Source organism: Tursiops truncatus, chromosome 4, assembly GCF_011762595.2.
Source record: "Tursiops truncatus isolate mTurTru1 chromosome 4, mTurTru1.mat.Y, whole genome shotgun sequence".
Taxonomy (NCBI): Eukaryota; Metazoa; Chordata; class Mammalia; order Artiodactyla; family Delphinidae; genus Tursiops; species Tursiops truncatus.
Window position 1 is genome coordinate 131,664,455 of NC_047037.1, and position 143,392 is coordinate 131,807,846.

The following is a 143,392-nucleotide window of genomic DNA, read 5'->3' on the forward strand; positions in this document are numbered from 1 at the left end:
TTTCAGGAAGTACCCTCCTGTGTTCCGTAAGCAGATCTGTAGTGAGCATCTGAGAACGTGGTTTTTTTGTGGCCTGTTGGAGTTTCAGAGTCTCTTATAGAAAAAGTCTATGGGGTTGACCCTGAGTCCCTCACCTGACAAGACTATTGTGCCTGTGGAAATGTCTACCTTGTAGGCAGGTCAGAAGGAGTGGCCTGAAAATATCTGAGCTCTTGCAGTGGTACTAAGAGAAAGGGATATGCCCAGAATTCAGGCTGTAAAGGGCAATACTCTTGTTAGCAAAGACAGACTTAATTCTGACTAATTGTCCACATGGGTTCTCTTCTGTGGTTAATTGCCAACCACCAAGTTTGTTTTCAACCAGGGTGGACCTGACCAAAGAGACAGCAGGGAGAGGTAGGAAACACTCAAAAACTATTCAGTTTCTGCCTGTGTGGCCTTGGGCAAACAAAGACAGAGAGAGTGGGAGAACTTGGCAGTACTACCCAGCTGATAAGTAGTGGACCACTCACCCCATGTGTCCTAACCCCAATTTAAAAACCAAGAAACAGGGGACTTCCCCGGTGGCAAAGTGGTTAAGAATCTGCCTGCCAATGCAGGGGACACGGGTTTGAGCCCGGGAAGATCCCACATGGCGTGGAGCAACTAAGCCTGTGCACCACAACTACTGAACCCGTGCACCTAGAGCCCATGCTCCACCAGAGAAGCCACCACAATGAGAAGCCTGTGCACTACAATGAAGAGTGGCCCCCGCTTGCCGCAACTAGAGAAAGCCCACGTGCAGCAACGAAGACCCAACGCAGTCAAAAAAAAAAAATAAGTGTCTATATAAATGAATACAGAGACCTGGGTCTTGAGCTTGGTTAATGTCAATCTGTCCTAAAAGGCAAGTTGACTAAGTATGCTGTCAAAAAGCCTCAGGATGCAGGTCTTCAAATCTACAAGCTTATGAACTGGTCCTTGGACTGCGGTGAATTAGCCAAGGGAAGAGTCCAGCCTCTAATAGACAACCAGTTCATCTCCACTGGCCATATTTCTCATTCACATCTGTTAAGTGAGTGTGTTTATTTATTCCCATTTCAATCTTACAAGGTTAAGTTCAAGTTCTGGAAATGGATAAAAGGAGAAGCTCAATCAAAGACTGTACCAAGTTCATATTAAAGCATGTTTATCACGGACTCTCAGGATGTGAGAATGATATATTGCGGTACACAAACTGAGAGTTTACCCTGCATTATTTCATCTGGTTAAACGCTTGTTAATGCAATCACATTATAGAGAGGAGAGGTATGGAATTCCTTTCTCTATTCTGATACAAGGTTTAGTCTCTTTAGTGACGAATGTTTTAATATGACACTTAACCTGTGATCAAAACTGTTCCATTATCTGCTTGTTTAGCAGTGGGAAGAATGAAGCATTCTTTCAAAAACAGTCACTATGAACTCCAGTGAAAGACAGTGTCCATAGGCTAGAAGAGATAAGTAAACCTACAGCAATATTTGCTATGTGCATTGCATTATACAACCAGCCATAATAGATTCCAAAAAGTATTACATGGTAGACTTACCCTCAAGAGATTTACAGTATCACTGGGATGATAAGTATCATTGTGGTAACCTGATAAGTTCAATCACAGTAAAGAATTTAACCAAGAACCCAAGATGATATGAGATGCTACAAGGCCATGTAATAATTATCAAATGAATTATCTGAGCAATAGATACATCACATTTGTATGATCCAGGCTAGGTTGTTGTGAGTTTCTTACCGAAATGAGAGTAAAGCAGTGAAGAAAACGGAAGCATCATATTTGTATTTTTTTTCTCCTCTGAGACAAAGTTGAAGAAAAGCAGAAAATGTTCCCCTCTTGTCCAATATGGAACTAGCCAAAGTGTGAGGCCAGTCGATAAAAATCATGACATAGATGATGCTTGTCTTCTTAAATTTCCCCAAGTCCACTCTCTGCTCACCTCCCCACACATGCACACACAGCACCTTCTTGCTGCCCCTATCTTCCCAAAGCCCCAGTTGTTGCAGCTTTCCCAGAACTTATATCCCAGGACAATGCTTCCTCCAGAATTATTCATTTTTCTGCCTCCCTCCCTATGCTAAGTCCCCCTTCTTCCCCACACTTTCTCCTTAACCTGTTTCCTTACGAAAGCTGTTTTTAGCTAGCTATCAGAAGATAGAGAAATTTGGTGAATTTACCATAAGGTGTTGGAGAATAATATCAACTTGCAGCCAACCCATGAATATTTTTACACTTTAAAAGAGGGCATTTGGAGATCACAACTCCCCCAGTGAATTTCTAGTAGTTGCATTTTAGTCACTGTGACATTGAATGGGGGCGGGAGCTGGGGTACGAACAGGCAGGTCATGGGCCAGGAGGCTAAGAGCTTCTGAACATTCTGCGTGAATCTGCCTGTGAATTCCAGCCATTATCCCGTATTTTATAGTTGGGGGGGGGGTATGCCCTCGTGTTTAAAAATATACTTTCAAATCCATTCAGGAAGTACGCACTCATCCTACTAGGACAATTCCCATAAGAGTCATAGCCACAATAAATACGTATTGTGTTGATGACCAGGGTTTCAGATCAGACTGCTCAAAAATACTAGGTTCTTGAGTTGATGGTCCTAATCTTTGAAAAGTGAAATGTAGCAAAATCCATACCCAATTAAGAGACTAAAATATCAACGATAAATTTCAAAGCTATTGTGAAAACTGGTCTAACATCTTAGTCATTGGACAGAAATACGAGAAAATATAGAACATTTAAATAACAATGTATTCAAACTAATACCTGGTATGAGAACTTTATACACACAAACAGAATACATGTTCTTCTTAAATAACAGGGAACAGTCATAAAAATTGACTACCTCCTAGGCCACAAAGGAGGCCCTAATAAATTTCAAAAAAAAAAAAATCAACATCGTACAGACCACGTTCTCTGACCATCAGGCAATAAAATTTGACTTGATAATAAGAGGATAGGTTTTTAAAAATCCCATAAGGGGCTTCCCTGGTGGCGCAGTGGTTAAGAATCCACCTGCCAATGCGGGGGACACAGTTTCAAGCCCTGGTCTGGGAAGATCCCACATGCTGCAGAGCAACTAAGCCCATGCACCACAACTACTGAGCCTGCACTCTAGAGCCCACGAGCCACAACTACTAAACCCATGTGCCACAACTACTGAAGCCCTTGCACCTAGAGCCTGTGCTCCACATCAAGAGAAGCCACCGCAATGAGACGCTCGCGCACCGCAACGAAGAGTAACCCCCGGGCTCGCCACAACTAGAGAAAGCCCGTGTGCAGCAGTGAAAACCCAACACAGCCAAAAAAAAAAAAAAAAGTCATGTAATTAAAAAAAAAAATCCCATAAGCCTGGGAGAGGGAAAACAAAAACAAAAACAAAACTTCTAAGTAATCCTTGGGCAGCATTAGGGAAATTATGAAAGACTTGGAATGCAATAAAATGAACACTTTACATTGCTTAGTCTGTGGGACACAGGTCTTAGAGGAAAATTTATAGCTTTAAGTACATTTATCAGAAAGCAAGAAAGGTTGAAAACAAATGAACTGATAATACATATTCAAATCAAGAAATTGGAAATGTACAATAGAATCAACCCAAAGAAGTAAGAAGAAAAAAGTAGCAAAGATAAGGAGAGAAACCAGTTATAAAGAAATTGAGAAAAACAATAAAGAATATTCACAAACCAAAAGCTGATTGTTTTTTAGATTAAGTAAACAAACCTGTGGCAAGATAAATGAGGAAGGAAAAAGAAAAACTGCAGAACAACAAGACACAGGAATAAAGGGGGTAAACAGTATACAAACATAGGTTTCTAATAGTAAATATTTAAATGTATTTAGAAACAACTATTCACAAAAACTTTCAAAACTCCAAGAAGTTAACAAATTACCCTTCTGGAAAAGGATAAGAATCCCAAAACTGACACAAAAAAACACTAGAAAATTTGGATAGACCAATAATTGTTAAATAAAATGTTATGATAACAAACCTTTCCCAAGGTACAGGTGATTTTCGGGTAAGTTCTTGCAATCTTTTAAGAAACAGATAATCCCTACTTTATTCAGTTTGCTTCATAAAACAAAAAAGAAGGAAAGATTCCCAACATCTTTTATGAGGCTAATCTAACCTTAAACAGAAAACTAACCATAGATAATACAAAGTAAGAAAATGATGGGCTTATTTCACTTATGGACATAGATGTGTGTAAAGAAAATATTAACTAACCTAATCCAACACTGCACTTAAAAAAAAAAGACACAAAATACAAGGATGGTTTGATGTCATGTCTATGTAATACACCACATTAACGGATTAAAGGAGAAAAATAAATTATCTCAATAGATGGAAAAACGCATTTGAAAAAATACCTAGTCATGATTTTTTAAATTCATATAAAACTAGGAATAGAAGGAACTTCTTTAACTTAATAAAGATTATATGTACCTAAAACCTACAGTCACCATTTTACATAATGGAAAGATTTTAGATGCATTTGAATTATGACTGGGAACAATAGGAAAGACACAGATGAATTCACACTCTGCTGCTCTCTGTTACTAGAGGTCCTGGTTAATGAAATAAGGTAAGACAAAGAAACAAGATATGGAAGAATTAGAACAGACAAAACTGTCATCTACTTATAAAATTCAACAGAAATACAAACTAAATAAAAGTTTAGCCAGGTTGTCAGATATAGGATCAAGTTACCAAAATTGGTATCATTACCGCTACACTAGCAATAACTAATTTAAAAATGTAGCAGGAAACAAGACACCATCACAAAGGAAAAAAACCTGTAAATTATTTCAGAATTAAACTAAAATGACTGCACAACATCTTTAAGGAGAAAATTGTAAAAGAAGATCTGACTAAACAGACAATAAAATGTTCATGGAAGAATGTCTTCACAGTGTACATTTGTTAGTTAATTCTTCCTAAATTAAGCTATAAAACAAATTATTGCCATTCCAGTCAAAATTAAGAAACTCAAAAAAATCATGATAAATTTGTGTGGAAAAATAAAGGCCTATGAGTAGCTGAGTCCAAAATACTTCCTTATCATGCATGAAGACATATCTTAAAATTATAATAGTCAAATTAGAATGGTAGTGGTAAAAAAATATAGACAAAGAGACTGGCGTAACAGAATATAGACTCAAAAACAGACCTGTGTCATGGAGGTATAGGTTAACAACTCTGAAACTGCTTTTATGCATCCTGGAGTTAAACGAATAAGCAAATGGTTGGAAAATGACGGGGGTCAGGTTTCTCACTGTTGAAGAGGGCAGTTACTAAACAACAAGGTAAGGCTAGAATGAACCCTGTGGGGCTGATAAGAGTTGGAGATATCACTATGATCTCATATTTAACTTAATATAAACAGAGATAGATTGATACAGAAATAAGTATAGATATGTATTATACCTGGGTTTGTACACATGCATATATTTCCTAGCTCTTTTCACTGACAGAACCTAGAAGCAGTGACACCCCAGTAGCAATGAGCACAACCAGTGCCCACATCTTGATTTCTAATACCATTACCGAATAAAAGGAACCAGGACACTTTGGAGAAATGGCAAATTCTAAGGCTGGGACAGAGCACACATTAAACAAGCCCTGAGCATCTTGTAGTACCAGAAAGTAAGACATGTTTCCCCCAAAATGGAGGATATGTCAAAGGGACACAGGAACCAACTTGAAATAATTCCCAATGGGACAATTTGAGTGACAAAATAATTAACATACTATTGGATTATAATCCCAGGTATAAAATAAATGTACATGCCTATACAGATTATTAAATGATTGTATAAATAAATAAATGGGGAGAAGACCTTTCTTACAAGGTAAGGTTCCTTACAAATCTTCTTACAAAAGTAATCCAGGGCTTCCTTGGTGGTGCAGTGGTTGGGAGTCCGCCTGCCGATGCGGGGGACGCGGGTTCGTGCCCCGGTCCGGGGGGATCCCACGTGCCGCGGAGCGGCTGCGCCCGTGAGCTGTGGCCGCTGGGCCTGCGCGTCCGGGGCCTGTGCTCCGCGGCGGGAGGGGCCGCGGCGGTGAGGGGCCCGCGTACCGCAAAAAAAAAAAAAGTAATCCAAGTAATATATGTAGTTACTTCCTGCTCCAAGAGATGGAGCTTAGTTCATACTCTCTCTCCCCACCTCCTCCAGTGTAGGCTTAGTGACCAACTTCCAAAGATTAGAGTATGGAAAAGGAAAAACTGTAACTTTATAGTGGAGAAACATGACAAACACTACCTTAACCAAGTGATCAAGGTTAACATCACCAGTGGTAAGTGCTGTTGCTATCAGGTACCCTTGACATGATGTGATGAGAAGGGCATTTCACGTCTATAGCATCCTTCCCCAAACCCATAACCCCAGCCCAATCATGTGAAAGACATCAGACAAATCTAAATTGAGGGAGTCTAAAAAATACATCACCTGTACCCTTTAAAACTGTCAAGATCATGAAAAACAAGGAAACACTGGGAAACTGTCAAAGATCAGATGAGACTGGGGAGACATGGCAACTAAATGCACTGTGATGCCCTGGACTCCATCCTGGGACAGGAGAAGGACACTAGGGGAAAAGTTGGTAAAATACGAATAAAGTCTGGAGTTCAGTTAACAGCAATGTACCAAAGTTGGTTTCTTACTTTTAACAAAAGTACCAAATAAGCATGAAAAATATGGATATTAGATGAAACTGGATGAGGGTTATGGAATTCCTCTTTTCAACTTTTCTGCAAATCTAGCATTATTCCAAAATTAAAACTTTATTCAAAAGAAAACAAAGACCTTTGCATATACAGGAGCTTGATATATGATAAAGGTAGCACTACGTTTTTCACAACGGGTTTTCCACCAGAACACAGCTGTCATGAAACCCACGGCTGAATCTAAGCCAAAATAGGAAAGGAAAAGACTCATATCAACGTTGTCATCACTGGACACTTAGATTCAAGCAAGTCTACCATTAATGGCCATCTGATCTACGAATATGGTGGAACTGACAAAAAAAACATCGAAAAATTTGAGAAGGAAGCTGCTGAGATGGGAAGGGGCTCATTCAAGGATGCCTGGGTCTTGGACAAAGTGAAAGATGAACGTAAGTGTGGCATCACCATTGATATGTTGTATCACCATCAATATCTCCCTGTGGAAATTCAAGATCACCAAGTATTATGTGACCATCATTGATGCCAGAGGACACAGAGACTTTATCAAAAACATGATCACAGGCACTTCTCAGCCAGACTGTGCTGTTTTTGTTTTTGTTTTTTTTTTCTGGTACGCAGGCCTCTCACTGCTGTGGCCTCTCCCGCTGTGGAGCATAGGCTCTGGACGCGCAGGCTCAGCGGCCATGGCTCATGGGCCCAGCTGCTCCACGGCATGTGGGATCTTCCCGGACTGGGGCACGAACCCGTGTCCCCTGCATCGGCAGGCGGACTGTCAACCACTGCGCCACCAGGGAAGCCCTGTGCTGTCTTGATTGTTGCCAGTGGTGTTGGTGAATTTGCAGCAAGTGTTCCAAGAACAAGCAGACCCATGAGTGTGCCCTTCTGGCTTACACACTGGGTGTGAAGCAATTAATTGTTGGTGTTAACAAGAGGGATTCCTACAACCGGAAAGAGATACAAGGAAATCATTCAGGAAGTCAGGACCTACATTAAGAAAATTGGCTATAACACTGACACAGTAGCATTTTTGCCATTTCTGGTTGGAATGGTGACAACATGCTGGAGCCATGGAAGGTCATCCATAAAGAAGGCAATGCCCAGCACTTCCCTGGTGGCGCAGTGGTTGAGAGTCCATCTGCCGATGCAGGGGACACGGGTTCGTGCCCCGGTCCGGGAAGATCCCACATGCCGCGGAGCGGCTGGGCCCGTGAGCCATGGCTGCTGAGCCTGCACGTCCGGAGCCTGTGCTCTGCAACGGGAGAGGCCACAGCAGTGAGAGGTCCGCGTACCGCACACACACACACACACACACACACACACACACACACAAAGGCAATGCCAGTGGAACCACACCGCCTGAAGCTCTGGATTGTATTCTGCCACCAACTCATCCAACTGACAAACTCATCTGTCTGTCCCTCCAGAACATCTACAAAATTGACGGAATTGATACTGTCCCTGTGGAGCCGGGTGTTCTCAAACCCAGCATGGTGGTCACATGGGCTCCAGTCAACGTTATAGTTGAAGCCAAGTCTGATGAAATGCACCATGGAGCTCTGATGAAGCTCTTCCGGGGGATTCTGTGGGCTTCAACATCGAAGAGGTGTCTGTCAAAGATACTCACCATGGCAATGTGGGTGGTGTCAGCAAAAATGACCCACCAATGGAAGCAGCTGACTTCGGACTGTCCTAAACTATCCAGGCCAAATCGGTGCTGGCTATGCACCTGTGTGGGACTGTCACCCGGCTCACATTGTTTGCAAATTTGCTGAGCTGAAGGAGGTTGATTGCCGTTCTGAGAAGCCAGAAGATGGCCCCAGATTCTTGAAATCTTATGAGGCTGCCATGGTTGATACGGCTCCTGTAAGCCCATGTGTGTTGAGAGCTTCTCTGATCCCCCTTTGGGTCGTTGACTGTTCGTGACATGAGACACACAGTTGCTATGGATGTCATCAAAACAGTGACCAAGAAGGCTGCTGGAGCTAGCAAGGTCACCAAGTCTGCCCAGAAAGCTCAGAAGGCTAAATTAATATGATCCCCAATACCTGCCACCCCCATCTTAACCGGTGGTAAGAGAATGATCTCAGCCCTGTTTGTCTCAATTGGCCATTTAAACTGGTTACTAGTATCAGTGTATCATAAAAACCTTCAGACGGAAAGAGAATGAATGGCACATGCGCATGTGTGTGTGTGTCAGTTTTAAGTTATTAGTTTTTAAAATCAGTACTTTTTAATGGAAACAACTTGACCAAAAATCTGGCACAGAATTTTGAGACCCCTTAAAACAAAGTTTAATGAGAAAAAGAACAAAAAAAACCCCAAAAACGATGGCACCAAAGATCAATGGGAAAGAGATGGTGTGGTACATTGCAAAGCTCATGCACAAATCTCTCCCAGCCTGGAGTGCAAGCCTCTTGGCAGTGAGACTTCGCAGTTCCTTCCTCCGGAGGGGGAGGTGTTTCTTCACCCATCCAGGAACAGTTTGGATTCAGAGGTCTCCGCAGCCAAGTACCACTGCCACCGTAGAGTATTCCTGGCTTTGCTAGTTTAAATTATGACAGTTCTGTGCATTTTCATTATTTCCTTTACCATCTTTAGTCTTTATTCTTCAGTTTACTTGTTTTGGTGTTTGTTAACATTTTCACTACATCAACACTGCAATTTTACTTTGCTGCTATTGAAGTAATCCTGGACCACTAATTCCAAATGTAGTTATATTTTCAAAGAGGTTTTGTGTGGGGCAAATCACCCCCGAAAGTGCAGAATGCTAGGCAGGTCAACTTGAGCGTTCTGGAGATGAATAAAGCCTTGGGGTGGGGGGATGGTGACTGGTGTACACAGGGACCAGCGGACAGCCTTGAATGAGTGAGGGCGGCAAACTATGGGGGAAGAGCATTCCAAGTAGGAGCTACAGCAAATGCAGAGGCACTGAGGGGACTTCCCTGGTGGTCCAGTGGTTAAGAATACCCCTTCCAATGCAGAGGACAAGGGTTCGATCCCTGGTTGTGTAACTAAGATCCCAAAGATCCCACGTGCCACAGGGCAACTAAGCCCGAGCCGCAACTACTGAGCCCAGGCTCTCTGGAGCCTGTGCGCCACAACTAGAGAGATGCCCACGTGCTGCAACGAAAAGAACCGCATGCCACAACGCATGACCCAACGCAACCAAATAAATAAATAAATATATATATATATTTTAAATGCAAAGGCACTGAGGTAGCAAGGTAATCAGAGAGTTCAGGAAACAGCAAAAGGGCCATTGTGTCTGCAAGGGAGGGAGGGCCAGAGTGGTAAAAATGAGGTCAGTTGGAGAGTCAGCCAGACACAGTTTATGCAGTTCTTGTTGACAAAGTAAGGTCTTCATAATATTTGGATTGTCTAGATTTGCAGTTCCCAAACTGGGCACCAAACTGCCCAGAGTACCGCAAGAAACTCACATATTGGAAGGTTTTTATAAGTTGAGGGAAATACAGCAATTCCTGACATCTATTGCAAACCATGAACTCAAGGTAGTTCATAACTTCAACATTTAGATTGTGCTACTTTTCCTTTTGTTTTTCTGCCTCTGCAGTCACATTGTGTTCTCTTTTTAAATTTTTATTTATTTATTTACTTATTTTTGGCTGTGTTGGGTCTTCGATGCTGCATGTGGGCTTTCTCTCGTTGCAGCGAGCGGGGGCTACTCTTTGCTGCAGTGCACGGGCTTCTCATTGCGGTGGCTTCTCTTGTTGTGGAGCACGGTCTCTAGGTGCAAGGGCTTCAGTAGTTGTGGCACGCGGACTCAGTATTTGTGGATCGCAGGCTCTACGGCGCAGTAGTTGTGGCACACGGGCTTAGCTGCTCCGTGGCATGTGGGATCTTCCTGGACCAGGGATCAAACCCATGTCCCCCTGCATTGGCAGGCAGATTCTTAACCACTGTGCCACTGGAAAGTCCCTGTGCTACTTTTTTTTCTTTCTTCTTCTCTTCTTCTTCTTCTTCTTTTTTTTTTTTTGTGCTCTTTTTCTATCAAAGATGTCAGAGCTTCACAAAGCCGGGATTTCAGTGGTTACTGTAATAAAAAGCAAGTACCAAGCAAAATCTACATGAAACAGAAAATAAGGGTGGCAGTGTCCAATCTGATTTCAAGGTTGGAGAGATAGCGATGTGCCTAATGGGTGTGCATACCCCCTTAGTAAATAACTGCGGTTATTTAAGAATAAAATAAAAAATCTTCTTTCTTTTACATAATATACATTTTCCCCAAATAGCTACTTAATTAATTGTTAGAACATAAATACTTGCTAAGTTGTTTGGATCTAGTTATTTAACAAATTTTTAACAGTTCAATAATTTTTTTTGGCCTAGGGGCCCTGCAAAAACTCACTGGGACAATAAGGGCACCATGAACTGAGAAACTCTGGGAACCTCTGCTCTATACCCTTAAATGGAATTCAGTTTCATTGGTTCTGAATTCCTGTTAATGGACTTTAATTTGTTTGTTTTTTTTTTTGGTTTTTGTTTTTTTTGGTAGTTTTAAGCTTCCCCTTGGGAATGATCATTTAAATTAAAAAAAAAATTTTTTTGGTAGCTTTAAGCTACCCCTTGGGAATGATCATTTGAATTAAAATTTTCTTTTTTTTGTTTACCCAGGTTTCTAGCTGTATCATTCACAATAGCCAAGACGTGGACGCAACCCAAGTGTCCATCCAAAGATAAATGGATAAACAAAATGTGGTGTATACATGCAATGGAATATTATCTAGCCTTAAAAAGGGAGGAAATTCTGTGACATGCTACAACATGGATGAATCTTGGAAACATCAGGCTCCGTGAAAGAAGCCAGACACAAAAGGACAAATGCTGTATGATTACACTTAGGTGAGGGACCTAGCGTAGTTAGATTCATAGAGACAGAAGGTAGAGTGTTGGTTACCAGGGTCTAGAGAAAGAGGAGAATGGAGAGTTCTTGTATCATGGGAACAGAGTTTCAGTTTTTGAAGATGAAGAATGTTCTGGAGATGGACGGAAGTAATGGCTGTACAACAACGTGCCTGTACTGAATACTACTAAACTGCACACTTAAAATGGTTGAAATGGTAAATATTAGGTTATGTGTGTTTCACCACAATAAAAAAAATGATTTATGAAATTCATGGACCGCAGTTATTATTCCTAAGGCAAATTAAGATTCTCACCTACAGAGGGCGCCCTTGTCAGTTCCTAGTACCTTTCCTCGGTGGGTTGCAGAAACTGTACTGTCGGAAGCTGCAGGTTTCTCCTCTCCCAGCACCTGTGCAGCAGTCCTCTCCCTTCCAGCCTCTCCCTCACCCTTCTGAAGCTTTTGCTAAAGGATTTTTACTGCTGTTGACCAAAGGGAAACAGACTTGGCTTATACATGACCACCCTTCTCTTTTCTTCCTTCTTGGAGAGACACAGTTACGAGAGGCACCAATATGGTCTATATATTCACCACTTAAAAATGGTGAACAGGCACCGGTCAGAATGGCCATCATCAAAAAGTCTACGAACAATAAATGCTGGAGAGGGTGTGGAGAAAAGGGAACCCTCTTGCACTGCTGGTGGGAATGTGAATTGATACAGCCACTATGGAGAACAGTATGGAGGTCCCTTAAAAAACGAAAAATAGAACTACCATACGACCCAGCAATCTCATTACTGGGCATATACTCTGAGAAAACCGTAATTCAAAAAGAGCCATGTACCAAAATGTTCACTGCAGCTCTATTTACAATAGCCAGGACGTGGAAGCAACCTAAGTGTCCATCAACAGATGAAAGGGTAAAGAAGATGTGGCACATATATACAATGGAATATTACTCAGCCATAACAAGGAACGAAACTGAGTTATCTGTAGTGAGGTGGATGGACCTAGAGTCTGTCATACAGAGTGAAGTAAGTCAGAAAGAGAAAAATACCGTATGCTAACACATATATATGGAATCTAAAAAAAATGGTCATGAAGAACCTAGGCGCAGGACGGGAATAAAGACACAGACCTACTAGAGAATGGACTTGAGGATACGGGGAGGGGGAAGGGTAAGCTGGGACGAAGTGAGAGAGTGGCATGGACATATATACACTACCAAATGTAAAACAGATAGCTAGTGGGAAGCAGCCACATAGCACAGGGAGATCAGCTCGGTGCTTTGTGACCACCTGGAGGGGTGGGATAGGGAAGGTGGGAGGGAGGAAGACGCAAGAGGGAAGAGATATGGGGACATATGTAGATGTATAACTGATTCACTTTGTTATACAGCAGAAACTAACACACCATTGTAAAGCAATTATACTCCAATAAAGATGTTTAAAAAAAATGGTGAAGATGCTACATTGTATGCTATGTATATTTTACCACAGTAAAAACTAATTTTAAAAGAAAAGAAAGGTTATATAGTGTCAGGCCTTTGAGGATTGGAAGAACTGATGTCAGGTTCAACCAGTATTTTGTAGGGAAACGAGATCCCAAGAACTCAGGTATGTCACAGAGGGCTGGGAGACAGGGATGCTTCCGGGCAGAGGAAGAGCGTGGAGGCTGACAGAGTGGGCCAGAGGTGGGGAGAAAAAGGGGCATTCAGAAACCAGAGTCAGGGAGAATTCACAGAAAGAAAAAAAATTCTGGTGAAAAAGCCCAGCCCGGTTTCCTGACAGGGGACCAGGGCCACTGTCGTCCAGAGGAACAAGTCGGAAACTATTACATTTCCATCATTACCTAACAAGGCAAAGGGCATTTGATCACAAAGACATCCCTAGGGGTTTGAATGGAAAGCAAACACTGTCTTATGCTCAAGCAATAATAATACACTAAGGCCATGAGATGGTTATGTTTATTACCGTGTATGGGGCTTCTGCTCTGACTTGCCTCTCAGCTAGGTCCGCTCTAAACTGTACCACCATCCACAACTCAAGTACCAACAGTGGCAGAGCTGGGATTCGAACCCTTGAGCTCTGACCATGGAGGCCATACAATTACCCACTGCCACACGCTGTGTCATCTAGCAGGGCAAGCTTGGTAGTTCAGAGCTAGATGTGTTTCTCCCAAACCAACTATGGAACATCCTTCCATCAGCACACTTTCCCTTCTGATGGCACAGAACGAGGTAGGAAGAGTAGGGGGCTGTGATCTCTGGAGAAAACTTCCCTGCTCTCAGGTGCGGTCCAGGCAGGCTGGATTCCCCGCAGCATTTGCTGTGTCACTGGCAGCAGGGAGCAGCGTCAGGGCTTCTGTGGGAACAGCACTTTCCAGCCTCAGAGGGGAAAATGGTGTCTGCTCCTTCCAGGATGGAGACATGCTCTCCTCCAGAAACTGAGTTTACCACCTTGAATACTTGCGAATGCTTACGCTGAAAACTCCCAAGAATCAGAATTCAATCATTCACAATGCTTCAGGAATCCACCCCCAAGTTTGCTCATGCTACATTCTTCTTCTATAAAGAGAAAAATATGAACAACATAAAAATAAACTGAGAGCAAAAAAGAAATGAAAGTATGTATTTAAGAAAACATTAAGGAATGTCTTGGAACCAGTATCAATTTAGCCCAATTTCCTGAAATCCTACATCTAATTTAAATAGGCTGTGGGCTTTTAGAGCCAAAATGGACTTTTTGAGTCCACCATTTTCATTTTGCAGACGAAAGTCAGGGAGGTCCAACGCCTCCGTCAGTGGCTGTCTGTCAGGGGCAGAGTACAGGCTATTGCACTTGAAGCCTTTGACCTTGGACGGACACCAGTTTTGAGCTCATATTCTTAAAGGTTTCCTTCCATAGGCTTTTGGGCCAAACATTCCCCCCACGGCCTCTCAAGTGCATCCCAGCTTTCACAGTCTTCAGCAAGCAGCCCTTTGCTATCGATGTGGCTCTTTCGTGCCAGCTCTAGGAACAAACCACCGTTTGTTGCTTTTAAAAATAAGCCTTTTTAGCTCTGGACAACGTTCGGCCTCAGTATCCTGAGCTGAAAGGTTGGTTTCTTTGCAGCTGACAAATGATGGCTTATGTCTTCTCAGAACGGCTGCAGCCCATCTTTGTTGAAAGCCCCAAAGCCTTACTTTGATAGCCCAGTGAGAGCACAGGTTCAGGCTGGAGTTTAAGTGCCCAGCACACAAACATCCTCCAAAGCAGGTTTGGCTATGTGGGGAGGGAAGCAGCCAGGATCTCAAGGAAGGAGGAAAATAGAGATGTAACTTAGAGCTGGAAAGAAGGCACAGAGTTGCTTCAAAAGGAAGGAAAAAAAGGCAGGAATCAAGGGATGTAATTTACAGTATCCTGCAAGGATCCTCTTACACACAGAGCGAACGCTCCAGGTACAGAGGCACTTCTCAATCTCACATGCGAGAAGGGGCAAGATAGCCAATGGTACCATCACATAGAAAGGAACGCTCTTAGTTAACTCCATGTTGACATTCATCCCCTAATTTCTGCACCTTTGCAGTTTAAGAGGACTTCAAATTCTGCCACAGATGAGCTGTGAGGGTCGTGCTGTCGGTTTCCATATCTGAGACAGGAGATACTGGTAGTGCCTGGGCCAGCTTCATGGGTATGTGGCCTGTGTAGTAACTCAGGACCCTGTGCTCAGAGCCCATGCTGGGTTTAATGCCCTGCTATCACTATCTTGAAATTCCGGATAATTTTTCTACAAGGAGCTATGCGTTTTCATTTTGCACTGGGCCAGTGAATTCTGGAGCTGGTCCTGGTTAGTACCCCATTGTTTAGGTATTTGATTGAATAATATTTTCAGAGAGGGAAATGGGGGCGGGGAGTAACTGGCTTCCCTTCTGTTGGGGGCACACAAAGTATGAGGACCAGAGGGGAAAATAAATGGAATTCTTTAATTTTCTTGCAAGATTCCAAAATTCTTAAAGACATCAGGTTAGGAGTAAGATGATTTAACAGGGCGCAGCTGAGGGGCACAGCAGAGGGCAGGGAGGGACCTGTCCTCCAGCCTCGTCACTCGCATCCCACAAGCACCCAGGCACACTGCGCTCTCCATCCTTCCCGAACACCTTTCCAATCTGGCCACTCCTCCCTTCTCTCTGGACCTGCAAAGCGCCAGCCCGATGCTCAGTCACAGCCTCCAGGCTCCGCTCCCCTCCAGACCATCTCCCTGGACCCACTTTGCGGTCTTTGTTTGATCTTTTTAAAAAAATGGCTTTATAAACAACAAGGTTCTATTTTACAGCACAGGGAACTATATTCAAGAGCCTGTAATAGGGCTTCCCTGGTGGCGCAGTGGTTGAGAGTCCGCCTGCCGATGCAGGGGACTCGGGTTCGTGCTCGGTTTGGGAAGATCCCACATGCCGCGGAGCGGCTAGGCCCGTGAGCCATGGCCGCTGAGCCTGCATGTCCGGAGCCTGTGCTCTGCAACGGGAGAGGCCACAACAGTGAGAGGCCTGCATACCGCAAAAAAGAACCTGTAATAAACCATAATGGAAAAGCATATGAAAAAGAAAAGAATTTTTTAAAAGAATATATATATAGTATATATACATATACATATAACTGAGTCACTTTGTTGTACAGCAGTAATTAACACAACATTGTAAATCAACTATACTTCAATAAAAAATTTAAACGAAAAAACAGTTTTATGGGGGAATTCCCTGGCGGTCCAGGGGTTAAGATTCTGCGCTTCCACTGCAGGGGGCACGGGTTCGATCCTTGGTTAAGGAGCTAAGATCTCGCATGCCGCTCTGTGAAGCCAAGCAAACAAACAAAGCCACCCCAGCTTTACAGAGATATAATCCGCACACCACACAACTCACCCATTTACGGTTCAGCGGGCTTTGGCCTATTACATCATTCATTTTTTTGAAGTTGTGGTAACTACATGACATAAAAATTGCAATTTTAAGTGTACAATCAAGTGGCCCTAATTACATCCACAGTGTCATACAGCCATCACCACCACCTATTTCTCAACTCCTGGAAACCTCTAATCTATTTTCTGTTTCTACAAATTTGTGTATTCTAGATATTTCATGTAAGTGGAACTATGCAATATTTATCATTTTCTTATCTCACCTAGCATAATGTTTTTAAGGTGCCTCCATGCTGTAGCATGATCAGAAGTTCATTCCTTTCTATGACTGGATCACATTCCACATTTTGTTTATCCATTCATCCATTGACGGACACTTGGGCCGCTTCCACCTTTTGGCTATTATGAATAATGCTGCTATGAACACGAGTGTACAAATATCTCTTGGAGTCCCTGCTTCCAATTCTTAGGAGTATAATCCCTGGACCCACTGTTGACCCCTCCAGTCCACTTGCATTCAGAAGCCAGAGTCATCTTTTACCAACACACACCTGATTGCATCAGTCATCTGCTTACAACCCTTTGCTGGCTTAAGACGGAAGTGCTCACAAGGGCTTAGGATAAAGATGGAAGTGTTCTGGGGCTTCCCTGGCGTTCCAGTGGGTAGGACTCCTCGCTTTCACTGCCAAGGGCCTGGGTTCAATCCCTGGTTGGGGAACTAAAATCCCACAAGCTGTGCAGTGTGGCCAAAAAAAAAAAAAAAAAAAAAGATGGAAGCGTTCACCAAGGTCTCTGGGTCCCTGAGCTCTGGCAGCTGACCTCTCCACATCACCCTGCCCTGCCCTTTTCTCTCTGCTCCATGTCCTGCATGCATTTCTGAAGCCATGCTTCTTTGGGATTTCACATATGCTGATCCCTTTTCGTAAGATGTTCATCCTCCCCAAATACTGATACCTAGCTTTTGCTTGGCCAACTCTTCCCGTCTTTCTCACCCATCTTGTCTTAAAAAGGTCCCTAACACCTCCTTCCCTTCCTCCTTCCCTCCCTGGGTCTCGTTCCCATGGCTCCTTGGCATTCCCTTGGCATTACCTGTTCAATGTCTGTCTTCCTCACTGTACCAATGACTAATACTAACTGAGTACTTACTCGTTCCAGGCCTTGTCCTACCCATGTCACCTGTTTCAACTCATTCAATTCTCACAATAAGCCTGATGCCTTTACAGGTAAGGAGATCTGGGGATGCCGTCACACCTAGTAGCAGTGTCCACACTGGCAACTGGAAACCAGCACATCCCTACGGGACAGTGGTGGCAGCCACCAGCCCTGAGGGAGCATGGTTCCCTTCCCGTGTTAGGAGTGTCCCCAGGTACGTAGGTACTAATTCATATCTAAAGTAGATGGATGAATGGAATGGAAAGAACATCAGGGAACCGAGTTTTAAGCAAACGTCTCTTACTGAATGGCTGCTAAGTGCTGGGCATCCTTACCCACCCTCCCTGCCTCAGTTTCCCCAGCCTAGAAGTGCACAAGAATACCTAGGTCCAAGGGTTATTGAGAAGCTTGAATATTTTAATGTAAATTTTAAAAATCATTGTGCCTGGTAGACTGGGTCCCACTAACAAATATTGATGTTTGCATTTGCCCCTAGCCCAAGACAGGGAGGTAATGGCCGGAATCCGAGTTCTTCTGGCCCTGCCCCTGCCCCTGGCCCTGCCGGAGCACGGTGTGAGACGCAGTGACATCCAGCTCGCCGGGATCCTTGCAGCCCACCTCTAAGAGGTTCCCCCAGGTAGGCCAGCGAGTCTCGGTTTTCTCTGTCCAGGCCTCCCCGCCGCACTCTGCGGCGTGCGCGGTGCAGTTCAGAGCCGGCCGGCGCAGGGCGCCCGGGCCCGCCCTTGGGCCTCATGATCTACATTTCCGCGTCAGGCCCGCCGCGAACTTGGCATGCCCTCCCGCGGTGTTCGGGAACACTTTGTGCCGAGAGCCCGCCCGCCCGGCCCTCCTCCTTCCCGCCGGCGCCGCCTGGCCCGGACGCCCAGCGCAGTCCGCGGGGTTTGGGTTCCTGGACCCCAGGTACCCCACCCGGCGCGCGGCCACGGAGCCCCCAAGTACTTGTCCTCGGTTCCCCCGAGCCCGAGCCGTGCAGCCCGCTCCTCGCGCACGGGCTGGGCGTCCAAACGTAGGTTGCACCGCGCGTAATCGAGAGATTCAGAAAGATGCTGTGGCCCATTTTAAAACAAAGCCCATTTATTGCGTTCGGCGGCTGTTTGTGCCGGTCCAGTGTCAGATCCTCTGAGCGCGGCGGACAACCAGGACCCAAAGGAAACGTAGTCGCAGCGAAAAGAAACCGGCTCTGGAGCCATCTGATCCGTTTTCAGCACAATGCACATCCCTCCCCCACCTCCACTCCCCCCAGCCCCGAGATGGTTCCCCTCCTGGCTGCGTAAGCTTTGGCGTCGGGCAATGCTCCGGGTCTCGGTCTTCTCTTCTGTGAAATGGGGAAAACTGTGCGTGCTTGGTGATTCTGCACGTGGAGCGCGCTGGGTCGCAGAGACGTCAGTGTTGCGGTCCCACACCTCCAGTACCCCACCTTCCCGCGGCCCCCACCCCGGGGCTCCCGGGCTCCAAGCGCGGCTCTGGCTCCTAAGTGCGTCACGGGCACCGGCCGCACTCCACAGGCGGCCAGGGCGAGGCTGGCACGGGGCCAGCGCGGGCCAGGCCAGGGGCGCTGAGCCGTCTCCGGGGCGGGGACCCGGGCGTGGAAGGCGCTAAAGTTGCGCGGCCCTCGGCGCGCTGTTGGGGGCGCCCTCCGCGGTGGGCAGCGCGCCAGGGACCGGCCTCCGCAGCTCTGGGCGCGAGAGGCTACACTTTCCCTTCGCCCCCCGCCCTCGTTTCCTCCCGCGCGGCCGCAGCGGAGATTTCCTCTCGGGGAAACCACGCGGACTCTTCCCGGGGCTCCTCGCCCCGCCCCAGTTCTCCGCCCCCTCCTCTTTGCTGGGGAGCCGGTGCTAGCCCGCGGCGGGGAGGAAGCTCTGGCAGCCTGGGCCAGGAGGTGGCAGGGGGCCGCGGAGCCGCTGGCTACCAACTCGCCTTGCCATGTGACGCCGCCCTCCGCCCAGCGACCCCCCGCGCGCCCCGGGCCCGCGCCCGCGCTCTGTCGCGCCGCGCACCATGCTCCTGCCGGGACACGCGCGCCCACCGCCAGCGCCCCAGCCAGCACAGCATCCCGGCCTCCGCAGGCAGGCAGAGCCTCCCGGGCAGCTCCTGCGACTCTTCTACTGCACCGTCCTGGTTTGCTCCAAAGAGATCGCAGCGCTCACGGACTTCTCCGGTAAGAAGCGACCTCCCTCGCTGTGCGCCCCCGGCGCCGCGGGGCGCCCAGGTGAGCCCTCGGTTGGGGGCAGGCGCCCGAGGGGGCAAGGCCGGGTTGGTTTAAAGTTGGAGCGCGCTCAGAGCCAGTTTTCTTGCCTGATAATAGGAGCCCTTAGCATATTCAGTAGCTGCGCATGTGGGATGGTGGCAGGGGAGCCCCCCCCCCCCGAGAAGGAAGGGTGGGTAGGGTATTTGGAGTTTTTCCATCAATGAGTTGACCTCCTCGTCAATTTCCCAGGGTCAGGGACCCGACTCCGATGGATGCGGGTCGGCTTAAAATACCTTAAACTGAGCCCTGTGCCGCGCTCAGCGCTGTTGGAACACGTGTTGTGGTCCACGCTGCACTTGGTTTGCTCTCCGCATAGGCCGGGTGTGCCCCAGCCAGCCTCTCAGGTGCCCACGTAAGGAATCCAGCCCAGAGGACACTTGACCTGAAGTCTGCGCCGACAGGCACGAGGGAAGCCCAAGGGGATGGGAGGTCTGGTGGAGATGCAGTAAGAAGATGAGTAGAAGCTTACGGAACAGAGAGGAGACTGAGGGGTAGGACTTGACCGCCAAAAGGCACCCCCGTCCCCCACCTCCATCCCCCATTGCCCGTCCCCTATCGCCTTAACAAAAAACTAACGACTTCCCCCTCCCAGTAAAGGATGAGGCTTTTCTTTGGGGGGATTGCGACCAAGGCTTCCGCAGCTGATCTCAGATAGTTCTGGCGCTGTAGGTGTGGCGCAGCAAAGTGAGAGAAGTTTCTGGGTTGACGAGGGCTATAGGAGCCGCATTCTTACGTTACGGCCGCGCTTGCTTAGAGTAACAACGTCCTTGCCATTGTATCGGACCTGGGTCTCCGTCTGGCGAGGTTGGAGGCCTTTCACCCTTTCCTCGCCCCTGCCCTGCCCAGGAAGCAGCTCTGAATCCTACTCTTCCCCTTCTCCAGCATCTCCTGCCAAGTCCAGGCTTCCCGCATCCCTGCCTGAGGGTCTTTTGCGGTATAATCACGGCAAACAGGAGTCGTTCCTCAGCCCTATTTGTGCAGTAGACTAGTACATGGCAGGGGACACTGGCAAATCAGAAGCTGAATTGGGTTTCTAGTTTACTTACAGAGAATGTCATTGTTAGCTGAGAGCCCTTGGGTCAGAGTTTCTTTGCTTTGAATATTTAATATCAAGGCAGTGTTTCCACCTAGCAAAGGAAGCCAAGATATGTCTATTTGGCAAGGAAACTGTGGTCCTTAAAATCCAGCCCACGGGATCAGAGCGCTATGGTAAATGTGCTGGGAAACTGCTGAATAGCAAGTGCTATTGACTTTTTTTTTGGTAATAGAACTTTCTGGGCTGCTAGGAGAGTTCTCTCTTTGCTGGTTTAAGCTATGGAAAGCAGTTCTGAGTTCAGCCACCATCAAGCTCTGAATATTGTTAAGGAAAGAACTGAAAGCCAACAAGCCCTTCTTTTGTGACATCATCGTAACTGAACAAATATTGCTTTAGGTAAATCGCGGTGTAACCATTAGATTGTTTTCATAGATTAAAGACACTTAGAGTTTGTTTCTTTAGTGGAGCAGTTGCAATCCTTGAAGCAATCTATAGGTTACCACCCAGGTTTGGAATTGTCTGTACGGAGCAGCTGTTCCAGAGGGTGAACTTGAGCTCTCAAACAGGGATGCTCGGCCCTGGGAAATGGATGCTTCCATACACGTTTTTCTAAATGACTAAACAATAAAAGGAATTTTCTCCTGCTTTGGATGGGAACCTAAATTTCAGGGTTTAAAACTCCCTGAGCCAGTGTTGGGTCGGCGGTGATATTTCCAGGTGCATCCACGAGGAGTTCCCATGTTTCCTCTGGGCAGCCTTGCTCTTGTGATGTGAAGACCAGGGAGAAAGTGCTCGGGAGCCTTTTGGGAAGAAGAAAAGAAAAATAAGCTTCTCTGAAACCACAGACACACTCAGGTTTAGATCTAAATTCTATCTTGTGTGGCGTCGGGGAAATATTAGAAAAGGCTCAGGGAGAAAGATGAAGTCTTCAAAGTTGATTCATTTGATGTGAAACGTCATGAACCTTTAGGGACCCCCTAACCATGTGACATACGGCATCGAGGAAAACTCCTAAGCTCCGAAGATGACAGTCTGAGGGTTCAGTTGAATGTTTTCGTTGAAGCAGTGCATCCTGATCACGTGACTCCAACACACACCTCCGCCCCTGCCACCCCCCACTGTGGCCTCAAAGCCTGATGCCTGCTTTCCTGGGGACAGGAGGTCCTATTCCTGCACTTGGAGGGGTGTGTAGAAACCAGTGCCTGAAAAAAGACAGTGGACCCTCCCTGTCGGAGCCTGACAGCAATAGCTGAGGACTGGAGAGCACCATTTGACAATGTAGTTACTTGCTTGTTTTTCTAAACAAGGAAACATCAAAAAGCCAGACAGAGGGAGGGTGGAGGGAACTTGGGACCCCCTTCAACCTTCCTGAAGAAGGGGATGGAAGAAGGATGGTGAATCCAGGTGAAAGAAAGCGTCAAAATGAAAGGGGTCCCAGCTATGGTCTGTACAGTACGGGGCCTCCAGGGAGACGAACGGTGCAGAGTTTTGGAAAGTTACTTAAGCCTTTCTCTTCTTTGCAACTCTTCCCTGAGCTCTTTACCGAGGCCGTCAGCTGCTGTAGTTTTCCTGGGTCATTGATTTTTTTGGCCCCAGGGATTCCAGCATCGGATCTCACTCTTAATAAGCCAGAGGCTGCATCGGGGCCTGCGTCTCCCCCTCCGTGCTCGTGACTTGTGTAATCACCTCCAAGCCTGCTAGGAAACAGGCTCCCTAAACACCCCCTTCCCTCTCCTCCCTGAAGACGTTGAGATGCTGCCAGCGGCCACTGGAAGGCTATCATCACTGAATTAAAAACACATCCCAGGAAGGCAAGAACAGTTCATGCAGAATCCCTGCCTCTGATCCTTAAGCCCGAACTCAAATGTGCTTGGCTTTCATCCATCTTCCTCTGGGATGGTCTTCTGTTCTGTTGACTGCATTCCCAAATTGAGGATTTAGCCTGAGAGGTCCAAACTGATCACTGATTTTTTTTTTTTAATAGAAATGTCATGTCAGCATCATCTTTGTTCAAAGAACAAGGCAGGATGAGGGCAGAGGGGAGGGAGGGGTGCCATTTTGGTTCCAGCCATAAAACGCTAAGGACCCTCTACATGTGGTCCTGCTTTAAAGCGGGACGTTTCAGCGCGTCCCTGAACTTAGTTTGCCGTGTCCCTCAGGTCTTGTTCATGTTTCTGGTGGTTTACTCTTTGCCGAGAGCAGGCACAGCCTTCTCCATCTGCTCTTCCCTTTCTCCCTCTTCTGTTCTGTTTTGTGTTTTTTCTTTTTTTTCTTTCTTTTCTTTCTTCTCAAAGAAGTTCAAAGTGATGGATGGGCTGATGGGCAGAGAGGGAAGGAAAGGATAGAAAATTCATCCCTTGGATTCCTAGAACACTCTCGACTTTTGACAAAGTCGTCATGACCATATGTTTACATGTTTGGTTTTACCCTAGGACACGTAGTGGTAAATGTGGGAAGCGGAAAGGAAAGGAGGTGAGAAACAAGGGGAGCGGAGCAGCTTTTAAGGCCTTCCTTGTACCCAGATGTCCTCAGACCTCAAAGAAGGGGCACTGCACGAGAGAAGTGGGTCTCTGGGCTGACGTCCTGCCTCCCGCCCCCGGGAATCAGTAGCCCAAGCAAACAAGATGTGGGGCTTGTTATCAGATCATTTGCAGCCCAGCAAATAAGCCCCATCCTAGCTCCTATTTCATTGGTCAGGAATTTCAGAATGTGGAAAAATGGTCATTCAGTTGATCTTGGGGGCTCGGGGGTGGGAACTTGGTCGTGATGGAGTTGTCCATGTAGCAGAGGTTGAACCTTCCTGTTCTGTTCAGAGAGGCAGTGGGTCTGAACCCCGGCTGCACACTAGAACTGCTGGAGTCTAAACAACTGTACGGATGCTCTAGCAGCAACTCAAGGCATCTGATTTAATTGATCTGGGAGATCCAGGCATTGGTCTCTTTTTCAAAGCCCCCAGGCAATTCTAGTGCACAGCCAGAGGTGAGAACCATTGCTCTGGTGTCAGAGGGCAGGGCTGCCTCCTGTCTTTGTGTCAGTTCATCCAGGGGGACACGGGCATGACGGGGTCTCCCTTCACCCCCACCCCGCACCCCAGGGCTCACCACCAGGGAGACCAGGATGTATTTTCCCAGCTCTCAGTTTGCCACTGCATCCCAGCACACACGTATGCACACACTTATACATACATGCACGTGTGCCTATGTGCACACGCACAGCTCTTCTTTTTAATATACCTTGGTCACATCATCCTTTAATTCAGGATTGTCTTCATTTTCAAAACTTTTATGGAGCGAAAAGCCAGCTCGTAACGAAAGAAAAAACAAAGCAAATGTCTGCAGGAGTTGTCCAGCTGTCACAGAAGAAGAGGGATGAAGAGTAAGTGTCTCAAAGGGCTCGTCTGTTTCCATGGAAAGTAACAACGTTTGAAAAGTGTTCTCCCAGCTCTTTCTGTAGCCGAGAAGAGGAGTCTGGGTAAGGGAGTGGTCCTGTTATTAATGGCTTTGGTCTCCCAGGCGCTTTATTGGAAAGGGCAGCCTAGTAGCCATTTCAAGGAGGGAACAGAAAGGAAGGGAGTAAAAATTAATTGAGCACAGGGTTATCTGATTTCATCCTCATAGCAACACTGTGAGGTAAGTAGTAGTGTCACTTTACCCAGCCTCAGAGAGGTTAAGTGACTTGCCCAAGACCTCCCAGCTAGGAAGCAGAGCAGAGGCAGACCCTAACTCCAGCCCAGGAGTAGGGCCAGGCTGGGGGGCTTGGCCCGTGTGGGTGCTGAGTGGGGGACAAAGCCAGAGAAAAAGTGCCACAATTTGCTTAACCTTTCTATATAGTCCTTGGATTGACCGTGGTGGTTTCAGTTGCCCTCTGAGTAGACTGACCTTTTCCCATTGCTTCCTTCCACATCTTCTCATCACAGTTCATCCGTAGTCGGTACAGGCACAAGGTGATGAGTGGATACAGGAGAAAAATGTTAGAACTTCTGTTCTTTTCTATTTGTTTCTTTTCTATCTTTAAAAAAGAAGTTATGTTTTGCTTATAATTAACATAAAGTTGAGGGAGTTCCCTGGCTGTCCAGTGGTTAGGACTTGGTGCTTTCACTGCCGTGGCCCATGTTCAATCCCTGGTCAGGGAACTAAGATCCCATAAGCCATGCCATGTGGCCAAAAACAAAAACTAAAAACAAAAAAACCCCATACAAGTCGACAGCAGAACAGTACATAATCTCTTTTTTTAAAAATTTATTTTATTGAAGTATAGCTGATTTATAACATAATTTCTAAATGTAATATAGTGGAGAAATGTTCTCAAAATATTTTTACTGATGGGGCTCATGATCTAAAAAACTTGGAGGCCACTGGTCTTCTCAGCCATCCTGTCAGCACCTTTAAAATTCTTGAAAAGGCACCGCTTTGGAAATACCATACACTGAAAGAACACCTGCCCCCATGTGACCCAGCCCCTCCCCTGCCACGCCCACTACCCCAGTTAACAACTGCTGGTAAAATTTAGAGGCAGGATGTGAATCCCGTGACTGTCTTGTCTCAAAAATCCATACTCTTGTCATTCAAGCTAAGTAATGGACGTGGAAGCTAGGGGCGAGGCATTCTGAACTTTTATGATACTTGGCCACTATTTTATTTTATTTTAATTTATTTTTAAAATTTATTTATTTATTTATGGCTGTGTTGGGTCTTCATTGCTGTGCACGAGCTTTCTTTAGTTGTGGTGCGCGGGCTTCTCATTGTCGTGGCTTCCCTTCTTGCGGAGCACGGGCTCTAGGCACGCAGGCTTCAGTAGCTGTGGCACTTGGGCTCAGTAGTTGTGGCTTGCGGGTTTGAGAGCTCAGGCTCAGTATTTGTGGTGCACAGGCTTAGTCGCTCCACGGCGTGTGAGATCTTCCCAGGCCAGGGCTCGAACCCATGTCCCTTGCATTGGCAGGCGGATTCTTAACCACTGTGCCACCAGGGAAGCCCTCAGCCACTATTTTAATGAGGCTGATGTGTTTGTATCTTTCTGGAAGGAAATAGCTTCCCTGAATAACATCAGTCCTAGAGTCACCTAGATTTTAGCGATAGAAGGAGACTCTCAGATGGGAGGGTGGCTGACCAAGTGATTCTAATCTGTTTTCTCTGAGCTTCTCTCTTTCCCTGTGGGGTCTCTAATTCTGCTACCCCTTAGCTGGCCTCTGTGTGTGCACCATCTCAGTTTAAACTCTGACCCATCGTAAGGGGTATATTCTTTACTTGGTTCCCTTAGCACAAGTAAGAGAAGTTAGCTAAAAATACTATAGCGTATCAAGAACATAAAGCACTGTGTGCCGCACAGCGCTTTAAGAACTTCATGTTCATTAACTCATTTAATCCTCACAACGCTACGAAGGGAATACTGCTATGATAAGTTGAAGAAATAACATCAAGAGAGGCTAAGTAACTTTTGGGGATTCGAATGCAGGCAGCTTCTCTAATGCTAAAACAAATAAATTACAAGTTGTTTAAAACAGTGCCACTTCTGTAATGTTTATCTCTTAATATACCAGATCCAAAGCTTTCCCAGGACTTACAGGGATTGTCCATTCCATGTCGTGTCTAGAGATAGCACCGTCCAGCCCCAACTAACTGATTACAGGATAGGATCTATAATTCATTTCTGGAACTATGGTGGAACTGGTGTTCTGGAATGGTTTCCCCAACAAAACACTTAGGGCTGGTGAATAAAACATAACAAACATCCTTTAAATGCATGAGTGAGTGACTAAATGCAAGGAGTAGCCAGGGAACAAAAATGAAGAGGGATCAGAGAACTGAAGAAGTTTGCTGTCACCAACCCTATGGCTACACTGGGGCCTTTGATGAGCTTTACAACCAGGATTTAATAGGTACATGAGGGCAAGAGACAAGGCATTAGACCAATGTCAAGTGAGAAATTGGAATAAAGATCTCCTTATAAGGCCAGGACATGGAAGGGCTAAACACTCATAAAAAGATGCATGAAAAACAAATCAGCCTTCTTGTAAAGAAAGATGACAAGGAAACATCTCAGCTTAGGTTCAGGATTGGAGGAAAAAATAATCTCTGTTGAGACTATGTAACCACAGGTTTGCCTTTTCAAGAGTCTGGGTTTTGAATTCACATTGCCTTTACCAGGAAACCCAAGCTGAGAAACTAAAAAAGTTGTCCCAGGTTAGTAGTGCCCCAGGGTGCCTGGGAAAAACACACAAATACTCCCTGCATAGAAACATCAACACAGGCCCCACAGATTCTGATAGATAAAATTCTGCTGATTATGAACACAGTATCCAAAATTACACTATATGAATAATAATCAGCATCAAAAACAACAGAGTTTTTAATAAATAAAATAGGGAATATAAAACATAAAATAATAAAAGAGAATCTAAAACATGAAGAAAGAATGAAAGGCTATCAAGAAAGATCAGGCATATTTTTTTAAGAAATCAAATATATGTACTAACATGAAAAATATATTCATTGATGTTCAAAGCTTGATGGGTAGATTAGATGCAGCTGAAGAGAGAAATAGTGAACTGGAAAATAAAGCTGGGAAAATTATCCAGAATGCCGCAAAAGATAAAGACACAGAAAAAAGTTTATAAGACATGGAAAATGGAATGAAGGTTCAACATACAGCTGATCAGTATTCCAGAAAGGGAGAATAGGGAAAATGAGGGAGAGGCAACACTCAAAGAGATAATACCTTAGAGTCAATTTTCAAGAGTTGATGAATGATCCAGATTCAAGCATCTCAAGCAAGATAAATAAAAATAAATTTATGCTTATCATATTAAAACTACAAAATGCTAAAACAAAGTGACAGTTTTAAAACGATCATAGAGAAAAAAATTTTCATCTATAAAGGCTTGCCCATAACAGTGAGAGCCAGAAGCCAGTCAAATATTTTCCAGGTTCTGGGGAAAAAAAAACTGTCAGTGCAGAGCTATATACCCAGCTAAACTATCTTCAAGAGTGAGTGTGAAATAAGGGCACGTTTACCACTAATAAATCCTTACTGAAAGAACTACTAAAGAATATACTTCCTGAAGAAGGACACTGAGTCTAGAAGGAAGGCTTGAGATATAAAGAAAAGAAATGATGAGCAAAGAAATGGTATAACTTCTAATGTATTTTACCTATATTTTTTGCTGTCTGCCTGCTTAGAGAGTGTCATTTCCTTGCCTTGATAGAGATGTTCTCTAAGATATCTTGTCCTTTTGGCAGCTAAAATCAAGAGATAGCTTTTTGACCCAGTTGAACTCTTCCACTGACTTATGACTTTCATCCTGAGGGTACCCAGTACTCCTTACCAGGTGGGCATCAGTTCCCTTGTGAGTACACAGTGGAAGGTCTGTATGAAAGAACAAGAAATGTTCTCAGGTCTTTCAGGTATCAGATGCTGTGCTAGGTATCATATAGGCCTACTCTAAAGAGTCAGTTCTGTCCTGAGAAAGCTTCTTTCTCAGTGGTTTCATAGTCACACAGATAACAAGCAGTTTGAGGGATGAAGGATAGATTTGGCAGGTCCCATTCTCAAAATGGTACCCAAAGCACAGAGCTTGGAATTGAGGGTTTAGTAGTGTATCCATAGACCTACCAGATGACACTGCCCGTGTATAGGTTTCACATTTTCACACCTGCATTTCAGGACACCTGTATCACTTGCTCACTCAGGCTCCTGGAGATGAATTTCTCCTGCATTAACCAGTTAGGGAACGAAGCGATGCTTGGGGTCAGTTTCGACCTGAGAGTCAAGTTTTCTATACACAGAGAAGCAGGCAACATTAAAATTCAAAACTCAGGCCACTGACTCTGAAATGTATGTTTGCAAACTGTCTGATTTCATGTCTGCCTCAGATGTCGCATGAATACAAATCACCTCATTTGGGGTTGGAGGAGCAGGGAGGAAGAAACCTAAGAATGATCTCCAAAACAAATCTTTAATTCGGATGAGGATAATAGAATGTAATCCCATTTCAAGTCTGTCAGCATTCCTTTGATGATTACAAATGAGTCCCTTTTCCCCTGCAATGTGGGGGAATAATCTGGATAAAATAACCCTTTTTGTCTGTGAGGGCCTGAGCGATGCCTCCTCATGACAGCTTTCAGAGTAGTGTTTCAGAGTCTGAGAAGGGCGCTCTGCTACCAAGTCCTTCCCTTTCTACTCTTGACTTAGAAGATTTTTCCCTCTTTTCATGTTTGGCGGCTTCCGAAGGTCTCAGGCTTAGCAATCATAAATCAATCGTAGTACTGTACTCTGGAACGAGAGAGACCTGAGTCACGGAGCCCTTTCTCTTCTCTGTTTGTTCAGCGGGAGACAGGTGGAGATGAGAACGCACGATCTTATCTAGAAGGCCAATTTGTACAGCTTTTGAGGGATACACGTCAAGGAGTGCCTGCAATTATAGTCTCCTTTCTATTAAAAAAATGTACACTGACTCACGTTCAGGCTCACACACCTCTTTTCTGTCCATTTGATGGTGAAATTAAGGGACGGTCGTTTTTAAACACCTTCTTCTATTTTGGGAGGCCTAAACACACCTTCCAAAGCTAACAATGCCAAATGCTTTGTGGACAAGTCAGACCGGATATAAAGACTCAGGTGCCATCTGCAGCCTCAGCATGAAAAGGGGCCTCAAGGCCCCGGTGCTGCAGGACCTGCTGTGTGGAGTCTGTCCTTCAGGCTGTGGAGAATTCTACAGAGCAGAGCCTGCGGTCTTCTCTGTTTTGCCTCTTTAAACCTCAGTTTAAGTGTGAAGGTCCCTTTCTTCTGATTTACTTTTTTTTTTTTTTTTTTAAGCAAAGGGCTCCAAGACTTTTGTCCCCAGGATTATGTGTAAACAGTGTTATGGTTCCCTAAAGCCATAAACCAGTGCTTTGAGGAAAAAGGTCTCCTCTTGTCGCAGACTTCTGCGTTTCTTTCTGGCTCTTCAAGGCAGGTTATTTGGGTTGTCAGTCTTCACCAAGAATGCCATGTGGTCCTTATAGTAGATGGCTGTCTTCACTCAAGGAGAATTTAGCTTGTCCTAATGTTTAATCTAAACCAGTGATTCTCAATGCTTAGTGAAATAAGACAGAGAAAGACAAATGCTATATGATATTTACTTATACATGGAATCTAAAAAATAACACACATGAACGTATATACAAAACAGAAACAGACTCACAGACTTAGAAAACAAACTAATGGTTACCAAAGAGCAGAGGGAAGCGGGGGAGGGATAAGTTAGGGGCATGGGATTAATAGATGCAAACTACTATACATAAAATAGATAAGCAACAGTTACTGTATAGCACTGGGAATTATACCCATTATCTTGTAATAAGTTGTAATGGATTCTAGTCGGCAAAAATACTGAAGCACCGTGCTGCACACCTGAAGCTAACACAACACTGTACATCAGCTATATCTCAGTAAAAAAAGAAAGAAGCCAGTGATTCGCAACCCAGGGAGACTTTGTCCCCCCAGGAATATTTGGCAATGTCTGGAGGCAGTTTGATTCTTCACAACTAGGGGTGCTATTGGCATCTAGTGAGTAGAAGCCGGGGTGCTGCTAAACGTCCTACAAGGCACAGGACAGCCACTACAGCAGGGAATGATCAGGTCCTCAGTCCTCATGCTGAGGTTGAGGAATGCTGGGTCCGACAAGACAACATGCCATGGCTTTATGTTCTACAAGTTTGGAATCTCAAAAAGGTGGGAACATTTTTTCAAAACCAAAGTTGAGTCTGGAAAACCTAGAGGTGGCTCCACGACGCTCTTTTCAAGGCCAGCTCGCCTCCTGCAGCCACCCAAAAGTGTTCAGTTCCTCAAAGCCAAGGACGTGGCAATCCAGGCACTGCTCTCATCCAGGTTTTTCTTCAGGCTCCCCTCAGCCCCAGCTTCCTCTCTGGAACTTGCCTGTGTCTTTGGCCCTTTTGTCCTCATTTCAAGCTCAAATACTAGCCATCGTTAATGTCACTCTAAAATAGCCCTCTGGACGCAGAGGTGTTTAGACTTGAAGTCGCTTGCTCGCTCGCAGTGCGAGGATGTGTTTGCAACACCTCTCAATTATTTCACAACTTCACTGAAACAATCCTAGGCGCGGGGCAGGATGGGGGGGCAATTCGATTTGAATTTTTAAAAGGAAGAGAGCAAGTCTTGAAAACCATGCTCAGATCTGCTTTTCCCTGGCTCCTCTCACTGCCTCCCCCTACTTTCCTCCTCCTCTGTTCCTGCTTCCCTTCTTCCTGCACCCTGTCTAGCCGCCCCCCACCTTTGCATCCACAGACTGACAGCACATATACCCGCTGACATTTCTGTGCAATGTTGTGTCCCCATCTGTGCCGCCTGTTATATACTCTGTAAAGAGACCTGTTCAGAGATGGTTCTAAGAGTGTTAATTGCATGGATGAATCATCTATTACTATTTCAGTGCAACCCTGCCCACCCCTCTGTGCTGAATGTTATCACCTTATCAGGCCACATTTGAAGCTTCTGTGGTCATGGGACCGGGCATCATTGTAGGGCCCACACTGAGTAGAAGGAGAATCAAACAGATTCCTCTGAAATGATAGCTACAACCCCTGCCCAGAGGCCACCAGACCGGCGGACAGCCAACCACTGTCAGAGCTTGCCTTTCTCTGTCACCCTTCTTTCAAACAGGTTGCAACACTAATTAAAATATTTCTTTCTTTCTGCCAAACACAGAGAAAATATAGTATTGTTTCCAAAAGAGCAGGCAGGGGCACCAGCAGGAATGGGTGTGCAATATTTGTAAAGTTTCGTGACTCAGTAACTCTGAATCTCCAAGCATTTTAAGAGCTTTGTCCAAAAAAAGGTCTATTGTGTGGCTCTTGGCACTGAAGAAAATAGCAGGCCTGTCAGAACTCTGTTTCAGATTTAATTTTAAAGTGGGTGATGTAAGAATGCCGTCCAATGGGAGGGCTTTGCTGCTGCTTCTCATTTCTGCCCATTTTGGTGTGACAGAACTTGAGTGTTCAGAATCCGTTTATATGAAGAAATTGAAGCATCTTCCCTTGACACCATGTTGATAAAAAGGCACCACATCCCTAAGCAAAGTACAGTATGTCTTTCAAATGAATATGACTTCCTGCAATAAAAGTAAAAACATATTTGACTGTATATGTCTATTTGATTATTTGACTGTCTGTGTGTGTATATATATTTATGCATATATACAGAGCATCTTCTTGCCAGATCTTCTCTTTTTCTCAATACACTTTTTAAAAATTATAACTTTTTTCTTTTTTAATTGAAGTAGAGTTGATTTACACTGTTTCAGGTGTACAGCAAAATGATTCAGTTATGTATATATATGTATATATGTGTGTGTGTATATATATATATATATATATATTCTTTTTCAGATTCTTTTCCATTATAGGTTATTACAAGATATTGAATATAGTTCCCTGTGCTATACAGTAGGTCCTTGTTGTTTATCTATTTTATATGTAGTAGTGTGTATCTGTTCATCCCAAATTCCCAATTTATCCCTCCCCTTCCCTTTCCCCTTTGGTAACCATAAGTTTGTTTTCTGTGTCTGTGAGTCTCTGTTTTAACAATACACTTTTGAAAATGTAGACCTAGAGACATTATTGATTTTCCCAAATGCTCCAAGCATTTGTTATTTACTTCCGGATACAGATGTTATAAAAATAAGCAGAAAAAAACATTTTATGAAGATGCTCTTTCCTAGTTGTTTTCTTCCCAGGATATTAAATAGCGAACAGTGATTTTTTTCATCATATAGACATGTTAATATAGAGTACACGTTTATCCTCGATGTCTCTGTGTTAATAAAGATTATATACTGTGTTTTTAAACAAAGAACCAAGGGATTCTATTCAACCATTGGATTCAGCTGAACCAGGTTGTAAGCTTCTAGGCTGGGAAAATTTCTCACAATGTTACCAAGCATCAGTCCATGTTATGGGAGTGACTTTCCCTGCTTCCAACGCCACTGGTCCTCAGCAAAACAGACTCTATTTCCTTCTTCCTGGTTTCTAGAAAACTCCCTTAAAGACCTGGACAGTCACTGAATTTAAGGTTGGTTTTTTTTTTTTTTATAATGGGAAATTTAACATGTAGACCCCATACGCAACATGGATCGCCCCAGGCTGGGTCCAAAATAAAATCAGACCATGGACAAGATCAGTCCTGGGAAACTGAACACAGATAAACCCACCATGACTCTCCACAGCCCCAGGCTGTTACTGTGAGGAAGGTCTGGCCAAAGGGAATGTCTTAGTTCTTTGCTCCTGTGTGTGTAGCTAAACGCGTGTGTGCGTGTGTGCGCACACACACGCACAAGTGAGGGGCCTTTCATCCTCAGAATGCAGTCAGACAGTGACATGTGAACCAAACTCAAACTACAGTCTTCCATGGAACCTTCTGGAACCTTCTGGAATGTGACTTGCTACTGCCTCAGGGTCTTTCATGAGAGTCTGCACCATTCATCTTCATTACCCACTTATGTATTCTCTTTCTTTGGCAAGGTAAATTATTAGGTGGAGTATACACAGTCTGATATACTGAGGGTCTTATGTTAAGAATGTCAAATGTTTGTGATTCAGTTTCACAGACTGGGTTAAAATTGCAGGGCTAAGTACTAGTTTTAAATTACATCATCATCATCATTATTATTCCAGCAAGCTGTGAGGTATGGACTTTACCTGACCATATCTGCACTTCCGCTGGCTTTGGGGAAGAGTGAATTTGCTGGAATCACCGAAGCCTGAGAACCAGGGGAAAGGGTTAAGCTTTTCTCACTGCAGGGCATTCGGGGCCCAGGGCTGATGCCATTGCATACTAAATCCTTCCTTGATTGGATTTTAATACAATTATCACCAAGGAATGAAGTCACGAAAGGATAATATGCAGACTTCAGAAACAGAGCTGTCCAATAGAAATATGACGTCATCCATGTAGGTAATATTAAATATCCCAGTAGCCACATTAGAAAAAGTTAAAGAGGTGAAATGAATTTCCATAGGAAATTTTATTTAACCTAATGTACCCAAAGTATCATTTCCACCCTAATAAGTATTTTTTAAATTATTAATGAGAGAGTTTATGTTCTTTTTTGCTTATGAAGACTTGGAAATGCTGTATGTAATTTACCCTTACAGCACATCTCAGTTCAGACTGGCTGCATCTCAAGTCTCCAGTAGCCACGTGTGGCCCGGGGCCGCCGTACTGAGCAGCGCAGCGGTAGAAGGTTGAGCAGGGCACGAAAGTCTGTAGATGTCTAGAGCTGGGCAGAGTTGAGGTAGGGGATCAGCGTGGAGCCTCAGGCCTCAGCTCTTGGTGAGGCCATCTTCTTCTCACAGAGCCCCCGTCAGGCTGCCTCGTGAAGGGGCCAGTGCCAGCTGCCCCAGTTCCTCCCTGGGAGCTTGGCCTCCCCAGCTTGCCTCCTTGCCGCGTGGAGGAGGATTGGTGTCCTCATGCTTCCTCCGAGCCCTTTCCCGAGAACCCTCCTAGATTTCTGTCCTTGGACGGGGAGAGGGCTACCGGGAGTCACCAAACTCTAACAGAACCTTCCAGCAATACCAGAAATTGATCAACCCTACTCGCCTTGATCCCTTTCTGCCACGTGGACATCACAAGGATTTCAGGCTGTCATCCTGTGCAGACCCACCACGGGGCATCGGGGCTCAGTGGTGCAAGAGTTTTTGAACTGTGCATCCTCCTACTGGAAAGCTTATTTCTCCCAGAGGCTGCTCTTGCTTAACCTTAGCCCACAGCGGAGAGAACACAGGCTGGGTACCAGTAAGGGATCTGCCAGGATGTCTCCCAGCTTATTAGAGGCAGGACCAAGATTGGACTCAGGACTCCGCTCCTGTTCGGAGTCACTGTGCTGCCCGCAGGATCAGCTCTCAAAGGAACAGATGAGGGCTTCCCTGGTGGCGCAGTGGTTGAGAGTCCGCCTGCCGATGCAGGGGACGCGGGTTCGTGCCCCGGTCCGGGAAGATCCCACATGCCGCGGAGCGGCTGGACCCGTGAGCCATGGCCGCTGGGCCTGCGCGTCCGGAGCCTGTGCTCCGCAACGGGAGAGGCCACAGCAGTGAGAGGCCTGCGTACTGCAAAAAAAAAAAAAAAAGGAGCAGACGTGAGGGGTTCAGAAAGACCCCAGCCCAGAACTCTCCCCTTCCCTGATGATACCACGGGCTGACCTGGCTGTTCATTATCCCTCTGGGCTCACGCTAGAATCACTTCGGGGGTGCGTTCAAATATACTGATGTCTGGAGCCCCTCCCCAGGCTAATTGAATTGGAATCTCTGCGCTGGGGCCTGGACATTGGTATTTTTAAATCTCCCGAGGTGGTTCTGACATTCAGTCAAGGTTGGCACTTGCTGGAAAGCATTGCACGCTTTTAAATCTGTCCATATATTTATTCAATATTAAATATTTATTATTATTTTTCCAGACACAGAAAATTTGTGATACTAGTCCAAAGGCTTCCTTTATACTCTTCACCCAGATTCCTTAAACGTTTCCATTTTATCACATTCGCCTTATTCTTTTTTTTTTTTTTTTGTTGCGGTACGCGGGCCTCTCACTGCTGTGGCCTCTCCCGTTGCGGAGCACAGGCTCCGGACGCGCAGGCTCAGCGGCCATGGCTCACGGGCCCAGCCGCTCCGCGGCACGTGGGATCTTCCCGGACCGGGGCACGAACCCACGTCCCCTGCATCGGCAGGCGGACTCTCAACCACTGCGCCACCAGGGAAGCCCCGCCTTATTCTTTTCTAAGTTGCAAGTAAGACGTCCTTTACTCCCAAGTACTCCCATGTGTTCCTTAAGAACAAGGAAGGACAGTCTCTTACATAACCAAGAACAATGATCAAAATCAGGAAATGAACCTGCCACAATACTGTTTTCTAATCTACAGACCTCATTCAGATTTCACCAGTTGTCCCAGTAATGTGCTTTAGAGCGAAAGAAAACCTCAGCTCATGCAGTATTTTCAGTTGTCATGTCTCTTTAGTCTCCTTGCAACCTAGAATGGCTCCCAGTCTGTATCTTTCATGACGTTGGCATTTTTGAAGATTATGAGATGGTCATTTTATAGCCTGTCCCTTAGTTTGGATTTGTCTGATGTTTTATTCTTACGCATTTGGGCAGGACGTTGCAGCAGTGAAGCTGTGTTCTTTTCTGTGCGTTGCATGGGGAGGAATGGGATGTCGGTCACCCCGTTACTCTGAAGTGACTTTGATGTTTGGTGAAGGTCTCTTTTGGATGACAGATGCCATCATCAGCCATCCTCACACAAATTGAGTCACTGTAGGTAGCAATATATCTAGCAAAGCTGTTAGGGTCTTGAACTCGGGAGAAGCAAGTCTTAAAGCAGAAGAGGGGAAAGAATAAAAAGGTTCTGGAACCTGGAGCTTTGGCAAGGGGAACTGGTCCAGGAAAGGCACTGCCAATGTTGCTCCTGGCATTGGGATGAAGTGACAGGACAGCATTTGTCCTGGAAGGGGCTTCGGATTAGGGAGAGGGGCAAGAAGAGAGACTGCTTACGTGTGGCTTTGGTGAGGACTGAAATGTTCCTTTTTAATCCTCCATCTAAATCAGAGCAACTCACCCTCTCTAAGCTTTGGTGCGCCTCGCAGCTCCATCTGTAATGGAGATCAACAGCTTCCAGTTTTAGCCCCAGATATGATTCCTGTTAAGATCATGACCAGCTTGACACTTCCTGTTTATTATCTGTTGCATATCTTCAGATCTGATGTGGTTTTTACCACTTCAAAGAGCACTAGAACTTCAACTGATGGAATGCATCCGTTTATGCTTCTGGCTCAGAAGACCTTCTTATTCCACAGACGAAGCCTATTACTTGTTTTAATAAACGATCAGAACTTGGTTTTCCTTGTGTGTGCATGTAGGGGACAGTGTATGGATTGAGGTGGAGTAGGAGATGGTGTTTATTTCTGTCCATCTGGTATACCAGGCCTCCCGAGGGCCCCTGAGTAGCAAGCAATTTCCCTCCTGCACTGCTGTCGGTATTTCTGCTCATGACTGTCTTTGGCTCATTCTAAGAATGTGTCATTCCCTCTTCTTTGTTCCCTCTCCTTACTTCATATATTTACCTTCACCTGGGCTGTTGGAGAAACGTCACCTTGTCATGGAGATAGTGGCCACAACAAATTTAAGTTCCCCAAACTCACGCTGTCCCTCGGTCACTTCCTCATACCGCTGAGCCAAACAATAACTAATGGAGGTAATAATGATAAAGATGAATGTTTACGCACAGCTGACTCTGGATGTTCCCCCCACAAAAGACATTGGAGTCTTAACCTGGTACCTGTGACCTTATTTGGAGATAGAGTCAATATAGAAGTGATCAAGTTAAGATGAGGTTATTACAGTGGCCCCTAATCCAATATGACTGGTGTCCTTCAAAAAAGGGGAAATTTGGACACAGAGAGACCCACAGGGAGAAGACCACGTGAAGAGTACAGTTATGCTGCCACAAGTCAAGGAACTGCCGTAGCTAGGGGAGAGGCCTGGAACACAGCCTTCCCCAGAGCCTTCGGAGGGAGCGTGACCCTGTCGACACCCTGATTTTGGATCTCCGGCCTCCAGAACTGTGAGGCAATACATTTCTGTTCTTCTGAGGCACCGAATTTGTGGTACCTTGTTACAGAAGCCACAGGAAATGAATACAGCAGAGTTCTGAGCACCATGCATGTAATAGCTCAGTTAATCTTGACAGCGGTCCCCTGAGATAAGAGTTATTATCGTTACCTTCATTTTATAGATGCCTGGCTGAGGCTCAGAGGGGTCGGGCAGTTTGCTCAAGGTCCCTGGAGCTGATAAAACCCCGCTTTACTCAACCCTGTAATATCCACCTCTGGCCGTCATCTTACGTCTCACCTCTCCTTCACAGCCGCCCTGTGCCTCTTCCTCCCTCCCGTCCTCCTTCCCTCTCGGTCTCCTCTAAGGGGCCTTCTCTGTTGTTCTACCTCTTGAAGGCGTCCCTGCCCTCGGCTCTTCCCACACTAGCCGTTCTCTCAAGTTTCACTTGTGTGCCGATCACTTCCTGGTTTCCCTCCTCCCAGGTCCCTCTCTGGAGCTTCTGACTCTGGACACTCCGCTGGGACGCCCCACGGGCACTCAGAACAGAGTCACAAACCCTGCTTTTGATGCTCGATTTCCCAAGAGGACAGCATCACCAGTTCAAAACCTGGGAGGCATCCCTAAGTCTCCCTTGTCCCTGTGCCCCTCATCCCCATCCCCCATTCCCACCGATTCTAGGGCTAAATCACTGTCACTTCAGTCTGGACCCAGCTGCAGAATCAGGACCCAGATGCCAAATGAAAATAGGGACCCCCTTGTTCAAAAATCAGGGGGAAAGAGCTGTTTAAGGCACTAAAATACGAAGTTTTCTTGTCACACTGGTTTTTATTTGCTCTTCAATGTTGTTCTAAGAGAAAAAAAATGGACATTTTAAATTATTAGCATGGGTTTTATTGATCATCTTCATATTAGGCTATGCTAGTTTTAAATACAAATACAAGAGCATTGAGCGGGTACGTGGCATTACAGAAATGATACATTCTTATATTGTGTGTATACTGCCCATTCTGCTACTGCTCTCTACCTTGTCTCTTACTGATGTGTAAGGAATGATGGAAAGGAAGAGAAGCTGTGGGTTCCTCTGTCTTTCCCTTTCCTTCTGTGTCATCATTTTCAGCATACGTATCTGGCTAATGTAAACACAAGTAAAAAAAAGATACGATGGGTTTCTTGGTTGTCCCTATTTCTTACAATGCCCTTGCCATCCTTCCTCATTCAAAGCAGATTCCTATTCTAACAGAGAGTGTGGCCTCTCAGTGCTGTCAGCATCTCTGCTTCCCCAGTTGGAGACGTAACACGCTTTCCTGATGCTCACTTTGAGTTTTGCTGGTCAGATCGCACTTCTGCCAGAATTCTGTGCTCGGGGCATGTCAGACACTGCGTGGCAACGTGGTGGGAAACAACGGTGGAAACCTAGGTTATGGGGGTCTCCTCTGCTCGAGCACATGCCCCGTTGGCCTATGGGGCTTCGTTTACAAAACGCAAGTTCAAAGATTCAATTATTAAAGTTTCAAGGTGGTCACAGCAGAGCATTAAACCAAGAGCTGGGCTTTTCTGAGCGTGGGGCTGGCTCTGTGCACCGGCGCGGGGCATAGACCCACGAGGTCGACTCTTGATCTCCATCCCTCCCTCCCCATCCCTCTGCCCCTGTCTTAGCTCAAGCCTTCATCCTGGCCCCCCAGAGGACTGCAGCCACCCTAATTTCTTCATAGGTCTCTGCAGTCCATCTAACACAGGCCCCTGGATTCAGGATTTCTCGGAATTGCCAGTCTGACCAGCATCACTTGCCTGCCTTCGAGCCTGCAGTGGCTCCCATCTGACTTCAGGTTAAATGCAGACTCTGCGGGAAGACCTCACTAACTTCGTCAGCCTTCCCTCCCGACTTCATACCCGGTGCACTGGCCACGCCGAACGTCTAGCTCCTTTTGAGCCTTTGCACATCTGCCCCTGCTGCCTGAGGTTCCTTTTCACCTGGTTACCTCCTGCTCTTTCTTCAGGCATCACCTCCCACCTGGAAGCCCTCCCCGCCACCTCCTCGGGTGGGTCAGATGTCTCTTGTTATTGCACCCTGCCCACCAGGCACCCACTGTGCTCCTCTACCACAGCATTTAAAATCACTCAGCATAAGACTATGACAAGGTGTAGAGAGAGAAGTGGCGAGCAGTTCCTCCTTCATTCGGCATCCTGGACTCAGGCAGGGGTAATGAGGGGCCCTTGAACCTGGAGTAGAGACCCAGGCCCAGAGTCGGAGCAGGGACTCACCCTGGCCCCCATCACCAGTGGGGCGTGAGATCTTTTGTGCCGCCGAAAGTGGAATACTTCCCTGACATCACAGCGGGCTGTCGTGGGTATCATCGTGAGCTAGGAGATGACAAGGCTTTTGTGAAAGGTTGAACATTTTATAAAAAGGAAGAATGGATACTTATATATATATTTTGAAGCAAAGACCGAGTTCTGCCACATGGAGACTTGTTCTGAAGGCAGTCCCAGTTCTGCATGTTTGAATTACCTACAAAGGCTAGCGCTTTTGTGGCTGTGTAAATCCCGCTCTATCCTTAATATAGAAATACACTGGGTCCTCATTATTCGAGGTGGTATGTCCTGTCGAGTCCTGCTGTATAGCACTGAATTAGCAAATACTGAGACATTGTTCCTATGAGAATGCACAGCCTGATTTTATACATGTTTCTGCTTAATGACACCTTATTTTATAAAAATTTTTATTGGAGTATAGTTGACTTACAATGTTGCATTAGTTTCAGGTGTACAGCAAAGTGAATCAGTTATACATATACATAGATCCACTCTTTTTAGCTTCTTTTCCCATGTAGGCCATTACAGAGTATTGAGAAGAGTTCCCTGTGCTATACAGTAGGTCCTTATTAGTTATCTATTTTATATATATTAGCGTGTATATGTCAATCCCAGTCTCCCGATTTATCCCTCCCCTCCCTTACCCCGTGGTAACCATAAGTTTGTTTTCTACATCTGTGACTCTGTTTTGTAGATAAGTTCATTTGTACACTTTTTTTAGATTCCACATATAAGCGATATCATATATTTGTCTTTCTCTGACTTCGTTCTGTATGACAATTTCTGGGTCCATCCATGTTACTGCAAATGGCATTATTTTGGTCTTTTTCATGGCTGAGTAATATTCCATTGAATGCATGTACCACATCTTCTTTATCCATTCCTCTATTGATGGGCATTCAGGTTGCTTCCATGAAAAACACCTTATTTAATACCCATTGTTGATTCATTAATGTTGAACTCACGGCCAACAGCACTGAGATTCGTGCCTGGACACAGCCCCTCTAACACGTGTATTTTCTCCGTAAGGCCCATCCCAGCTTCTTGCGCTTGAGAACGTGAGACAGTGGTGCACCACCGTGCTTGGGGCTGTTCGACACAGCAGAATCACCAGCACAAAGCACAAAAATGTGACAAACCTGGCACTAGGTAGACTATGAAAAGGACCCACGTTTATCGTAGGAGAGCTGAAACCAGAAGGCAGAGCGTCACCTGGTTCCACTACGGCTGGGACCACGCACACTGGGGGACTCAAATTTTCCCAAGAATGGCTAGGAAAGCCCTGGGTGGATTGATTTTGGGGGTGTCCAATAAATATTAGTAGGCGAGTTTGCAAAAAACATTGCAAATTATCATGAGGGTCAGCTGTATATACCAATGAACCAGGGTTGGATTTTCCTCTACTTAGCCATCCAGAAGATGGCCAGAAGCCAGTTGGTAGAATAAGACTCCAGCACGGTGGTGAATAAAGCAGACATGACGGGATGTAATCGCTCAACTGTCACCCAAACAGTTGTGTATAAAAGAAGGCAACAGACCCAGAATAGCAAGTGTAAGCTGAGGGCCATCAGAAGGAACAGGTGTCAGCCAGGGAAGGATACAGAAAAGTAAATAAAGAGCTCATAGGAGAATGAAGAAAGCGTGGGTCCCTGGGGCCACTGAGTGAAGCTGAGTCCACTGGAGAAGGTTTACACCAGGGGCCAGCATGCCAGGGACTCAATTAAGGATGAATATAATGATTAAGGCCAGGCCGGCCTGATTACCCTGCGGGCGCCCGTATTTCTTTACATTTGCCAGCCTCCCCTGTTTCTGCAAAATACAAAAGAAGAAATGCTGCTACTTCCCCTAATTCTAAGGTGAAACCAAAGAAGGGGGCAGCGAAATGACCTGCCCAAAATCCTGTTAAACCCACGAGGAGGCTGTAACAGATACAGTAGGTCACCTGGCCTGTTCAGCACAGCCTCTTGGATACGAAGTTTACACCTGTTGCAAGTTTTAGAAACTTCCCTGCTCTGCTTTTGTTAACTGCCTAGGGAACAAAGCCTGTTTAGTCAAGAGTACAGCAAATCCTGCCCCTAAATCCAATCATTTTAACCTTCCAAATAGCTTTCTGAGGTTTACAGGGCTGCTCACCAGTCATCATCTTTAAGGAAAGAGTTTTATTATGATGAGTAGTGAAATCACTGTATAATTTTCCAGTTAACTGAATAAAGCTCAAAATGCACGCCCTAAAGTCTTTCTACCGTGAGCGCATCAAGCCACCTTGATCGTCCTACACATCCCGAGCGTGGGCTGTCGGGGAAATGAACAGTCTGGAGTTGAAAGGCTGTTTCAGGGGCTCCTTGGAGAGGCAGCACCTCTCTGCCCCCACATCCATGTGTTGGGCTGTGTCGGGCCCTCTGGTTGGTCGGCTTCCCTGAGTGTCTCTGAGAGCCTTTTGTTGTACGTGGGGATCGAGCCACTAATTTGGCCAATTCCAAGGCAGGAAAGATCAAGTATAGATTTCACATCTGAGCTTTAAGTGCGGATTAAAAGTTGCATTAAGTTATCAAATGCACCTCCATCCTGCCTTAATCGCCAAGGGGCTCTGTAGTTTGGGGGTGACTCTGCATCCCAAAGAAAAGAAAAAGTACTCCGTGTAAAGGCTTCGGGCAAATGGGGATTGATCCAGTTACTTCTAAACAGCTCTAATCCAGATGGTGTCGGCTGAATAACTTTCTGGGGTGGGTACCTGATTACCGAATAAGGTGTTCATTTTTATAGGATGTGAAATCTTTGGTTGAAAAGGCACAAAGGAGCTCCTACCAGACTGTTCAGACATAAAATAGTGTCATCGTACGGTTGTAATTCAAGTCCAACACAGTTCATGTAGAATAATTTGTAATCAGTTGATTCATATCTTCCTCTCTCTCTTTCTCTCTGTATATGTTTATATACATATGCTCGTATAGCTATAATACATGCATGTATGTACATCTATATACACTATAGTATTGTGTTGTAAATGGTGGAGAAAGTCCTCCTCTTGGGCTCTTTAAGGATCACACCAACACAGCATGCTGGAAATTACACTCAGAGAGGCATGTGAAATTAAAGGATTGATTATACTCACAGGTCCTATAGGAGGGAGGCCTGGCACACCACGCAGGGTGCCACAGGGGAGAAGCACCCAGGGAGCAGCTCAGCCAATCAGGTAGGGAGCCGAGAAAGAGAGAGGACCCATGGGCAAGTACCTTTACTGGGGGTCAGGGTGGAGTACGTAGCAGAAGTCATGAGGGGTTTTATTGGTGTGTTTGAATGTCACTGGGTCATCGGGGAGCACGTGGCAGGGACCAGCCTTATCACACCAGTGCAACTGATTGCCTGGGCGGGCTGCTCACAGCCTGTTTGTGGGGATGTTGAGGCATTAGGAATATAGGTTTAAAAAACTGACAGTACTGGGGGCTTCCCTGGTGGCGCAGTGGTTAGGAATCTGCCTGCCAATGTAGGGGACATGGGTTCAAGCCCTGGTCCGGGAAGAACCGGGAGCAACTAAGCTGGTGCACCACAACTACTGAGCCTGAGCTCTAGAGCCTGCGAGCCGCAACTACTGAGCCCGTGCGCCACAGATACTGAAGCCCTCACACCTAGAGCCCGTGCTCCGCAACAAGAGAAGCCACTGCAATGAGAAGCCCACGCACCACAACGAACAGTAGCCCCCGCTTGCTGCAACTAGAGAAAGCCCACACACAGCAATGAAGACCCAATGCAGCCAAAAATAAAAAATAAACAATAAATTTATAAAAAGAAAAACTTGACAGTACAATTCCCTAGCAAGATCTATAAGTACTGGGTGACGTTGGTGCCATGAGGGTTAATCAGAATCTACCACTCACCCATTCACGTCTGGTCTGCCCCTTCTCTGCCAGTCTTACTCATTTAAAAACTATTCATTGCCTTCCTACTATATGTCAGACTCTTTCTAGGTTCTGGGGATAGAGCAATAAATAAAACAACATCCCTGCTTATATTCAGAAGAGGAGAAACTGACAGTATCTCCGTGTAGTGAAATACAGCAGAATCAGGGGTAGTGGGGCAGGAAGTGCATGTTTTTCAGAGCAGCTAAGGAAAGCCTGTCTGATAAGGTTACATTTGAACAAAGGTCAGGATGAAGGGAGGGAGGGAGAAAGTAAACACTCGAAGGAAGAAGCTTTCTGGTGAACAGAACAGCCAAAGCAAAGGTCCTGAGGTGGGAGTATGTGTGGCTTTTTTTTTTTTTAATGAATTAATTTATTTATTTTTGGCTGCATTGGGTCTTCATCATTGGGTCTTCGTTGCTGTGCTCGGGCTTTCTCTAGTTGCACCAAGTGGGGGCTACTCTTTGTTGCGGTGTACGGGCTTCTCACTGCGGTGGCTTCTCTTGTTGTGGAGCATGGGTCTAGGCATGCGGGCTTCAGTAGTTGTGGCACGCAGGCTCAGTAGTTGTGGCTCGCGAGCTCTAGAGCGCAGGTGCAGTAGTTGTGGCACACGGGCTTAGTTGCTCCATGGCATGTGGGATCTTCCCAGACCAGGGCTCGAACCCGTGTCCCCTGCATTGGCAAGCGGATTCTTAACCACTGCGCCACCAGGGAAGTCCCTGTGTGGCGTTTTTGAGAAACAAGATCACTGTGGCTGGAGCTGAGGAGGAGAGTTATAAGGATGAGGTCAGGTAGGTAGTGGAAGGGGCTTGATCTCACAAAGACTTCAGATTTTTTTGTTTGAATGAGTCGAAGCCAAATAATGGATTGACACGTGTAAACAAATGCTTAGCCAGGCACAAGGATCTGATCCATACGTGTAAATACACACCTGGTCATCCACACAGAAAAATCCGCTTAATATATATGAATATGTAGGGGAAAGTATGGGGTTTGGTGAATCAGAGGGTCAGTGTGCAGAAAGGGAAAAGAAGGAGATGTTGGGAGAAAAACTAACGAGATAAGAGATCATTGACTAAGTGATTGTCAGGAACCAGAGTTAAATACAAGAATTCAAAGCCCGGGGGAAGTGGAAAAATGGGACCTGGGTGCCATGTGGCACTCATGAAAGATGAAAAAATGTTCATTCCTTAGGCAGAAAAGTCACAGAGAAGAGCCGGGAGGCTGTCACTTTTCTTGTCAAATGTTAGCAGCCAACTTCCAGGGTTAGTTTTTCCATGATTGTTGATCAGAAATTTGAAAGTATTTTAATCACATACACTTTGGGGTTCCTTTAAATGCTCTTGCAACAATGGCAGGCATGGAAAATTTTGCAGGTTTTGTGCCTTTAGAAATAGTATTTTTATTTGGCTTTAAGAAAATCAAGCAGCTTTATTGACAAAGAGCATAGCTTGAGTTTGTTGAGAAAAAGGGGTCAGAAACTGGATTTTTGGAATTTGTAGGTTCAAAAGTAACGTATCAGAAGCCAGCAAACTTTTCCAAATTTGCACTCGGCTGGTTCTTTTGGGGGAGTGTTGTGCTCATTTCTGTAAAAAATGCTTCCATGACACCCTCAAACCGGGGGACAAATGATTAATGGTGTAATCCCCATCGTGAGTATGAGCCCGTCCTTGGGACATTTTTATAGACTGTGAAAGCAAATATCATCTGCTGTTTTACCGTGTCTTAATGCTGAATCCAAACCGAGGCTGACCTAGGAAGCAGTGGATTTGGGGCTGCTTGTCCTTGCTTGTTTGGGGCTCCCTTTTCCATAGAGCTTGGACTCCCAATCTCTTTTCCTCTTAGTACACTCATGCAGTCCTTAAGGAATGAAACTGACGTACCCAGCCACTGTGTAAGCTGCTCTACTGATGCTATCTTACGGCCTGCACAACTCTGTAAAGTAGGTATGTCTCTGATATGACAGATGAGAAAACAGATCTAAAGGGGTTATATTTAACGTGCCTGAAAAGCATCTGATCTGAGGGGTTTCAAAGCCTGAATTCCCTGCATCGTAACCTGTGGCCCCCACGTCTGTGCTTTGGCACTTTTATCCTGGGCCAGCACCCTCTGGGGCACCACACCAGTCTGCCCACAGCCCCAGACCCTTCCCACACTCATCAGGACATGGAAACTTGCCTACCTGTGAGCATTCCATAAAAGCCCACTTAGTCTCTTTTGCTGATGCAGCTTTTTAAAGTTTTAAAAAGTCAGTGGCATTGTGAAGAGTGGTGACTAGTAGGCTAAGTAATGAGACCTCTAGTTCTTTTTATCTCCTTAGTAATTCAATGGCAGCAAGGTCTCAGCTCAAAGAAAGGATTATCCCAATGAGGACTGAAGGTCATGTGAAATGGTGTCAACAACACCATCATAGATCAGTGAGATGTGTTTGGTGAAAGTGTTTGGTACTCCTTAAAGACCTACCAGCTTCCTACTTAACACAAGTACCCGTTGACAGAATGCTGGAGTATTAGTCAGGGGAGGCTAGCTGCTGAAACCAACAGCTCCCAAATCTTGCTGGCATAACGAGGCTGTGCTCCATGAGGTCATTCAGGGACCCAGGTTCCTTCTGTCTTGTGCCTCCCCCATCTTCTGGGTGCTCAGAATCTGTCCTTGTCCCTTCTCTCTTCCACATGTGACAGCAGACGGGGAGACAGAGGGAGTAGAGAGTCACACTGGGTCTCGAGGGCCAGACCTGCAGGAGGCAAGCATCACTTCTGCCCTTTTTCTATTGGCCAGAACTTTCCACTGGTCCACTGTATTGTCAGGAGGCCTGGAAAAACTGCTCCTCCGTGGACTGAGGAAGAAATGTATTGTCTCTGCCTCATCTAGACTCTCACTTTACCTCTGTCCTCGGCTGGTTTGTTTTGGGACCAGGATCTGAATTGCATCATTTAAGAGCAGCACAGCTACCTTGGTCATCCCTGTCATGGTGATTCCCCCCCAAACATCTAAGAAACAGGCCGATGGCTCTAGTTCTCATAATTAACCTCCAGAGTCAACGTTTTCATGCCAAACCTGGGACTAGAGAAGAGACTTAAAGTCTAAATAGACTTTTTGATCTTAATGCTCTTGGGTGTGTGGTTCCCAGTCTCGAGCCCTTTATCCATTGTGGGGCCTTTCCTGCATCCTTAGCCTCACTGACTCATTGCTCTAAAGCCGCGTGGGCTGCCCCTCCTCGAGCTTTAGCCAGTTTTCCAAACACACTCACAAACACAAAAGAAAAAATACCATTTTCTGGAAGAGGACTTCAGACATGTAGAAACACCTTTGAGTATTTGTGAATAAAAGGGTGTGGTCTCTTATCTAAAGCATTAACCGACTGGAGGGAGCTGCCTTCTCTTAAGAAAATGGGGGCGTGGGGTAGCAAGAACAGTACAATTGAATTCCATTCTCTTCCCAGAAGAAAGGTTGTGAAATTGGCCCCAGGTGATAGGGGCCTTGAGCACATGGATGTGGGACCGGGGACTGAGGTACTTACATCCTGCACTCGGGGTGACTCTGGGGACTGAGGTACTTACATCCTGCACTCGGAGTGACTCCGGGGACTGAGGTACTTACATCCTGCACTCGGGGTGACTCCCGCAACCTCAGCCCTTGGGAAACTTGGACTTTTGTGGATGGCTTCTGGCTTCAGAAAAGAAAGAGGAAGAATTTGCAGCCCGTTTGGCATCTTCTAAATATTAGTAGTTTTTAAACCTTATTGATTTAAAAACTGGAGCGAGCGAGAGAGAGAGAGAGAGAGAGAGAGAGAGAGAGAGAAGGAAAGAGAGAAGGGAGGGGAGGAAAGAAGGAAGGAAGGGAAGGAGGGAGAGGGAGGGAGGGAGGGAGAAAGGAAGGGAGAAAAATTTTCTTTTCCCTCCAAGCTCAGCAGTGACATTTCTGGACCGTGACAGCAGCTACTGGGCTGTGTGCTTGTCTCTGAGTTGACCGTCTCTGAGTTGACCGTCTAACCATTGATGCTCAGAGCAGAGAGGGGCGACTGGGGGTGTTATTGACATTGCATCAATGAGTAAGTTCATGTCCTTCAGGATTTACCATATGGTAGCAATAGCTTAGGGTTGTGCAATGGTTTATGATTGATAGAAGACGCTCTGCCCGTTGACGTCATTTGATCATTTGACGTCATTGATCATTTGATCCTCACAGTAAAACATGAGGACATCAGTTCTGAGAGGTGATGGTCACAGTCACTCACTTTAATCCCAGGTTGAACCCTGGTCTCAGGGCTTTTAATCCTCTGCTCCCCCCACTTCTTCCCTGTCCGTCCCCCTGTTTCAGGATGAGGATTCCTCAGCAGTATGGGATTCTGAAATGCCTTCTGAAATCACCCAAGTGAGAGGCAGCTCTTAGCACTGACCGTGCTTTACAGACTCAGTGAACGTTCCCTTCAGAATGATGTGCTTAACAGTAACCCTAGGATACTTCATGCAAAAAAAAAACGGGGGGGGGTCTGGTCAAATATGTGCGAGAGATTCTACCTCCTATGTCCCTCCTCACGCCCCAGTGCACAGTGGCTTCTCTGTGGCTCTGTGGAGTCCTGCAGGGCAAGCACTGTTTGCCTTGGTCGAACCCATACATTCCAGGCTTATTCCGGATAGACCCTTCTTTTTCCCTGCGCAATACCTGTTCTTCCCATAGAACTCTTTACCTCCTCCCCATTCTTGAATGGGGATTCAAGAATCCCTATTCTTTGAAAATCAGTCATTTCCATTCTGGTCCTTCAGTGGTCCCTGGATTATTTGTGTATAAATGGGTTTTCCTTGTAAATGTGATGGGGGTTATGATCCCAAGGATATCTTTCTGAAGACAGAGAAGAGCTTCTGCCCCTCTTAGGGGTTCATTTCCCATGAACTTTTCACCTACCTTTAGAAACAGGGAAACAGAAAAGCCTTTATCTACATTACTCTAAGGGCTTCCCTGGTGGCGCAGTGGTTGAGACTCCGCCTGCCGATGCAGGGGACGCGGGTTCGTGCCCTGGTCCGGGAAGATCCCACATGCCGCGGAGCGGCTGGGCCCGTGAGCCACGGCCGCTGAGCCTGCGCATCCGGAGCCTGTGCTCCGCAACGGGAGAGGCCACAACAGTGAGAGGCCCACGTACCGCAAAAAAATAAATAACTCTAAGATTTGCCCAACCCAAGCCTCTCGGGATGTGCCTTTGAGGAAGGTTTGAGCCATGGCCGTGGCTGCAGGAGTTTCTGCTGATACACAGTGGAGGGTTCACCAGGGAAGAGAGTATCCTGGAGTTAAACGGAAGCTGTTCCAAGGCGTCTGCGCTGTGCGCAGCTGATGAAGCATCTACACCCTCCCACTCCTCCTCTCCCCCAGTTTAAGCAAGGATCAACGGAGCATTGACAGGCCATGCCAGATTCTGAGGAGTGATTTCTTTTTTTTTTGCGGTACGCGTCCCCTGCATCGGCAGGCAGACTCTCAACCACTGCGCCACCAGGGAAGCCCCTGAGGAGTGATTTCTTAACAGAGTGTGTACTTCTGCCTTCTTTCAGGGTAGTAAATATTTGCCCCCCAAATATACAGCTAGACTGTGAAAATGCTGGCAGAGAGTATTAACACATAAAGCATTTTTGACTGATGGGGCATTTGATCCAGAGAGAACTATGAACAAAAAGCTACATCTTTAAAAAGGATCCCATTTGAAAGTTGACGAGGGCATAAATGACATAAAATTGGCCGTATGTTGATTAAAAACAAAACAAAAAGATCCCATTTGAACCAGCCAAGAAACCAAGGTGTGGGAAGCTGAGTGCTGTGGTCTGCATGTATCTGTGCAACTAAATTTACGTACTGAAATCCTAACTCCCAAAGGGAAGAGGTAGGGCCTTTGGCAGGTGCTGACGTCATGAGGGTTGAGCCGTCATGAAGGGGATTCACTAATCCCATGAATCTCTTACAAAAGAGACCCGACGGAGTTCCCCTGCCCCTTCCACCATATGAGGACCCAGTGAGCAGAGGCCAGCTATGAAGCAGGAAGATGGCTTTCAGCAGAACCTGACCATGCTGGTGCCTTGATCTTGGACTTCCAGCCCCCAGAGCTCTGAGGAACGAATTTCCATGGTTTATAAGCCACCCGTCTGTGGTGTTTTGTTAGAGCAGCCTGAATGGACTGAGACACTAAGTAACGTGTTGACCCTACACAACACATTGGAAAGAGTGCGCGTGTTCGTTGGGGAAGCCGGGTGGCACGCTGGAAGGGGCTTTGGACTGGGAGCGGGTCATCTGTCATCTGCCCTTTGTTCAAGGTCAACCTTGGCGGAAGGTTCTTGCTGCACCCCAGTTCCTTCCTTCATCTTGGGAGATGCCTGATCCAGAGGGCATCTTCCCAGCTTCTGGCATCCTCGTTTCCAAGAACCTTCTCCTCCGCTGACCTCTTGCACACTCCTCCGTGGCCACTTCCGTGGCCACTTCATCACCTGCAACTGCTCCGTCTTGAAATCTGTTCAAACAAATTTTGTGCACGAGTTCCTCCCTCCCCAGCTTGCTGGTGTGCTTGCCTCCACTCTGACCTTGCTGGATCTCAGCAGGACCTCTCTGTTCCCTTGGGCCTCTCCGTGATCATCTCCTTCCCTCTATTTAGCTTGGAGCCCACAGTCCATCATTTCAAGCTCTCTCTTGCTAGCATCCGCTTTCAAATGTTTTGAACCTTAATCTACAGTAAGGAATATACAGTAAGGAATATAATTTAATCTACAGTAAGGAATATAATTTACATACGACCTCTGACTCATATGTACATATATTTTTACACATACATACAAACCTGCATAGACCTCTCCCAACTTTAAAACAATCATAATTATTTAAAAATCTCTCCCTGGACATCAGTTCTTATGACTCTAGCCTTATGTCTCTCCTTATCTTCACCAAGTTGTTGTAAGGGTCATCTGTATAAACTCTTAGTTTCCTATGGCTGCTTTAACAAATGATTACCCAGCACAGGCTTATTCTCTTACAGTTCTGGAGGTCAGAAGTCTAAAATCAAGGTGTTGGCAGGCCTGCATTCCTTCTGGAGGCTTCAGGGCACAATCTGTTTCCTTGTCTTTTCTAGTTTCTAGAAACCGCCTACCTTTTTTGGCTCATGGCTGCCCCATTCCAGAACCAGAACCTCTGGTTCTGTTGCCACACCTCCTTCTTCTGACTTTGACCTTCTTGCCTCCCTCGTATAAGGACCCTTGGAATGACACTGGTCCCTCCCAGATCAGCCAGGATCATCTTGCCATCTCAAGATCTTTAACTTAATTATAACTGCAAAGTCCCTTTTATAATGTAAAGAACATATTTATAGGTTCTGGGGACTGGTCCCTGTGGACATTTGGGGGGGCGGGCATTATTCTGTCTACCAGGTGAACCATCTTAGATTTCCTTAACTTCCACTCCCTTTCAGCCTTTTCTAAACAGGCTTCTGTTCCCCACTCACCATCCCAAATGCCTCTCCAAATGGTCCTTGATGCCCTCCATGTTGCTGAAAGCAGTGGGCAGTTCTAACTGTCCTTCTTTGGACCTCTTAGCAGCTTCTGACATAGTCGGCCAATCAGAACGGGGCATGGAAGGCACCTATGGGGGCCATAAGGTGGGCGGGCCAATGGCTTGTCCTCATGAGGGTTTCCCGCTTTCACTATGGAGGAGGATCTAGTGTGGATGGGATGGGGTCAGCTGCAGAAAACGGGGTTCCATGGCTCTCCATGTCCTATACATCAGCCACAGGCTCCTCAGTATCTAGACTTTCTTTATTAGTGTGGAGTATTGGTCACAAAACTGCAGGTAAAGGTTTTCTAAACAAACATTTATCTACCAACAAAAACGTACACAGATCCTAAGTGCGTAGCTCGGTGAACTTTCACAAAGTGAAGCATGTCTCCCCCTTCAGGTCAAGAAACAAAACTTTGCCAGCACACACGCACTCCCTGTCACGTCCCCTCCCTGTCACCTAACCCCTCTCTTCCCAGAGGTCGCGCTATCCTGGGGAGGCATGGGTGGTTTTTAAATTTTTGCCCTTTTATATAGACTTTCTTTCTGAGAAGTTTTAGGTTCACAGCAAAATGGAGCAGAAAGTTCAGAGATTTCCCGTATATCCCTTTCCCCGCCGACCCCGCACACACAGCCTTCCCCACTGTCAGCATCCCACACCAGCAGTGCAGCTGTTACAATCAGTGAACCTGCTTTGACACCTGATTATCACCCAGAGTCCATAGTTTACACTAGGGTTCACTCTTGATGTTATACATTCTTTGGGTTTTGACAAACGTATAATGATATGTATCCCCCAGTATAGTATCAGACAGAATGGTTTCATGGCCCTAAAATTCCCCTGTGCTTCACCTACTCATCCCTCTCTCCCCCCAGACCTCTGGCGACCACTAATGTTTTCACTGTCTCCATAGTTGCGCCTTTTCCTGAACACCGTATAGTTGGAATCACACAGTGTGGAGCCTTTTCAAATTGGCTTGTTTCACTCAGTCATATGCGTTTGTCTCCTCTGTGTCTTTTGTGGCTTCATAGCTCATTTCATTTAGTGCCGAATAATATTCCATTGTTGGACCTAGGCACAGGTTTTCGAAGAAGGAATTGGACCGCGTCTAGAGCAAGCTTTACTGCTGAAGTATCTTCTTTGAACTCGTATTAGTGTTAGGACTGATGTACGGGGAAGGAGGCTCCCCTCCCCCCTCAAAGTGCAGAAGGGCCTAAAAGACCTGGAGTTAGTCAATTCTATGCATTGAGCTTCTGCCTCTAGAATATCACTCAGAATGTGAATACGGTATGCAGGGGGGCTCGGGCCACTGTGCTGCATCGTGTTGTGTTTTGATGTAAATGGTCCCACGGAGATCAAGTTTGTTCTGGGCACAGAGTATATGACACACAGGGTGAAGAAAGGCAATGGCCCGAACACAGCAGAAGTTTCTTTCTCACTCATGTGACGATCTGTGGAGCAGGCAGCAATTCCCTCTGTGAATCCAGGCCCCAGGCCCCTTCCGTCTTGTGGCTCCACCTGCCCCAGGGCCTTACCATCACCTTCATTTAGCCAGAGTAACACATGGCCTTTGGCACAAACCGTAAACATGAAGATGAAGTCATGCTCCCAGAATTAATGTAACATTTCAGTCAGCCGATCATCTCCATGAGTGATGCGTGATGGACAAGAAAGTGTTAATGACGAAGCTAAAGCGCGGGGGTACCAGTCTGGGAAGCCTCAGGGTGGGTGCTGGCCTGGGGGCAGCCTGAGGGCCACCGTGAGTTCCCTGGTGTGGCTCAGCTCAGCCCATAATGCTGAGATCCCACAAATGATCTTGTACAAATCAAATCATGGCTTAATCAGGGCTCACCTGTGTATCCTACAGGATGACACCGACCTGGGGCCCTAGGACCACCAAGGGGCCTCTTCCTGGCCCCTCTTGGTGCCCTGAGGGGTTTGAGTGACCTTACGAGTGACAGCATTTCACCAAGCAGGCCCTTGACTCACATGCCTGCTGGCAGTTTTGCTGCTCAAGCTAGACTTTGCTTCTCTAAGCAGCGTTAAATCAGGGTAGCTGATGTCTTGGCCTTTCTTAGGATGATTGTCATGGGCGGGAAGGAAAAAAAGGAGCCGCAGTGAAAGACCTACAGTCTGGATGCAGTGTGCTGTCAAGGGCGCCCGGTCTCCGTCCTCAGGTGGGCAGGCGTGGATGGGCTGGTGTGCCCACCGTACCGCAGAGCATCTCAGTCCCTTTTCTGTGACTGTCAGGGAAGCCCAGGGAGCGGGACTGGGTGCCTTTTGCAGAGCGTTACGGCCCGGAGAGGATTTTGAAAGCCAAGCAGGACTAGCTGGAACACGGCCTGGCCGTGTGGGAACTGGGGAGCTCTAAGGCTGCCCTCCTACACTCTCCCTCTTCCCCCTCAGAGGGCCGCAGGCTGCCAGGCCGTCTCCCACACACCTCACCAGAAAGTCCCTGGCTTCCCTCCCAGCCGCCTTGCGACTGACCTCGTGAGGTGTGAGAAGGAGGAAAGGAATCTGTGTTTCAGATGAACCTTCCCTCCTCCTTCCTGAGAAAACATCCAGGCCGCCAGCGCTCCTCCGAGCCCGAGGCCCTGCTCAGCTCAGCCAGCCAGCTGGAGACGCAGGGATCGGGAGCCTGTATGAGTTTGCAGGGGCTGCTGTAACAAATGACCACTAACTTGAGTGACTGAAGACAACAGAAATACATTCTCTCAGAGTTCCAGAGGCCCGAAGGCTGAGATCAAGGCGTCCGGAGGGCCGTGCTGTCTCTGAAGTTTCTAAGGAAGAGTCTTTCCTCGCCTCTTCCAGCTCCTGGGGGCTCCCAGCAATCCTTGGTGTTCTTGGCTTGTAGAACCATGGCTGTCTGCCTCTGTGTCTCTTCTCTTCTCATCAGGACATAGGTCATACAGGATTAAGGGCCTTTCTCACTCCAGTCTGACCTCATCTTAACTAATTATGTCTGCAACGACCCTCCCTGTGTCCAAATAAGGTCACATTCTGAGGTTCCGGGTGAACATGAATTTGGGGGGATGGGACACTATTCGACCCATAACAGAGCCCCACCATCCTCCCCTTCCCTTTCCTTCAGAGAAGGCCCTTATCCCATGCAGGGGGCCTGCCTTGCTTTCTTCTCCAGGACTGAGGCAGGCCCAGGAGTGGTTTCCTAAAATAAAACGGCATCCCCTCGCCCCAGGAAGGCCTGGCCCAGCTAGTGGGAGATCAGAGAACCCGAGTCTCCCCCAGGACAGGCATCTACATGCCCAAGGGACACCTACTCGCATTTTTTTCCTGCTTTATAGAGATGCTTTGGGACTTCATGGCTCCTGGCCCGTCCTTTAGTGCTTCCTGGAGGGAAGGAGCCCTTGGAGGCTTGCAACGTGCCATTCCAGACCAAGGTTTCAGGCCCAGATGGAAAAACGAGCATCCGCTCCCTCCGCCCCAGCTCCGGGCCTGTCTGGTGTCCTGTCCAGGCAGCAGCTGAGGAGGTCCCGCCCACACCTTCCTCACTGACCAGCTCCTCCCTCCGGGGAGCCGAGGTCCTCCTGCCCCCAAATCCATGAAGGAGTGGTGAACTCCTGGGCCTCTTGTAACCCGGCTGCATATTTTCTAGGTTACCTAACCAAACTCCTGCAAAACCACACCGCCTATGCCTGTGATGGGGACCATCTGGATCTGCACTGCCCTCGGCATTCGACGATAAGTGTCCAGTCGGCATTTTATGGGCAAGATTACCAAACATGTAGCGCGCAGCAACCTGCCTCCCAGAGAGAAGACAGCTTAACCTGTGTGGCGCCCACCACACTGCAGGTATTGCCTTTCACAGATGGTTTAAGATAACGAAATGGGTTTCTCTCTCGCTCCCTCTCTGTCTCTCTCTCTCTGTGTATCTACTTGTGATTCTATAGTGTACTCAAAGCAAACCCACCTTATGAAATCTCAGTGTAGGCAAATCACGCATTTTGCAGGCGAGCTAGTCTTTGCTTCTCAAAAGGATCCTTTACCAAACGAGTCTAAATAGAATTCCTGCTTATTGGAGAGCTCCCTTAATACACTTGCAGAATGAAGTTATTCATAGGCACACTCCTCCCTGCAATAAAGTATCGTCATGTTGGGCTTTAACATCCAGGCCTACGTTGCCTATCAGTACCCCGGGAGAGAGGAAAGGCTGTGCATTCTTTAGTGGAAACCACAAGGCAGACATCAGAAGTCATGATCAAATTCTTAGAGAATGCACTCAAGGAAGGGGAACATCACTAATTATCTTTTTTTTTTTTTTTTTATGGTTTGCTTCTCCAGTTGTAGATAATCATGTTATTCTTGTTTGGAGCTATTTTGGGCAGTTTCTGCTGGTTCGTCCTTGATGGTACCAGGAATTAAGGGTGGGGGGTGGCTGACTCATTCTTTTTTCAGTCGGCATTGGGGAAATACGTGGTCTACGGGGAGGTCAAAACTAATATAGCAATGATGATTCTAGACTATTCTGGCTTTCAATGATCCAAACAACCTCTGTTCTGCTCTCCCAGGCCCCTCAACATTTATAACTAGTTAGCTAAGATTATGGAGTCCCTTGGCCTTGGGTTTTTTTAATGCCTCCAAAGTTCCCTGTGAGTCCATCGGAGTCACGGTGGTGAGAGCAGATAGGTGGCAAATTAGATGTCAGCTTGATTTTGTCAGTTGTGGGAAATGTGGGTGATGGTAAATTTCCTAGGCGGACTGAGGAGACATGGAATTAGCTGCAATGCTGTGCAGCTCCTAAGGCCGGAAGAGGAGAAGCAAACAAAAAATGATCATGTAAGGATTTTTCTATTTTGTCTACTGTGTGTTACTTCCAAGCTAAGCATTGTAGTACCTGGGTGGTCATGTGATTGGTAAAGACACCAACTGAGGAGCCAGAAGAATGTGTTTGAATGAATCCCCTGGTTTCCACACCCTGAGGAGACACAACGTGTGTCTTCTGGAGACAAGAAGTTCCTTTACTTGTGTGCCCCACCCTACCCCCAATCCTTCCCTGTACCTTGAGAATGTTCCCTTTCCTCCCCCCAGCACTCTTGCCCACCTATCCCGGGTACCCAGGCTTTCTGCTGCCCTCCTAGGGACATAGAAAGAACGTGGCCGGTGCCACCAGGGCGGCAGCGCCTGCTTTGTGAATGTATGAACTCCTGGCGTCCTGCGGTTCCAAAACACGGGCACCTCGCCCTCCAACACGGGCGCCTGCCTTTGCCGGGCATCCCCGAGGGAAGAGGATGTTGCCATAACCGGGCAGACAAGTCAGAATCTGTGAACACAATTCTGATGCTGTGCGGAGGGTTTGTTTGCCAGAAACATCCCCGCACGCTAGGAGATCCTTTACTTTGTCTTTTAACCTGTGTTTGGGAGCTGAGGCAAGATGCTGATGCTTCCTCAGGGGGCAGTTGCTTAACGTAGGAGAGAACAGGTTGATGTCCACACAGGAGCACCTCACCTGATCTAGCCCACGACTGAATGGCTATAGGAAGTCCCCTCTCTGCAGCTTCCAGCTGTAATACAGTTTGGAAAGAGCTCTGCCCTTGGGTCCCATTCCATGGCTGTAACACGAAGAGCCATCCAAGGGCTGAGTTATTTCACGATACCCTCGGCCATGGAATATGCACCATCATCTGGGGGCCCTTGGGGTCTCCCTGGGCATTTTTCCTGATTTTACGCACATCCACGGGGCCCCTGAGGTGATGGGGGGATACCTGGTAGGGCCAGCACCCTTCACGGAGATATTCCATGAGCCACTATGAGAACATGGCGACTCAGACAACCTCGTGAATCTGCAGTTCAGTCCAAAAGTAATAAGTAGATTCTTGGGAACATTTTTACTGTACTTGGTGTGGACGACCTCTGTGTTTGTCGTCGGCAGGGCCTGATCCGTTTGGGAGCCGGAAGGGCAGCAGCGTGACGCTGGCCCATCTGCGACCCAGTACTGGGCGTTCCCCAAGCTTCCGCAGAGCAGACTCACAAAGGTGTGATCTGCCTGGAAGAGGTCGGGAGAGATTTGAAGGAAAGCTTTTTTTAAAATTTAATTTTATAAAGGAAAAATTTTAAGCCAAATACTCAACAGAAAGCCTGCATATTCCACCCAGAAAATTGCTCCACCAGGAAACGTGGGTCCCACGTCCTTGAGGTTAGCGAGGGTGGGAATCAGCTTTTTTTTTTTTTTAACCTCTTTATTGGAGTATAATTGCTTTACAATGGTGTGTTAGTTTCTGCTTTATAACAAAGTGAATCAGTTATACATATACGTATGTTCCCATATCTCTTCCCTCTTGCGTCTCCCTCCCTCCCCCACTCCCTATCCCACCCCTCTATGTGATCTCCCTGACCGAGCTGATCTCCTTGTGCTATGCGGCTGCTTCCCACTAGCTAACTATTTTACGTTTGGTAGTGTATATATGTCCATGCCTCTCTCTCGCTTTGTCACAGCTTACCCTTCCCCCTCCCCATATCCTCAAGTCCATTCTCTAGTAGGTCTATGGCTTTATTCCTGTCTTGCCCCTAGGTTCTTCATGACCTTTTTTTTTTTTTCTTAGATTCCATATATATGTGTTAGCATACGGTATTTGTTTTTCTCTTTCTGACTTACTTCACTCTGTATGACAGACTCTAGGAGGAATCAGGCTCCCTGACTTCAGACTATACTACAAAGCTATAGTAATCAAGACAGTATGGTACTGGCACAAAAACAGAAATATAGATCAATGGAACAGGATAGAAAGCCCAGAATTAAATCCACGCACATATGGTCACCTTATCTTTGATAAAGGAGGCAAGAATATACAGTGGAGAAGAGACAGCCTCTTCAAGAAGTGGTGCTGGGAAAACTGGACAGGTACATGTAAAAGTATGAGATTAGAACACTCCTTAATGCCATACACAAAAATAAGCTAAAATGGATTAACGACCTAAATGTAAGGCCAGAAACTATCAAACTCTTAGAGGAGAACATAGGCAGAACACTCTATGACATAGATCACAGCAAGATCCCTTTTGACCCGCCTCCTAGGGAATCAGCTTTTTAATTTTCATTAGTTGGCCTGTGTTTGGGTTGGGGTCTCCAAGGCGTCCCCCAGATGCTGAGCTCCCCTGTGGCCAGCGTCAGGTGTTTCTAAGGATGAGGAGCTGTGATTACGGTTCCCGCTCCCCATAGCCCTCTGTCAGCTTTAAAACCAGGGATCCCTCCCACAAGGGGGCCTCCGAGTCCCCTCCAGTCCACACTCCGCGGTGCCCTGATTTTGCTGCCGTCCCTGGGACCCTCCTTGATGCAGCGCTCTCGCCCACGCTGTCAGCAGTGGTGCCAGGTGAGCCGAATAGGAGCTGGTTTTCTGAGGGAGGCCTGGCACTCTTGGAGCAGGTTTCGTTTGGGGGAGACATGGGGAGACAGGCAGCCGACCTGGTCAGCCGCGTGCGGGTGCTTCCATCATAGACACAGCTGGTACCAGCGAGAAGGTTTTAAAACGGGAGCCCCAGGCCAGGCAGGCAGGTGCCCTTCCTCCTGAGAGCCCAGAGCAGCCCAGGTGTGGAGTCTCGCAGACACTGTGTGGTTCTCAAGCCTGTCCCTTTTCTACCCCCTCATTTTAGAAGGTGCTGGACGAATGCCAGAACCAGCGGACCTGCCACCTCCTGGTCAATAGCCGTGTTTTTGGACCTGACCTTTGTCCAGGAAGCAGTAAATACCTCCTGGTCTCCTTTAAATGCCAACCTAGTAAGTAACTTGCGAGGGGCACAGCACGCGCAGGGGGTGGGTTCCCTGACGACAATGCTCCGCCAGCTGACGTTCGTCCAGCTTTGAAACTCTTGTTCATAGGAATGTCGGGGCCCCATCCCACCTGGTGTTTTAGTTTGTGTGTATTTGTGTGCGTGCTGTGTGCGCACGCGCACCGATCTGTGTGAATTCTTGCAAATCCCTGAATTTTAAAAAATCCTTCCTAATATGTAAAACTTGGTTGTACTGACGCTAAAGATGCCAGGTGACGAGAGACTGCGATGGCTTTTCCCCAGCATAAGGAGCTGCTTCTCCTTTTCAGAGGAAGGCTTGTTATGAGGCTCCCCCTCCCCCGGCTGCAGGGCAACTTATTTTTCTGAGGAGGCTGGTGGCACAGCTGCCAGCTGAGCCCCAGATTCCAGATCTTTACAGATTGGCTTCTTCCCACTTTCACCTTCAGCGGGGGCTCCTGAAGCAGCATGTTTCCTAAGGAGAAAGAAAGAGGAAGAGGACTTGGCGGGAGCAAGCTCTTCTATTCGGATTCTTGCACTTCTCTCCACTAACTTGCGCCATTTCTAACGCACACCATACGCGTGGAACGGTCTCAGGCGCACGTCTTCAGAGAAAGCCCTGGGGGCTTTGGCAAATGTCCAGACTTCCGTCTCAAATCCTTTCCTTGCTGGGACCCAGATACCTTAGAACGGCCCTATGGCTCAGCGCCCCTACTCTGCGTCCAAACATACACTCAAACTCACTCATACTCACACGTGCACCCATGTACACACTATCACACACTCACAATGCACACACTACCACACACTCACAATGCACACGCTATCACACACGATGCACACACCTGGACTCACACGTATACACTATCACACCCATACACACTATTGTACACATATGCACTGTCACACATGTAGTCATACCACATACGCACACTCACTCACTAGTACACACAATCACAAGCTCTCACAAGCAGGCCCAAAGTTTGCAGAACAGCCGAAACTCCCCTGCTCCCCACCCAGGGATTCTCACCAACTCCTGCCCTACCTCACAGACTCAGGAAAATCACTTCTAGATGCCCACGTTTTTAGTAGCGTCCTCCCTCTGCTGAATCTCAAAAAATGACCACACCCCCTAGGGCTTCCCTGGTGGCGCAGTGGTTGAGAGTCCGCCTGCCAATGCAGGGGACACGGGTTCGTGCCCCGGTCCGGGAAGATCCCACATGCCGCGGAGCGGCTGGGCCCTTGAGCCATGGCTGCTGGGCCTGCACGTCCGCAACGGGAGACCACAACAGGGAGAGGCCCGCGTACCGCAAAAACAAACAAACAATGACCATGCCCTTGACCATGCCCTGGCCATGGTTTTGGCCACGCCCTTGGCCTCACCCTTGACTGTCTTAACTTTCCCTTCTTTTTCTCTTCTGCCCATTTATTGTGATATTCTCTCACATTTTCTATATGTTGGAAATAGTTCATAATAAAAAGTTGGACAGGACCAGCCTTTAGAAGAAGTGAAAAGACCCTCATGAAATTGGCAGGACCCTGGATAAGCCAGTGCTGGGCCTCAGCCTGGTTTCTCCAGGGGGCAGTTAGGTCTGTTTGCTAATTTCATTTCCTCAGACACTTATTAAGCAACTGCTGTGCACAGGTGTGGGCCACGTTTTGGTTATGAAGAGAACTCGTATCTCACAGAGGATTCCTGGATGGTGGTTCTGTCTTGGGTGATTTCCAATGTCCCTTCATAAAGCGAGCATTTATTGAGATCTTCACATAGCCAGCTGCTTCTCATTCTTTAGATTCTAGGCCAAAGACCTCCTTTCTCCAGAGGGACCTTCTCTGTCCAAAAAAATATCTAAAGAAGACCCGTGCGCCCTTGGTACTGTGCAAGAGGCTCCCAGGAGGAATTGACCTCGGCAGGAACTCAGGGAAGGCTTTCCCGGCAGATGGTGACAACCTTCTGGGGTAGAGGCAGGGCACAGAAAGCTGAGTCCTTACAGAGGCCTGTGGCAGGGGTGGCACAGGGTGGTGCGGGGGCCGGAAGGAGCAAACGGAGCCCTAGGCAGAGAGCTGGAGCGTGATCCAGGGCCCTGATGGCCAGGGAAGTGGGTGGAGTCTTCCTGTAGGGCAGCATTGAAGCAGGGAGGCTACTCGGCTGGGGTGGTAGAGGCCCCTCTGGCTGCCCTGTGTGTAACGGATTTGAGGGGCAGAGCCCTTGCATCTTACTCTGTTTGAATTGCTACAACAAAGTGCCATAATTTAAGTGGCTTATAATCAACAGAAATTCATTTCTGTCAGTTCTGGAGTGCTGGGAAGGCCAGGATCAAGGTGCAGATCTGGTACCTGCTGAGGGCCTGCTTCCGCATAGGCGGCTGTCCTTTTTGCTCTAACCACACGGCGGAGGGGCGAGGAATCTCTCTGGGGTATCGTGTACCAGAGCACGAATCCCATTCATGGGGGCTGCGTATTCATGACCTCATCACCTCCCAAAAGCCCCACCTCCTGATACCATCACATGGGCATCAGGATTTCAGCATATGAATTGTACGAGGACACAAACATTCAGACCAGAGCCCCTGGGCTTCACTGGTGGTGCAGTGGTTAAGAATCCGCCTGCCAATACAGGGGACATGGGTTCGAGCCCTGGTCCGGGAAGATCCCACATGCTGTGGAGCAACTAAGCCCATGCGCCACAACTACTGAGCCTGTGCTCTAGAGCCCACGAGCCACAACTACTGAAGCCTGTGCTCTAGAGCCCGCGAGCCACAACTACTGAGCCCGCGTGCCACAACTACTGAGCCCACATGCCACAACTACTGAGCCCGCGAGCCACAACTACTGTGCCCGTGACCCTAGAACCCACCGCAATGAGAAGCCCACGCACCACAACAGAGAGTAGCCCCCACTCACCACGACTAGAGAAAGCCTGCGCACAGCAACGAAGACCCAATGCAGCCAAAAATAAATAAATAAAAGAAACCAGAGCCCCTCGTGTGACCCGGACATTGGGGGCCTAAAGCGCTGCCGTTTAGGTGGCGGCATCTATTGCTGCTATGAAGTAGGGGTGGAAGTGAGGTCCCCGCACCCTCCTGTCTCTTTTTCTGCAACCCTGTCACCTCCTGAGGCTCTTCTCCATGGCCCCAGTTCCAGCCCCTGCATAACACTCTAATAGTCCAAGGGCCCCATGGCTGCACGCAGGTGCGCATGGAGCCGGCTGTTACCGTGAGAGCCAGTTACTCCCATCTCTTCCCAGCCGTGCCTGTGTGCAGTGAAATCTACCCTGATGGAAGTTCTCACACCGGGGAAATTGGCTAAGGCTACAAATCAGGGCTTACTTGTATGTTTGTTTTTTGGAGAGTATTGTACCAACAGTCCTCACTAGAATCTTCTTTTCCCCGATCGTGTGCCATGCTTCACTTCCTCCCTAAATATCATGCCTTCAGAGAATTTTGGTTCCAGTGAGTCTTTGAATTTAGGGTTCATGTTCCTGTCTGCTGTGCAGCTGCTGTGTGACCTTGGGCAGTGGAGGGAAACTTTCTGAGGCACCATAACTCAATTATAAAATGAAGATAAAGCACCCTCTACCTAGGGCTGTTGTAAAGACTAAAATTACAGTGCTGTACGTAAAATGCTTAGCACAGCACCTGTCATGGACTTGAGCTCAGCGATTGGTAGCTATTATTCCAAGAGGCAGATTAAAGTAATTCTTGCTAAAGATGTGAATGACTGAAAGGCAGTGATATACCAATGGCTGGGGGTGCAGGGGGGTGCGGTCTGCCCTGAGTGCAGGCAATAGCAGGGTGCACTGTCTGCTGAGAATTTAAAAACACAACAGAAGAGACCAAGTATCTGTCTGCATGTTAACATTGCCATGCACTGGCAGTCATAAATAATGTCAATAATAACATGTTCCCATCATGGCAGATCACTCCACGTGCCCATCTTTGAAAGGCCGCTGCTGATATGCAGATGTGTCTATGCATTGTTTTTTGTTTGTTCGTTTGTTTTTATAAACTTACTTATTTTTGGCTGCTTTGGGTCTTCGCTGCTGTGCACGCGGGCTTTCTCTAGTTGCGGCGAGCGGGGGCTACTCTTTGTTGCGGTGCGCGGACTTCTCATTGCGGTGGCTTCTCTTGTTGCGGAGCATGGGCTCTAGAGCACAGGCTCAGTAGTTGTGGCACAGGGGCTTAATTGTACCGCGGCATGTGGGATCTTCCCAGATCAGGGCTCGAACCTGTGTCCCCTGTGTTGGCAGGCGGATTCTTAACCACTGCGTTACCTGGGAAGTCCATATGCATTGCTAAAGAGGAATGCATGGCACACAAAGACCTCTACTTAGGCGAGAGAATTTGTTGCTGTTGTCCTTTAAGCAGAGTCGTGGTTCTACCTCTACCCAGGCTCCTGGGTCAACCGTCCGAACCCACAGAGATGTTGGCAACCCGTTTCTGGAAGGCCGCCCACACGCTAACCCAGCTCTAACCCAAATTCTAGTTCTCTAAGAAAAGCAGCAATTGTGTTAATGGTCCCATTGTTTTTAGAACCCAGACATGTCACTCTTAGGTGACAATGAATTAGTACACCCCCAAGGAACCAAAGGACTCAACATCATACAGCGCTAACCTCCAAGCACATAATGTGACGCTCCCAGGCCCCTCCATTCCAGGAGATGATTTGCCCATATTCTGGGGACAGAAATCACTGGAGGCCTTACATGGGAGTGTCCTGTTACTCTGGGTGAGTTTGGCTGGTACCGAGGCTGGAACCTTTCATGTGTCTCAATAAATCAGAGAGATGGGGGCTACTAAATGCATTTCATGACATGCCTTAAAAAAGCTCATCTAATTTTTTTAAATTCTGATAAAAAAAGAAAGAAACCATTCCTGTTGAAAAGTTTCCGGATTACAGAGATAAGGCTTGCTTTCTGTCCTGCGTTCTCCCTTCTCCTTCTTGGCAAGCTCTGCCAATGGAAGGCAGTTCACCAAAAATTCTTAGCATTTTTGGTATTCTTCTAGTTGGAAGGGTACTTGAGCTCTTTTGGTGTGTCTACTAGGCCCTCTGTTCTGCGTCAAAGGCCGTTGCTCACGCTGGACCTTTGAAGTCAGGCAATATTTCGGAGTTGGTGGGATTTAGTGTTTACTCATCAAAAGCACTGGAAAACTCATACCAGTGCGGATATGACTCACCGAAATCGAACCCTCCAATGTCAAGGTCAGACACAGTGTTCTTTTTATTTAGAAAAAGGAAACAAAACTTTTCTTGGCTCTAAGTTTAAACTGTTATATTAAGATTCCAGTGAGTGGGTAAAGGGCCTCCTAGACATTTGCTTAGTCATCACCTGACTTCTCCCTCCTCTGATGGGTCCTCAACTATGTTCACATACTAAAGAGAATGATGAGCATCTGTGAGGATTCTGTGAGCATCTGTAACCTGGTTTCTGCTCTGCACCTTTCATTCATGAATCTTCCCATCATCATGTTTTAAAGAACCATTGCCCAAGTTTTCCAGCGCCAGAGCTGATGGTAATCTTGAGATCCTAAAATGTTTCCTTCAAGCAGTTCAAAAATTTGGCCTCACTGCTACGTCTCTGTTTTCAGGAGAGAGGCATGGGAATTTACAAGTTACCGAAAGGTGGCATTTCTATTAGGAAATTATTCTCTTTCATGTTTTAAGTTTGGGACTTAAGCATCGGCGATTCCAGGATGTGAAGGTCCCACCGGCCACCGTTTCGCTGTTGTTTACTGCTCACGCCTTCTTCTGCAGGGAATTTCAGATTGGTTTGATCACAACCCCGAGTGAGAAAAACATTTTACATTTTGGCCCTACATAACGCACACTCAACTGAAAAACTCTTTTATAAACTACTGTTTATCCTTACTTTGCGTGATGCACTTTGATGTTTTCTGAACTATTCTTTATTTTTTAAAATTTTAATCACAACTCAGCAAATTAATTTCATGACCTATTAATGGGCCTCAAATGACAATTGGAAAACTTTGGTTTCAGGGGATCAGGCTATACCTCCCATCCGGGAAAGAAAAGTGGAACAAAAACATGAATGGGAGAGAGAAGTGAAAGACAGGTTGACTGTGAGGGTGATGGAGGGTGTGGGCTAGTTTTCCTTTCTGTTTCTTCCCGTCCTAGGCAGCCCGTGACACCCTGAGCAGCTCGTGGAATTTAGCTTTCGTTTGCTGTTGACACCAATGCTTGTCTGGCTGAAAGATGTGCCTCAAAGTAGAAAAAACTAGGACTGGGGTGATAGAGTAGGGCTAGCATTTTTTCATGATTTTTCTTATACAAACGTTTGGGTGAGGGAGGGAGAGAACCCCACATGCAAAGAAACGACCACGGTCCCCTCTATGTTTTGCTTTGCTTTTATCTTGCAAGGTGTAAAATAAGTGGGAGGCTAGGAAAAGACATTTATAACATGTAAGAGACCAAAGTTCAAAAGTTAGCATCCAGTATCTATGAATCACTCCTACAAGTGATTTCTAAAGATCTGAAACACAACATGCAAAGGATGTAAAGAGGGGGCTCACGGAAGGGCTGCTTTGAGTAGTAAATTCATTATACATTTAAAGATCCCAGAACAAGGCCTAAGTTCAGAGAAGGTGTAAACATCAGCTATTGTTATTTTTATTTTTTTTTTATTTTTTTATTTTTTTTATTTTATTTTTTTTTTAAAGATTTTTTTTTTCTTTTTAAGATTTTTTTTTGATGTGGACCATTTTTAAAGTCTTTATTAAATTTGTTACAATATTGCTCTGTTTTATGTTTTGGTGTTTTGGCCATGAGGCATGTGGGATCTTAGCTCCCTGACCAGGGATTGAACCCGCACCCCCTGCATTGGAAGGCGAAGTCTTAACCACTGGACCACCAGGGAAGTCCCAGCTATTGTTATTTTTAAAATGTCTTTGTTGAGGTGTAATTTACATAGCAAAACATTCACCCATTTTAACTGTACAATTCAATGATTTTTAGTAGACGTACTGAGTTGTGCAGCCGCAACAGTCCAGCAATAGAATATTTCCATCATCTGAAACTATTTCCTTGTGTCCATTTGCCATTGTCACTTCGTGTCCCCAGCTCTCAGCCTCAGAAGACCCCTAATCTTCATTCTGTCTCTAGAGGTTTGCCTTTTCTGGATAGCTCACAGAACTAGAATCATACGTTAGGCAGTCTATTGTGTCTGCAGTGTTAACTATTATTACTTTAAAAAATCAAATCATTAGTAAAACATTTTAGTCAATTGAATGGTTTTTGGGACACTCTTTTAAAAAAAACCAACGAACTATATCTTCTCCAGGGCGCATGTATAATGTCAACTCTGTATGACGTTGCAAAGGGAAGTGTCACTGTGGTGCACGGAATAAACATAAACTTTTCCTGAATTCTTTGGAACAGACTATAAGCTGGAATCGTCCTCTCCTAGGACCCACGCCAGCACAAGGGCTCGTTGTTCCTGGATCACCAGACTTGGGGCCAACTCTTCACACCTCTTCGAAGAGGGATTCTTTTTTCTTTTCAATATTCTTTTTCATATTCTTTTGCATTCTGGTTTATTACATGAGATTGAATATAGTTCCCTGTGCTCTACAGTAGGACCTTGTTGTTTCAAAGAGCGATCCTTCACAGACACCGTGCCTTGCTTTTTTTCCTTGCCTAGACAAGGACATAATTTACTTTCCTATCATTTCTCTTTCTCTTTGTAAATACACGAACGGAATACTAGAACGTTACGAAGTTGGGTGGTGCTGTTTAGCTGGACTCTCTCCTGAACCTAATCTTCCATCAGGTAATTCCTGGTATTTACCTGTGTGAGTCCCAGTATGGCATTTGAGAAGAGGCTCCCTTCGATTAAGGAACGTGGGACCTCAAGTGGGGAGAGAGAGAAACTCCCTTTATGGCCTGGCCCAGGACCTGGCCCAGGGAGCCCTGCTGTCTTCACCCTGGCATCTCTCCTCCTCCGTTTGGTCCTTAGGGTAATTCCTGGGTCTTTGCACTTGTTGACCCTCTTCCTGCAGAGGATTTTGCAGGGTCAGAGAGCCCATGGCAGGCAGGACCATCCCGACTTTCCCCTTCCTGGGGTGCAGCCCCCCGGGGGATGGGACCTGGCCGGGGCACGGGCAGTGCTTTCTGATTCCTTCTGAGGAAGCTGATGGTGCCACCTGTTTTTGTTTCTGCTTCAGATGAATTAAAAAACAAAACTGTGTGTGAAGACCACGAGCTGAAACTGCACTGCCACGAGTCCAAGTTTCTCAACATCTACTCAGCGACCTATGGCAGGAAGACCCAGGAGAGGGACGTCTGCTCCTCGGAAGCCACGTGGCTCCCCCCCTTTGGTATGTGTCTTTATGTGGCTGTTGTCAGGGTGCTGTCGGAGATTAGGGCTCCGGTCCCTAAGGAAGGAGGCCACGCGCTGGCTGGTACCTGGACTAGAGGGAAAGTCAAGGGCAGGGGGAAACCACCCCCGAGGGTCCTGTCTCCCTCTGCCCCACATTCTGGAATCCGTCTGTTGTTCAGTTAGTCTACACCGAGTATTTACTGAGCACCTGCTGTATGCAGGGCCTGTTGTAAGCATGGGGGAGTCATCAGCGACCAGCACAGAGTCTCCCTGGAGCTGACCTTCCAGCAGTGGATGAGAAAGCAGATAATAAACGAGCTAATGTGTCGCACTTCCGGTGCCCATAAGCATTAAAGGGAAAAGCACATGAGGGAGGGAGGGAGGGAGGGAAGGCCGGAGAGCACGCGGAGGGTGCTGCAGGGAGGCGCAGTGCTGTGGACTGATGGGTGTGCTGAGCAGAGACTCGGAGGGGCAGAGCCTGCAGGTCCTGGGGACGGCGTCCAGGCGGGGAGAAGAGCCCATGCTAAGGCCCTGAAGCTATGTTCAGGGTGGAGAAGAGCTCAGTGAGTCATTCTTAGAAGTCCGCAGTTTGGAGCTAAGATGATGGCCCGACACACCTGAGAGCTCCACCCTTCAAAGTCACCCTCTGTTATTATTAGGGTTCTCCAGAGAAATGGAACCAATAGGAGATAGGTGGATAGATAGATAGATAGATAGATGATAGGTAGATTGATAGATAATTGATAGATAGATAGATGATAGGTAGATTGATAGATAATAGATAGATAGATAGATAGACTGATTTTAAAGAATTGGCTCACACATTTGTGGAGGTTGGCAAGTTTGAAACCTGCAGGGCAGGCTGGCAGTCTGAAAACTCAGGTAAGAGTTGATGTTCAGTCTTGAGTTTGAATTCCACAGGACAGCAGGCTGGAAACCCTGGCAGAAGTTCTATGTTGCGGCCTGGAGAAGAACTCCCTTTTCAGATGACCCCAGTCTTTGCTCTTAAGGCCTTCCATGGATTGGTTGAGGTCCACCCATGTTATGGAGGGTGATCTGCGTTACTCAAAGTCTGCTGATTGACTGTTAGTCATATCTTTTTTTTTAAATTGAAGTATAGTTGATTTACAGTGTTTCAGGTGTACAGCAAAGTGATTCAGTTATACATGTATATATGTGTGTGTGTGTGTATTCTTTTTCAAATTCTTTTCCATTATAGGTTATTACAAGATATTGAAGAGTTCCCTGTGCTATACATTAGGTCTTTGATGTTTGTCTATTTTATATATAGTAGTGTGTATCTGTTAATCGCAAGCTCCTAATTTATCCCTCCCCCCCTTTCCCCTTTAGTAACCATAAGTTTATTTTCTAAGTCTAATGTTAGTCATATCTTAAAAATATCTTCCCAATAACATCTAGACTGGTGTCTGACCAAACCACTGGGCACTGTAGCCTAGGCAAAATGACACATAAATTAACCATCACACGCCCCAATCTGTGGTGGTGAAACGGCCTCAGCTCCACCCGCCGTGTTACCAGAGAGAACAGACCAATTGTGAAACGGCCCAAGAAGTTGCACTTTATTCATCAAACCTGAAATGAGCTCCTTAATGTGTTAAATTGCTGCAATCGATTCCTGGATCACATGTGAAATTAAACATTAATTTAAAAAAGAAGTTTATACATAACTAATATCTTGGAAAAAAAAAAAAAAAAGAAGAATGTAAAGTGACCTAGCTACACAGGCACCAAAAAGCAATTCACAAGGAACACGTGTCACACGTGTCTCCGAGGCCCCTCGCCCAGCGTTCAGGGAAGGTAGAAGGTCGTCTGAAGGACAGCCGAGGCAGACAGCAGAAGCAGGCCGAAGTGGGCATCCAGCCGCTCTTAATTAGCTCCCGTCTTAACAGGCTTGCCTGCCACGTGGGCAGAGAGACCCTCGTGAGGGTGGCTCCTGCTGTCTGTGCGTAGTGCCCGATGCTCCAGCAAGTGACTTGTGAGTTTGGAAACTCCATTCTCCCTCCCATATAACATCTCCCCGTGTTCACAATGTCTCCACCCCCTTTTCCCTTGTTCCTGCTGCTGCGTTAGGTCAAAGGACCATTGCCTGGTCATCGCAGGAGTCCCCCTGTCCTTAGGCATGGCTTTCTCCCCTGGGTGGCCAGAGGTACCGTCTAAAAGGCAAATCTGCCCTCCTGAACATCCTGCAGGGGCTCCCTGTATCATCTGGTTTGCTTAGCTGGACAAGGCACCCTTGGTGATCTGATCTCTTTCGACAGAAAGCGACTCCACTTCTTAATATCAGTGTGGGACATCCCATTTCTCGGGCTCACTGAGTCTAGCTTAGCCATGTGTGTTTTGGGAGACAGCAATAAGTAACATCTATCTTAGGAGTTCTTTTGAGCAGAAGTTGGTCAGCCAGGTAGGTAGATCTGTGTGCAGGCTGAATGACTGACGTTCCGTACGTCACTGCCTTAGGTTCCTGGGAGGTTGGATGGGAGTTGGGTTTACAGGGAAAAGTCATCAGCCAAAGAAAACGTTAGCAGACCCCGTGGTTAAAAGACAGGTTTCCATAGAGAGTTCAGAGAATCCTCAGGTCAGCTGTGAATAAGCCCTGTTGACTCAGGAAAGGTCTGTGAATGGGAGACTGTGCCCCTTGCTTGGCTGTTCAGTTATTAAACCCTGAGCCCTGGCCAAGTCACATGGCAAAAACAGCCTGCCAGGGCTTCCCTGGTGGCGCAGTGGTTGAGAGTCCGCCTGCCGATGCAGGGGACGCGGGTTCGTGCCGCGGTCCGGGAAGATCCCACATGCCGCGGAGCGGCTGGGCCCGTGAGCCATGGCCGCTGAGCCTGCGTGTCCGGAGCCTGTGCTCCGCAGCGGGAGAGGCCACGGCAGTGAGAGGCCCGCGTACCGCAAAAAAATAAATAAATAAGCAGCCTGCCCATCCCTCTCCCCCTTCCCACCCTCCCCTCGCAGTTGCGTGCTTCTGCCCATGGCCCCTTGAGTGCCCGTGAGGGTGAGGGTCAAGCTCTTCCCTGCATTCATGAACCACCACCCAAATGCCAGGGATCCTCCGGCCCTAGGCTCTGCAGTGCGAAGGGGTCCAAGGGAAAGGGAAAGGGTCCTTGCGGGTCCCCCTTCAGCTCACTGTCTCGGGTCCCCCTTCATCTCACCATCTCGTGTGCCCTTCACCTCACTGTCTCGGGTCCCCGTTCATCTTGTCCCACAGCCTTACGTGGACGCCTCTGGTTTCACCTTTCGGGTTAACACTTAAGGGCAGAACCGTGCATGTGTGCAGAAATATGAACCCCTGGCTGCCTGTGCTGGTGAAGTTTCTTGATCTAACTGAATGCTAAGAAATACTCCACTCCTTGGCCCAGGTAAGCTGTACGTAAGGGTTTTAAACTGAATTTGGCGTGTTCGCCCCACAAAAATCATCAGTTTTCCCTCTGATATAAACACACTTTAATATCACCCACTTTAAAAAGCACCCTCTTTTGACCCCCTGTCTCCCATCCACTGCGTCTGCAAGTCCTGTGGGCTCTCCCCGTACCCAGTATCCAGACTGTTTGCTCCCAGCCCACTCAGGGCTTCTCTCACCTGGACCATCTGGGCTGCCTCTTGACTGGTCTCCGGCCTCGCTTCTTGATTCCACACCCTCCCTTAGCCCCTTCTTCACTTAGCAGTCAGAAGGATTTTATTTAAATCAAATCAGATCACATCCCCCCACCCCACTTAAAGCCCTTCACTCTGTCTACTGTAGAATAAACCCAGTCTCCCAGCTGTGGTGCGCCTCTCTCTCTCCTTCCTTCACTACCTCTGGAGCACTCCACACTCCTTCATACCCCAGGGCCTTTGCACATGCTCTTCCTTTGGCCTGGAATCTCACCCCACGTCTTTGCATGGCCAGCTCCGTCTCGTCATTCGGGAATCAACTCAGATGTCATTTCAGAGAGGTTCTCCGAGGCAGCCTGCCAGCACGGCACCTTGTCCCTGTCATCCCACTCGAGCTGTCCCCATTTGATTGTCTTCATAACATGGAAATAGTCACTTATGTGCATATGGTCTCTCTCACCTGGAGAAGGCCAGCACTGCAGAGGATATGTCTCTTTTTTCCTGTGGAATTCCCAGCAAGCAGAGCAGAGCCTGGCACAGAGCAGGTGCCCGTGTGAATCTCGAGCCCTGTGAATGAGTCAGAGCCCCCCTTCCTAAGTGAGGCACCCACACTGGCCTCCGGCGGGTGGATGGTTGCCGGCCTGGAATGTGGGCCTGGTGTTGTCACAGCTTCCAACCTCTCATGAGATGCTGGGAATCTGAATTTTTTTTTTAATGTGAAATTTTCCAACTTTTAAAACACCGTGCGAGCCAAACAAAACATGCCTACGGGCCACATCCGGTCCATGGGCCACCGGTGTGTGATCTCTGCTCTCAGTTCTAAGTTATTACTGCAGCTGGGCCTCAGCGCTTCGAAGAAGGAGAAAGGGCTATTTATTTTTAACCCCGGAACCTGGGATGAACTTGGGAGGATGGTTGCCTAAAGGCCAAGTGGTCGGGTCTCACCTTGGGCCTCTGAAAGGGGATGTGTGTGCTTTTCCTCTTGCATATAAGCTACAGTCTGGTGCAGCCCCACAAGCTCAGGGTCTGGGTACCCAGGGCAGCCCCGCATACTCGGTCAGAAAGCAGGGCGGAGCGGGGCGTCAGCACGCAGATACCCAGCGAGAGCGTTTCCACTTCTTCTAAAAGATAATTGTCGTGATGATTGCTGCTCTGCACAAGCACCGTCGTTGTATTGAACAGAAATAAGAGAAAGATTCAGCCACAGATTTTTCCCATCAAATGAAAAGATTTTTCTTTTCAGGATCTCTTCCAAGTCCTGGTGTATGATGAGCAGAGAACAACTTTTACATAATGGCAATTCTGAAGTAGATACATTTGAATTCTGCTTTGAAATTTCACTTTATGTCACGGGTGGTTTTCCGCATGACCAGTGAATTCCTGACAAAGTCAATCACTCTCTTGTTAAAGGGATACAATATATACTTTACTTACCCATTCCCTGGTGGCTGTTTCATTGCTTTTTTTTTTAATTAATTTATTTATTTTTTGGCTGCATTGGGTCTTCGTTGCTACGCGAGGGCTTTCTCTAGTTGCGGAGAACAGGGGCTACTCTTCATTGGGGTGTGAGGGCTTCTCGTTGCGGTGGCTTCTCTTGTTGCGGAGCACGGGCTCTAGAGCGCAGGCTCAGTAGTTGTGGCGCTCGGGCTTAGTTGCTCCGCGGCATGTGGGATCTTCCCTGACCAGGGCTCGAACCCGTGTCCCCTGCATTGGCAGGCAGACTCTTAACCACTGCACCACCAGGGAAGTCCCTATTTCATTGTTTCTGATTTTTAAATATCATAAACAATGTGTAAGGAACCTGTGCTTGTAGCTTTTTCTTTCCTCTGGTTTATTTCCTTGGGATAAATTCCCAGAAGTTTTATTCCAAAGGAGGGCATGGGCATGTTTACAGTTCTTCCCATGTACCACCAGAGGTCTTTCCGAAACCTTTTCGTACCAGTTTATGTGCATAAGCAGCGACGTAGAACTGTGGGTTTCCCTGCAATTTTTTGCAGCATTCTGTATGATTTTTCTTCATGTTTCCAAGTTAATAGGTATATAGTGGCCTTTCTGTATATTTTTTATTTGCTTTTCTTTGTTTATGAATGACCTTGAACTTTTCCCCTTGTGTTTGTGGTTATTGTATTTGTGCTTTGCACACACTGTATCTCTAGCCTTTGTCCTTTTGTGGTTGTTGAGATCTTTATTTTTTCCATTAATTTTTATGAGCTCAAGACAGAGTAAAGATATGAACCCTTTATACATTTTTTTCTGCTGGAAGTTTCCCATGCCACGGTATATATTTTTCTGAACTAGTAGTCCGGGTTTGCTATATAGGGCTGGTTGCGTCTGTGTACTTCATACGTAGGATAAGTTCAAAGGGAATGGGTTGAGTGGTGGTGGAGAGGGGGACGCCCCTGGTGGGAGTCGGGCAGGTACATGTGGTCCCCAAATCATGGTGTGACGGCATCACGTTCCCACAAGCATCCTCAGGGCTGCCCAAGGCCTGGCCGTCAGTACCTCCCATAGCGGGACCCAAGCTTCTGCTGGACATCCCCAAGGATATGAGGGGACTCATGCTGTCCTCGGCAAGCCCTCCGGGTCTGGGCTGGGAGGAGGGCGGACAGAGTCTCCATGCTCTATGGGTGATACTCTAAGCTGGTCCCATCTGGAATGTATCAGGGCAGGCGCAGCCATGGTGAGGCGCTGGTCACACACCACACCCTGGCCTTGAACAGGGCTTCCCAGTCTTCCCACGTCATCACACACAGAAAATTATATTTGCATGGCACAGAGGGGTAAAGGGAGGCACTGCCCATACCCCAAATCAGGAGTCCAAGGGAAGCCTGGAGGCCTGAGGAGATGCATTCAGTGTACCTGTGTGCATTCGCTGGTTTTGTTTTTTTTATAATTTATTTATTTTTGGCTGCGTTGGGTCTTCGTTGCTGCATGCAGGCTTTCTCTAGTTGTGGCCAGTGGGGGGCTACTCTTCGTTGCAGTGCATGTGCTTCTTATTGTGGTGGCTTCTCTTGTTGTGGAGCATGGGCTCTAGGTGCACAGGCTTCAGTAGTTGTGGCACGTGGGCTCAGTAGTTGTGGCTCGCGGGCTCTAGAGCACAGGCTCAGTAGTTGTGGCGCACGGGCTTAGTTGCTCCGCGGCATGTGGGATCGTCCCGGACCAAGGCTCGAACCCGTGTCCCCTGCATTGGCAGGTGGATTCTTATCCACTGCGCCACCAGGGAAGTCCCTGCATTCACTGTTGAAGTTGGGAAGCTCTGCCTTGAAGATGCGCTTGGCTCAGGACGCAAAGGTTACTGATGCTGGGCTTCTCTTCAAGGCCCTTGGACTTTAACCATCTCCTCAAGGTCCTCCCAACTATGCCCACTTCCCAGTCCCAAAGCTACTTCTGTAGTTTTAGGATTTTCTTTCCCCAGCAATGTGTATTTGTTTTCTTTTTTTTTAATTTTTTTAAATTGAAGTATAGTTGATTTACAATGTTGTGCCAGTCTCTGCTGTACAGCAAAGTGACTCAGTTATACACATGTAGACATTCTTTTTTATATATTTTTTTTTTTTTGCGGTACGCAGGCCTCTCACTGTTGTGGCCTCTCCCGTTGCGGAGCACAGACTCCGGACGCGCAGGCTCAGTGGCCGTGGCTCACGGGCCCAGCCGCTCCGCAGCATGTGGGATCTTCCCTGACCGGGGCACGAACCCATGTCCCCTGCATCGGCAGGCGGACTCTCAACCACTGCGCCACCAGGGAAACCCCTCTTTTTTATATTCTTTTCCATTATGGTTTATCACAGAATATACTTCTGTGATAGGACCTTGTTGTTTACCCATTCTAAATGTAATAGTTTGCATCTACTGTATTTGTTTTCTATTGCAGAGTAATGAAATATTCCCAAATTTAATGGCTTAAAACAAAAATGAACATTTATTACCACACCGTTTCTGTGGGGCAGGGATTCTGGGGTACCCTAGTTGGGAAGTTCTTGCTTAAGGCCTCATGGTGTCTCATGGTTGCAGCTGGCATGTCGGCTCGGGCTGCAGTCATCTGAGGGCTGGACTTCCAAGGTGACTCACTCATATGGCGGGCAAGTTGGTGCAGGTTGTTGGTGGGAGACCTTGGTTCTCCCCACATAGGTCTCGAGCGTCCTTGAGACATGACAGCTGGCTTCTCCCAAAGCCCAAGATGCAGAAGAGCAAATGGAAGCCACACACCGTCACCTCCACCCAACTCTATGGGTCTCACAGACCAGCTGATTCTTTGAGGGAGGAGGCTACACAAGGGTGTGAATTCCAGGAGGTTGAGACCATTGGGGGCCATCTTGAAGGCTGCTACGGGCTGAACTGTGTCCTCGTAAAATTCCCGTGTTGACATCCTAACCTCCAGTACCTCAGAATTGTGACTGTCTGGGAAGATGGGGCCTTTAAAGAGGTGACTAAGTTAAACCGCGGTCATATGGGAGGGCCTTAATCCAACGTGACTGCTTATAAGAAGGGGAGATCAGGACACGGACACACACAGAGGGAAGACCATGTGAGGACGCAGGGAGAGGTCAGCCATTTGCAAGCTAAGGAGAGAAACCTCAGAAGGAGCCAACCCTCCTGACATCTTGGACTTCCGGCCTCCAGAACCAAGAGGAAACAAAATTCTGTTGTTTAAGCCACCCAGTTTGTGGTACTCATTACCACGGCCCTATAAACTACTACAAAGGCTGACTCACCGTCACAGCTGTCAAAAAGTGACATTTTACCGTCACACAGGTTCAAACACAGGTAGATCTGGTGTCTCTTCTTGAGGGTGGTGACCCAAAATTTCTGAAAGATCTTAAAGCAAGTCAGACCCCTCAGCACTTATGGCTCTTTTTGGGACTTCCCTGGAGGCCCAGTGGTTAAGACTCCCCATGCTTCCAATGCAGGGGGTGTGGGTTCAGTCCCTGGTCGGAGAACCAAGATCCCACATGCCGTGTGGCATGGCCAAAAAATTTGAAAAAAAAAAAAAAAAAACCCGAAAACTTACAGCTCCTCTAGTGGAAGAGAAACTGAAAGAAAGGTATGGAAGTGATCAGCGTTGGTTCCAGAGAAACACCAGTGAAGCAGCATCCTAACACAGAACCTTCCCACAGACCCGGGCGTGAACTTAGGAAAGCAGGCCTCCAGAAAGTTCCCTTCGCTGGGCCTCCACTATGGGACGTCATTTCCTGCTGCAGCTGCATTTTCTGTGTGGGCTCCAGGGACTCTATTTCCTTAAGAAGTGAATGAGAAAAACGACACAATGGACGTCAAAGGCTGGGCTAAGGCCACCCCAAGGCCAAGTGTGGGCAGGCCTGGACTTTTCAGCCAAAGATCAAGGTGCCAGGGATTCCCACTGCCAAGAAAGTCTCTTAAGAGCAACCAGCCTAATTATCTGAATAAACACAGGTTGTAAAGAGCGATTAACTTCAGTTTCTGTTAAACAGTAGCCTCCCCCCCCCCAAAAAAAGTTGAATATCTTGTTATCACATGTTTTGGGGTGGAGGGTAGTTTGCCAGGCAGAGAGGTGCAAACAGAATCAGCCTGGGAGGGAAATAACCACTTTAAAAAAAGAATCCTGCCAATGGTTCAGAGCTCAGCATCAACAAGGAAATGGTCAGACCCGAAGTGGACCTGAATTACCTTGGGCCTCTTCCTAAAAACACACTGTGGCTTCTTTCCTTCTCACCAAGATAAATTCTTTCACTCCCAGGGTAGCTGTGAGTGCAGAAGCCTGCCTCTGTAAATCACGCTGGTCACAGGACCTCCTGGGTGCAAGGATTGTCGTCTTACAAATGGGAGTCTCTTCCCCCCGCCCTTCCTCTGTGAGCCTTAAAGAATACGGTCAGGCACATGTCCTAAGAAAATATAATGTTTCCAGGGCTCTTATACCGTTCTGGCAAGAGCATGAACTGGTACAACTCTTCTGGGTAACGGGTTGGCAGTGTGTGTCAAAAACTTTAACATTTTGAATGCCCTCTGACAAAGCAATCTACTTCCAAGAATTAGAAACTACCATGCCTGTGTGCAAATGTTTATCTCTAAGGATGTTTCACATAGAATTCTTTATAGCATTAAACCATGGAACTCATCAGAATGTCTACCAATAGGGTATTGTAAATAGAGCTGATACATCCGTGAAGTGAGAATCTCTACACCTCTTTAAAATGATGCTTATGTTAAAATTTTCACAAATATATTAATAAATGAGAAAAAATCGCATACAGAGTAATATGTACATGATCCCATTGGGGGGGAAGGACATTTAAACATAGGAAAGTGACTACAAGGATGTTCTTTAAAGGTTAACCTTTTTTTTCCTATTAGTGGGATTTCCTGGGGATTTTTATTTTCCTGGTTTAGGCATATTTGTGATTTTCAAGTTTTCAACTACAAACATGTTTTTATTTTGAAACAGAAAAAAATAATAGTTTACAGACAAAACCAATCATAGTTATTATAGGACTTCTGAGAATAACTTCGTAATTCGTACGGTTACTTCTTCCCAGTGTAGGTGGCTTATACAGAAATCATACAGTGCATTCTCAGATCTCTTGAGATTTAAGGTTTCTTTTTTTCAACTGATACATGTGCTCAGAGAAGAACCTGTGCGTCCACAAAGCAATGAAAAATAATAATAAAAATAAACTGCAAGGGACTGGGGAGAGATAAATTAAGAGTTTGGGATTAACAGATACACACTACTATTATAAAGTAAGTAAACAACAAGGACCTACTGTATAGCACAGGGAACTATACTCAGTATCTTGTATTATAATAACCGATAATGGAAAACAATCTGAAAAAGAATATATATGTATATATGTATAACTGAATCACTTTGCTATACACTTGAAACTAACACAACATTGTAAATTAATCATACTTCAATAAACAACTTTTTAAATAAACTGGAAGAAAATTCAAAGGATACATTTTTACTCCTAGGTAAACTTTTCATGGCTTCTGGGGCAAACTGGGTTATACAAAAGAATAGTTTATCATTACATTTGCAGAAAAATTTACATTTCTGAAAATAATCGCCCCAGAGACCCTCGTATTCAAAAGCTGTCTTCTATCCAGACGTGAATTTTATTTTTCTTTTTAAGAAAGTTCATTTTGTACGCTTTCATTTCAAAGCAATGTAAACTCAAAAACTTGGAAAGTATCTTAAAATCGATAGGGGAAAAAAAAAAAACTTTCCCATCAGCCAGAAATATCCCCTGTTACCATCTTGGTGATTTTCCTTACAGTGTTTTTAAATTTTTGCTTATTTGCAGGTTAAACTTTAATATTTAGGTCTGATTGTACCATATGCTTGTTTTCACTTTCTGGATTCTTAACCATAGGAGGTATTCCATTCGACCTTAGAGACAGCTGGTGAGAACAGTTCACATTTATGTGGGCTTTGACTTCCGCAGTTGCTTCATACAAACCTCACAGAGAGACAGTGAAAAAGATGTTCCTCGTGCTACGCAGGAGGGACACAGAGTCTCAGTGAGTTGAGCAGATACCAGGTGCTGGGCAAACAGCAGAGAAACTCCCATGCCCTCCAGGAGCTCTCATCCAATGAGAGATCCAGGCACCAAAGCAGCTAACCTAACGCAACACAACGCACCGTAAGCAGCACGACTGCCCACCGCAGACCCCAGCTCCGTGCAGCAGCCCTGTCCATGGGGCATCCCCCTTTGTGCTCTGGAAGCCATTGCCCTCGCCCCTTAGGCTTGGGGTGGTAGCATCTCACTGCTGTTCCTTGCCCCGGGGTCCTGCACCATCCTTCGAGGTGTTCATATCCCATCCACACCTTTGTAAAGTCTCTTTATCAAGCTTGCTTTACATTGTCCGATTTGAGCGCTGGGTGGCCTGCCGGAACCCTGATGATACCCACTGCTCACGTTACTATTCTTTACTCTTCACAAAGACGTACTTGATGCTCAGGCACTTAAAACATTTCATTCTATCTTCATTGGCTGCTTGACTTGCTCTGTTTACTTTTCTTTCATTCATAAGAACGCACCAGATTAGGTCCGGCAAGATGCCTCCTTTAGACTGGAGTATTCAGAAGCAGTCAGAAAAAAGATGGATCTATTCCAAGCCAGAGCGAGTTGCAGAGAACTGACCCAGGGACCAAAAGGAGGCTGACAGCTTCCTGAAGCCCCTCCAGGCAGCTTTTCTCAGCACAGATTTGAACTCACGGATCACACCCCGCCCCTCCCCCCCCACACAGAGCAAACACATTCTAAAGCCAGATATATGGGATGTTTGCATTCCCTGGCGTCCATGCCAGTCCACAATTCATTCATTAAATATATCATTGTTGGGTGTCTGCTATGTGCCCAACACTCCAGTGATCATGGAACTGGACTTAGCAAAATAAATCAGAACCTTCATGAATATATTCAAATCAAGTGCTTTTATAAGAATGTTCCTCACCATTTGTTGAGATATACATATTACATACATTTAGATATATCACAAAAAATACATACTATATATTCACACATACACACATACATATATACATATATGTTTATAGGGTCCATATATTTTTATATGTGTGTATATATAATATACACATATTACATAAACAAATATATAATTTACATATTGTATATATGTGTGTGTGCATATATGTGTGTGTGTGTGTGTATTTATTTAATTTAATTGTCCTTTCCTCAAGATCATTGTCTTTCCAGCTTTGTGGTGTTTACCACAGATCCTTCCTTTCTTTTTTTTCTTCCTTTTTTTTGGTTTAGCCATACCGTGCTGCTTATGGGATCTTAGTTCCCCAATCAGGGATTGAACCCACGCCCTCAACAGTGAAGGTGCAGAGTCCTAACCACTGGACCTCCAGGGAATTTCCAAACAGATCCTTCCTTTCAACTGGACTCTTTCACGGATCTCTAGTTAACATAAGAGATGGAGTTGGAGGGCTTCCCTGGTGGCGCAGTGGTCGGGAGTCCGCCTGCCGATGCAGGGGACACGGGTTCGTGCCCCGGTCCGGGAAGATTCCCACGTGCCGCAGAGCGGCTGGGCCCATGAGCCATGGCCGCTGAGCCTGCGCGTCCGGAGCCTGTGCTCCGCAACGGGAGAGGCCACAACAGTGAGAGAGGCCCGCGTACCGCAAAAAAAAAAAAAAAAAAAAAAGATTTCCTGCAAAAGTGACAGGGTTGAAGATGAAGCTGCAGCGGGGAACTGAGGAGGGATGATTCTAGGACCGAGCATCAGACCTCGGAGGAGGGAGGCGGGGCTTCTGGCCGGGCTGCCTAGAGGATGTCGCAGCGCGACTGAGAGCAGCAAGTGGGGGAAGAGCAAGCGCAGGCTGCTTCGCTTGGGTGTTGGTGGGGGAGGGGCACATGATGAATGTCGCGTGAGGAGTGAGAGGTTCCTGAGGGAACAGCGAAGGCGATCCATTATGGGAGCTGGAAGCGGTCGGGTCCTCAGTTTTCCGATGGTCCAGGTGGACGTGGGCCCAGATGGCGTGTGCAGGTGCAAGGAGAGAGCCCAGGCTGAGGAAGGACCTCCTGTGGGGCGAGCAGGCCTGCAGGGGTCTCTGGGATGGAGCAGTCAGACAGATGGGGGGGAAGGGCACCAGGCAGCCAAGGTCAGGGAGGAAGCCTCCAGCAAGAGTGTTCAGGCACCCGAGTTCCGGAGATGGGCGAGGATTAGGGCCGCCACGTCTCTCTGCTAGGACAGTGGTAGGTCCCTGTGATCTGAGGGAAGGGACCCTTGTCAGGGTGTGTGGAGGGCAGAGGCACATTGGGGAATGGCTGGGACGTGGGTGGAGGGGGACACAGCGGAGGCGGCCAGCATGGAGGACCTTTGCAGAATCCTGACTGTGAAGGAAGGCAATAAGGCTGGAGACAGTTTCCGGGATTGGACTGCAGGGGTTTTGTTTTTACAGGGTAGAGGAGTTTGTCATCTGTAAGACATGAACAGACAGCACAAGAAAAGTCCTGTGAGGGGACTTCCCTGGCGCTCCAGTGGTTAGAACTCCACGCTTTCACTGCCACGGCCCGGGTTCAGTCCCTGGTCAGGGAACTAAGATCCCGCAAGCTACGTGGTGTAGCCAAGAAAAGAAAAGTCCTGTGACTGGGGGCCCCTGTGCTCTCCCTGAGACCAGCTTCATAGCATCCGCCCTCAGGCTCTGCGGGCATGCACATCCCACGGGCATCTCAGGATCTGAAAACTTTCTTGAATGGTCCTTCCCCTTTGAAAGGCAGAATAGTTTTTTATTTTGTTTTGTTTTGTTTTAATGAATTTACCATCTCGTCCTCCAAACTGCCTACTGCTACTGATCTCCCCTGTCCACGGCAGCGGCACCGCCATCTCCTCTGTCCCCAGGCTGAAGGTCTGACTCATCCTTAGTGGGGCCCTCACTCCCCCCCACTGGAGACCTGAAGAGTGGAGCTCAGAGGTTAAAAGGTTAAACCTGCAGACTTGAGGGCCTTTCCCGGGTGTTCACGTCCAGACCCTGCTGTCCTCATTCTTTAGCTGTATGCGGTTCCGTAACCTCTCACACATCTGTGTCCCCATTCACAAAATTGATATTTTATATATATATACACCCACACTCTCTCTCTCTCTCTCTCTCTATATATATATATATATAAACATATATGTAATATAAACAATCTATTAGATATCAACTAACCTATTATAGATTATATAAGCAACTTATGATACATAATAATATATCCTATCCTATATATAGTCTCTCTAAAATATAAGATATTATAATAAACAACCTATCTCATGGGGTTGTTGAAACATTGTATCAGTTCACATACAAGTGCTGAGAGCAGAGCCTGGCAGAATGTTAGCTGTTATAGTGAGCTGAACTTTGCGAGGTGTCTAGAATTCTCTTCTTCTCCATTCCCTTCTCTTCAAGCCCTTAACTCCTCCCAACGTGTATTATTAAAATTGCTTCCAAACTAGTCTCCCTGCCTTTGGTTCCTTTTCTCTCCCAGGGCATCCCATACACTGTCCCCAAAGGAAGTAGCATCAAGGCATTTTTTTAGGCTCCCTGTTGCTTGCAGAATAAAGTTCAAAGTCTTTAGCTCAGCGTTCAGAGGTAGCTTGGTCCTGCTCCATTTTGCTTTTCCGGCTCATCTACTGCGTCTTCCTTGCCCACGCCCGCTATTCCAGCTCACGCTGAGCCCCTAGACTCCCACGAAGTGCTTCTGGCCCACTTGCCTTGGTGTTTCTACCTTTCTCTCTTTGCCTGCCTCTGTCCAATTCATGCTGCTTCTCCCATGACCAAGCCCCTCTGCTCCATAAAGCCTGTCTTGACCACTCCGGTCCCCGGCAACCTCTCCTGCCTCCAACCCCATCACCTCTTGTCCGGACCAATCACTGCTGACACTCACTCCGTGTTTCACATTATTAGCCGTCAGGTTAATGTGGGTTTTGTCTCTCCAGCCCCATCCGACATCCTGCGAATGCAAGGCAGGCTTCTTCTGACTTGTTTTTCAGACGGTACCTAGCGCAGTGCCTTGTCCTCCGTACGTGTTCAATTAATATTTACTAATTGTGATGGCATCGTGCCAGGGTGCTGAAAACCACATCCTTGTGTTTATTCATCCATCTATCCTTTTGTTCATTCATTCATTCGTTATTACTGGATTTCCACAGTGGACCAGGCTGTGGGAATTAGATAAGGAACAAGATAGAAATAGTCCCCGTCCTCCTGGAGCTTATGCTCACACAGGGAGAAGGATTCTCAGAATTAACCAATAACTAAAATATTTCAGAGAGGTAACGCTCACAAAAGAAATACGAATCTTTATTCAGTGTTCTGCGTGCTTTGCCTCTTCTATATGCGAGGCCCGTTACCTGACTGGGGAGACAGGGGCAGTGCCCAGTGCAAGATGCAAATACAGGGCCCCTTGTTCAAAAATACATAAGGATTTCCGACCAGTGACAGCAGAGCGTTCGAGCAGTCTGATTAAAGTAAGCCCTTCCAGGCCTGCCTGTGTAGTATTGATACCTAGCCCATGCGGGGTGCTTTGATGAGACAGAAAATAATCAGAGAAACGATCTCCGTGAGATGTGAGATCCAGCTCAGTATCCTTATTTACAGAAAATAACAGTAGCTACATGGTGGCCATACGTGGAATCCAACCAACATGAAGTTCTTGATTTTTTTTTGCCTCTCAGATTGCTTGTCTTACTCGGCTTTGCAAGTATTATCCAGGAGGTGTTATGGGAAGCAGAGATGCAAAATTCTCGTCAACAATCACCATTTCGGAAGCCCCTGTCTTCCGGGAGTGAAGAAATACCTCACCGTCGCCTACGCATGTGGTAAGAATCCACCCTCCCCAAGCTGCTTGGAGACCCTGCCTCTTGGGGAGGTGGTGAGCATGTGAACAGGAGTTTTCCGGTAACAAACCATTGCATTCACTCTACCCTGAAACTGTGCTGTCATCCCAGATACTGGCGAGCCTCTTCTCCTATCCCTTAGCCTTGTTTATGACATTCGCCTCAGATAAGCGACCGAATTGTCTCTGGTCCACATTTGTTTTAAAAGTGCTTTTAGCAATCAGATTGGCAGCAAGCGGGCTGGGCAGGAAAAGAACAAGCAAATGGGATAAAATGGATGTCACTGAGAAGAATGATTTCAAGCTGGGTTCTTAGGAGGCTCTGAAATGTATGGGTACGTCACACAAATTCACTCAGTATTGCTGGACTCCCAGCTAATCTTCCATCCCAGCCTTTAGGCTGTAAAATGACTAATTCTCTGTGCTGCCGACAGCCGTTTTATCGACGTACCCCCGGGGTTAAACCAACAGATCAAATGCTTACCCCACAGCCATTAAATATGTTACATGACAGCATCACTTTGCTTTCCTAGTGTCTTCAAATAATAAAATGAAATTGCTCATTCATTTGATTCTAATTTTATAAAGCCGCCTTTAAAAATCAGGTGTTAATTACCCTCAGAGGGTGCCGTGGATTTCTGGTTTGTAATCCTGACATGTGAACTGGTTTTTAGAGGTGTTTTTTGTTTTTGTTTTTGTTTTTTTTGCAATACGTATAGAAGCAAAGGGAAAGCAAAGAACATCATAACTGAAGAACCCCATACTTTTGCTCATGGAAACCCCTTTCCCCCTGCCAGATACCCCTAGCCTGTCTTTTTTTTTTTTTTTTTTTGGTAAGAGCTTTATTGAACTATAAATCACAAACTATACAATTCACCCATTAATCATACAAATCAGTGATCTTAGTAGAGTCACAGAATTGTGTGACTCCCACCATAATTCATTTAAGAACATTCTCATCACTCCCCCAAAGAAGCCCTGGACCCTTCAGCAGTCACCTCCCGACCCACCCCTCACCCTCCAGTCCCACCCAAAGCAACCAGCACTCTCTGTCTTTACTGATTTGCCTCTTCTGGACATTTCATATAAATGGAATCGGACAATACGTGGTTCTTTGTGACTGATTTCTTTACCTAGTATATGTTGTCAAGGTTCATCTATTTGGAGTACGTGGCAGTACTTCATTCCTTTTTATGGCCCAATAATATTTCGTGACATCCCCAGCCTTTTCTATCCCGAGCTCAAACCGTTGTCCTCTGCAATAGCAAAGCTGTAATAGTCACAGTGCAGTGACTACAGGATTGTATTCCCAGAGTAACGGCACCCAGTAACAGCACCCACACTCACATTCCAGGAAGCACGGTTTTATTTGCTCTCCAGTCTATATGCTGGCTCCCGTGTAAAGCAGCTCTGGGTAGCATGGAGCCCATTCTGGCTGAGTTTCCCCAAGATACCAGACAGATCACTCTGAAGTTCTAGTAACTCCAGGCCTCTCCAGCTGAGCGTTGAGGGAAGGGCAGGACATTAACCTGCAAATAAGGTGGATTTCCTGGTGCGCCTTCAAGGCGAGGCCAGAGCAGTTCCCAGCTGAGGCTGCTCTTCGCGAAGAGAAGGTGGACTTTCAGAGCCTAGGGGTCACGTGTTCCAGTCCAAGCTTCCTCTCCCTCATTCAATCGTTCAGCACACTGTGGGCGTGTTGTAGTTAAAAAAGAAAAGACGTTGTCCGTGTCCTCATGGAATTATCAGCTGGGGGAGAGAGATGGGCATTAAACAAATAACCAGAGAAATGTGTCGTTACCCACCGTGATAACTGATGCTTCTGAGAAGGACAGGATGCCGTGTGGAAGGATAACAGTGGAGGGGCCCTTTTAGCTGGTGGGAGGTGGGGGAACGGAGACGTTTTCCAAAGAGAACTTTCCTCTGGGGCGAATTTGCCCCTGTCCTCTGAGGGGTGGGCAGGCGTGAGCTGGCAGGTGCTGAGTGGGGGAGACGAGGGCAGTGGGTGAGGTGGAAGGTGGATGAGGTGGCACGGGAGGGGCCGGGACCAGATCCCACAGGGTCCTGGGAGGAGGTGCCACTGGAGAGTTTTAAGTAAGGGAGTCATTTGGTGATGATTAGACCCTTAGAGGACCACTCCGGCTGGAGGGTGGAGGGTGGGCTAGAGCGGGATGGAAGCAGAGACCAGTCAGACAGCGGCAGGCAATGACTCGGACCCGAATGGCGCTAGAGGACGTGGTCAAAACTGGGTGGATTTGAGAGGTTTGGGAAAGTAGGAAGACATTCGAGACGCTGGAGAGACCTGGCCTATTTGGGCAAGATTGGGGTCCAGAGAAGGTGACAAGGGTGGGAAAGATTTGTCCCTTGTCCCAATGGGGTGGTGCAGAGGCTCTGGGAATGGATGGAGGGAGGGCTTGGGGTTCCCACCGCATGGCCCCTGTCTTCCCAACCTTCTCAAGATAAGTGCGAGCTGAGGTGGTCCGCTGTGAGGACTTGGGGGAGGAGAGAGGGGTTTGAGGAGATGGGAGAAGGTCTGAAGTAAGGGCCGTGGGGGCAGGCTGACTTCGGAAAGGGCGGTGGTGACGGAGCTGGGTGTGTTGAGAGCCCAGGGGGTTAGCGGTCAGCGTTCTGGGGGACCCTGGTCTGCCCGGGGGTGGGTCCCTCCCTCAGGACCAGCTTCTTGAGGGCCGGCACGGAGCAGAGGGCTGCTCCAGCCTCACTGGGCAACGGGGAAGGGTCTGGACGAGGTCGAAGGATGGCAGAGGGAGGCATCCAAGTGAGTCCGCTCGCGGGTGGGAAGCCGAGGTCAGAGAGGGGGCCTTGCATCTTGGTTTCGGACGTGGGACCGTGGACAGTGGCCCCCTGTCGTCGGCGTGGTTCCCCAGGAGTTATCCCAAAGGGAGGTGGTGACCCTCAGCCTGAGGCCACTTAATGTTCCCAGCCCAGCCCCGACTGTCCAAGCAGACACCTTCTAAGGCAACTTCTAACTACCTTCTGAGTGGTTGATGTTTTTTTTCTTTTCTAAGTGGTTGACATTTAAAATTATTTCTCCCCCTGACAGATGACCCTTCACTGTGAAACCTGAATCATGAAAACATGATTTGCAATGTCTGCATATTTTGTAGATTACCAAATGGGCATGAAAAGTTTTACATTTTAAAAACATGAGTTCTACTGATGTGGGAGTTGATACAAAAACAGAGGATGTCGGGCATTAATTTCTAAGAGAATCTGTCTTACTTGGGACTCTCTGGATGTGAATGAAGAAACCAAGTTGAGCTGGTTTAAGCCGAAAGGGGGTTGAGGTTGGGGAGGTACCCTGAGGCCAGAAGGCCGTCTCCAGAAGCCAGGGCCGGAAAGCAAGGCCTCAAGGTGGGCCCAGCTGGAGACTTCACAGCGATGGCAGCCGTCCCTCACCTCTCTGCCTCTCTCTCTCTCTCTCTCTCTCCCTCCCTCTCTCCCTCTCTCTCTCTCTCTGTCTCTCTCTCTCCTCCCTCCCTCTCTCTCTGTCTCTCTCTCCCTCCCTCCCTCTCTCTCTCTGTCTCTCTCTGTCTGTCTCTGTCCTCCCTCCCTCTCTCTGTCTCTCTCTCCCTCCCTCTCTCTGTCTCTCTCTGACTCTCGCTCTCTGTCTCTCTCTCTCTGTCTCTCTCTCTGTCTCTCTCTGTCTCTCTCTCTCTGTCTCTCTCTGTCTCTCTCTGTCTCTCTGTCTCTCTCTGTCTCTCGCTCTCTGTCTCTCTCTCTCGGTCTCTCTCTGTCTCTCTGTCTCTCTCTGACTCTCGCTCTCTGTCTCTCCCTCCCTCTCTCTGTCTCTCTCTCTGTCTCTCTCTGTCTGTCTGTCTCTCTCCTCCCTCCCTCTCTCTGTCTCTCTTTCCCTCCCTCTCTCTCTCTCTCTCTGTCTCTCTGTCTCTCTCTGTCTCTCTCTCTGTCTCTCTCTGTCTCTCTCTGTCTCTCTCTGTCTCTCTGTCTCTCTCTGTCTCTCGCTCTCTGTCTCTGTCTCTGTCTCTGTCTTTCTCTCTCTCTCTCTCCCCCCTCTGCAGACAGCCCTCTGACCCTGGGCTGGATGCCATACAGCTATCCCCACAGCCCGAGTGATTCTTCTGTTAGATTTTTATGTTCGAACAACATGAAGACTGGCAATCTGGCAACTTAATTCCAAATTTCTAACAGAGAGCTATTTAATTGGCTGGGCTGGGGTCCAGTAGCCCCCTCCTTTGATCTGCCTTGGCCAGAGACCATGTGATGTGATTATAAACATGGCTGCTAGAGAGGGGCCCAGCCAACCCCCTACTCAAATCAAGATGCTCTTACCTAAGAGGCTCATGGAAGAGCCACCCCTATAGACATCTATTCCACTACCTGGCTTCTGACCGCAGTGTCCAACCGGGCTTTGCTATTCTGCCCAGCAATCTGGCTGCGCCCACCCAGGAAATACCCCGCCCCTTGGGTTGGGGAGAGGTTGCCTCAGTGCTGTGAGCAATGTGGTCCCTGCCCTCATGAGCTATAGGATGGAATGTGGTGATTCCAGGCTCTGGTGACTTGGGGGACCAGGAGGGCTTCCCAGGGGAGTGGCATCTGAGGCAAGTGAGACCAGGCGTGTAAGGAGTCAGCAAGGTGACGGGGCAGGCAAAGGCTGGGAAGTGAGCACAGGAGCAGGACGGAGGGACCTTGGGGGATGGGCGACTAAGGATTGGCTTGTACCTAAGGGCAGCAGGGAGCCCTTGGAGGGTGTTCTCTGGGGACATAAGTAATTTGCATTTTGATAGGAACACCCCTCCCTATTTTATAGCTTCCTTTAACCCTGCCTTCCCCTCCCTCATTGCTCTAGGCTGCGTGGAGAATTTCAGCGTCTTGGTGAACCCTCGGGGAAATGATTCAGGCTGTGGGCCTTTTGCCTTTTGAACTGTAGGCGGTGCATCTAGTTGATGTCAAACCCCTCAGAGAGCGGAGCAATCAGTCTTTGATTGGGCTGGGAGATGCATCGCTGGAGCTCCCTTCTTTAATGCATGGCTAGACGAGGCCCTCGCTCTCAATTTTTATCCAGGTTTTATTATTAGCCACATCTCTTGGACAGGATAGGTTTCAGACTTTCCTCCTATTAGGAGGAGGCAGACCTGGAGAACGGCCTGCTCTCCCCTCACCCCGACGGGGAGGGCTTCTCCCTGGGTCCACAGCCTCTGGTCCTTGAGGGTCACCAAGACAGAGGCACAGCCAGCATCCCCGCCCTGACAGCCAGCATCCCCGCCCTGACAGTTCCTGAGAGGGACAGGAAACACATGGACCTCAGCCGGGGGCCTGCAGCTCCTCCCAGGAGATGGGTGCCAGGATTTGGGGGCAGGAGGGATGGTGGTACTGTAACCGAAAGTGGGGTCCAGCTGCTCGCTGCTTAAAAGCCAATAAAGAGGCCAGGTTGGTGGAAAGGGAAGTGTGCTTTCTTTTGGATGCCGGCAACCTACGCGGGGTGGGAGGGAGGGGATGCCTGTCCGAAGGCCGACTCCCCCCACTGACATCCAGTGGGCAAGAGCTTTTATAGGCTGAGGGAGGGGCTACGTGCAGAAACAGCACAGTCAGCTCTGACGGTCATCTTGAAATTGGTCATCGGTGGTCTGACCAGCGTCATCTTGATTGTTTTAAGTACAGTTAATCTTCAGTTCCAGGGTCAGTGTGTTCCCATTTCCTTGAGGCCAATTCTTGGAATCGTGACACCTTACGTCATGGCTACAGTCTGGTCAACACGTAGTTAACTTCTCTCGCCTGGCGGGGGTTTCAGTATCTATAAGACAGCTCACAGGATATGGCTCAGAATATCTATAGCCCTTGAGAAGGAACTAATGGTCCTTGACTATGCTTAATGACTAAACTATTATTATTTGGTCTCCTTTGACTGTTTTCCTTTCTTTCTGCATTTTCTCACTTCTCTGATTAAACTTATTCTCTGGCTAAAGTTTTTCCACAGGCAAAAGGCAGGCAGAGGACATAGGGGAGAAAGACCGTAAGGTCCTGCTCTGTTTCAGTACCAGGGTTGTGTGTAAAAGGAATAGATGCCAGGATCTGGGGACAAGAGGGATGGTGGTACCAGAATTTGGGGTACCCCCTTCTGTAGGTGCTAGGATTGGGGACAGGAGGAGTAGGTGCTGCAGGTTTGGGACAGGCGGGATGGGGGGAATGACAGGATTCAGAGGTGCTCATGCAATCTAGGTACCTATTGAGAGGGTAAGCAGAGATCTTTTTTGTCTCTGATGTGAAAAATTATGTGGGGCTCTAATTTCAACCTGTGGAGGCTTCTTTCTTAAAGTCTACGCGGATCCAGGCTTGACACAGATGTACTCAGGAAAAAAAAATTCAGGAAGGGGGCCTGCCTAAATTTAGCGAACCACTGGAGCCCATTAGAATCATCATCTCTGGTTCCACCTAAGAGGCTTGAGGGGGACTATCTGAGTGGGAATTGCTTTGCCATCTTTATAATCCTTTAAAACAATCCTGTATCGGGTTCCCAAAGGCTGAACGTCCCAGCATCACAGAAAAGAGTAAGGGCATATGTGAGTGAGACCAGGAGTTGAAGCTTCGCCCTTTGCTAGGTGAATGGTTCCTCTCTGAGCCTCAGTTTTCCCATCTGCGGGAATGGGAATGACACGCATCTTCATGGGGTCACTAAGAGGACTGCACAAGAGGCACTGTTTAAACGCTGAGCACAGGGTTCGGCACGTGGTGGGAGCTCCATGAAAAGGGGTTTGCTGGCATTTTCACAAAAGGACCTCAAGTGGAGAGGGACGGGTTTAGGGGTGGTAGTAAATGACACGCAGCCCCTGTCCTCATTCAGAATCAGTTTGAAACAGGAGATGCGAGAATCTGACAGGTGTGTTGACACCTGTTGTTACCTTAAAGATCCTAAAAGATTCTCCCAGGACGAGAGCCATTTTCACATAGTAAATCAGCAAGTTCCCTGACGTGAGCCTATGGCATACAGAGGCGATTTAATGTTTTATTCTGCAAAGCTCATTCCTCCCAAGCAATTCCTCCTCGCGCTGGAAAGCCTCTGGCATTTGTAGGGAGCCCAGCCCTCCTGCGGCTGTATCTCGACTACAGGCCAAGAGGCAGACGTGGGAAAGAAACACCACCCCTGCAGAGAGGACTTAACTCCTGCCGAGGAATCAGGGCGCAGAAGTGATGGAGAGGTTGTTCATCAGAAAGCATCCGGGGCAGCACAGCCCAGCTGTCTGGGGCACCGCCGGCGTCCCAGGATCAGCAGTGTGCCTGCCCCTTGGTCGGCCAAGGAGCATTCCCGGGGGGAGGGGTGGACAGCTTACGCCGCCTCTGTCCCCATCACTGTGCCGCCCTGGAAAGTGACCCTCGCTGCTGACGGTCACAAAGGCGCCAGGGCCTCCTGCACGTGGAAAATTCACAATTTAGGAACGTCCTCTGGTTGTTGATCCTGGGACATCCCCAAAAGACTTTTGTTAAGCACTTTGAGAAAGGAAATGAGGTTTTCTTGCTGCTGAAGATGGCTTACCAGCTCTTTTCCAAAAAATCAGTGCAGTTGAACTTGCCCGGTTTGTATTGGCTTCACTTCTATTTCCTGTTGCCACTTCTCCCAGATACCAGCTGAGCCGAAGAACAAACAAAAATAATTTTCTGTAGCGAAAACATTTGGTTTCCTCTCCCTCCTCCCAGCTGGCTGCAGTGCACTGGCTCTTCAGAATTCTTGCTTTGCCCCCCTGCTCAGCTCCTGCTACCGTCTTGTCCGCTTTGCCTGGGGGGTCTTGAGATCCGGATGGTTTATTCTTAAGGTCAGTTTGGAAGAATCTTTAACCATCTTCCAAGGGAGTCTGTTTCACGGCCCTCTCTCTCCATCCTTCTGTCATCCTTTCTTATAATACTGAGAGCTGCATTCTAGCACAGAGACTTCGAATTCTCTCAGGGTTATTAAGGAAGGAGTGAGTTAGAGAGAGTGAACAAAAAGTGGAATCGCAGCCGGGAGAGGTCGGTGATGAGTTTTGAGTTGGTCCCATTCATTTTGTTTCACTGTGTCTCAGGGAAGTTGATGTTCAGAGTGAACAGCGTTATTGAGGTGTGATTTACATACCTTAAAATTCACCCGTTGTAAGTAAAAATGATCCAGTGATTTCTGGTAGATTTACAGAGCTGTGCAGCCTTCACCACACTCCAATTTTAAAATATTTCCAAGATCCCCAAAGTTCTCTCACGCCCATTTGCGGTCAGTCCCCATCCCCACTCCTGTCCTCGGCAACCACGAATTTACTTTCTGTCTCTTTTTCTGGAGATTTCATAGGAATGGAATCATACCATATGTGGTCTTCTGTGTCTGGCTTCTTTCACTGAGCATAATGTTTTTGAAGTTCATCCGTGTCGTAGCAAGTGTCAGGGCAGTCGGTCTTCTGTATCTGGGGGTTGCACATCTGTGGATTCAACCAACCACAGACAGAAAATATTCGGAAAAAAATTCCAGAATGTTGTAAAAAGCACAACTTGAATTTCCTGCACACTGACAACTATTTACATAGCATTTACACTGTATTTACAACTATTTACATAACATTTACAGTATATTAGGTATTGTAAGGAATCTAGAGATGATTTAAAGTACACGGGAGGATGTGCCTAGGTTACATGCAAATCATATGCTATGTGTATTAGGGACTTGAGTGTCTGTGGATTTTGGTATCCAAGATGGGTCCTGGAACCAATCCCCCAAGGATACCGAAAGATGATTATACTTCATTCCTTGTTATTGCTAAATATCATTCAATTGGATAGATATGCCATATCTTGTTTATTTGTTCTCTATGTTGTTTTTTTTTAAATACTGCAAGATAGGCCTAAAGTTTAACCTTTCTGGGACATTTGATGATCACATGGGTACCGCTGGTGTATGTATGTGAGTGTATTGGACAAGCAGAGTGATTTATGTACTGATTTGAAACTTGATCTCTTTTTGTCTTATCTACATTGCATTTTAAAGTTGTATTATGTGTACAAAGTATTTAAAATATTTCTTTTTGGTTTTTAGTTCCCAAGAATATACTCACAGCGATCGATCCATCCGTTGCTAATCTAAAACCTTCTGTGAAACAGAAAGACGGTGACTATGGTAAGGTTTATGGCTTACTCGCAGCATTTCTCTTTAAGAGAAGGCGAACAGCCCCATGTGACCGCAGGTGGGTGCACGCTGGTTGGGATGGAAGGTGTGTGAGCTGCCAGCTCTGAGGATGGCAGTGCTGTGGCGGATGGTTGCAAACGGTGGCCAGCATTTTGTGCTTTAAATTATAAGTAGGATAAATCCCCCTTCCATTCCCTCTCTTATTTCCTAAAAGAAAAGTCACCTTGAAAAGAGATCTGCTCCGAAATAAATCTGGGGTTCCTGGATTATCCGACGAGCTTGTTGGAAAGAGGATCACGTAGGGCAGCGGTCCCCAACCTTTTTTTGGCAGCTGGGACCAATTTCGTGGAAGACAATTTTTCCACAGACCGGGGCTTGTGGGGTGGGGGGGATGGTTTCGGGATGATTCAAGCGCATTCCATTTATTGTGCACTGTATTTCTATTATTATTACATTGTAATATATAATACAGTAAGTATACACCTCACCATAATGCTGACAGGAGGCGGAGCTCAGGCGGTAATGCAGACGATGGGGAGCGGCTGTAAATACAGATGAAGCTTCGCCTGCTCACCTCCGCTCACCACCTGCTGCGCCGTCCAGTTCCTAACAGGCCACAGACTGATACCAGTCTGTGGCCCAGGGGACGGGGACCTCTGCCATAGGGAGCCTGGGTGGGCCGCACCCAGGCTGGACCCGTGTGCCTCTATCCACAGGTGCCCTTCTTCCTGAGGTTTTCACCGGCCTTTTGCAAATAAGGGGATGAACGTTTTGGTCTTCTTATCAAATCTAGAATGGAGTTCAGACCCAGATCCTTGGGGCTCTTGATAGAAATTACAGAGCCCCCCCCACAAGACAATCTATATAAGATATTGCACTTTGCAGGTTGAGAATTGGTCTTGTGTTACTTTGATTACATTTATGAAATTTTCCCCCTAAGAATAAAACTAAAGTGTGCTTGTTATGGAGCACACAGGAAAGCACCAAGAAATAGAACTCACCCTTAGTCTCAAAGCTTAGAGATAACTATTGTTAGTAGCCTATGTTCTTCTAGTTCCAGCCCTCCAGCTCTCCACCAGGCTCTGCTTCTCCCAGCCTCTCCCAGCCCCTCTAAGAGGGCCTTCTAAGAGGGCTCCCACCCAGATCCCATGGATATCCTGGTCCCCCTGGAGTGGAGGCCTGAGAGCCGTGTCTGACCTTCCCAGGGGTCCCCAGGGCCCTTAGGCTACCCATCAGGGGCTCCCTAAGCTCCATCGCAGCAGCTTCACCAGGCATCCGAAGCCAGAGCTGCCCTGTGTTCTGCTTCATTTCCAAAAACGTAGCCCAACACAACCTCCCTCCATAATTCCAGGCCTTCTTATCTGTGGTGAACAGAGCAGACAGCAGCTCTGTGGTTAAGTGGGACATTATTAAATCTCCCAGAGGCGTGATGAGTGCCATTGCCTTAAAATGGGAAAATAAATGTGTTCCCTTCTGCGGTAGAGTAGATGAGTGAAGTTGGAACCAACACACTTTAGAATTTCTGAATCCCTTTTATCACTTAATATTTTCAGAGACTGCTTACTAAATGCTCTTCCTGGCTTAGTCTTCCCTAATTTTGTCAGAGGCCCACTTATTGGATCTCTATGACTTTTTATGTATTATGGCAGTCCTGGATTAGGAAAAAATGCATACTGTGAACAGTTGTGATTAATCGATCTTGCATTTTTTACGAAACAGGTATAAACTTTGACCCAAGGAAACCAAGAGTTCTGAGGAAAGATGGAGCTATTGTCAGCCACTCCCTGGCAGCATTTGCTTACCTTCGAGGTAGGTCAGTGAATTAATAACGGATTTACTGAATTCTTACTCACAAATGCTCTGTTTCATTACAACACTTGGTTGGCTAAAGAAAAAGGACTTTAAGTTTGACACAGCAACTGCAATCTTCTACAATCCAGAAACACAGAGGCCTGAATTTAGGTATGCTTGCCACTGGCAACCAACGAGAGAACCACACAGGGAAGTAGCAAAGGCTAAAGTCACACTATGTAGCAGTTGGGCTCCATGGGAATTTTCCACTTTGCAAAGTAGGAAGCTGAGGAATGCATTTTCCAGCTGTAAAATTTGGGAAGGGCATAGGATTATTGAATTCCACCCTTGGCTGGGAGAAAATTGGGCTGAAAGATGACTTGGTGAACAAAACAGGTCATGCTCTGTGAAAGGAGAGCTCCTTTCTGAGTCGCCAGCGTTACTTCTCACGGTTCCAAGGTTTCCCTTGATAATCTTCCCCTTCAGGATCAGTCAGACTCAGCCCTCCTTAATGAGCAGAGCCCCAACTGCTCAGGTGCATGCTACCTTTCCTCACCAGCCTCACTGCTCACCTCTGGAGAGACCGTATTTTGGAATGTCAACTCTGCAAGTTTCGACGATGCCTGCCTGACTCTGTTCAGAGAGCCAGAACCTCAGAAGACTTTTGTAAAATACATGGTAATACAATGCATTACGGCATTACTTACTCAAGGCCTGCCAGAGCTGGGGCTGTTTGGAGTAAGCCTTCCTCAGAAGAAAATAAAGGCTTAAGGAAACATCTCAACACAGGAGATAGAACAGTCTTGGGACCTCCTTACCAATATCCTCCCTGTGTGGTGGTTGTGTGGTTGTTGAGAATCTTCTCTTTTCTAACCATCCTTCCATTTCTGTTTCTTGCTGTTCCGGACAATTGTCATAGTTAAGAGATGTAAGGATTTTTACTGTTGAAAATATCACATATTTTCAAAGTCCCCGGAGAGCCCCTTGGAGGAAAGACATCATGAAAATCCTTCACTCAGAGGAGCAACTAGGAGGATGCTTATGTGATGCGGCCATTCTGGACCCTGTCAGTTCCTCTCAACAACTGCCTTGGTCAGCTCAGGCAACCATAACAAGATACCATGGGCCCGGTGGCTTAAACAACAGAACTGTATTTTCTTCCAGGCTGGAAGGCCATGATCAAGGAGCTGGCAGGCTTGGTTTCTGGTGAGGGCTCTCTTCATGGCTTGTAAACAAACTGCCTTCCCCCTATGTCTTCACACAGCAGGGAGGGAAAGAGAGAGAGAGAGAGAGCTCTAGGTGTCTCTCTTTTTTTTTAAATTGAATTATAGTTGATTTACAATGTTGTGTTAATTTCTGCTGTACAGCAAAGTGATTTAGTTCTACATATATATACATACTTTTTCATATTATTTTCCATTATGGTTTATCACAGGCTACTGAATATAGTTCCCTGTGCTATACAGTAGGACCTTGTTGTTTATCCATTCTATATATAATAGTTTGCATCTGCTAATCCTAAACTCCCAGTCCATCCCTCCCCCACCCTCCCTCACCCTTGGCAACTACAAGTCTGTTCTCTATGCCTATGAGTCTGTTGCTGTTTCGTAGATATGTTCATTTATGTCATATTTTAGGTCCCCCTTGGTGTCTCTCCTTATAAGGACACTAATCCTGTTGGATCAGGGCCCCACCCGTATGACCCCATTGAACTGTAATTACCTCCTTATAGGTTCTATCTCCAAATATAGTCATATTCATTCAACACATGAATCTGAGGGGGGCACAATACAGTCCATAGTAGTGACCTTGAGAGAGGGACTCTTATCCCCTATTCTGCACACAGGGAAGCTGAGGCTCAGAGGAGTTGAGCCAGGTGCCTGTGGACACCAAGTGGCTGGCAACAGGGCAGGATTCAGACTCAGCAGATATAAAACCTGCCCTCCAGCTTCTCCAAGAGAGATGCATGCCTTTCAGAATTTTGAAGGATGGAAACCTCATGACCTCGAGTGATCTAAGTTAGACTGCCTCCATCCCTGTCTAACCTTTTACACACTCATCGCTCCCAGAAGTCGTTGGAGAGATTTATCTGTTAAACACCCATCTCTCCACTAGACATTAACTATTTCAAGTACAGATGTTTGTCACCTTAGTCATTGTCATATCCTACTGCCTGGGACAGAGCTGGCACAGAGTAGGTGCACTCTAAGATGGTCACTTAATAAGTGACCATATGAAGAGTCCTCCTTTGGTGTCTTGAGCTGTCCTGTGCCTAATCATCTCCCTGTATTTGCTGTTTGTAGGTATTAAATTTTTAAGGAATGTGAGGACTTGGTGGGTTGTTACTTGGTTTTATAGAGGGATGTTTAGGCCGAAATTTCATGACAGAGAGAAAGAGGCTCTGAACGTGTGGTGTCAGGTGTTAGTGAAATGAAGTTGCTATAGGAGTTCATTTGTCAAATCACAGAGGCTCACCAAGTCGTAGGGAAACAGGGACATCTGCACTTGCTGGTGAATTTCCTGGGCATGTCTCCCTCTGGGTGGTCACTCTAGAGGTCCCCAGCCCACCTCGTCCTCCTCACGAGGCAGGCCAGCACACTGCAGCGAAGGGCAGGACGTCAGGCTGAGCTGTTTCAACACGAGCGTCACACGTGAGAGCGTCACCCTCATCGTCGTTAGAAGGCGGTGCCCCAGCCAGCTCTCAGTGGCATCCTTACCCTTGTTGCAGGGATAGGATCTGAAGGCTGGACTGGGCTCCCTGGGCACCCACCAAAGGGAGGAGACCCTCCTACAGGAGGGACCCTGACAGGAGCCACCAAGAGTGAGCTGGGAAGATTCTGGCAAAATCAGCTAAACAGACAGTAGATTGAGCAAATCCAGAAGGATGTTTCCCCAGGTCAGGCTGTAGGTAGCTTTGCTCTATTAGTGCAGCCAAGTTCACATGAAGGACCAGCAGACCAGGACCCAGAATCAAGGGGCCTGTCCTGGGGTGCTGAGACACAGAGGCTGCTGGAACAGACACAAGGATACCAAGGGTCCCTGGTGAATGATTCTGCTTTGGGCCATTTAAATGATCTGTGAGACATTTTCTTAGGAGTGTTAGAATTTACCCTCCTCTCAGTAATGTAGACCTACTCCTTGAATTCATTCTAGAATTTTGATCATGGGTCTGAAGAAACTCATAGAGAATTTTTGATATTCGGGAAATGGAAAGAGGTGCCTGTGTGTGTGTGTGTGTGTGTGTGTGTCTGTGTTTGTGTGCCTGTGTGTGTGTGCCTGTGTGTGTGTGCGTGTGTGTGTGTGTGTGTGTGTGTGTGTGTCTGTATTGGAGGCTTGCAGAAGGCAGTTAGCTGGCTCAGCCATTGTACCTCTGCAGGTTGTTCTCAAGGAGACTTAGTTAGACAGCCTGGCTCAGAGCTTGATGTCCTCCATTCCACCTAGTTAGTGTTTTACTGGGTGCCCTCGTGGCCCAATATTTCAGCCCCGGCCTTGGGCTTGGGCCTGTGTGTGTCTTCGGCCTCTGGAAGCGCTCACTGTGGACTTGCGGGGTGCATGGGGTAACTGGGGCCATGGGTGAGAAAGCAGCGCTTCTCCTGAGTTGGGAGGGCGTCATTGTTTCATATGAAAGGAACTCCAGGCTATCAGGCAAACCCCCATTGAAATAGAAAGTATCATAACACATTCCAGAGTTGAAGTTACACGATCCCCTGTCAGGGAGGACGATGGGAAATCAGCGCCGCCTTGTCACATAGGTGTGGATTCTGAAGTGTTCCCACGGCCTCTAATCTTTGGTTCCATGACAGAAAGTTATTATCACATCCCTAAGTGCTGTCAGACCAGGCCCAATACTCTTTGTGCTTTCACCCGACGGTAGCAGGGCCCCAAGGGGTGGAACCCTCGCCCCAGCCTCTCGGTGTCTTATTTGGACACAAATAAGTTTGAGCTGGAGCTTGTGTTGGCTCCAGACCAGGGATCTAAGGGTCAAGGGGCCTTAAAGGCCACGGGCCACCATGGTGAGATTCCCGAGGGCTTGCTACTGCTGATGAAATTAAAGCCATTCGCTTGAGCCTGTGATGAACTAAGGCTAAAATGAGAATAAGACCGACAATAGCACAGTGTGAAGATTCTGTTTGACAAGGAGACTAATGCCTTTATTTTAACAGGACGCATTCAGTATAATAGGAAAAGGGGTCACAAAAGCCTAAAGTGGTCCAATTGATTTTAGAAAACAGACGGTATCCCCTTAGTTTAAAGCCTGGGGCTTTGGAGAGAACCCTGGCCCCGAGCTTGGGGTCCCAGCCAAGCAGTGGCTATGGACACATTAAATGGCTGTGACAGGAAGAGTTGAGCCAGTTCTCCACCAGGGCTCCATTTAACTAAGATCTGGTGATTCTCTGACTCCAGACTAGTTGGTTCAGGTGACTAGGAAGCCTTATTTCCAACGGGCTTTCCAAGAGTTGCCATGTTCTCCATCTTTGATTATTGGATATTAGCAGACTTGGTGTAACCATGGCCTGAAGAGTGATCACTTGGCAGGAGGCACACCGGAGCCAAGAGGCACCTAGGGTCTGATGAGTGAGAAGCGCTCCTGGCAATAGAATCCACACCCTCCCTCCCCGGGAGCAGAGGGAGAGAGGAAGAAAGGCAACTAACGTTATGGAGCCCCCAACCCACAGGGCACCAAGCCTCGTGCCGTAGACCCACGACCCCTCCCTTCAAGCACCCAGCAGATAGCTGTGTCACCCCTGCTTCGGGCCAGGCACTGGGGATTTGGTGAAAAACAAGGTTGTTCAGTCCCAGTCTGCACGGAGCTTGCATTCTATGGCGGGCGAAGGGCGGCGGGGAGGACAAAACACACTCAGCAACTTAGTGCCATTCCAGAGGCTATGAGACCTAATGACAGGGGAGACCTGGTCCAGACTGGGGGTGGGGTCACAGAGGGCTGGATGAAGAGGGGAGAAAGAACATTCCAGACAGAAGGAACAGCACGTGCAAAAGCGCCAAGGTGCGAAGCCGTCTGGCCCCTTCGAGGGATGGAGAGAGGCCAGTGGGTGGGAAAGCAGAAAGCAGAGGGATGAGTCTTTGGAGTTGAACTTGGGGAGGGTAGTTCCATGGACCAGGTCCTAGCAAGCTTCGTAGGCAGTGGTCTGGGTTTGATTTTTACCTTACGGGAGGAGGGGGACCGTTTATAGGTTTTAAGTAGGGGAGTGATGTGAGCTGATGTGCATTTTTAAAAAGATTACAGTGGCCACGGTGGGGAAGATGGATGAGAGGGGCAAGAGAGGAGAGAGGAGACCAGCTGGGGGTGGGGAGGATGGAGAAGAGAAGTGTTATCACTCCTGTTTTTCAGATAAATTCACTAGATCAAAAGACACCTTAATGAAAGGAAAATACAAGCCACTTACCCAGAGATATTCACAATGTATATACCGTCTAACGATCAATATCAAGAATATATAGAAACTATACATAGATACAGATATATTTTATGTGTAAGAAGAAAAGCACACACAACCCCATTTAAAAAGTGGGCACATGACCTGAGACAGCATTTTGAGATGACGGATAGGTAAGTATCTGAAGAGATGTGTACATAACTGGGGATCAGGGAAATACAAGTCAAGCCATAGTGAGATGCAATTTTATACTCATATGATTGGAAAAATGTTAGAAGCCTGTCCATACTCAGTGCTGGAGAAGATGAGGATTTGGAAACCACGTTGGCAGTATTTCCCCAATTCACATGCCTTACAGCTCATCCGGTTGCCCTCCTAGGTCAGTAGCCGAGACTGACACTTGCAGATATTCACCAGGGACATGTACAGGAATGGTCACAGCTACAAGGCCCACATATAGAAACCTGGCAGCCCCCCAGATGCCCATCAGCAGGAGAGCGAGTGAATAAACCACAGTGTAGTCAAGATAGCGGAATAACATGCAGCAATATACTGTCAAGTTCAAGCCAAACCCCCAACGCTGTAACGTTACACCTTTTTCATAAAGCTTTTAGGAATACACAGAGGTGCGATAAGCTATGTATAAAGGCAAGTGGGGGAGTAACGAGCATGGAATTCAGGTGGTAGTTACCTTGATGGGAGGAGGCTGGGGGGAGGGGAACCCACAGGTTAGACATGGTTATTGTCAAGGCTCTAACTCCCACGTGGGGGGCTTATTCACAGCGCAGGTGCTGATTACAGAATTTAAAGTAATTAATTAAATAAATAAACATAAAGGAAGGCCGCGTATTGACAAATAAACAGAATGTGTCATATCCTGAGGATTATGGTGAGTTTAATTCTGTCCACCTGGAGTCTTTAAAAAGAAGTAGCGGGGCTTCCCTGGTGGCGCAGTGGCTGGGAGTCTGCCTGCCGATGCAGGGGACGCGGGTTCGTGCCCAGGTCCGGGAAGATCCCACATGCCGCGGAGCGGCTGGGCCCGTTAGCCATGGCCGCTGAGCCTGCGCGTCCGGAGCCTGTGCTCCGCGACGGGAGAGGCCACAACAGTGAGAGGCCCGCGTACCGCAAAATAAATAAATAAATAAAATAAAATAAAAAGAAGTAGAGATGGGAAAGGAGTGGGGGACAGTAACTAGCCCACAGTTACCCACCTGTCTGGGGCAGAGCCAGACCTTAAATCCTCCTTGATCCTGGCCTGAGTACCTGATTCACCCATGAGACCACCACTGGGAATGATGGTCTCGTGGGCGAGGAGAGAAGGGGGCTGTGGGTGATCTGGTCTCCCAGAAGCTTGACCAGCATGGGATCTTTCTGCCTGGAGCTGGCCCTGTCCTGAACCGGGTTGGCTGGAAAAGGTTACAAGTGGATGGGACTCCATTCGCCCATCGGCAGCGCTCCTTCCAGGCACTGCAGGAGGGTGATGGCTACAGGCGTGGCTGTCAGTGGGCTCAAGGCTTACGCTTTCCCAGGAGGAAGAGGAGATGAATTGTGGCTGCACAGAAAGCCCGTATCCGAGTCCATGAGGACAGGAAGGACTGGAGAGGACAGTGGCCAGGAGGCTTGGGAAGGGGGGGCCGGAGGCAGCGGGGAGAGGAAAGGAGGTTTCAAAGGAAAGGGAGGTGAGAGTGAAGCTGGGAGTGATGAGTCCACTCCCAGCAGAGGCTTTGATGTGCAGGGGGAGGAGAAACGATTTGCCCCATCAGATCAGGGCCTCGGGTCTTAGCAGCATTTTGTGGTTTACAGTTTAATGATTGCGTCCCAAATGCCAGTCTTCCAATCCCTGTTCTACCACCACTCCCAGAAATGAACACAGCACAAAGGATGTGTGTCTCTATCTGACCAAATCTTCAAAATACCTTGACCCTTAGGAAGAATATATTGTTATTAATAGCACTACAGACACAGCTCACTGCCCCTCCCCTGGCCAAAATCAGTTTTGCATTCAGACTTCTGTGTCTTAGAGAGAGTGATGAGATGGTGCTCGTAGGGGCGACGGCAACAAAGGACATTTGGGTCCAGTGAATTGAGCTGCAAGTGAAGGAAGCCGAATAGGGAAGTTGCATGTTTCAAGGAGATAACGTGTCCCCCTTAGATCTCTCCTGTCAGATCACAGCAGCTAGATCCCTTGACTGTACATGAAACTTAACAACTGTCAAGTTCTGAACCTCCAGTCTGCACCTCTGGGGAGGGACCGAGGCAGTGAAGACAACAGTCATCATTATATTCGAGTCTAGTGAACGAGGAGGCCACGTGCCTGGCGGAGGCTGGTTCCGTCGAGACGTAGGAGCAAACGGCCAGTGCACATCTCACAAGCTGCTTGCAGCTCAGGAGCTGGGTTCCTGTCCTGGCTGCAGCTAAAGAGGCCAGCTGAGCTCAGACAGTGGCTCGCCTAGACCTCAGCTTGAGTCTCCGTATCAGTGATCCACAAATACGGCCCACGGGCTGATTTTGTAAATAAAGTTTTATTAGAACACAGCCACACCTGTATCATCTTTCGTGTTACAACAGCACAGTTGAGTAGCTGCAACACAGACTGTACGGCCCACAAAGCCTTAAAATATGTACTATCTGACCTTTTGACAGAAGGGTCAGAAAAATCTGTCAACTCCTGACCTATATTAGGAAGTTAGCTGGATCATTACTTCCCAAAATGGGAGTGCTAACACCTCAGGGGGTACACAGCTGAAAAGTAATAGTCCTTTCCACGCAGGGTTAATGTAAGGATTAAACATATGTAAAGATTTAGACCAGGGTACATAGTACAAATTAGCATTCTTTCTATTTCTATTGTACAGTTATTTGGAGGTTGAACTTTTACTACCAGAACTTTTATTTCTATTTATTTTTTAATCTAAAATTAAGCTTTGTAACATTTACTATATTAGTACTTACATTCATATGTATACTTTATATGTAAATTAATTTTTCAAAATTTACTACTATTAATAATAGCTAACAGTTTATTGAACATTTGTTGTGTGTCATTGAGTGTTCTGAGAGCTTCACAGGAATTAACTCTGACAGAAAGGGGCTTCTGGCCCCATTTTACAGGTGAAGGAACTGAGGAACAGAGAGGTGATGTAATTCGCCGAACGTCACACTACTAGGGAATGACAGATCTGCATTTGAACTCAGGAGGGCCCAGCTTCTCAGGTCCTTTGCTATGTGTCCTCTCATAAACATACACATGTTGACTATATATGCTCCAAACCTTTTCTTTCTTTTTAATTAGTGGGGGTATATGATCAGTTAGGTGTGGATGGTCTCGGAGACGCTGTCCAGGACTGCACGTATCTGCTTCTGTGGGACTTTGGCCTGGTGAAGACTGACAGCTCCCCCGCGTCCTGACGTGTTCTCTTTCCCTTACAGCCCACCCTGAAAGAGCTGCCCTGCTGTTCGTGTCCAGTGTTTGCATCGGTCTTGCACTCACACTGTGTGCCTTGGTCATCAGAGTGTCCTGCACCAAGGACTTCCGGGAGCTGCAGCTGGCGAGGGAGCACCTGGTGCCAGGAAGCGACAAAGCCGGGGAGGACAGCCAGGATGAGGAGGGGGAGGAGGACTCCTCCGACTCCGACTTTCCGGGGGAACTGTCGGGGTTTCGTAGGACTACATATCCTGTCTACAGTTCCATAGAGGCTGCAGAGCTGGCAGAAAGGATTGAGCGCAGGGAGCAAATCATCCAGGAGATATGGATGAACAGTGGTCTGGACACTTCCCTCCCAAGAAACATGAGCCAGTTCTACTGGAAACCAGATGCATCTTGATGTGATCACACTTTCCGAAGAGGGAAGGGTTGAGAAGGCCCCTCCAGTTCTGTTTCACTCGTACCTTCTATGAAGGAGAACTTGTCATGTCATCCAATACTGAGGAAGCCAGAAAGTTCTTAAAGGGACATTTCAAACTGTTTACAGCACATTTCAAAATAAATATGGAGGGAAGAAGTCTTGGTTTTCTGTATTTATTTAAATTCATGTCTATATGCTAACAGAACTAGAGTTCACATTTATTGAGCACTTATAATGCCAGGCACTGTTCTAGCTGCTTTTCATGTATTAAGTCATTTAATGCTCACGACAACTTCGGGAGATGGTGCTGTCATTATCGTTTTACAGATGGGTAAACAGAAGATCCCTATCTATCCATAAAGGAATTATACTAATATTCACAATGGCAAGCGTGAGTTCAGTCACTCCACGTTCACTGGTGGTAGACTTTAATCACTAACATAATTTGTTTAGAGAAGGGATTGGCAAAGTTTGTTTTCTTTTTAAGGGAAAGATAACATTTTAGGCATCGTAGGTCAGACAGGTCTGCCACAACTACTTACCTCTGACCCTGGAGCTCAAAAGCAGCCACAGCTAATAGGTAATGAATGAACACGGCTGTGTTTCAATAAAACTTTATTTGTGGGAACTGCAATCTGAAATTAACTTTCGTATGTCACATATTTCTCGTTTTTTAATCAATTATTTTAAAATGTAAAAGCCATTCTTAGCTCATGGGCTGTCCAGTAGCCTACAGGCAGTAGACTAGATTTGGCCTGCCTCCTGATTTTGTAAATAAAGTATGGTTTATAACGCCTAAAACATTTACCCTTGCAGGAAAAGCTTGCTGACCCCCGACTTAGATGAAAACTACAGAATTTCTAGTGGTAAAAAAACAGTCGACCAGATTCCCCAGCAGCCTGTGGGCAAGGATCAAGTCGAGCTACCTTTCAAATTATTGCAAAAAAATAGGTCCTGCCATATTAGGGGGAGGGGCAGGTGAAGAAGTAAAAGAAAAAGGAGTTGAGGAAACAAGATTCCTGGTGGGAGAACTGGTGATGGTTTCTTTTAGAAGGCGCCCCCTGGTGGACAGGAGGCTTATAGCTGTGGAGAATAAGAAAAGAATTTTTTTCTCTTTCTTGTTCTAGGGGGCTTAGAGCATTAAAATGATGGTGTTGACTGTGAATGAGGTCTCCCTGCCTTATCTTACTTCATCATCACATCAGCCCTGCAAGCAGGCATATGTAGATGAGGGAGCTGAAGGCTGACAGTACTGGGGCCAAGTCATACGGTACAAAGTGCTGGAGCTGGCTCAGCTGTAAGGTGATCAGGAAATACTAGCTGTTCCCTCAGGAACCCCAGTAACGACAGGTAGGACAGGAGGCATTTCTCTTTCAGCCCCCAGATCCTGAGGGCGAAAGGCCCATCCGAGGAATCCAGAGGAGGGGGTGGTGTGGAGGGAGGGGCCTGTCTCTCATCAACTAGCCCAGCTGCCTGGAGGGCAGAGGGGCTGCAGTTTTGTTTGTTTTTTAAAATTCAGTTTGTCCTAGTTCATTCATTCTGCTATAACAAAAACACCATAGACCAAGTGGCTTATAAAACCACAGAAATGTATTTCTCACGGTTTTGGAGGCTGGAAGTCCAAGATCAAGGGGCCAGGGTCTGGTGAGAGCCTGGCTTCCTGGCTCGTAGCTGGCGGTCTCACTGGGTCCCCACGTGGCAGAAAGGCTGGGAGCTCTCTGGGGTCTCCTTTATAAGGGCACTAATCTTATCCAGGGAGGCTCTGCCCTCATGACCTGATCACCTCCCAAAGGCCCCACCTCCAAATACAATGGGTGTTAGGATTTACTCTGAGTTTGGGGGGAACACAAACATTTGGTCTACGCCAGAGATGAAATTCACACGAAGTAAGATTAACCATTTTAAAGCACACGATTCAGTGGCTTTTAGTACATTCCCAGTGTCATGGGACCACCACTTCTATCTAGTTCCAAAACATTTTCAACATCAGAAAATAAAACCCCCTACCCATTCAGCAGTCACTCCCCATTCCGCCTTCCCTCCAGCCCCTGGCAGCTACCTCTCTGCTTTCTGTCTCTATGCATTCACTTATCCTGGAGGGTTCATATAAAGGGAATCACACATATAAATGTAATCTTTTGTCACTGGCTTCTTTCGTGTAGCATAATGTCCTCAAGGTGATCCACGTTGTAGCATGAATCAGTACTTTCTTCCTTTTCATGGCTGAATAATATTCCACTATATGTATCGGCCACATTGAGTTCATTAATTCATCCATTGGTAGACATCTGGGTTGCTTCCACTTTAGGCTACTGTGAACAGTGCTGCTGTAAACATTCATGTGTGTTTTCTTTTTCTTTTTTATCTTTTGGCCACACTGCACAGCATGTGGGATCTTAGTTCCCTGACTAGGGATCGAACCTGTGCCCCCTGCACTGGCAGCACAGAGTCTTAACCACTGGACCGCCAGGGAAGCCCCTCGTGTGGTATTTTAACAGCAGTGAAACCACATAAAACGGCAACCGCAGATAAAGTTGATGAGATATCTCGCGGATTCCATTCAACAGAGGGAAGGGGAAGTGAAGGTGAGTCAGAGTGAAACCCCCTTTCTCACCCCCGCTTCTGCCAGTTTCAGAGGGTGCTTCCCTTACACTTACCTGTGAAGGTGGGAGAGTAGAGACTGGTCCAGAGGGGTACCATATGGACAGGCGGGGGTCGTGTGGGCAGAGCTGAAATGCCTCAGCACCTCCAGGAACCCGAGTCCTCCATCTTTAATGGAGGGAATTGGGAGAAGTTGACAGGGCGAAGATGACTCGCCTTCAGTCTGTCATTAGAGATAAATCTGTTCTAGGTCATAGCAGAGAATGAACATATGGCCCCATTGTCTAACTTCTTCATGAGGATTTTGTTCTAATCAAAGAGAATCCTTGTCCTTTTATTTCCTGAGCTTTGAAGCACTTTGAAACTGTCTCAGGTCCCAGAACAGCCTCCGCCATGGTCTCTAGTTCTAATTCCCAAGCAGCATCTTCTCTGGCTCCGTGAACGTAACCGCTGTCCTTCCGATGACCTTGTGCAGCTAAAGAGAGAGCACGCGCCAGCTGAAGGTTTTCACTTTTCCAGTTGGAGGAAGAGCTGTGCCCACACTGACCTCCGTCTCAAAGCTCTTGTTGAATGCCGCGTTGGATCTTCCCTTATCTGCGTCTCCCCGCCAACACCAACCCACGTGCACACTCCTCCCAGGACCCCCGAGGAGGCAGCTGGAAGACAGGCCGGCCAAAGCGAGGGGCAGTCTTTGGCCTGATCAAAAGCAACGAGTTGTTTATTTGCATTTTCTGAGCCCAAGAGAAGAATGTCACGGTCTTCTCATGGAAGGAGCCTGAGAGGTCCTGCTGAGAATGTGTTTGGACGGGCACCACGCCCAGGAGGAAAAGGACCAAACCAGATTTGGATGAAGGATTTCTGATGGAGCGCGGTGGCTGGTGGAAGCTCCCAGGTGGAATTCCACCCGGGGAGTGTGAGGCACACATGGGCTGCTGCTTCTAAGTTCTGTGTTTCTCTGGGCCACAGACACCCCACTGTTTCCAAGCTGTGGGGTTCCGGAAGTCCTGTGCCAAGAGGCCAGCTCTCGGTGGGAGGTTTGCACGTGTCACTACCTCAGTTACTTGCTGCAAATGCTGACTTTCAAAATGCAAGCCGCCTGCTGTAACATTAAGCCCTCATGGATTCACGGAACTTGTTAGCAGGGCCGCTCCCGCTCTGTTGATGCTGGGGCATTTGCTGCCGCTTCAGGAAAAAGCCGTGCTTACCCAGGGACCAAACAGTTCCTGGGCGGCCCTGTGAGCGGTCCCACTGCCGACCCCGCAGATGGGCAGTGCGCGGTGCTGTGGCCGCCCAGATCCCTGTACCAAGCCTGCTACCTGCCCCAGCTGCTGCGAGGGTGACCTAACGGCCCACAGCTGCCCTCTTTTGCAGAGAATTGCCCCCTCACCATTTTTGTCTTAGTCTGCGTGGGCTGCTATAACAAAACTACCACAGACAGGGTAGCTTATAAACAACAGAATTTTTTTTCTCAGTTATGGAAATGGACGTCCAAGCTCAGGGTGCCAGCATGGTGGGGTGAGGGCCCTCTTCTGGGCTGCAGACTTCTCGCAGCGTCCTCACATGATGGAAGGCACACGGGGCACTAATCTCATTCATGAGGTCTTTGATCTAAAAACCTCCCGAAGGCCTCACTTCCTAATACCATCACCTTTGGGAGTTAGGATGTGAACATATGAATTCGGAGGGACACAAACATTCAGACCATAGCACTTTTCTTACAAGTATTTCCCCTGAGAGCACTGTTTCAATAAACCACTCATTCAAGGATCTCGGAAACTGACCTGAGACATCCAGTGTGAGGGGCCTGGGGGTACCTATTTGGTCCCTGTCGGCCCACACTGCTGGCACAATGCCACCCGCAGCCTCTGGGGGAGCCAGAGTGGAAGGAACATGGGGGAGCCTCCCCACTAGCAAGCGATGTCAGGGAAGAGTTAGCCGTTGGTTCATACATCTGGCATCTGGTGAGTCTCAGAAAAGTGATGCCCACCAGGGCCCCCTTTCAATCTGTCCCTGTCCTTCTCCATGCGTGGCGACCCCCTATTCCGGCTCCAGGTTACCTGGGGGACCAAGGTCTGACGCTGAGTCCTCCCTGGCAGCGGGGGGAGCTGCGTGAACCTTCTCATCCACTTTCCCCAGGGCTGATCCACTCTCGGCAGCCCATATTGTCTAGTGGGGGCCTCCTGGAAAGCACCACTGCCCTGAAACTTTCACCCCACTCCTTGCCCCACCCAGACCCTGGAACACTGATGTCAACCAGACTGGACATGCCTGTGCACCAGCCCTGGCCTCAGGGTCCCCCTCCTGCTGTGCTGCCCTCTTGTTTCCCAACTTCTGTCTGACTTGGTCTTAGCTTGATCTCAGGAAGATCTATCTGTGCTTCAGTTTCCTCATCTGTAAAATGGGCACAATAATAGTAACTCCTCCCTAGCGGTGTGGAGAGTGACCGTGCTTCACACCTAATAAGAACCACCGTAAATGAAAGCTTTTCTCTTCGATTATTTCTTCCTCCTGAGGGTCAGCATCCAGCAGGGCCAAAACTTCTCCAGTTTTACCACATTCAGGGCATCAGCCAGAGCTCTAGGGCAAAGTAAGAACAAGCTGCTGAGGGGGAGAACAAGGCACCCCTCCAGCCTCACCACAGAGGGGAGTTTGGAGGAGGAATGACTGTGCAGAGCTCCAAGGAAAGTGTCAAGGCCTGACCTTGCTGGGAGTCTTCAGCCAAGTCCATTGTGAAGTTTCCCACACTTGGACTTGAAAGGCCAGGCCCAGTATTGGCAGGATAGCTGTAAACCCGGAACTATGGTCACTGGGTTTTCAGAAGCCCATTGTAAGCCTGACCACCAATGCAGAGTTGGCCAAACTCCATCCCATGACTGGACGATAGCCTCAGAGATTAAATCCTAAATAAATACTCCAACTAAATGCCCTGTCAATTGGAAGCCACCCTGGCCTATAGCTGGAAGTAAGACAAGAAAGAAGCGCGATAGCATCAACCAGATAAGGGAGAATTCAGGAAGCCAGCTAATAATTATCCAAGGCCATCACATCCTTTGTAGGAATTTCAAATCAACAGGCACCTCCCCGTGGGGGCAGTGCTGGGCTCCCTGGAGAATGAATGAGACGGTACTAATCACCACGTTGATCGTCTGGTAGGGAGCCAGCAGCCACGTGTGCTTAGCTAATCTTAAACTGAAATCAGTTCATAACATTTATTTATTTTTAAGTTTTTAAATTTTGACTGCATTGGGTCTTCGTTGCTGCACGCAGGCTTTCTCTAGCTGCGGCGAGCAGGGGCTTCTCTTCGTTGCGGTGCGCGGGCTTCTCATTGTCGTGGCTTCTCTTGTTGCGGAACACGGGCTCTAGGCGTGCGGGCTTCAGTATTTGTGGCTCGTGAGCTCAGCAGTTGTGTCTCGCGGGCTCTAGAGCGCAGGCTCAGTAGCTGTGGTGCACGGGCTTAGTTGCTCCGCGGCATGTGGGATCTTCCCGGACCAGGGCTCGAACCCATGTCCCCTGCATTGGCAGGCAGATTCTTAACCACTACGCCACCAGGGAAGTCCGGTTAATAAAATGTAAAAGTCAGCTCTTCAATCACGCTAGTCACTCAGTGGCCACGTGGCCAGCGGCTCCCGTCTTGGATGGTGCAGAGAGCTCTTTCAGGCGATGCTGAGCTGGTGTATTAAGTCAGACTCGGAGACACAAGCCCAACTCACTGCAATGAAATGGAGCAGATATTTTATTACCAACCGAGGGGGTAATCAGATCAAAATCCCAGGCACAGGAACATGGGGTAAAGTACCTCCTACTCCCACCCTGGCTCACCTTCCTGGGGATGCCCTCACACGTCCCTAGTCTCCATGCCCTCAGGGCTCGGTCCTGCGGGGACACCTCGGTGCAGCCCAGCCGTTGTGGGCACCGACCCCTGCAGAGCCGCGCCCGCAGCCGTCGTGTCCACCTTTGCTGCCCCAGCTGCACACAGCTCATGGCGCCCTTTTGCTCTGGCCACCTGTCCTGCCGCAGCTGCTGCCACCAGCCCTCCTCTGGGCACCGCCGCTGCTATCAATTCACCTTTTATTATCGCCTCCTGAGAAGAGTGCGCCTTCCGAGAAGAGCCAGCGCCCCTTCCTCCTGGCCCAGCAGGCTAGCGGCACCCCCAGGAAGGGTCCAGAGGAACCTCAGGCCAAGCCCTCTTCACACCAAGGCCCTGTCTCCCCAGTTCCCAGGCAGCAGTGGCTGGTCCACCAGGCCCACACCTCCTACCCTCCTCTTCCTCGTAACCTTCAGGACCTTCCATCTTTTTGCTGAACCTGTGAGTGGAGTCAGCAGAGGCCCTCTTCTTTATCCTTTGGAGGTTTTAGCTTCACAAGACAGAGTATAAGAATGACATTAGCCCAATTCCCTGGCGGTCCAGTTCGCTGCTGAGGCCTGGGTTCAGTCCCTGGTGGGGGAACTCAGATCCTGCGAGCCTCGGGGCGGGACCAGAAAGAAAAAAGAAAAAAAGAATGACATCAGATGGTCAAACCAAATGGCCATGGGAGCCCAGAGAGAACGATTCTACCTAATGGGCTGGAGATGCTTAATGGAGACGGTGCTCAACAGGGTCCTCAGGAATGAGCAGAATTTTTTTTGTTGTTTTTTTTGTGGTACGCGGGCCTCTCACTGTTGTGGCCTCTCCCGTTGCGGAGCACAGGCTCCGGACGCGCAGGCTCAGCGGCCATGGCTCACGGGCCCAGCCGCCCCGCGGCACGTGGGATCTTCCCGGACCGGGGCGCGAACCCGTGTCCCCTGCATCGGCAGGCGGACTCTCAACCACTGCGCCACCAGGGAAGCCCATGAGCAGAATTTTAAAAGGTGAAGGTGGGGAAACCTGAGGGAGAAACGGGAGCCGCAGCAGTGGGCCAGGAGGTGGGAACAGGAAGGGGATGTTTGGGAATGGGGAGCCGCCAGGGTGAGGGGCGCCATGGGAAATCAGGCTGACGGGGTAGAGAACACCGTGAGCTGGGTCTGGACTCCAGGGTGCAGGACTGGCTGTAGGGGGCATCACCCACTTTGGGCAGGATCCCTCCATCTCCAAGAAGCAAAAGCCAGTGTTCAGAGCACGTAAGGGACTTGCCCATTCAGCGCACCCACAGCCAGTAACGGACTGGGCCTGGCCTCAAACCTGGGCCTCGAACTCTTGGAATAGTAATGGCTCCTGATTTTAAGGTTGCTGGTGACTATCCAGCTAGTCTTACTATCTTATAAGTTACCAAATTACAGCTTAGTTTTCTGTTGGAGAAATTAAACAACGTTCTTAGAAAGCTATTCCAGGGACTGACTCGCAAGGGTGCTTGAAAATGCAGTGGGGACTTCCCTGGCGGTCCAGGGACTTCCTTGGTGGTCCAGAGGTTGAGACTTCGCCTTCCAGTGCAGGGCGTGTGGGTTTGATCCCTGGTGGAGGAGCTGGGATCCCACATGCCTCGCAGCCAGGAAGCCAAGACATAGACGGAGGCAATGTTGTAGCAGATTCATTGAAGACTTTGAGAATGGTTCACATCAAAAAGACTCTTAAGAAAAAAAAGATGCAATGAACTTCTCCAATGATATAAATATATGTCCAGGACCTGACAGATGATCTGTAGCAGAGCCATTCTTTGGAATGTTCCCAATCTTTGCCTGAAGATTGCTCACGGCCCAACTGCCCTTCTTTCAGATGGGTCCGACAGAAAATCCAATTGGGGATTTATCTTGAGATGAAAATGCAGCCTTCCTGCTTGTAAGCAAACTGCCCACGATATCATGAGCTCAGACTGCATGACTCAGTGGAACAAAGACAGGAAGGCTGGTCACTTCCGATCGGGGCTGCATATTAATTCCCCGTACTTTGTTGCAACTCATGACTCCATGCATGGAGTTCTTTCAAGAAAAGAAAAATAGACCTTGTCATTTCCTATTGTTTCAAAGACAAAATCCAGCCTGGGAAAGATTAAGGCGAGAGGAAGGGGACTCGTGTTCAGATGACTAAACAGCAATCTGACCTGGAAAATGCTTGATTAGTTTCCGAGGAAGGGAGGGAGTAGCAATTAGAGGGATGTGTAGAATCATGATATTACCTCCCTCACGGAGAAAAAGCAAAATGTTCCCAACCCACTCACCATGAACGAGCAAGAGAATGTGTTAGGAATCTACAAAACCCAGTGAGTTGCCTCCCAGCTCTGAGCTCCCCGAACTTCCTTCCTTAGAACTTGACCTCTGATTGTAAAGCCTCTGGACCCTGGGAGAGCAAGGCGTGTGCTGTCAGCAGAGGGGGACTCACAGGAGCTATAGCCAGGCTCGCCTCCTCCGAGGTTTCTGTTAAATCAGACTTGCCTACATCACTCAGCTCAGGCACGTGGAAAACTTCTTTTCTTATGGAAGATGTCTTGGGAGGAATTCCAACTGTTCGGAAAAAATTAGAATAAAGACGGGTTGTACTGTGTTTTTAAATGAGGTAGATCTGTACATACAGACATGAAAACTTCTTGAAGTCTTATTCAATGAAAAGGGCAAATTGGAAAATAATGCATAGATTATGATATCATTATGTAAAAGGAAAAGACTCCCACATAAAACTATATTTTTCTGTGTATGCATAGAAATCTATAGGTCTGCCTCTCACATCTGCAGGTTGGAGAGAAGGAACGAGTGTTACATACCTAACAGCCAAGCGTTAAAATGTTATAGACATCAGGCCGAAAATATAAAGTTATATAAAGAATGTTCTCTTGCCTTCCTTGACACATATACCTTTATAACGACCTTGAAGCCCAGGTTCAAACAGAATTCTCAGGCTTTTCAGGGTTTGATGCGGCAACACGGCTGCATGGGGAGGAGGGGGCTGGTCTCATACTCTGGCCCCTGACCCTCCCTTCGAGTCCCACCTCCCTTCTGTCCCTCCCTGGGAGGGGCCTCCCATACTGAAGTGTGGATGACACGGCTCCTGTGTCCATTCCCTGTTCCATCCATGCCCCCAACAGCCTTAAGTATGTGATCTCCTGCTGGGGGCCCAGCCCTGTAGGAAGTCAGGGTGGCTGGCAAGGCACTGGGGTGAAGGACAGGGTGGAGAAGGCTGGAAGAGAGTGGAGAGCAGGTGGGTCAGGGCGAAGGGAAGGGATTCTGTACAAGGGCAAACAAAAAGCCCAAATATGGGGGGTACCTGGGCTGCAAGATATAAGCAGGTAGGTGACAGGGCTCAGGAAGCCCAGGCAGAGGCCAGGCTGGGCCTCTCAGCCGCCTGCCCATCGGAAACCGCAGGGAGGGAATTCCCTGGCAGTCCAGTGGTTAGGACTCTACACTCTCACTGCCCGGGCTTGATGCCTGGTCGGGGAACTAAGATCCCACAAGCCGTACAGCACGGCCAAAAAAAAAAAACAGAACGAAACCCAGGGGAGTTTGTGATGAGAATGCAGATTCCCAGGCCCTGCCCCCTGAGACTCAGTGGCTCTTGGGTGGGGATTTGGAATCTATCCTCTTAGACAATGTGAAGAGCCCTGGGCGGGGGCTGCAGATGGGCTGAGGACAAGGTCCTTGAGGACCTCAAGAGGTCCTTGACCTGGGAAAGGCAGGGGGCAGGAAGCCAAGCAGGTAAAGACAGCTCAACTTCACGCCTCCAGAAAGCCCTGACCCTCCTGTAAGCCTGTCTAAAAGCTCCCGCTGACCCAGTGGGTATCCTTGGGTGTCTGCCTACAGGGCTGGTGAGAAGCTCAGGTGAGTGGGTTTCACAAGCACTTCCCGTATCTGTAGTAATTTCAGCTAGGGTGACCCACCATCCTGGTTTGCTGGGGGCCAAGGGGTCTTCTGCAATGCGGGAGTCTCAGCGCTAAAACCAGGGTCGTCATCCTGGGCAGTCGCGATGGGTGGACACACACGGGTGGTCACCCTAATTCTCACCTTCCTTCTGACCAGGCAGTGCAAGGATAGAAATCTCACGTTGCAACGAACAGCCACTGGGTTCTAAATCTCGTTTTCCTTAAATCCATGTCCCAAAGAAATATTATAGCATTTGCTCTTTTTCGTTTTATAAGACATGTTGAAAAGCTGCCATTCATCTCTAAATCCCTCTTTTCAGTCACTTTTAATATCCTTTCAATATAAGAGAGAAAGAGAGAAGGCCCTTGGTACTGAAACTTCACATACTTGGACTAGACCCAAAGGTGAATATTTATTTCAGCAAAATTTATTCAGGGTCTTGAAAGTCAAGTGTGTGAATATAAAATGCACCTTTTCAGTCTAAAATAATGCCCTTTTCTGCGCTTGGATGCCTGAATCATGAAATGTCAGGTTGACATATTCGGCGATCCCAGGAATGTGACCCTAGAAAACAAGAAAGGAGAACGCGGTGCTTCTAAGGTCGTGGGCTCCTTGGGGCCTGCGAGGCTGCCCAGGCTGGTTGGCGGACTTGGATTCTGGGAGGGTCCGGTCCAGCGGCCTTGCCTGGCGCTGCTCCCATCTTACCCCCTTCCTGCTCACGGGGTCTGTTTAAACTCATTTCACACACGAGCGTCATTCGTTTCAGCTTCAGCCCCTCACCCCGATTCCAGCGTGAAAGTGTATCTGGCTCTCACACAAGGTGCCCTCGTGTGGGCGGGGCCAGAAGGATCCCTCAGCACCTTCAAATTCCAGCCCCATCAACCCAGGGACAGAGCACCGCATCCCCCCACCCCACCCCGCTCACAAAGGCTCCCGGCCCCAGAGCTGCAGAAACCAGGCTTTCACCCTCTCAGATCTTCATTTGCTCAGTTGTTCTTTCCATCAGAATCATTAGCTATTTGAAGGGCAAAGAGAACACGGTGTGCGTGCATGGGTGCATCTGTATGCGCGTGTGTGCACGTGCGTGTATGCCTGTGGGTGTGTACATGTGTGTGTGCAGGCATGTGTGTCTTATCTCCCTCTGCCCTTAAAAGCACGTTGCCAAGTGGCCAGGGCATGAGGCGTCATTTCCACTCTGCAGGTCTGCACGTGTAAGTTTGAATAGCGGCCGCTGGCGTAGAGGTCAGTAGGGTGAGTGCTGGCTTCTGCTGACCTGGGATCAAACCCCACCTCTGCCACTCGGTAGCTGCGTGACCTTGGGTGGCTGGCTTGGCACCTCTGTGCCTCTGTTTCCTCCTCTGGAAAATAGAGATGGTACAACCACAGAGTGCTGTGGCGGGAAGTAAATGAGGTTGGGAGCGCCAAGTGCTTGCACAGGGCCCAGATGTCAGAGTGCCCGGGGAACGGTAGCCGGGAGGCCCTGTTACCTGAGGATTCTCCAGGTGTTCCCACCCTCACAGGCAACCCTCCAACCCCACTGCTTGTTGAAAAGCCTGGCTTTGGTCAAGAAAGTGGGAAGTTTACTCATACAGAATTTCTAGGAAGTTTGTCTTTAATGAAAAGGAAACCAGAGAGAAGATAAAGGATGGAAGGAGCCTTGTCCATGCACACCTGGCCAGGCCCTGGGCTCAGGGGCCCTCTCGGCCACCTGGGCTGTTTCCCTGGAGAAGGCCCGGCTCATGTCACCTTGTGCCCCAAGAATGATTCCCTTTTGGTCAGCGCTGGAGCCCACCCACCATCCCCAAGACCACAGCCCGTCACCCCGCCCTGCCCAGCCCTCCAGAGCCCTTCAGGGAGATCACAGGATGGAAAGTCTTTGTTAAATCCTGTGTTCTAAGGCTCATCTAGGAAAACAGTGAAAGTAACACATTAGTGTATACAAAAAACATCTATTAGAATGTGCTAGGCAGTGGCATTCCTACATATAAAAACATAAACATTGACATAGCAGTGTTATTCACAAGCGCCAAAGGGGGAGGCAACCCAGGTGTCCACTGACAGATGATAAGCAAAATGTGGTCTGTCCACACAACGGAATATTATTCAGTCTTAAAAAGGAAGGACGTTCTGACACAGGCTACCATGTGTGAACCTTGAGGACATTTTGCTAAGTGACGTAAGGCAGACACAAAAGGACCAATACTGTGTTATTTCACTTATAGGAGTAGTCGAATCCAGGGAGACAAAGTAGAATGGTGGTTGCCAGGGGCTGGGGGTGGGGGGAACGGGAGAGTTGTTATTTAATGGGTATAGAGTTTCAGTTTTGCAAGATGAAAGGCGCTCTGGAGATGGGTTTCAGAACAGTCTGAATGTACTTAACACCGCTGAACTGTGCCCTTGGAAATGTTTAAGATGGTAGGTTTTGTGTTTTGTGTATCTTATCACAAGTCAAAAAGTATACGTAAACATTGATATTCATACTTAAAAATGAAAAGCTAACATTATGAAACAAAATACTTGTGTGACTCTGCCAGTGATTGGTTCAGGTCTCCTCAGCCACGCTCAGCCCGCATTTCACAGCCGGAGTACCTCCTTCTAGAATGAAGGCTGCAGCTCTTTCTACCCTGTGGTGAAGCCATGGTGGGAAAACCCCGTATTCGAGACCACCATGAGAAACAGACAAAGGAAAGGAGTCGCAGGGTGCTGGTTGTGCAGGGATACGGGGGAGTGTGGCGGGCCAAGCGGGATAGGTAGGAAATTGGAGTCTAAAGGGGCCCAGACAATCTCACCAGACATTCCAGCAACCACGCTCCTCTGTATTTACTCAAAGGAGTTGAAAACTTATCTCCACACACAAACCCACACACGAATGTTTAGAGCAGCTCTATTCATAATCCTCAGAACTTGGAAGCAACCAGAAGTCTTTCAGTAGGTGAATGGATAAACTGTGGTCCGTCCAGACAACGGGATATTATTCAGTGCTAAAACAAAATGAGCTTTCAAGCCATGAAAAGATATGAAGGAAACTTAAAAGTATATTACAAAGTGAAAGAAGCCAATCTCAAAAGGCTGCCTATGCTATGATTCCAACCATACGACATTCTAGAAAAGGCAAGACTACAGAGACAGTGAAAGCATCAGTGGTGGCCAGGGTTAGGGGAGAGGGAGGGATGGATAGATGGAACTCAAAGGATTTTTAGGGCTGTGAAAATACTCTGTATGATACTATAATGTAGCTACGTGTCATACATTTGCCCAGACCCATAGAATGTACAACACGAAGAGTGGACCTTAATGTAAACTATGGACTTCCGGTAATAATAATGTGTCAGTGTAGGTTCATTGATTGTGACAAAGGTATGCCTCTGGTCTGGGGTCTCAATAATGGGAAAGGCTGTGCATGTGTGGCGGCAGGTAGTTATGGGGACTCTCTGTACTTTCCATTCAGTTTTGTTGTGAACCTAACACAGTTCGAAAAAATAAAATCTATTTAAAAGAAAAAAAAATACGGGTAAATAAAGGCTAACTACTTTTTTAAAAAAGGACCCAGACAAGTTCCTTGAGAAATTAGAAAATGTCCCAGTTTATTAAATTCCATTCATTTCTTCATTCAATAATTTTTTTTTTTAATTTGCCATCTCTTCTTTGGTGAGGTGTCTGTTCAGATTTCTTGCCTATTTTTAGTTGGCAAAATAAACTTATTTTCTTATTGTTGAGTTTTAAGAGCTCTTTATATATTTCAGATGTTAGAGCTTGATCAGATAAGGACTTTTAAAAAATATGACGGCTTACTCTGTGCCGAGCACTGTTCTAGGGAGTGAACAAAACAGAAAACAACCCACCCGCGTGGATCTTACGTTCTAAGTAACCCACAGTAGGCCATCTTGTGATAAATGCTATGGGGACAAATAAAACAGAGTAAGGTGGAGGAAGAGACCTTGGGATGCTATTTATAAGAATGGTCAGGGAAGGTCTTGCTAGTAAGGTAGCATGTGAAGGAAGGAAGTGAAGGAAGGAAGGAAGGAAGGAACAAGCCACAAACCAGAAGGAAGTGAAGGAACAAGCCACAAAGCAGAGGGAAGAGGGCTCCCAGAAGAGGCAGAGTGAGTGCAAAGGCCCCGAGGAAGAGAACATGCTCAGCCTGTTTGGAGGAGAGCAGGAGGTCAGGGTGGTGGAGTTGGGTTGGGGGAGGGCAGGGGCTGGTCATTTAGGGCCATGTAGACCTCTGAGAAGGACTTTGGCTTTGGGTTGTGGATCCATTTCCTGCAGCTGCTGTAACAAATACCACAAACTAGGTGGCTTAAAACAACAGAAATTAGTCTCTGACAGTTCTGAACCCTAGAAGCCAGAAATCCAGGGGTCGCGAGGGCCGTGTTCTCTGAAGGCTCTAGGGGAGGATCCTCCCCGGCTTCCTCCAGCCTCTGGTGGCTCCGTGTGGTCTTGGCTTGTGGCTGCATCACTCCAGTGTCTGTCTCCCTCTTCACATGCCCTTCCCTTCTCTCCATGTCTCCTTCTCTGTGTGTCTCTAAAAGGACACGTCATTGGATTTAGGGCCCTCCTGGATAACCCAGGATGATCTTGTCTCGAGGTCCATAATTTAGATTATATCTGCAAAGGCTCTATTTCCAACAGCATGGAGGTCAACGGCGGTGTGACAAGAGCCACTTCCGTGATGCTGTGTGGACTAGAGGCCACCTGGAGTAGGTTCAGGAGAAAATGCGAGGGAACAGCAGGTGTGCACAATGATTTTAAGGTGCTTCTCCATAAAGGAAAGCAGAGAAGGGAGACAAGAGCTAGAGAAGGATGAGAGGTCAAGAGAGGATTTTTTAATATGCTGTTTAAATTTTTTATTTATTTAATTTATTACATAAATGCAGTCACATTTATATATAATTTCGGTAAGCCACTTTGTGGCAACAATACGTTACAACTATCTTCCCATGTTATTTACTGTACTTCTACAACTGACTTTTACATTGTTTTCTTTATTTTTTATTGTGGTGAAATATATATAACATAAAATTTTCCATTTGAACCACTTTCAAGTGTACAGTTCAGGAGTATAAAGTATATTTTGGGGCAACCATCACCACCGTCCACCACCAGAACTCTTTTCATCTTGCAAAACCGAAACTCGGAACCCATTAAAGACTAACTCGGCCTTCCACGCCCCCCGCAGCCCCCTGGCAACCACCACTCTGCTTTCTGCCTCTGACTCTGACTACTCTGGGAAACTCATATAAGTGGAATTATGCAGTATTTGTCCTTTTGCGTCTGAGTCATGTCTCTTGGCAGAATGTCCTCAAGTTTCATCCATGTTGTAGCCTGTGTCAGAGTCTGCTTCCTTTTTAAGGCTGAATAATATTCCATGATATGGATAGACCACATTTTGTTTATCCATTCCTTCCTTGATGGACGCTTGGGTTGCTTCTGCCTTTTGGCTATAGTGAATGATGATGCTACGAGCATGGTGTACTATAACTGGCTCTCGTGTTTATTTGGATAGGTGACTTCAAAAGGTACAAAAGAGCATATAGGGGCTTCCCTGGTGGCGCAGTGGTTGAGAGTCCGCCTGCCGATGCAGGGGACATGGGTTCGTGCCCTGGTCCGGGAGGATCCCACATGCCGCGGAGCGGCTGGGCCCGTGAGCCATGGCCGCTGAGCCTGCGCGTCCGGAGCCCGTGCTCTGCAACGGGAGAGGCCACAACAGTGAGAGCCCCGCATACCGCAAATAAAGAAAAAAAAAAAAGAGCATAGAGTGAAAGCGTGACTCCTTCCATCCCATTCCCCTCCTCTCTACAGTTTTAACCACAAGTGGTCACAGTTACCAGTTTCTTGTGATTTTTCCACAAAGAGTCTATGAGTATATGAGCATTTATGTATTTATTTTTCTTTTTAAATAAATGTTTGAGTGCATACACATAGTTTTGTATCTTGATATCGTGTCCTTGTTCCTCATGGTGGTTGTAGGTGTTCCACTATGTGGATGTACAATAATTTATCCATCCATTCCTTTTTGATGAACATTCAAGATGCTTCCAATCTTTTGCTATTACAGTGCTGTTAGGTGTAGTAGACTGAATGGTGGCCACCCAAACTTATCAAGCCCTAATTCCTGGAACCTGAGAGTGTTACTTTATGTGGGAAAATTTTGCAGATGTGATTAAAGGTGTGATTAAGGCTCAAGATGAAGAGATGATCCTAGATTACATCTATCTCCCACTTTCTGAAAGTTCGTTTTAGGCCACTTCGCTTTTACTAAAGACCTACGTTAGTACCTGTTTTTGCTAACTGAAAGAATTTCGAAGAGGGTTTTCATTTATATGAAAAAAAGGCAAAAATTGAAAAATAACATTCAGCATTTGTTTTGCAGCGAGCTGTTATAGACGTAGTCATCCTCAGCAGCTAGAGTGGTACCACCACACTCCTTCCCTAGGAACTCCACTCAGCATCTCAGCATCAAGCCGCCAGAGCTTTGAACTGTCTGAGCATCCGTGCTCAACTTACTTTGTGCATTCATTAACAAGATGTGTCCTAAGGTAATTGCTTCTTTACTTTATGCCAGTTCGGCTTGCGGAAGATTTCATAGCAATGCTCTACTGTTGGATAGTGGGGGGAACCTGTATCTGAGTGAAATCATGTGTGTCCTTAGAGAGGCAGAGGGAGATTTGGTACAGACAGAAGAGAAGGCACACACAGAAAGAAGGTGATGTGAAGACAGAAGAAGAAACTGGGAGGCTGGCAGACACGAGAAGCCGGAAGAGGCAAGGAAGGACTTGTCTTCAGAGTGCGGACCCGCTGACACCTTGACTTTGGCTCAGTGACACCAATTTTGAACTTTATCTCCTAAATGTGAGATCATAAATTTCTGTTGTTTAAGCTACCAAGTTTGTGGTAATTTATAGCAGCCACAAGAAACAAACACAATAAATATATCCTCAGAATGTAAATCTACACACATTTGTGACTATATCTGTAGGAAAAATTGCTAGAAGTGGAATTATGAGGTTAAAGGATAAGTGTACTTTAAAATTTGATAGATATTTACCAAAACGCCCTTCATCAGGGTGGTCCTAATTTCAGCTCCTGCCAACTATAAACAAGAATGCCTATCCCCGACGTGGGGCGACTTCCCATCCCCCACCGGGTCTCACGCATGCACATTCCACCGACAGGTGAAGTCTGTGAATCTAGCTCTGGCTGTTGGAATGTGAACAGAAGTGATGTGTGCATCCAAGGGAAGTGAGACGAGGGTGTGCATGCTCCACTTTCTCTTTTCCTCTCCACCAGCTGGAAGCCAATTTCAAGGCCCTGGGAAATGGTAGAGCCCACATGGTGGAAGGAATCCATCAAAGAGTCACTGAACCACCGAGCGGAAAAACACATCCACCAACTAGAAACGTCCACACGGGACTATTACAGAAGCAAGAAATACATTTCTATTGTATTAAGCCTCTGAAATGTTGGCTTTTGTCACATTACCCTAACTAATACGCCATGATACTATTTTTAAAATAAAAACACCAGATCCCCTTTTCTGAGGACTCACTTGGGAAGTGTTAGCCACATATGTCAAGGTTAAGAATGACATTAGCTGCTGGGACTTCCCTGGTGGCATAGTAGTTAAGAATCATCCTGCCAATGCAGGGGACATGGGTTCGATCCCTGGTCCGGGAAGATGCCACATGCCGCGGAGCAACTAAGCCCGTGCGCCACAACTGCTGAGCCTACACTCTGGAGCCCGTGAGCCACAACTACTGAGCCCATGTGCCACACTACTGAAGGCTGTGCACCACAACAAGAGAAGCCACCGCAATGAGAAGCCCGCACACCCCAACGAAGAGTTGCCCCCGCTCGCCTCAACTAGAGAAAGCCCGTGCGCAGCAACAAAGACCCAACACAGCCATAAATAAATAAATAAATAAATAAATGACATTAGCTGCTCTTTATTCTTTATCATGATGAGGAAGTATCCTCCATTTCATGGATTACCAATTGCCTTCCAACTTGGGGGATGCGGTTTCAATCCCTGGTCAGGGAACTAAGATCCCACATGCGGCAGGGCAACTAAGCCCACACGCCACAACTAGAGAGAAGCCCACGCGCCATGACAAGAGATCCTGCGTGCGCAACTAAGACCCAACACAGCCAAGTAAATAAATATTAAAAAAAAAAAAAAGTAAACAGAAAATGCAAATTAAAACATTTCGGTAGATGAAAATTCTTCCCCTAAAACCAACTACAAAGCACAAGACTTATTTGGACAAATAACAAAAAGAAAACCTAGAATCAGATAGTCAAAAAATAAAAACAGAAATGGAAGGAAAAATTAAAAAAAAAATTTTTTTTTTCCAATTAAGGAAGCAAAAAAGAGAAGAGATGCTTCTGACACCGAATTCATTGTGCGGACAGAGAGGATTTGTTTTAAGATGGGGACCCTTACGTAATTATAGATTAATGGGATGGATGATGCTGTAGGGAGTATGGCGGTGTGGAGCAGAGAGGGGGTCGGCCAGAGCTGTGTCCCGGCCGGGGAACAAGGCCCTGGCCTTGGCGGGAGCCCGGACAGTTTGCCCCCTGAAATGCGGGCAGATGCCAGGTGGGGGCGAAGTGGTGGCAGGAGCATGCGGACCATCTCTCTGGTAGGGGCTTCTGTTTTCTCTGTGAATTAGGAGGCAAGAGAGGATGGGAGGAGCGCAGAGGTGTGGCGAGAGAGGAGACGTGACGTGGGTGCCTAGGGGGAGAAGCTAAGGACCAGGGGTGCCCTCCCCATGGCCATGACTGTGCTGTTCTCTCCATCGTGCTGTGCTGGAATGTTGTTTTTAACAATGTTTGGGGTTTTGCCAAACAAAGTTCCCAAGGGAGAGGGCCGAGTGTGGGAGCTGACTGGGCCTGCTGTGGTGGTTTAAAGGCGCCCTGAGGTCTGTGAGGGGGTGTTCAGATGCAGGGTGGTGAAGGGGCAGCAAACAGAGCTGTACAAAGACCCCGAGGGGTTGAAGAAGTGTCAGAGGCAGGGTTTTGAGGGAGGAGAGAGGATTATGATCTAGAACAGCCAGGAGGACATCGACCCACACCCGCCTGGGAATCACCCACCTGGGAATCGGGGGATCGGGGAGAAACCGGTCCCCACTTCACAGGCTGCACAGAGAGCGGGCCTCAGGGGAGAGTCAGGCTTTCGATGCGACAGAGTGAAGGAGACGCTGGAGGGGAGGTTGAGCATATGAGGGATTTTTGTGGATGTACCACAGGCTCTCCCGAGCCAAACGGTAGGGGTCTGGATGAGAGACCCAGGAGTCTTGGGCCTCTTGGGACCATCAAAAACGGGAATAAAGGGCATGATGGGACCAGCCAGAATGGTCCCCAAGCAGATCACAGGGGCCTGGGACCCTCTACATTCTAGTGAAGTTCCTCATTCAACAACTTGCTCTTAAAATTTGACCTGTGGCAGGCACCATGAGAGAACCCCAGCTGGACCCAAACCTGACAGACGTCTTTCCTGGGGAGGCTGTGTCTGAAGATTGAGGCCATGATATGCTGGGTCCGTCACCTCCCTTGATCCAGGAGAACTCAATTATCACTTGGTTCTGGAGGGTTTGACTGTCCTCAAATCACATCTCCTGAAACTGTGAACAGTAACTGAAAATTTTGGAACTCTTTCTCTGTGCCACGTTAAGTGTTTTCACAGGGAGTATTTCATTTAGTCTTCATAACAGCCCTATGAAGTTAGGTGTATTATCATTCCCATTTTACAGATGAGGACACTGAGGCAGACAAAGGTAAAGTAACTTGTTTGGATTCCAGAGCCAGCAAGAGGTGGTGTCAGGATTTGAACATAAGCCTGTGATCTTCACCCAAGCTCCTCTGCCTGCTACCAGCAAAAGCAAGCACCAAAAAAGCCTAAACTGACACGAGGGGCAATGCTCAATTGCCCCAGCTCTGGAGATGAAAAGATTTTTCTTTCGATTCAGAAAGAATCCTCCCCCATAGTCACCCACTCAGTGATCGGCTCTCATTGTTTCTACCTCTCTCAGTTAAACGGCCAAATGGTGCTTGCAGTGGTGACTTACCAATTCAAAACTACCAGCAGAAAATGCTCAGTAGAGGAAAAAGAGACGTTGCCGGATTAGGTGTTGATTCAGGAGCGATGAGCGATTCCCACGTTTGTCTATCTGACAGTCGAGCGCTGAAGCATCTTGCTCGGGTCTTCTTTTGAGTGTGGAACGTGGGAAGACTCTTTGAAGTGTTCCTCTGTTTTCCTCTGGCAGGCAAGTGCCCTTCAGTCTTTCAACACTCCAGCACAAAGCATTGGCTCAGTGCATCTCGATTTTCCACAGCCCGAGGCAACTTTATCAATTCTGTCTCTGGTTTCTCTTGTTTACATTGTTAAGCGTTGCAGGAATGGGGCCGCCGTGAGGTAAGAGGAAGATGGAGATGGGTTGTGTAGCTATACCAATTAGATTGGGTTCATCTGCAAGTAACCTAATAATGAAAACAGTGACTTAACCTGTAGAGAAGAACACACATAAGCCTTCCTGAGTGATACGGTGGCCCATGGTGTTACAGACCCAGGCTTCTTCTACCTCGTTGCTCTGCCACACGTGGCTTTCTTTTCCAAGGTCATCTCATAGTCCAATATGATTGCTGGAGCTCCAGCCATTACCACTGCATTCCAGGTGACAGAAAAGAGAAGAAGAGGAAGAAATCACTTTTAAAGAGATGTTCCACTATTACCTCCACCCCTTCACTTTAATTTCTCTCTGCAAAGTTTTCTTCTATGGCTACCTCTAGATGTGAAGAATATTGGGGGATGTAGTGTTTTAGTTGGCAGCACTGTACCCAGCTTTTTTTTTTTTTTTAAAGTGCTCTTTTGCTAAGAGAAAAGGAAAGAATTGCAACTGGGAGGCAAATGGCTGGCTTTGTTATAGTTACTCTGCTGTATTATGAGGAAGAAGATCAAGGTCATGGGTTCAGGAAGAACTAGGAGACATACATGTGTCTGGTGCTGGGATCTGTGGACAAGCTATGCTGGGTAAGCATATGCAAGCAAAGTGCCCCGAGGTGGTGGGTCTAAGGGTGATTTCTGCCTCCCCCAGAGCAGCCTGAAGGAGGGAGGCACAGGGAGGTGCTATTTAAATGGTAAGAAGAAGATGTTAAATTTGTCTCCTGGCCAATTCAACAGGGGTCCACTCTAGTTCATCGTGCCAGGGATGAGGGCCCAGCACTATGGGATCCCTGTCTGTCTCTCTTTATTCTGACACCCAGCTAATCACTGCAGGATCCTTGACAATGTCACAGAAAGTCAAGTTCAGGACTCGGTCCATCTCTCATGAGTTCAGACCCGTTATTACAAGCGTCCATGCATAGCCCAGCTTCCCCAGGCTCAGTAAGCCACCCATGTAGGAGGAGTCTCAGCTGGGTCAGGTTCATGGCCCCCACTGGCCCAGATGTTGTGTCTGTGACAATTAAAAAAATAAGAAAAAGGTACTCTCTCTGGGGACATGCAGCTCCATGCTCAATCTCAGCACACACAGCCAGGACCATTTGTGCTGTGTACAACCTGGACAGCTGTGAACGGCAGCCCTGATAAAGAGGGTATAAACTAGGGGCTGGCATCACATTTCCTGGTCACCCAAACAACCATTACTGATTATTTCCCAAGTGTGAGGAGTACCTTGTACTCCTGCCCCATTGATGTGGGCCCTCCCTCCACCCTGCCAAGCTGGAGAGGATAGAGCAAAGCAGTGAAGAACATAGGTTCAGATTTAGATAAACCTGGGGTCAAATCCTGGCTACGCACTTATGAGTTGGGCTTCAGGGAGAGATAACCTACGTGGTTTAGTTAGAATTGGGCTCAGCTTTGAGAAGCAGAAAAACCCAAGAGAGTAATGGCTTAAAAAAATACCAGTTTCTTTTCTCCCCGTACTCAAGACGGCAGGTACCTCCAGCTCCAAGATGTGCCTCCCTTCTCAGGGTCAGGTTATGGTCCATGGTGTTGGAGTCCCAGGGACAAATAACCTGCACATTCCAGCTCGCTGGAAAGAGAGGGGTGGGCGGGTGAGAAGGCACATGTCTTAGAAGTCACACACACAGTTTCTGCTTGTAACCCAGAAACCACGAGGTTATGCTTCAGTGGGAAGCTGGGAAATGTAGATTTTATTCGGGGGGGTCCTGCTACCAGCTGAATATTGGGGTTTCAATTATTAAAGAAGTAGAGGAGATAGTGGGGGACTGCTACAGCCTCTGCTGTGGTGCTTGAAGCACTTAGCGCAGAATCCCGAACGTTCTTTGGACAGATCTCCATCTCACACCCAATAATCAGAATAGCGAGGAGTTCTTGAGCTCTATCGCGGAAGAGTGAGACTGGCACGACCAGGGCGTCTGCTCTTGTCTCGTCTCATTATACATGAAGGGAGGCTTCATGGAGGAGGGGGTCCTTGATCAGGTCCCTGAAGTCCAGGTAGGAGTTGCTCAGGTAGAAGTGTGTCGGGAAGAGGATCTTTTGGGGGAGAGGGGGCAACAGAAGTTGAGGGGCGGACGCCAGAAATGCGAGCCTCTTAGGGGAATGTGTTAGGTCAGGATCCCTAGAAGCAGAACCTGAGATGGGGATTCATGTTCAAGAGATTCATTAAGGGAGGGCTGTCCTAGGGGAAGGGGGAAGAGGGATGGAGAAGAGGAAGAGAGCCCAGCAGGGGTGTGGATGCAGCCTGCCCCACTGGAGCCCTGGAGCGGAGCGCGTGCACAGGAGTGGTCCACAGTCGGGCGTGGCCTGGGGAACTTGGAGGGGAGAGAGGCCAACTTCCCCATCAAGGTAGCTCCTGGCCGGCAGAGAGCAGTTCCCCAGGGAATGGGGTGGTGGTGGGAACTCAGCAGCCAATCTCACAGCAGTGGGGGGATGGGCACATCAGCCCAGTTCAGCAAATGGTGGGCGAGGGAGGTGTGCTCAGCAGCGACCATCACAGGGAAGGATGGGCAGTTCCATTCAGCTGGAATATGGGGACCCAGAGGGAATGACGGTGATCCCTATGTCGCCCGGGGTGGGGAAACATGAACGGCCAGCTGGGCCCAGATCATGACGCCAGCCGGTCGCGGGATGGGTTTGAAGCACCCACAGTGACCCATTCTAGCGGCTTTTCCTGCTTGAATGAGGAGTTTGAACTGAACTGTGACGTCAAAGGGGAGCCTTAGAGGGGCGGCTCCAACGAGTGAGGGGCTTGTGGTGGGAATCAGACAAAATCAGAGCAGAGAGAAAAATTGGAGGCAGTGGTCCAATTCAGAGACCGTAAAACACCATATGCCCCCAGTCACCTTCTTGATCACCCCAAACCCAATCATATTTAGTATAGTTTCCAGTGATTGATGTGCTTTAATTCTTTTGCGGTACACGGGCCTCTCGCTGTTGTGGCCTCTCCCGTTGCGGAGCACAGGCTCCGGACGCGCAGGCTCAGCGGCCATGGCTCACGGGCCCAGCCGCTCCGCGGCATGTGGGAATCTTCCCGGACCGGAGCACGAACCCGCGTCCCCTGCATCGGCAGGCGGACTCTCAACCACTGCGCCACCAGGGAAGCCCTATTTTAATTCTTTAAACATTGGTATTTTAATGACTGTAGATCTATAGTGAGAATAATATTTGATTAAAAAGAGTATCCTGAGACTTCTGTTTCTGGCCAAAATGGAGAACAGAGACTAGATTTACCCTCCCACCTGCAACAATCAAAAACTTTAAAAAGTATGTGAAACAACGTCTTCAAGACATTGGACATGAGGCAAGGAGGGACAGTGCTCACCGCACTCACTGCCTTGGGGGCAGCGTAGGCAGGGGCAGCCCCGGGGGCACGGGGGTGGGCAGTGGCTGACCTGAGTTGGAGACATGGAGCTGAGCATCCAGGGACACCAAGGTGGCCAGAGTCCCCGGGACAGACTGTCGGGGATGAGAGGGGTGCACAGGGAGAGAGAACCCAGGGGTGAGCAGAGGCCCCTCGAGAAGGCGGCTGAGAGCTCATCACATGTGCTTGGGAGGGAACCACTCGAGGCTGGGGTAGTGGGGTGGGTAAAACAGGCAAGGACCAGCAGAAGCTGCATCCCGAGCTCTGCAAGGAGAAGAAGTGCCTGTTCCACCAGCGAGACTGGAAAACCTCTCAATTCTCGGGACAGCCGGCCAGGCACTCAGAGAGTCTCGCTTCAGAGGTGACTTTCGGAGATTCTGCCCCACGTGTCGTGGCTGCTCCGGTTATCCCCGCGGGCCTGCTTTATGATGACCTCCCCACACCCAGCCGAGCTCCTTCACTCTGGGGAGCACTTGGTTTCCCGAAGCCGAGGACCCGGGGCCGCTGAGAACCAGCCCGTCCCCTCTGACTTCACTTGGCCACCACGCGCTCCTGTTGGGAGTCTGCTTGGTCTCCAGCTATTGAAACTCCTTCTCACGATGGCAAAATCTTGAGCTCATGTGTAACTGGGCTGTGTCTGTATCCAAGGAAGTGCTATATTTCCCACAGCTTTCTATAAACTTCCTTTTACTGAAACAGCCAGACGCATCTGGGTTCACAGGCTGTGAACCTTTCTTTGAGATTCTAAACTTAGCAGCCTTTTTCCCCCCCCCTCTGTTCCCCAAATATGGGTTCAGATAGAGCATACACTCTGGGAATCCGAAGGTCCAGTCGCTGCACCCCACAGCCTCGTGGCCAGGGTGGGGTGCATGGGGACTGGGCAGTGGGGCAGGGGTCAGATGGCGATGTGGGGAAGAACTGCCAGGAAGGGCCACGCCCGGAGGCAGGGGCCGGCGTCCGCGTGCTTCCTGTGCGTCCTGTATGGACGGGAGAAGTAGCGCCTTCAGAGCTGGGCAGAGGCAGGTAGGCCACCTGCACACCAGGATCTCAGCCACGCGCCCAGGCGTGAGCAGCTCTCTAAACTGCCTGTACTTGCCTATATTTTTGTGTTATCCTCTTACTGTTAAAACATCGGTTTTATTATTATTTGGGGGTAGTGAAGGCAGCAGATCAGGAGACAACTGCTGCTGAAAAGACAGCTTGTTACTCACAGTTCCTAAGAGGAGGGGGCACACCGCCCCACGCAGGGCCACACGGGGAAGCACAAGGGTCGGTCAGGAGATGGAGGGAGTGCAGGGGAAATGTGAACAGAGCCTTTACTGTGGTTTAACTGGAAGGAATGGGCTAGGCAGGGTAAGCAGGCTTGAGACTGGCTAGTTTGAATAATTCCAGCAAGCTCTGGAGGGTAGGACTGTCTGATACCTAGCCCTGGGTGATGAGGGCAGGGAGATAAGTGGCCTTGAGTGTGAGAGTCCTGTGAGAGCTCAGTAAAGGAGGTCACTGGGGTGGGCCCTAGACTGGTTGGTTTGCATACAAAAGGTGTGCTCCCAGGTGAGCTGTTTGCTGTCTCTAGGAATCAGCTAACGCTGGGAGGGGCAGTCCCTCCAGGGCCAGCAAAGGCTCAGAGTCAAAGCATCAGAAACACATGGGGATGCCAGATCTCACTTTTGACCAGGACAGATTTGGATCAAGTAGTTGGACCTTGAGACGCTCAGCCAGCTGGCTGCCCAGGCTTGTCATTTTCCTCTCATTAGTCTTGCAGTAACGCAATCCTACATTTTACACGTTTGACGTTTTTGGACCTCACATGTTGAATTCATGGCTAAGTTTTATATCATCTCCACTATTCATTTGTCTTGCTTCAAACAAATTATCTCAATTAATCCTTCAACAACCCTGAGGTTAGGTACGGCAGATATGAGTAGTTAACTATCTAATATTCACTTTCCCTTTCTTCCTTACTAGCAGAACTCCAATTTTTTTCAAGGTAGCAATGCCCCTGGCTAAAATACTGACCACTTCATACTCCTTAATAGCTAACATTGATGAAACAACCAGTTCTAGCCAATGTGATACAAAGGAAAGAGGTCCTAGGAACCTTTTCAGGAGGGAGCAGACACGAGTGGCATCCACATTGCAGCTTCTTGCCTTTTGCCCCTCCCCTGTCCTCCTGCCTAATACAAAAGCTGGGTGCTAGAGGCATGAGAGTCAACTTCCAAGCATGAAGAAGAAAGCTTCAAGCCATGGAAAATGGAGCAGGAAGCCAGAAGGAGCCTGGGTCTTCAGCTGCCCCAACCCTGAATTGTCTGCCTCTGGATTGGTTGGTTTGTATACAAGAGGTGTGCTCCCAGGTGAGCTGTTTGCTGTCTCTAGGAATCAGCTAACCCTGGGAGGGGCAGTCCCTCCAGGGCCAGAAAAGGCCCAAAGTCAAAGCATCAGAAACACATGGAGATGCCAGGTCTCACTTTTGACCAGGACAGATTTGGATCAAGTAGTTGGATCCTGAGAAAAATGTAACCTCTATTTGGCTAAGTTACTGTGATTATGTCACTGGGACACGCAGCCAACTTTAGTCCTAATGGATGAAATAGGCAATGGTATTATTCCCTTTTATAGAGGAGGAGACTGAAGCCTATAATGTTAATAAAATTATCCAAAGCCTGGTGGCTCTTAAATGACAGAGCCTCTATGGACTGAACTGTGTCCTCCCAAAAGTCATATGGTGAAGCCCTAACCCTCAGCATCTTAGAATGTGACTGCATTTGCAGACAAGGTTAAATGAGGTCATTGTTGTGTGCCAGTCTCAGCCTGCTAATAACCAGTGTTGTGGCTGGACAAGCCCTTGTGGTTATTATGATTTCAAGACACAATCATAAACATTTTTTTTTTCCTCCAAACATACTTTCTTTATTTCCTCCAGAGAACAGGCTTCAGTCCTCCAGTCCCTGTAAACATTTAACACAATTGGTGTGAGATCAAACTGCAATAACCATCAGGAAACTGAAAAAAAAATGTATTACTTACAGGACCCGGAAATTACACGGCACACCTGGGGTCACACCGCAAGATTGTGGGTAGAGAGCGCGTGAGCACAGGCCAGGGGTTCTCCTTTTATAGGGGTGAGGGTGGGGGCCTAGGGTTTCATGGGCTCACTACTGCTGAGTTCAAAACATAAGAGCAGGAATTTAAAGGGAAGGAAAAGAAAAAACAAGTGGCCCAAAGTTGGCAGTTATTGAAGTCAATCAAGATCTCTAAAACAAGAACAAAGACAAAAACAAAACAAAAGAAAAGATCTCTAGAACAAAAGAGCCTTAGTGGGGGAAGGCGGCCTGGCTCTTTACCTAGTCCTGTGGCTGGCAATGTGTTCATTCAATCAAAGCTGAAATCTGGCACTTGCATTACAAAAAAGAGAAAACCTCGTTTTCAGGGCTTACACCACAGTCATAAGGGTGAGGCCCTAATCCAATAAGACTCGCGTCCTTATAGGAAGAGGAAGAGACATGAGGGATGCGCACACACAGCGGAAGGACCACGAGGACACAGAGAGAAGGTGGCCATGTGCAGGCCAAGCACAGAGGCCTCGGAAGACACCAGACCTGCCAGCTTGATATTGGCCTGTGGCTCTGTTTCCTCCTCAACTGCTTGTACATCTGCGGTCAACCCTGCTTCCTTGTCTGACCTGAGCTCCTCCACCTCACCCTCCATACTCAGCCTCCCCAGGGAGGGGGGCGTCCAGAGCACCCCCTTGGAACCTCATCCTTGTCATGTTTTGGAAGAATGTCTAAGAGCGTGATGAAGTGTGGCAGGATGCAAACCACCTGTACAGTGTGCTTTGTGGTTCACAGCCGGAGTCAACTGGGAGTTGAATTCTGTCAAATGCCTTGTAGGCATCTATGGACATGATCGTGTGATTTTCGTCCTCGCTCCGTTAATATGATAGATTTCCTAATATTAAACCACCCTTGCAATTCTGGAAGAAATCCCACTGGGTTGTGAAATATCATATTTAATGCATTTTTGGATTCAATTTCCTTATATTTTTATTTTAAAATTTTGCCTTGGGACTTCCCTGGTGGGCCAGTGGTTAAGAATCCGCTTGCAATGCAGGGGACGCTAGTTCAATCCCTGGTTGGGGAACTAAGATCCCACATGCCGTGGGGGAACTAAGATCCCACATGCCGTGGGGCAACTAAGCCCATGTGCCGTAACTACTGAGCCCGTGAGCCACAACTACAGAGCCCATGCAGGACGCTCCGGGGGAAGGGTGCCTCATTCCCCTTTTGGAAGATACAGCCCTGGGTTGAGGGTAGGGTGGGTGTCTACACACCTCTGCTCCACATACGCAGCAGGAAGCTTCCCAGAGACATTTCTCTTCTATTTGAAAATGTTCTATGAATATTTGGTAAATTTTCTATCTGGTAGCATTTCTACAGCCCTTTGGAGAAACACAGGCCTGGAGGAGGCCTCCAAGAACAAAAAGAACCTGTGTGCCCCATTTCAAGATGTGCTGGGTGGAACAGATCCATTGTAAATGTTTGGCCCTAAAATGTTTTCATTAAAAAAATGTAGATGATCTATTACATATGGTGCGCTCTGTGTGATGACAGAACTTCCCGTGCTCTGCTGAAGACCCCTCTCCGAAAGTGAAAGTCCGATCCTGTCATTGCTTCCCCAGTCACAAAAGCTGTAAGGCTGACTTTCACGGAGGACTTTCGGTGGTGACAAAGGCACACACAGTAGCTTGTAAACCGAGCACTCCGTTATGCGCTGAGCGCTATCCCCAAACTGCTTCCTGTACCAGGAAAGTCCACATCCAGCCACAGTGTGTGGGAGCAGTAGCATCTTCCAGGCAAGACCAGACAGCCCGGCGGAGGGTGGTGACTGTGGACCCTTATCACTGACCCCGAGGCATAGACTTGCAAAGAATTAACATCCCCCCTACCCCACCTTGCCCGACTCTGGCCCCATCGCCCCTTTCGATAATCAATGAGCAAAAAAGGCAAAGCAGCTCTTGAATTAAGACGGGAGTGCTGTCTGTTCACTCCACATCTGCTTCACCTTCTTTAGAAAGGTGAGGGGAAGTGTCAGAAAACTTGCTTTTGCGGGGAAAGAGTCAAGATATAGTAAAACAGTGTCTCTGCCGCCAAGAGCTCTCAGTCCGTTCAGGGGACAGACATGCAAATAAAGACTGAGTTACAAGCCGCTCAGAGGGATAGATTCTAACCATGGTAGTCTGAAGCATTATAGGGAACGTACTGCTTTGAGAAAAAGAAAAATGCCCAATTCCTCGGTCTTGTTTCAACAAGCATGGGATGTCCACACACTCCGAAATTCTCTCTCTCTCTCTCTCTCCCCCTTTCTTTCTCTGTTTTTAACAAATTGCTATTTTAGGCCAGGTAATGTTTCCTTTTCCTCCATCTCAGCTCAGGGTGAATTTTCTCATACAGACAGCTTCAATTGAACTTTATTAGGTTAAATTATATTTGCTAACAGTCAACTTGTGACATTTATTTTCTAGACATGTGCACCAATTTTTGACTTCCTTTAGCGTAAAGCTAATAAGATCCTATATTCAATAACTTAAATCAGATTTACCTCCCAGGGAAAAATCAACAGCTGTGCCACTGGAAAACTCTCTCCTCAGTTCAATGCTAAGTTACCTCTAGAAATGCCAAGCGTTTTCAGACCTGGAAATAGTTGCAAGAAAAGGTGGACACCTGTTCACGTGAGCTGAGCTCCTTTTGTGAAGGTCTAAGAGTTAAACTCGGAGCAGCTCTCAGTTTGGGGGTTCTGATTTGCATATTAATGCCCTTAGTAGTTTTACCTCCATCTCTTTTATTTTACAATAAGTGATTTAGTTACAACACAGGATTCTGAGAGCAGGAGCCACTCCCCACCTCCACGAGGCTTGTGGGGTCCTAGTTCCCCGACCAGGGGAGTCCTAACCACTGGACCACCAGGGAATTCCCAGTAGGAGCTTTGAGTGCATCTTGTATTTTGCTGACTTACCACTGAAACATACAGTTGCTCTGAGCCTATGGGACCTGGTCCAGCACAATGCAAATGGAGACGCGAAATGAGAAATGAGAACGGAAGGATAATGCTATCATGCCTGCCTACTTTGTCTGGGGGTGGGGCTGGGGGAGGCGAGAGTAAGCAAGCAGGGAGGAGGGGACAGAGGAGGTCCGTGGGCGTTTATTGCGCTGTAGTCACCTGCTCGTAGGCGGGGTTTGTCTTGTTTCAAAACTATGCGACAGGGACTTCCCTGGCGGCGCCGTGGAGAAGACTCCATGCTCCCAATTCAGGCGGCCCAGGCTCGATCCCCGGTCGGGGAACTAGATCCCACCTGTATGCCGCAACTAAGAGTTCACATGCCACAACCGAGGAGCCTGAGTGCCGCAACTAAGGAGCTGGTGAGCCGCAACTAAGGAGCCCACCTTCTGCAACCAAGACCCGGCGTGACCAAATAAATAAATATTAAACAACAACAACAACAACATGATGTGACAGGTGAAGGGGCAGAATGAAGGCGCAGGTACCATCCTCACCTTCATTAGCCCTGTGCTGAGGCCACCTGGGCACCTGCAGTACGACGGCCTCTCTCAACGAGCCAAGGAAAAGCAACAGAACGCGTTGGGTACCTTGGGCGGATGTACCAAGCGCACTGGGGTGGGGTCAGGGGAACGGCAGGGACACAGCTGTGGTCACGGGGCTGCTGAGCAGGGCTGCCACCCAACACAGACGGTTGTAGGATCAGGGATTTAGGCGACAAAACTGCAAACGGAGCTGCTGGTACTTCCCTTTCTGCATTTCATGACGATGCTGGAACCCTGTCCCGTGGCTGCAACAGCAAGACAGCTGTAGCTGTTGTTTTCTTGGTCTGAATGCAGCGAGTTCAATCTATTCACAGTATTGATAGCCTGGGACTTGGCCTGTGGGAATCTGCTCATCCAATAACCTCTGAATCCATGCTAGTGTGGCCCAGAATCCTACGGCAAAGTGTCCTACGACCCGTGTGTGCTGGGCCTGAGAGCAGGTTGGGGTCCCTTCTCCAGCAGGGACACAACCCCAGACACTTTTTATCGCTCTGGGCAGTGGTTTCAGAGTCAAGCCAAGTGTCTGTTTGCTTAAAGCACCTCATGGGTGGGCTCACATATCTTTTTTCCCCTTTTTCAGTGGTTGGTGAAACGAAGCAGTCTTAGGACCCGTAATCCCATCACTATCGGCCTCAGAGTAAGTTAAAATAATCGAAGGCTGCCACTTGCCCGCTCTGGAGAGAGCACTCCTGCTTGGGGCCCTTCACAGGGGCGGGTTCCGTGGACGTTCCCTCCCCGATGTTCCCTAGCACGTGGTTTCGCATCTACACTAGGTATACATGGAAACTTACCGTATAGTTCGTGGCAGATTCTCGGGCAAGCAGGTGGGCTTTTAGATGCTTCACCTTGGGCGAAAGAACCTTTCTGGGCTTGGGCTTCCTTATTGGTGCAATGACGACACTAGTTTCTTCCTGATTTGGCTGTCGAGAGGTTGTGAACGAGAAAACACACGTAAAGCACTTAGCACGTTGGTAGCTGGGAAACAGCTCCGTACTCTGACATCCAGTATCGAACTTTTCTTGGGAACCAGTGACATCTCTCCTGGCCCTCTCTCTGGGGCCAGTGGACTTGGAGGAACAGAGTGACGACCCCTGGGATCTTGGGATGAAGGGTGGGCGATGGACGCAGTTTCCTGAGGCTTCACGGAGAACGGCTCAAGGCCGCCTGCCCTCAGCTCGTGGCGGCTGACTTCAAGCCTGACGGCACAGCCTTTGCAGAGCCGTTGCCAAGGAACAACGTAATCCTGTGACAGAAACACTGCCCGGGGTTTCGGTTTGCCGGTGGAAAGGGTTTTGGGTGGTGACAAGTTTTATTACAGGCATTCCTGGTCTCCCTGAAACAACCGTGTGAGAAGACAAGTTATGGAGGACAAAACCGCAGACCCAGCCTGGCAACAGACAACATGCACTGTGTTTCCTTGCTATTGATCCACAGATGTATGGGATTAAAAAACAACGGTCCCACCGAAAAGCCCAGGCCTGCCTACTTAAGCTGGTCCACAGCCGGCCATCTGGCAAGATGACTTTTGCTGGTAGGTTGATTTCTTGGGAAGTCCTGGGAGTGGCCCTTGGCTCTAGCCTCACTAGCCAGGCCACCATGGATGAGCGAGGCCACCCGTCTGAGGTCACTACCACCTTCCTCAGGGAGTGGATGTGAAGTGAATCAACCCACATTAGCACAGAGTCGCCCAGGGACTGCCTGCCCCCCTTCCTTATAGACAGACGGCCGTGAAGGGGCAGCTCCAGTACTGCCCTTCTGAGGAGCCGCTACGTCAGAACGGACAGAGCTCAGGGGTTATGACGAGGAGAGGACTGTGCGTTTTACGTGAGTATTCAATAAAGGGCTGTAGTGTGATGATAGTAATGCAGTGATTTCTGTACTCAAAAGCCAGTGGCCCTTTGGTTAACAATTTCCGGTGATTATGTGAAGCAACAGAGTAACCGTCACGGCCACAGAAAGCATCGAAATCCCATTGAGTCAAGAATTCCTAGTGATACGGAAATAGTGATTCTTAAGAAGAGCTACTGTGATCACGTGGCTTAACGTCTTCTGCAATTCAAGTACGGCTGTCACGCATGCGTGTGAACTATGCACTGACAAGAGCGGGAGCTCCTCACATAAAATCACAGGATCTTATTGCGAACTTTATATCATCCAAGGACAGAGGCTTTCCACAGAGACGTTTACAATTATAATGAAAAAAAATAAAATTACAATGAAAGTTACACCTGAAACTAATATAATATCATGTCAACTCTACTTTGCTAAAAATAAAATAATAATGAAAGTCAAAAAGCAAACAGATGCAAACTTGATTTTACAAAATTTGACAATCAGAAGAGTAAGGTACAATCAAGACGTAGAGTCGGTTACAAGCCACGTTAGAAAAATGCTGTTTTGAGGACAGCAGAAATGTTAGTCAGTGCAGGGGCCCTAAGTAACCTGGAGATTGTCGGGAGACGAGGACAGGCTGCAGAGGGTTCTGGGAGAAGAACCTGTGTAGGGTGCTCTCCAGGGGCACTAGTCTCTGCCAGGAGCCAAGGCCTCCCCTCGAGGTGAGGGCACTCTGAGTGGGTCTCGCCGATGTGTGAAGGGCTGGGGGAGACATGGACGGTCCTCACCCTCCACAACGGAATCAGGTCTGGGAACCCAGGGTCCCGGCCCCGGCCCCGGCCCCAGCTCCATCCCTGTGGCTGTGCGTGTACGGGGCGCTCCAGCACCGTGGCGGGCGAGGAGCAGTGGGCACAGGGAGACCAGGGCAGGGAGCGTCCTTGTCACTTCACTCTTCCTCAGAGTGAGCATGATGCGTTTCCTCCAACTAGGGGAAGAGTCTTCTACAGACCAAATGCAGCTGGACAAGACGTCTAGGCCACTTCTGGCTGCACAATCTGAGAGATGTACTCGAGCTGCTGAGACGTCAGCATTTGCAGAGATGATCAGTCGGAGAATTTAAAAGCAAAGATGTCCTAGAAAACCAGTCAGGATGACAGGTGAGCCAACGTGGTTGTCACCGAGCCAACAGCGTTTGCATCTGTCAGCCTCGGTACCGACCTCAGCACGACAAGAGCTGCAGGCTCTTGTGAGCCCACGGGGAGAACCATCGGTTACCAGGATCTGCATTTGTTTTCAGGAAAAGCCCAGAAACTACACAAGAATTTGTCCAGTTTCAAGGTTAGTCTAGTTTGGCCACCCAACTTCCATCACAGGTACAGCCTTTACACCTGGAAGACAAGACCAGCCAGGTCTCAACCAGGGGGTGAACTTCACCTTTGAAGCTGGGAGACACGAGGCTACAGTTAGACCCCCTGCCAGTCTCTGAAACAAGATTGAGAATTGGGCCTCTGACAGTTCCACAGGGAGGGCCCAGGAAGAATGCGGGTAAGGAAGTGACGGGCGGCCTCTAGTGGCCACTGACAGCCAAGTTTCACAGCAGATCCCTGGGACAAAAGGTACTTTCAACCTCCTGCAATACAGCAATCAGGAAGCAAAAAATGTTTGTAACTATATCTTCAGTAGTTTGCCAAAGAAAAACCTCAGATTAGTAGATAGTCGTCCTGAAATAAAAATAGTTTAGGCGGATTCTTTTGAGGATGTATTTATTAAGTTCTAAAACCTTGAATAACTTTTATTTTAAACATTCAAACTGAAAAACAACTAGGAAAACCAGAAATTTCAACAACTTTCAAAGAGAGCTGTGGGTGTCCTTTTTAGTTATTATTATTATTATTTTGCCAAAAGAAAGGTGAGCTAATATTTTAGAAAGCTTCATCAACTGGTGAACTTCATCTTGGTCTCCACTTTATGTCTTTTACTCCATGAAAATGTCTTTTCAAAGCAGTGTTATCTGCCCACGGAGAATTTAAACAGGAATCGTCGTCATTTTCTTCCAGTTTCTGGACACAAACGTATTTTGCTCAGGAAGGCATTTCAGGAAAGTGTTCTGCAGAACCCACGACCAACCTCCTTGCTCCCCACGTCCCCAGAAGCAGGACACCTCCAGAGCCTAAGGCAGGCGGACACCGGGCAGGGCCCCCCGCAGCCCCGGCGAGGCTGCAGCTCAGGACGTGCCCTCACCACACCCTGCAGAGCCCCCGAGCTACCCCCGTGCCCAGAGTAAGGCCTGGGGGTGAGGGGGTGAACGCCCCAGGCGCCAGCTAGCTGAGAAGCCATCAGTCACACGGTACCTTGAGCTCCTCTTGTCTTCTGTGATAGAAGAGCATCAGCTGCTTCTGCTCCTCACTGCTAATGATGGGTTCTCGCGCTGGAGCTCCTTGCCCCCTCTGAAAAGGCCGGGGGGGGGGACAGCAAATTGCGGACTGAGGCGTTCTTATAAGGAAGTTACAGCTCACGCCTTACAACTGCCTTTGCCGACTGCTAAAGATAAACAGGCCATGCATCTCTGGTCATCCACAGCGGATCACGAGGGGAGTCTCGCTCTGGCCCTGGGCCCTCACAGTGGAGGCTGGAGGGTGCCGTGTTGGTCACAGCCATTCCCAAGTCAGCCACTGCAGGTCCAGTGAGGGAGGGGTAGAGACAATCGTGGGGGACCCTGCTGCCCCCAAACTATAGAGATGACTTAGGAGAGAGCACACAGCAAAGCAGCCTGCAGGTATACGGCTCCACACGAAGTCCTTGCAGGTCTCCAGCCCTCCACCTCTTTCACAGACTGTCAGCACTTAGAAAAACTTGAGATCAGTGCTCTGGGCTGTATTTTTCATTTCAAGAAACATTTTTAGTTACTTGTAAGCCCTTTTTTTTTTTTTTTTTGTAAGCCTCATTTTTAAAGTTGAAATGAACGCAGCATACTCTCCTTTCCCCCCAATTAAAACAAACTCCAGATACCGTCCACCGATCCATATTTCCTTCATGTTTTTGTTGCCCCATAAAGAGGACAGTTTGACTTTAAGCCTGGACCGGCAGGATTAAAGTGTCTGCACAAGAGTTTAAATCTTTCAGATTTAATGTAAAGTTTTATCAGTTTGCAAGTAAGCGAAAAATAGTGACATGTTAAAGTACTTACCCGCTGAATCTTGACGATAATTTTGGTTTTTTCATTCTTCCCCACGTAGTCCGAAAGCTTCTTTGTTCGTCTTAGCTCCTTCGCTGCCCACCACAATTGTGCCTCTGATTCTGAGATGACACTGAGTGCTGCCTGGGTTCACGGTAAGAACCAGCTTTAAGGTAGTCAGGACACGGCCAAGAGTGTGGCCCGGCCCTGTGGGCAGGGAGCCTGGCCAATGCCCCTCCCAGCATCGGAAGTGGGACAGGCTTCCAGCACCCTGCCCTCCCCTGCCGTCCCCCACGGGCAGCACTAATGCCCCCGACTCAAAGCCCTCACTCATTTCAGCACCTTTCCTGTTAGTTTCAACTCATGCCCTGACTCAGGTCACTTCTGGAAGGTGGCGGGTATCCTATCTCATTTGCACCCTCATCCATGATACAAGGTCTGTCTTAGATGGATTTTTAGGTTACTGCCAGGGAAGAATACGGGGATCCTGCTGGGTGTTTAAATACAAAAGCCTCTGACTTACGATGGTTCGATTTATGACTTTTTGACCATATGATGGTGTGAAAGTGATACGCATTCAGTAGAAGCCATGCTCTAAATTTTGAATTTTGATTTCTTCTCGGCCTGGTGATGTAGAGTACGAGACTTTCTCGTGATGCTGGGCAACGGCAGTAACTTGTGATCGCCAGAGTCATCAACCGATACAACTGTCCGTACCGGACAACAGTTCTGTTCTTCACTTTTAGTACAGTATTCAATAAATCACACTATTATAAAACAGGCTTTGTGTTAGATGACTTTGCCCAACGGCTGGCTAAGGTAAGTGTTCTGAGCACGTTTCAGGTGGGCTAGGCTAAGCTATGATATTTGGTAGGTTAAATGTATTCAATGCATTTTCAACTTACGCTGGGTTTGTTGGGGCGTAATCCCATCATAAATTGAGGAAGAGCTGTAGAGGTATAATGGGGCTGTTCGTTTGCTTCTGCATATCCTGCCTATTTAAGATGGCTCAGAGAAAAAGATACCGTCCCACAGGATAAGGAATGAAAAAATGAGAAAAACAAAGGAAAGTGGAACATAAAGCTAAGAAAATAATAAGGAGCAAGAGGTAAGGCTAGGGGCTTCCCTGGTGGCACAGTGGTTAAGAATCCGCCTGCCAATGCGGGGGACAGGGGTTCGAGCCCTGCTCCGGGAAGCTCCCACGTGCCGCGGAGCAACTAAGCCTGTGCGCCAGAACTACTGAGCCTGCGCTCTACAGCCCGCGAGCTACAACTACTGAAGCCCGCGTGCCTAGAGCCCATGCTCCGCAGCAAGAGAAGCCACCGCAATGAGAAGCCCGTGCACCGCGACAAAGGGTAGCCCCTGCTCGCCACAACTAGAGAAAGCCCACGTGCAGCAACGAAGACCCAACGCAGCCAAGAATGAATGAATGAATGAACGAATAAATAAATAAATAAATGTATTGGGGAAAAAAAAAGAGATAAGGCTAGAACACAAAATTCCATGCAAAGGGACCGATACGTTTGGGTAGCAATAGGCACGAATTAGGGTTTTGGCTTCCCAGTGGTCAAAGAAAATGGGACTGTTTTCAGTTACTCCCTTGTCTCTTGCCACCCCTGTGTGTGGGGGCCAAGCCCTCAGCCAGGAGCACGTCCTCGGGGTCCTCCCCTGAATTCACAACTCTGCTCTGAAGCCTAGTCTAGCAAAATGGAAAGCTGTGTATGAAGCAACAAACTACATCAGCAGAGAAAGGTCAAATCGGAGGGGCTGCTGCTCTTTGGGGGCTGGGGGAGGGAAGGAACTCACCTGGAAGAAACCCCAAGAGCCACATACCTGACTCCCCGACAGATCTTCTTTATTTTCAAATTCCATCCGAATAGGATCGTATGGCGGCAACCCCATGGGATAAACAATCATCACTGCACCTCGAAGCTGGTCCAAGGCGTCTTTCACCATCTCCATGGTAACGCAGACATTGGCTTCCACGTGTTTCTGAAAGTGATAACAGGCATTGTTATCTATGATGCAGCTGATCGATTCAACAAACCTCAATCAAGTTCTTGTACAAGACCCGTGCCAGATACTGCCAGAGCGACAGAAAGAATCGGACGGCACTCGCTACCAAAGGGACTACGGTCTATTCCTGGGGCTGAGCCATGGCCACCACGACCTCGGTTATAAGGCAGGATACGAGCGGCACCAAGAGGGGTGAAGTGCAGAGGACACTCTGAGGGGAGGAACCCCAGTCCAGCGGTACAGATGCGAAAGGGCATCAGGAAACAGGGCAGAGGGGACGGCATCTCAGGGAACAGAGTGCTTCGGGACAAGCAACGGCAAAGAAAAGCAGGTCACAGCTAGCAGCCCACGCAGCTCTGGGAAGGGAAGGCACTGCTGGCCGGCCAGGCTGGAGCCTGTTTTGGGATGGCCGTGAACGCCAGGCTGAGGAGTTAGCATTGACAGTGAGGCGATGGGCAGCGAGTGGCTTCTCTGGGAAGAAGTGGTGACGCTGTGAGACTCATCTTGCAGTGGTTGTAGAATGGACCCGGGCGGGGGCAGACCACGTAGCAGGCTCTGAAGAGTGCAGAGAAAGGTGTGACGTAATCGAGAGTGTATCTGGTCTTTGCCCCCCGTTCCTGGCGCAGAGCTTCAAAAACCCTTGGCATTTCCTGAGTGATAGGGTTGTCATTATTCCTAACCAGCCCCCTCTGACCAGACCTGTGTTCATGCTGACGAGGTGATCCATGTGAACTCCTGGATAGTTTGGCGAGGGGTCGCCCCCCCAGGAAGCCCAAGCTGGGACTAGCAGGTTGGAGCTTTCAGACACCCTCCCCGCACCCCCATCATCACCACCTCTGGAGAAGGGGATTGGAGAGGAGCTCAGTCATGTGGCCACTGATTTAACCAATCAGGTCCACACAATGGAACCCTGATAAAAATTCTGGACGCTGAAGCTCAGTGGAGCTCCTGGATGGAGAGCACACTGAAGGTGTGCAGCCGGGGTCCACGAGGAGGAGAGGCCACGGAGGTTCTGCACCCCCTGCCCCTGGCTCTAACTTGGCTCTATGGGTCTCTCCCATCCGGCGGTTTCTGAGTTGTATGCTTTGTAACAGAACTTTACAACAAAATAGGAACTACAGCACTTGCAGCGTGTTCGGTGCGTCATTCAAGCAAATCACTGAACCTGAAGGGGGGTGGTGGGAACCTCCAAACCTGCGGCCAAACCAGACAGAGGGCAGGTCACCTGGTGCCGGAGTCGGGCGAGTCTGGCTGAGGAACTCACCCTTTAGCTTGCGGGGTCCGTGCCAGCCCTGGGTAGTTAGTGTCAGAGCTGAGTTACAGGCCCCCCAGCTGGTGTCTGAACACAAAGGCTATCAGGGGAGCTTCCCTGGTGGCGCAGTGGTTGGGAGTCCACCTGCTGATGCGGGGGACGCGGGTTCGTGCCCCGGTCCAGGAGGATCCCACGTGCCGCGGAGCAGCTGGGCCCGTGAGCCATGGTCGCTGAGCCTGCGCGTCCGGAGCCTGTGCTCCGCGACGGGAGAGGCCACAGCAGTGAGAGGCCCACGTACCGAAAAAAAAAAAAAAAAAAGGCTATCAGGGGAGCCTTAAATAAAGTGGTGACCGTAGAAATGAAACGAGGGGTTGGATTTAAGATGCATCTTAAATCCATGGGAGTGGACGGTACAGGACCAGACTTAAGGCATACGAGTGACAGAGAGGAAGTGACGAAGGTGACACTGAGCCTGGATAACCGAGACAGCAGTGGCTCTTAGTAGAAATGGAAAGTCTGCAGGAAGTGCTTCCTCTTGGGTAAAGAACACAGGGCAGAGGAATCAATGAGTTCAGGTCTAGAAAACTTGAGTTTGAAGTGCTGGTTGGACTTTCAGGTAGAACCTTCTAGAAACCAGCTGGAAACTCAGGTTGCAAGTAAAGGAAGATGCTGGGGTAGAGGACAGAGATTTGAGAGTTATTGTGGAGAGTGGAATCTGTATTTGGCAGAGAAGATAAAATGCCGAGGAAGAAAGAGCAGAAAGAAAAGAGAAGAGACTCAGGATAAAGTACTTTGAGAAACACCAAATTTAAGAGGCAAGAGCCAGAGAAAACAGCAACCAGGAAGCCGGGAGGGAACCAGGAAAGAGGAGGCTCATGTACGTGGTCGAAAGACAGAGAGGAGTCCAGGAGTCAGAC

General features: G+C 47.9%; 2 protein-coding genes and 1 pseudogene across 9 annotated transcripts in view; 2 read left to right on the top strand and 1 right to left on the bottom strand.

Moving 5' to 3' along the window:
- The first annotated feature begins 6,679 nt into the window (after positions 1–6,679).
- LOC101319708 (elongation factor 1-alpha 1-like) lies at positions 6,680–8,761 on the top strand (annotated as a pseudogene).
- A 10,753-nt stretch (positions 8,762–19,514) lies between these two features.
- Positions 19,515–103,571, top strand: EVA1C (eva-1 homolog C). Of its 6 annotated transcripts, none has more exons than XM_019923200.3 (8): positions 19,515–19,862; positions 54,875–55,071; positions 58,867–58,990; positions 67,182–67,334; positions 83,111–83,254; positions 92,294–92,374; positions 94,103–94,192; positions 103,000–103,571. In XM_019923200.3, the coding sequence occupies exons 1-8, from the start codon at positions 19,652–19,654 to the stop codon at positions 103,392–103,394; spliced, it is 1,395 nt and encodes a 464-aa protein (XP_019778759.1). In that variant the 5' UTR covers positions 19,515–19,651; the 3' UTR covers positions 103,395–103,571. The 6 variants fall into 6 exon arrangements, with proteins under 6 accessions (XP_019778759.1, XP_019778760.1, XP_019778762.1 ...); XM_019923201.3 differs by having other exon boundaries at positions 67,185–67,334; XM_019923203.3 differs by having other exon boundaries at positions 19,515–19,811.
- Positions 103,572–137,778: 34,207 nt separating this feature from the next.
- Positions 137,779–143,392, bottom strand: part of CFAP298 (cilia and flagella associated protein 298) — a 16,170-nt gene continuing 10,556 nt past the window's right edge. For 2 of the 3 annotated variants that reach the window (XM_033856019.2, XM_033856022.2), the window contains 4 exons: positions 141,041–141,199; positions 139,220–139,351; positions 138,384–138,479; positions 137,779–138,092 (listed from right to left, as the gene is read on the bottom strand). In XM_033856019.2, the coding sequence (XP_033711910.1) occupies positions 137,982–138,092; positions 138,384–138,479; positions 139,220–139,351; positions 141,041–141,199 (498 nt within the window). In that variant the 3' untranslated portion in view covers positions 137,779–137,981. Of the gene's footprint in view, positions 138,093–138,383; positions 138,574–139,219; positions 139,352–141,040; positions 141,200–143,392 lie in introns of those variants that run through there. The other variant, XM_033856021.2, reaches the window with a different exon arrangement.

Bases quoted from the DNA above. Each gene is read 5' to 3' on its own strand.
- EVA1C (XM_019923200.3), top strand. From the start codon at position 19,652: ATGCTCCTGCCGGGACACGCGCGCCCACCGCCAGCGCCCCAGCCAGCA. The intron at 67,335-83,110 runs GTATGTGTCTTT...TTTGCCTCTCAG, and splicing joins CACGTGGCTCCCCCCCTTTG to ATTGCTTGTCTTACTCGGCT. The intron at 92,375-94,102 runs GTAAGGTTTATG...TTTACGAAACAG, and splicing joins ACAGAAAGACGGTGACTATG to GTATAAACTTTGACCCAAGG.